The sequence below is a fragment of the Rattus norvegicus genome, chromosome 15 (genome assembly GCF_021556685.1).
Source record: "Rattus norvegicus strain SHRSP/BbbUtx chromosome 15, alternate assembly SHRSP_T2T, whole genome shotgun sequence".
NCBI lineage: Eukaryota > Metazoa > Chordata > Mammalia > Rodentia > Muridae > Rattus > Rattus norvegicus.
Genome location: NC_141548.1, coordinates 57,242,501 through 57,345,000, shown reverse-complemented (window position 1 = coordinate 57,345,000; position 102,500 = coordinate 57,242,501). Strand labels below are relative to the sequence as shown.

Sequence of the window (102,500 nt, the reverse complement as noted above, 5' to 3'; positions counted from 1 at the left end):
CTACTAGGTCCCCACTTTAGAGATGGAGAAAATGGAGGACTGAAAGATGAAGAAGAACCCAGATGACCTCTTGAACGATAAGGAGAAGGACAGGGGACACTGAGGAGGAAGGTGACTTTTGAAGCTGAGCTTCTTGTCTGCCACACACACAGGAAGGACCCTTCCTACACTCGCTTAGGGACAACAAGACACAACACCCCAGGCTTTCTTAAGTCAGGGTAGGAGCCTTGCCTGCTCCCCACATCCACCATGCCTGTCCCTCTGTGACAAAAGGAAATTAGATTCATCCAATAACTTTGTTTTTCATGAAGTAATGGGGTTGATTACCCTGTGGCCTTGTAGGTGTTTGCAAATTGAATTTTGATTATTTGTTCCAGTGATTTTCCAAGTATTCAGTGTTTTTCCTAGTCAGAGTCCCCACGTTAGGGAGTTAATTTTCATATGCATCCTCCCTTTCCTGTGCCTGTGTGGAGTGTTAATGCTGTGATTATATAGGATGCTTGTGTGAGGCATAAGGCAAACTCTCAGGGAACACACAGAGGATACCTTGAAGTCTACTTATTGAGGTGTATAAAACAAAGTCCCTCAGAGTTTGTGACTATGTGCAAAAAAGCAAATGTATTGAGAAATGCAGTTAGCTCAAATGCCCCAAATCAATTTGGTTTATTAATTAAAAAACAAACAAACAAACATCCTGATTTGGGAGCTCAGAGCTCACTGATAAATTCACTACTATTATTTTGCTAAATGGACAAAGCATCAACCTGCTGTCTTTTTTTTTCTTCGGAGCCGGGGACCGAACCCAGGGCCTTGCGCTTGCTAAGCAAGCGCTCTACCACTGAGCTAAATCCCCAACCCCCAACCTGCTATCTTATCTGTATACTTGTAGATTAGCTCAGACCTCATCAGAACAGCTTCTTGGTGTGGTGGACAGTGTTAGTGCAGAAACTCACGACTGGTCACATACAGAAGGTATTTGTGGAGTGCATCACCACAGATGGGACATTGACAGCACAGCCTCTCTTCACAAGGCTCAGAGAACATTTTAGAAGAGGGGCCAAAAGATTGTAAGAGCCATGGGCTGGAGAGATGGCTCAGCAGTTAAGAGCACCCGACTGCTCTTCCAGAGGTCCTGAGTTCAATTCCCAGCAACCACATGGTGGCTCACAACCATCTGTAATGGGATCCGATGCCCTCTTCTGGTGTATCTGAAGACAGCTACAGTGTATTTATATATAATAAATGAATAAATCTTAAAAAAAAAAGACAATAATTTTTAAAAACAAGATTTTATTAATTCCTTGAGAATTTTAGAGCCAGAAATGTGGGAGAACCAGAGCTGGTGTCTTCTGAACCACAGATCCATGAACCATCAGCACCTGTGGTAGCCTGCACAAGACCTATACAAGGTCAAGCCAATCGGCATTCCAGCGTGGATGGGGGAGAGGATCCTGAATCCTCGATCTGAGCTGAGGAACTACTGACAGTTTATGGTTTCTGGGGAAGGGAGAGTCTGTGTTCCTTAAGCATGTGGTCCCTGGTAGGCTGAGCATGCTCCAGTAGATGTTCCCACACCCATGAGTATATGGAGACCACAAAAACTGGACTTTGTAGGTCATTTAAAAAATAAAAGGACCCAAAGTTGGGAAGAGGTGACAGGGTGGGAGTAGATCTGGGAGGTATGATTAGTGGGTGCATATGATCGAATTATAATGAATACATGTATAAAATTCTCAAGGAATTAATAAAATCTTGTTTTTAAAAATAAAAAAAAATTAAAGGCCAAACAAAAAATAAAATTATCGTGTCTGTGTAGTTACAGTGTGAACATGAACCACAGTGTGAACATGGACTGAGTAATGGTCATGTAGTTATTATCGTGTCGGTGTAGTTACAGTGTGAACATGGGCTGAATGAAAAATTCAAATGACTTCAAAATTCATCTTCTGTGGTACTCAATCATGTAGGAATTCAAATTTGGTGGCTAGAGTCTGCCATGCTTTGAGAATCTTCTCTTGGGCTCATATATAATCCAATGCCTACTGCCACGTGTTAATTTAAAACAACCAACTTGATTAAAGGTGGGACCCTCAGGAGACAATTACAGTTACAGAACATCATCAAAGTAGTGTCCCCTGACAACTAGTCTCATCTGATCTGGAAACCAAGTAGATCTGGTTAGGCCAGGCTAACACTTGGAGGGGAGAGGCAGAGCCCATTATTGGAGACAGGTTTCGAGCGCAGTGGGGAAGGGGCAAGGAGAAGCAAACATGTCTCTTGCTGTGCGCCGCTGGTCTACATCTCTTGGACTTGGTTAGCAAGAAAGCCAGTGTAAGGAAGTTACTCTACTTCGAACTTCCAGACCCCAAAACTGAACTGCATAAATCACATTCTTACTTATGCTAAGTATTTCTGGAAGCCTATTTTTCTTCTCTCTCTCTTCCTTTTTTTCATAAATTCAATTATTTATCCATTTTGCCTCCCAATATCCAGTCCCTGTCTCCTCCCAGTGCCCCCTACCATAGCTCCCCCACCCCGCCCATTTCCCCCATCCCCCTTCTCCTCTGGGAAGGGGAGGCTTCCCTGGGTGCTCTCCCCACCCCTCACCTTCCTACCCCCTCCCCAGCCTCCGCCCTCACCCCGGCACGGACACGTACATCAAGTCTCTGTGGGACCAGGCACATCCTCTCCCTCTGAGGCCAGACAAAGCAGCCCAAGATGGTATTATGTTGCAGACAGGAGCTTAGCATAGCTGTCCGCTGAGAGGCTCCACCCAACAGTCCATGGAAACAGATGCAAAGACCCACAGCCAAACATTAGATAGATCCTGGGAGTCTTGTGGAAGATTTAAGGGAAGAACTGAGGGCCCGGAAGGGGACAGGAACTCCACAGGAAAACCAACAAAAAGTTAACTACCCTGGACCCTTGGGTCTCCCAGAGACAGAATCACTAACCAAAGAGCTAGCACGGGTTAGGCCTAGTCTCCTCACTCATATATATATGTAAGAGATGTGCAGCTTGGTCTTCATGCGGGTCACCCAGCAAGAGCGTGAGCTATCCCTGAATCTGTTTCCTGTCTCCCCTTTTAACATCAGTTAAGTGAGATGTCTGAACTGCAGGTCTGGGACTCCTTGGAGAATGGAGTATGCAGCCTCAGCGTTTATAATCCCCAGCAGTTGCTTCTTTTCTTTCAAAGAGCACGATCTCTTCGAATAGATCCAATTGCCAGCAGAGGGGAGTGCTATCTCCAACCCTGTACGCTGTCATTGTTTGGTTTCCTTTAAATCCGTTGCAGCTCAGAGAATAGGATATAAACTCTAAAAACTCTCTTCTTGAGTCAGGCCAGTGTGAACCCAGGATCTTTAGTTTAAAAGACTTTGGCGTTCCCACACCGGGAGTCGAACCCGGGCCGCCTGGGTGAAAACCAGGAATCCTAACCGCTAGACCATGTGGGAGACGACAAGCACAGCCTCCAGCTCAGACAAATTGAGTCTCTTTGCTCTGCTCCTCCCATAACCTGCAGACTCCACCCATGAGCGTAAATTTGGTCCTGCGCATGCGTAAACCACTTTAACACAATGTATCTGTTCTCTTTTCTGGTCCCCGCCTTTTGTGGCTCCATCGGATCCACTTTGTATAGTTCTTCCCCGATGCTGCTGGTCTCTGTGGGACCAGCACTGTGCAGTAGCTGCTGTGGCGCGCAGGCCACCCCTACCGCTGCAGCCACGCCGAGCCAGAAGGCTGGACTGCCGTTGTCACCACAGTGCCCAGCCACCAATCCTCTTTGAGACGCCGTGAACCCGGTGGCCGGGAGGCGGCCTTCCTTTTCTGGCATTTCTCAGTGGGTCGGAGCCGCGCATAGAGACTCAGCCACTCAGTTCTTTCTGTTGACGTTGGATCCCCTTAAATGTCCTGCCTGCCTCCGGTCCTGACCCGGGGGACTTGAACCGGCTTGGGGCGGGTCCTCTACGGCTTCCGAGTGACACCCTGAGGCAGGCGCAGAACAGATCCGAAATAGAAAACGTTGGCTGTGATCTCCCTACAACGATAAAGATACTTGGCTAGGAGAGCGCGGGATCCCAGCAACCAACAAAGAGGTTAGCAGCTACGACTGCAAACCTACTGTGCACAGGAGAAGCCTCTTCCGGTTTGCTTTGTCCACCCACCACGCGCAGTCTTCTATACTAGCTGCTTTGAAACTAGTTGCTTTGAAGTTTTTCTTCCTTCCTTCCTTCCTTCCTTCCTTCCTTCCTTCCTTCCTTCCTTCCTTTCTTCAATCCGTGAGGTAGCTGTTTTCATTTTTGGTGACACCTGTTTGGGAACACCCAGAAAACTCTCCAAAGATAACCTTACCGCCTAGAAAGAGGCCCGAATCCTGCTTTTGAATATAGGGAGTGGAGCAGGCAGAGATTTCATGGTTACTTTCCAATTTTTAGTCTCAGGATAATAATTACTGCTTTTAGGTATCTTATAGTTTTAAGGATGTAAATAAATCACCAGTGCTACCCATTCACTGGGTGGCTGCCACCCATGGGATATAACCAAATGCAAGTTTAATTCTTTAAAAAGACAAAAAACAAAGAGTCACTGTACAGCCCGAGCTAGCCTGTAGCTCATACAAATCTGCCTCTGAGGGCTATGACTAACAGTGAGCATCACCCTGCCCTGCTGAAAGTTTACTGTTCAAAGTTTTATTATTATTTATTTAACTGTACAGTGATGGGTTTCATTGTAACAGTTTCACACATGCGTAATATATTTTGGTCATATTCACCCAATACCCTCCTGACAGCTCAGATCCTGCGGGTCCTCCACCTCTTTCCCAACATGTTTTTCAGAGTGTGTGTGTGTGTGTGTGTGCCAGTAAACTTAGGGATAGTTACAGAAACACTGGGAAAAGGTTTACAGGTACATGGGCACTTTGCCAGTAGCTACACCACTGAGGAAAAATATATTTCCCTTCCCCAGCAGCCATTAACCCAATATTTCCTCAGGAATGGGTGCAGACTCCTGAGTTCAACACCCTCCCATCTTAACTATAAATCACAAGGTAGAAGCACCCCCCAATCCCTCCCCAACAAGTTTGCTTTTGTCTCTCTACTCCCTAAACTGAAACTCCGGGGTGGTTGTTGTTGTTGTTTGTTTTAACCACTGAACAGTAATTACCAGAAACCTTCCGGGCTCTTTAAGTAAAAGGAGCAGGCAGCAACTCAATCGATTACAGTTTTCCACCTCTATCTGATTCTTGGTTTGGGAGTGATTGCTGGCTTCTGCTGGTTCTCCATTTTACTGTGGGCTTCTCTTCCTGACTCTGTGTCAGGATATCACTTTGGTAGTTGGAGACAGCCACACTGAGACCATGGAAATGAGTAAACATCACAAACTGCTTTCCTCAGAGAGCAAACAAGCTAATTAAGAACTAGTGGTGTGGGGTTGGGGATTTAGCTCAGTGGTAGAGCGCTTGCCTAGGAAGCGCAAGGCCCTGGGTTTGGTCCCCAGCTCCGGAAAAAAAAGAACAAAAAAACTAGTGATGTGCTAGTTAAATACCACACCAGGGGCAGGCAGCCTGCTTCTCACTTCTTCCCGTGGCCTTCCTCCTATGGACGATTCAGGGAAAGAGGGAGAGAGATGGAGAAAAGAGAGAAGCCAGATGCAGCCCAGACGCACTGCTCTCACGCCTGTACTTGCTTTAGGGCTGGCTGTCACCGGACATGGGTTACATGAAGGCAGCCCTGCTTGTCTTGGGCCGGAGAGACAGGGCCACACAGGGGATCCAGAAGACTTTTTCAGGGACTTTGTTAATCCAGAGTCCCTTCTTCATTTACCTGGGATTTCCAAAAGAGTGCTTCAGGGAGCCAGGGCAGAAGTGGGAACATTAGCAAGCACCTGCCCTTGTGATGTCCTTCGATTTTTGAGTCTCACCAATGTATAGAAATAAGCTGCCTTTTGCCTCTAAAAGTAGGTGGCCACTGAAGCCCAGAAACTTGAGTCCCCGTCCATTTCTGTGGTCTGTAAATTCCCAGGCCAAGCCTCTCAGCTTTCCATACTGTGCCCTGGCACCGCCTGCTCCCACTCACAGAACAGCCTACCTGCTCCGCCCTCCTTGTCCCTCTACCAGGCTAGCCTCTCCACTCTGAGCCAACGTTGAGGACAGTTCAACTCCAGGAAATCTCCCCAGGGCTCCCGATCACAAGGCGCTCCCATTTTCTCAGAATCCCAAAACACGATTTTAAAAGAATTGCATCAATACCAATCCCTCACTGCCCTTAAATTATTCAACAATGAGTTAAAGTCAGATTCCATAATACCCCTGGGAACCTAATCCTGTAGTCAATCATGTGGCCAAGCAGTCTCTCTTTTTTATCTAACTTAAATACTTCCTGCTGTACTTCTATGTAAAAGTTGCCTTTTAACCAGCAGCAAGAACAAAACGGTGCCTGGGAGGAGGAAGCGAACAAACACACAAAGCTTTCTTGTTGACACGGGAACAGTTATTTCTGGCCCAGTGATACATGGTTGGCTCTCTCCCATTTTATCTACAGTTTGACACTGGGGGAAAGCCCCAAACATATTGTACTTGCCAGACAGTAGCCAGGAGCATGGTTGTGCCAGCCTCTCAGTTGCTTTTCGTCTCAGGAGGCTGAAGAGTTAACTTTCCAAACAGTAGAAATACGCAGCTGTTAATTCTGATCTTCAAGTCCCTGCCAGTGACTCAGGCTGGACCCCAAACTAATCTTGGGGCTATTTGGAGCACACAGCAAATTAATCTCTGTAGCCTGACATCACCAGGTCCAGCTTCCAAGACTGGGTCTGATCTCAAAAGGCTGCTGGGATGGCAAAGCTCCCCCAAAAACTTGTTCAGATCATGTAACTGCTTCTCACCTCTGCTCCAAATCTAGCAACTTCTCCATGTCCCACAACTCAGGGAGAAACATCCCTGAACCTCGTACAGGGGCAGGTGCTCATTGTGAGCTAGTCCAGCCATCACTACCTTGAACCTATGTTCCTGCTTCCTTCTGGCTTCCTGGCTGACCCTCCTGTTGTTGTCCTAGCTGCCGCACGGTGTTTCATCTACTCAGTCCCTAGTAGACTCCTAGTCCATCTCCTCATCCAGATGTCTTTTGGGGATTTTCCAATAAAAGCTGCCTTTCCCCTAGATCAACCACATACATACACATACATATATATGTACACACACATACACAAACATATATGCATACATCTATCTCCATCCTCAGTTGCAACTATGTCCATAGCATGGGACCTTTCTTCTATATTGGGTGGGTTTTTCCCACCTCAAATGAGCCAATCAAGAAAACCCCCTCCCAGGTGTGTCCAGCTGCTCAGATTTTAAGATATTCCAGTTGAACTCAGGTTGACAACCAAGATTAGCCATCACAAGTCCACCCCTTGGTGTTTGAGTGACGGTCCCCTCATTTATTCACTAATCAGTTTGAGACAAACGGTCTTGGCTTCCACACAATTCTATTCTAATTCTGATTCTGAAAGTGTATGATGCCGTAGCTTTGAATGAGACCCAGAGGAAAACAATAAACACATGTAAAGCATGAGAAAATATTTTAGGTGCGTGGGGGGGGCAGTCCAGTTGTGGCATTCTTTAGCATCAGTTTACAGGTGATGTCATGCAAACCAAGTATACATGTACTCCTGATGTTTACACAGAATGGTTTCAGTCTCACGGTGTGAGTGGCTTCCACCGTCCTCAAGAGCAGTTGGACTGGCACCATCAGATGGTCTAGGTGAATTGGCAAGTGATACACCAATCCTTTGTAATGTTTTTTTTTCCTTTTCTTTTTTTTCGGAGCTGGGGACCGAACCCAGGGCCTTGCGCTTCCTAGGCAAGCGCTCTACCACTGAGCTAAATCCCCAACCCCTCCTTAGTAATGTTTTAATGTCCCAGTGAGAATGACAGACACCTAGTGTTGTTTAGTAGACAAGGCACTAGTCTTACTTGATTGGTAAGGGCCTTTCCACACCTCAGTCAGGCCTCACACATTCTCCACTGCTGCCATCAGCCCTCTGGTTTGCATTCCTCCAGCAACTGCAATGTGAAAGGGTCTAAACTTCATTTTCTGTTTCCCTAAAAATTAATGTTTATAGTAAAATACATAGAATCCCTTTTCTATTGGTATGTTTTTAATCCCAGTATGGCTTCTTCAAGGGAAGGAAAACAGAACCCTAAAAGAAGAGTCATGAGTGAAGACAGATTGTTTTCTTCTCAAGGCAAATGATGTCCAACTGTAGCAGACTGATTGAAAAGGTATCTATACAAGGACAACATGGCAGAGCCCAGAAACGATCTGTCTTTGCAACAAAACAGTGTGTTTGTTTCCTAACACATTGTGATTTTGTGCCACATGTACAAGGAGGCCAGGGTGTCTGGAGTTACGGACACTGAACTGCCTGGCCTGCCCGGATTCTGGGAACCGAACTTCGATCCTCTGAAAGATCAGCAAATGTTCTTAACCCGAACCATCACTCGAGCTCAACCCTCTTCCCCAGTGTTTCAGAAATTAAGACTGGGAAGGATTCCATTGTAAAAGCTATTATGAGGGGTTGGGGATTTGGCTCAGTGGTAGAGCGCTTGCCTAGCAAGCGCAAGGCCCTGGGTTCGGTCCCCAGCTCCAAAAAAAAAAGAAAAAAAAAGAAAAGAGAGAAAAAGAAAAAAAAAAGCTATTATGAAGGGGCATATCTGATGGCAAAAAAAGCCATTTGCCGATAGCGAATTTATTAAGCAATATATAGAGAGAAGGGTAGACAGATATACTATGCCTTGAGGAGAAAAGGGGTGTTTCTAAAATGAGTCTGTCTCACCAGACAACAGCCAAACAAATGAAAGAATCTAGGAAAAAGGGTTGGGGATTTAGCTCAGTGGTAGAGCGCTTGCCTAGGAAGCGCAAGGCCCTGGGTTCGGTCCCCAGCTCCGAAAAAAAAGAACCAAAAAAAAAAAAAAAAAAAAAAAAGAATCTAGGAAAAACCTATTCAAAGAAGTTTGGAGAACAGAAGCACTAATTTTAAATGGAATCTTTGGTGATGAATGGCAGTATGAACACTCAGATAATGTCTTCACCTGCCACCCTTACTCATGGTATTGCCGATGAACGTGGCGCCTCTGGAAATGGCCTCAAGAGATTTATGGGAAGAAGCAAGAATACATGCTCTGGACTTGTCTTTGTCTATTGTCAACATATTTGGTCCAGTTACGGATGGTGCTCCAATGATGGTAGGTAAAAGAGGGGGACTTAGAAAATTAATAGAAGTCAGTACAATTGCTGCCCCAAATTCACCTTTAATGAAGAATCCTTGTAAAGAACACCAATAGCATCTATGCACCGCAGAGTTAAAAATGGCTAACATTGGGCTAAAGAGATGGCTCAGTGGTTAAGAGCACTGACTGCTCTTCCAGAGGTCCTGAGTTCGATTCCCAGCAACCACGTGGTGGCTCACAACCATCTGTAATGGGCTCAGATGCTCTCTTCTGGTGTGTCTGAAGACAGCTACTGTGTACTTATATTTAATAAATAAATAAATCTTTTTTAAAAAAGGCTAACATCATGCAAATCACCATCAAGACCATGACTGTTGCAGGGACCTAGAGACTAAACATTGCCAAGCCAAGGACAGACTTTTTTTTTTTTTTTTTTTTTTTTTTTTTTTTTTTTGGAGCTGGGGACCGAACCCAGGGCCTTGTGCTTGCTAGGCAAGCACTCTACCACTGAGCTAAATCCCCAACCCCCAAGGACAGACTTCTTAAAAGGGCTGGTGCTGAGTTGAGGTCACATGTTGAAATTTGCTACTACTAAGAATAAAATGTATAGTAGCAACAAAAATCCATGCCAGAACTTGATGATGAACACTGCCTCAGAGGCTTAGCATTTTAGTGGCTTTAACCACTTAACTTAAGTGAGTTGAACGTGAGTCTTCAGAGTGAAAGCTGTCTTAGCAATACAATGTTTCAAATCATAATAGTGTTCGGAAGGAAAGTGAGATCACAGCAAGCTTCGACTAAAGCAAACGGTATTATGCGTCTAAACACAGTCCTGTAAAGAGAGAAAACACATAGGCTCGCTTTTCAATTTGACACAAGAAATTTAAAACATTTCAACATCTCTGGGAAGATGATAGCTTAGTATATTTGCCGCTCCACTTTCAGTTGATATAAATAACCTCCCAATTTTTAAATTTAATTTAAAAATGTTGACAACACCATACAGTGTACTTTGTTCTGTTCTCACAGCACCACTCCCTTACCCCACCCAACCTCCTCTTACTAACTAGGCCTCCATCTTCCTTCCTTTAGAAATGTTTTTCTCGGAATTACATATGTTTTGCCTGCACGGGATGTATGTTTACCACATGTGTGCTGGTGCCCAAGAGGTTAGAAGAGGGCATCAGGTCTCCTGAAACTGGAGTTACAGATGGCATCACGTAGGGGCTGGGAACGGAACTCTTTGGAAAAGCAAGCATCTCTCCAGTCTCATATTCTCCCTCTCTCTCTCCTTGCCTCCCTCCTTCTCTCTCTCCCCATGCAGGCAGTCATGACTGCTCTGTGTTCATGGGTACAACCTCCATGTTGCATTCAGAAGACAGCACCCCACTGCACTCCCCTCCCCCAACCTTTATTTCCCACAAGCTTTCTACTTCCTTCCCCAAGGTTCCCTGGGCCTCACAGTGGGTGATGCTGACACCCTATTGGGGCAAAGCATTCAGCAGTTTCTGGTCTTCAGCACTTTAACCAGTCTCTGTGACCTGTCCACTGTAAAAGAGGCTTCTCTGATCAAGACTGAAGCTACATTAGTCTCTAGGCACAAACATAAATATTTAAAAGGAACTTTAACAATGTGTCCATCTGGCTTGCTAGTTTTACAAGGAATGCAGGGAGCTACCGTCTGATGTTCATCTTGAAGATAACTTACTAGCCTTTACGTCCTATCTTAGCAGAGACAGAGATCCTTCACTCCACTTGCACCCTACCTCAGCACCTTTGGACAGCACTGACTATTCTGAGCAATTTTTTTTTTTCAAGAATGAAGGACACTAAGACTAAAATCTGAGTCAAAATATCTGCAGATGATTTTGAGAAATCACTGGAATGAAAACTCTGTCAGACCAGCCAGTGATGCATTTGCAGCTCACTTTATAAGCATCTCTCACTCCCATGAGCACTCGGCCACAGACTTCAGTGGCTCTTCAGAATTTGCATTCCTGCTTTGATGAGAAAGGAATTATAAACTGACTAGGAAGTTTGGGGGCGGGGGAGGGAAATCAGAAGGTCCAGGCATGTCCTTGGTTCTCCTGGAAAAACTCCAAAAGGGAGTTCCAGTTTCTTATCTCCAAAATGAATACCCTTGCCCAGAGGGAGTTACTCAAGGGTGTGACCAAAACTCCAGTCATATCTTACCTCATGGCTTCTAACCCTTCTAGAGACCAAAACTGATCTCCTTGGTAAAAGTGGACTGTATCTATTTCCCAATTTCAGTCCAGTTCCCAGTGTCTCCCGGGGTTGTTGCATTCCTCTTCAGAGAGGAATGTTCCAGAAATCCTGATACGGGGTCTGTGGGGGCTCATTGAGGGAAGCTATTTCTCTAACCTGGAGTAGCCTAACATTAGAAGCTACGCTACTTGTATTAATTCAGCTGATCAGCCAATCAGCAGGCTAAAATACCACACCTCAGGAAACCTGTTTCACCTTTAGCCATGGTAAATAATGAGATAACGTATTTTTCCTTCCTGAAGAATTCACCCCTGGTGCAGTTCTCTGTGAAGCCTGAGGTAAATATTTGTAAGTTTCCCTTTTTCTTCTTTTCTGTCTCATCTGCTGGCCAGAGTCTAAGTGTGCCTTTTGACTCTTCCTCTGAGGGTCTCTGTCTCCTCCTCATTCCTTTCCTGCTATGTGGTTGCTTACAGATGGTATGGTTCTCTCTTTGTTCTTCTCTGGGCAGCTGTTGAAATTGCACTTTTGATTCTGCTGCCTCCATCTACCCGGGACTGAACCCAGGGCTTCATGCATGCTAGGCCATCGTAATGGCTATTCCTGGTTGTCAACTTGACTGTATCTGGAATGAACTACAATCCAGAATTGGAGGGCACACCCATGATCCAGATATTGAGGCTGGAAAACACATGTTTCTAACCTGGATCTTGGCATGGAGATTTTGAGGCATAGTGGTTATGAATCCCTGGAGACTAAGGCAAGTTCTTGGAGTTCAAGGTCAGCCTGGGACAGAGCAAGTCCCAGATCCAGGCGTGGTGACACACACCTTTAATCTGAGCCATGCCTTCTGCTGGAGGCCTACACAAGGACAATGGAAGAAGGAAGATTCATCCTTTTTCTCCTGCTTGCACTTACTTACCAGCACATCGGTTGGAACCCACTTCTACAGAAGCCCAGCTGAAACAACTATCCTTGTGGGACTGAGCAACTACTGGATTCTTGGACTTCCCATTCACAGTTGCCCAGTGTTGGATTTGTTGGAATACAGACTGTAAGTCATCACAATAAATTCCCTTAATATAGAGAGACATTCCATATGTTCTGTGACTCTAGAGAACCCTGACTAATGCAGCCATCACTACCAAATGAGCTGCTGCCCTTGGCTAGTGGTTAACATTCTTTATGTAGCAAGAAACTGTAAGGCTTGAAGTGAGTCTTAACTACTGGGAGCCCCTTCCCCCAAGTGAGACATGAGAACGGAGTTCGATGCAAACACGAGAGGTTTATTCTCCAGCGCATGGGGGTCAGCCTTCAATCAGCCCCTTGTGGTGGGTGACTAGAAAGTGACCCCTAATGACTATAGCAAGCAATTTTTATACTTTTTAGGGGTACAGGTTATATCAGCAAGGTTACAGTTTGAACTTATTGGCTAAGCATATTGACCTTTGAATCTATTGGCTAGCAAGCATATGACTTACATTAGAACTCTATCTGGGAGCAGAGGGTCAGGTGACTATCAGTCAGTACGTTCTGTGGGTTTTCAAGAATGTCCCTGTTCCTTCTAAGAACTGTGGGCAGAGAATGGAATTTTGCCTAGCCTTGACTGAAGGCGGGAAGCTGGTTCTTAGCCTAATCTTGACCTGAGGCGGTGGGTGTAAAGCTGGCAAAAGCCCTTAGGGTCCTTCACAGGAACTCCATAACCTACCTACTTTCTACCAGGCTAAGCCTCTTAATAGCTCTTACACTTCAGCAAGAACTAGGGTCCTTCACAGCCACCACACAGACACCGACAGCCAGGTATAGTGCTGCACACCTTTGATCCCAGCACTGGGGAGGCAGACACTGTAGGTATCTGTCAGTTTGAGGCCAGCCTGATCTATACAGAAAGTTCCAGGTCAGCTAGAGCTACGCCATTGAGACTCTGTCTCCAACAAAACAAAAACCAACCTGGAAAGACAAACAACAAAGCCAGAAGAGTATCTTTATTGCTGGCCGGTATTATATAGAAAACATGCCTGAGTCATGTAGCACCGAGCCTTATGCATGAAAACCAAATCCTAGTTGTTATAGTTCAGTTATCAAGTGGGGGAGCTACAGCAGCCAAAGAGCAATGGCTATAAGTAGAATGGTGAACCAGGGAGGGTAGAGGTGGGGACAGGGGCTATTACCAGTTATCAGATTCTTGGTGTCTCTTTTCTTATCCTTAGCCTTATTTCTGACCATGGCTAAAGTTTATCTAATTACCCTTGATTGGTTGTCTTATGGGAGTTAGTAGCCTTTCCCATGAGGATACAGAGAAAACAAAACAGGACAATCATAGTCATAGGGCCTGTGTTAGTTTTGTCTTTAGGAGGTCAGAGGACCTGGTGACAACCCATCTATCATTGTCCTCTGTTTTCTCCTTTAGCTAGGTGTGGGGGAGAACACTAGAGACCTTCCCTGCTGCAGGGGTGGCAAGGAGAATGGGGTATGGGTCTTTCCATGTTGGCTCCAGGTCAGTATCCTCTTTGCACACACAAGGACGCCAGGCTGGACTTTGTGAGCAGGCTCAGATGTGAGTAAGAATACCATTTGATGAACAAGCCCTGGGTCTGCTGCAGAGCCTGTAAGGGCTTGAGGAGGGAGTGGTTAGTAATCACCCAATGAACATCTATCTCGTCTATTAGAGAAAGGAAGGTCTGTCTCCCAAACACAGTTTCTAATGAGACAAAGCCTTCCTGATATGGGGTGCAGCTGAAATAGGCTTCCACCCATCCAGAGCCTTAGCTATTTGGGAAAACTAACAAATACTTATACCCATGACTCATGGGCTTTATCCCTATAAAGAAGTTAGAAGGGTTTGAGGGTATGAGTAGGTCCCAGTTACTGGTCATTGCTCAAAAGGTTTGCAATAACCAGGACTCTGGAGAAGAAAAACAGACCAAAAGGTAAAAGACCCCAGCTTAGCAGCAGTAACGCCATTTTGCAAGGCTGTACTTAAGATGACTGGTTCAGGGAAAGGTTAGAACACTGAGTACACAGCGGCTGCCAAGCAGGATGTGTTTGGTTGAAGGCCTGGCAACAGGATGACTTCGGTTGAGCACCTGACAATGAGAAAAGCCCCGGGAGAGGTCCCACACCCTGGTGGGGGGGCCGAGTCAGCCGTTATGTTCCAAGAAGGTAGCTAGGAAACTTGCCCCCGGGCTGAACCCTTGGGGGGCCGAGTCAGTCCTTATGTTCCAGAAAGGTAGCTAAGAAACTTGCCCCCGGGCTGAACCCTTGGGGGGCCGAGTCAGTCCTTATGTTTCAGGAAGGTAGCTAGGAAACTTGCCCCCGGGCTAAACCCTTGCCATATTAGAATCCACCAATTATATCCCTGTAACCATGCATCTGCTTCTGTATGCTTGCTTCTGCTCCCCAAAATCCTATAAAAAGCCCATCCTTGGTTCCGTGGGGCGCGCCAGTCCCCCGAGTGACTGAAGCGCCCGCAGGTGCCTGTGCCTGTGTATCCCGACAATAAACCAAATCCTCTTGCTGATTACATCCTGTGGTGTCTCGGTCTGGTCTTTAAAGTTGGAGGGTCTCCATCCCGAGGGAAAGTTCTCCCTGAGAGCTTTTCAAAGGATTGGGCTGAGCAATCGTGGTGCTCAGGAGATGGATAAGACAGAAGCCAGAGGCATCTGGAAAGATGTGGCAGCCACTGCCTACTACAAAAGGGAGCCCCAGAGGCTGAAGGAGAGCAGGGCAGCAGCCTTGGCCCCCAGAGGGCAGCCCTATCAGCAGTGGAGTTTCTCCAGATCTTCACTGCCCTGCCTGAACCCAGTGTGCCAAAACCAAGAACACTTCCCGGTGTTATTCAGAGGTGCTTCCCTGGGCGTGGGTTCCTTCCTGGGCTTTTCTCCCTCCTTTGGGGCTCACGTGTACATAAGTGGTACATCTGGACACAATGTCTTTAACTGTCTAGGTGAGGGATGTAATATCTGGGTCTGAGTAACCCGGCAGTTTCAGGATGGCCCTAGAGAGGGGACTTTGTGGAATTTGGCGGCCATCTGTCTTCCAACAGCATCACAGTATCAGTCCCCGGTTCAGCAGGAGCCACCATCCACTTGCCTGTCTGGCATCTCACTTTCTGCCCACGTGGTTTCTTCCTGTGTACTTTGGGCACTGGAGCAATTCCAGTAGACAGGGTACTTGCAGCCCAAGTGTAATAACCATTGTTCAGTCCCCAGACCCGATAAAAATCTGGACTTGGCTCCTGTATTCCATCTCTTGGGAGGACCCTAGCAAGCCGGCTAGCTAGAGCAGCTGAGTGTGCTAGCAACAGGCTCAGCGAGAGTCTACCTCAGTAAATAAAGAGGAGTGACTGGGAAACTCACCTGGCCCCAATCTCAGGCCTCCACAAGCATGCACACATACACCAGCCATACATGTATGCAGGAAAATATTCAGATGGGAAGCACGGTGTCACAGCCATATCCCTCGGGTTTCTCTCTCTTAACTTAATTTCTTATGTCTATACAGTGTTTTGGCTGCATGTGTGTCTGTACTCCATTTACATGCCTGAGATGTTGAGAACCTTTCACTTCTCGGGGTTACCCCACACACACACACACAGCATCAACATCACAGACCACCCCCTAATTCTCTGAAACAGACTTTAAAAAATTTATTCATGTATTTTATGTATATGAGCACTCTGCCTTCATACACATTACCAGGGGGACTCAGATCCCGTTACAGATGGTGATGAGCCATCATGTGACTGCTGGGAATTGAGCTCAGGACCTCTGAAAGAGCAGCTTGTGCTCTTAACCACTGAGCCATCTTGTCAGCCCCCTCTGGAGTGGGGTGGGATTTACACTTCCTAGCTCTGAGAGTGTGGCCTTGAAATCTAGCATAGAGCTTGCTCTCCAGGGGTTCCCCTGTAAGATAGTTACGAACCACTGTAAGGCTAAGCTGACTGACAAGAAATGAGAAAAGGTACCACCCCGGACTTGCTGGGGAGACCAACAGTCAAAAGTTTCCGGCTATGCTAGGATCAGTCAGTAGGAGGACCGAAAGCAGAGAAGGCCCTAAGTTCAAAACCAAGCAGTGGGAGCAGGAGGTGGTTTTATGCCTGGTCCTTAGGATGCAAAGGCCGTCCCTCCTTTCATGAAAAGTACAATTTTCCAGAAGAAAGATCTGAGGTATTAGTATAAACCACAAATACCCCATATAAAAAACGCATGTTGGTGAAATGTTAGGAGTCCAATCACATGCGCACACCCACAAACCCTAGAAGTCTTCACGACAGGAAAAACAGGCTATTTATCAAACAATAAATAAGGAGATTGATGTCTGACAAACAATGCTGGATACAATAAGCAACTAGAAGGCAGAAAACTACCGTCAAAATTCTGAAGGAAAAGTATTTTTAGCCTAAAACAAAAATTCAAAGAATTAGGACTCAAACTTGATTATGTGAAGATAGGTTGTGACAAACTAGAAAACTAGTGCTGAGTTGTAAGGAGAAACAACAAGGCAAAGAGGAGGAGGAGGAGGGACAGGAAGAGGGGAAGTAAGGAGGGGAAGAGGAGAAAACAAAAAAAACGAAAGGAAAAAGGCCAAGAGGAAACATTAAAACTCAGCTAATAAATATTTATACAAATTATAACACACAAAAGGTAAGACACTGCAGAGCCCGGTGATAAACTCTTAGTCCCATAACTTGGGAGGCAGGGCAGGCAGATAGATCTGAGTTTCAAGGCCAGCCTGGTCTACATAGGGAGTTCTAGGACAGCCAGGGCTACATAGAGTAACAGATTAACCTGAAGCTAGAAGTCTCAGAGTCTATCAGAAGAGGTCAAGAGAGGGAAAAGAAAAGCTGAGGTGGGTGGATGAATGTACGTAGCAACTCAGCTAACACTTAAGGAATGATACTTAGAGGACTGAGCAGAGTAAGTGCGAACTGTCATCCCAACACTGGGAAGCTGGATGCAGGAACTGAGAACCGGCCTCAGCCACACACTGAGTTTGATGCCAGCCAGGACCACGAGAGACTGGTAGCACATGCCTTTAGTCCCAGAACTCGGGAAGCAGAGGCGGGTGGATTACTTGTGAGTTCAAGCTTATAGCCTGGTCTACAAAATGAGTCTAAGACAGTCAAGGATACTCACAGAAAAACCCTGTCTCAAAAAAACCAACCAACCAACCAAATAAATAAACACATTTAAAAAAGGAGTACTCAACCAATCTAAGAGGATCCTGGAATCCAAACAAGCTCTTTCCAGCTACTGTGGAGGGGTAAAAGCCTCCTCAGCCTGGCACCAGGCCTGCAGCAAACACTCCCAGGATACAGAGCAGGAGCCAGGGCTTCTGGAGACAGAGTTGCAGATCTACATAAACTGTCACTTTGAGGACAAAGGCTTCCAGAGCACTAGAAGCCTTAAGTCCTCAGCCAGCTGCAAGTTCTCCTGTGACCACCAAGTGCCAAGGTCAAGGCTGTGGGCTCCCACATGGACAGAGCATACTGAATAAACTGGCCAAGAAGCAGTCACCCTTTGGATATCTTAAATGAGGCAGCACTCAGAACCCTAGGTACAGGCTCACACAAGGGCACACACGGACGGACACATGGAGTCAAAGTCACTTACGTCCATCACTGACCTGCAGAGGTTCTCTGTGGCTGATGGCCATGTGAAAACGTCTACACGTATCTAATCTAGCTGTTAAGTCTGCCCACACACTGGCAGAATGTGCGGACTGAAAATATGAGTGCCTGAGAGCAAGCCCTAGGGGCTGAAGTACATCTTAGTGCCAGCAAAAGAACAAAGGAGAAAACAAATAGGAAAGCATGATGCATAGAAAATACAAAACCATGTGATAAGGGATAATTTGAACATTTCAAGAATTTCAGTTAATGCTAGCAGATGGAATTCCCTAGGCTGTTTGAAGGCAGAAGTAATGACTCAGCAATTGAGAGCATTTCCAAAGGATCCAAGTTCCACTCCCAACCAAGTTAGGCAGCTCATAATCACCTGAAACTCCGACTCCAGGGACCTGACAGCTTCTTCTGCCCTCCACACAGTGCCATACACTTAATAAACACATACATATATACATACATAAACTTAAATTAAAAAATAATAAATATTTTATTACATTAAATGAAAACAAGCATATTTTTCTTTTTTTTTTCTTTTTTCTTTTTTTTTTTTTGGAGCTGGGGACCGAACCTGGGGCCTTGCGCTTGCTAGGCAAGCTCTCTACCACTGAGCTAAATCCCCAACCCCACATGCATACTTTTAAATAAATAATTATTGTTAAAAATAGAGGTAACTGGTTGGGGAAATAGATCTGTAGTTCAGGGTGCTTTCTATACAAGCATTAAGACACAAGTTCTAATCCCCACGATGTACATAACAAGCTGGGTGTGGACACACTCGTGCCTGTAAACCAGTGCAGCAGGGGAACAGACAGGAGGATCCGGGATTACTGACCACCAGGTTGGCTTCAGGCTCAGCATGAGACCCTACCTCAAGGGAGTAAGTTGGGGGAGTAGGACAGCTGACCCCTCACTCCAGCCTCCAAGTGCTTATAGTCACACACAGACATACACTCGTTCATATAACACATACACACACACACGCGCGCTTCCTCCATTTTTATGGAGGGTTTTTGAGACAGAACTCAGGATGTCAGGCTTGTGTGTCAAGTGCTCTACCCACTGGGCCTCTTTAAAATACTACCCTTAGTAACTGTTAAACTACAACTCTCTTTTGCATTAAAACAAAATATATGTTTAATTATGGGGATTTAGCTCAGTGGTAGAGCGCTTGCCTAGCAAGCGCAAGGCCCTGGGTTCGGTCCCCAGCTCCGAAAAAGAAAAGAAAAGAAAAAAACAAAAACAAACAAACAAAAAAACCAAAATATATCTCCCACTTACAGGTAAGTGGCTAAATTAAGCATTTTAAAGTTTTTCCTGTTACTATTCTGCATCATCTTTTTTTTTTTTTTTTTTTTGAAAAGGAAATTTTTTATTCAAGTAACTGCAAATAGGTAATGGGGGTAAGGGGGTAGCTCAGGCTGGGACAAATACTGGCCACCCCTCCTCCACAGAACAAGGGGAGGTGGTCCTATACCCTTTTCCCATCAGTGAGCCCCCTCCTCACACTGCTGCAGCATCCACAGGGCGGGGCTCCGTCTTCCCTAGTGAGGGGCAGTGGAGAACCAGCCTGCTGTGCCCCAGCGCCCCCTTCCCCTAGAGTGTATTGTATGTGTGTGTGTGGGCGGAAAGAGGGGCAAAATCGGGATGAATATCTGGCGCTGGTAGGGGCAGCAATGGTGGGTGTCTAAGAATGAACACTGAACAAAAAACAACACAACTGTCCAGAGGTAGTTTGTGAACAGAGGAAAAGAGGAACCAGAACCTTGGGGGGAGGCAGGGAGGAGCAAAAGGAGAGGGGGTCAGGGAGGGGGATGCCCTGCTAGAGGAAGGAACAGCCTAGAGTGTAGTGCTGGCGGCGTGTTGGTGCCCCGTCTGCCTTAGGTGGAAGGTGGAAGCGAGATAGGAGATCTCCATTCTGGAGATGGGTGGTAACGCCCATCTGCCTCATCCCAGGTGAGAGCAGCAAAGTGAGTGGAGCCAACATCATCCCACTTCTGCAGGATCTCAGTAGGATGGGGCAAGAGTGACTTTGGTGGAGGACATGCTGGGATCTAAGATCCCCTGCATTGACCACACTGCTGCTGCCAGCTCAGACATTGGGGCTTGTCAGAATGAGATGGGGCTGGGGCCCCTAATGGGAATGCTCCCAGGACCCTCTACAGGGAAGCCAGGAACAGCAGAGCAGAAACAAAGCGCCCGCCCGGAGAATGACAAGGGCTGAGGAAGGTAGGCAGCAGGCCGGGATGCACAGGCCAGGTTGCGGCTAATTGGGAAGTTAACCTTGTCAGGAGAGGGCAGGTGTGTTGGGGAGGAGGGCACAGGGACTGAGCCAAATGCTGTTCCTGTGGGTGGGTGGGTGCCGCAGAGCCTGCAGCTGATGCCTGGTGCGGTGGTGTGCTGTGGGGGCGGGGAGAGGCCTGGGAGCAGAGTTTCCAGTCCCAGGGGAAAGCCGCTGCTCAGAGGCCAAGGAACAGGTCAAGGAGCACTGCAAGTGGTCACTGCTCCTCCTCAGAGGACTCCTGGGAGATGCCCTCCTCTTCCTTCTTCTCCAGTTTCTTGGGTTTGCCCCTTGGTTTCCTCCCTGCCTCGTTTTGACTGCGCCCTTGTTCTTGCTTCCCTTTGGTGGGCCGAGATCTCTTCCGAGTTGGCACTTCACTGGGCTCCTTCCCGAGGCTGCTTGTGCAGCCTGGCCCGGCCTCGCTTCTCAGTCCCATCCTTTCCTGCTTGGAGGCCAAGGGTTGGCTGGACTTTGAGCTTGACTCACTCATTCTCCTTCTCTATGTATGGGGCAGCAGAGTGAGTCTGGGCCTTCTTGGAGCCGCGTCAACACCAGAAATAGCCCGACTCAGAGTCCCACTTAGAGGAGTGCAGCCCCAGCTCAGGGGAGCTTAAAAAGGTGTATCTTCAATTCTTAATTAACTCAACCACAATCTTCCTTCCGTACACGACAGCAATATTGGGGAAAAAGGAAAAAAAGAAAAAGAAAGGTTCTCCCAGCAAGTGCCACATACCCAGCTCCTTCAACTGTGGGTGTGTGCAACCATGTGGCACAGAAGAGGCACAAGTGCACAATGACCACAAAAATCCAAAATCCAATAGGCAATGAGTCCAAAGTGTTTCTGCTGCACACGCTGGGGCTGTGTCCCGTGACTTCACTGTGGCTTTAATTCTGAGCTCGCACGCTGCACTGTGCCCACCATCCCACAAGTAGCACGTCCAACCTCAGCTCAGACTCCAGACTGCTGTGGGTTTGTGAGCTGCAGCCTTTCTTATGATACCCAGTCTTTGGCTCTCTCGGTTTAGCTACGGAAGACAGACTTGTAATCTTTTCCTTTTGTTATGCCTCACACCTTCCTATCAAGTCAGTGTCCGATTAGGTTGCACTGCTGACTTGAGCTTCATAAAAAAACCCTTACACAGATTTTGGCTTGAGATTAGGACAGAATTTCCATTAATTTCTGAAATGGCATTCTATATTATTCTGCCACTTTGCAATACATACTTATACAAAAGCAGTGTTTCAACATTAACAATTACAAAATTAAGATATCGTTCAACTCTGTAAAGTGCTGAAGATGGTCTACATCCTGCTGCATCAAATACTCAGCCAAGATGTAATTTTTATATAAAATAAAGACACGGGGTTGGGGATTTAGCTCAGTGGTAGAGCACTTGCCTAGCAAGCGCAAGGCCCTGGGTTCAGTCCCCAGCTCCGGAAAAAAAAAATGATGAAATTATATGCACACCAGAGAATTATTTTAAAGTAATTTCCTTTATGGCTTTCTATCAGCAATATTTGACTTATATACCTGTTTTATATACTTATCTAAGTCTGGGGTCACATAAAGATTCCTTGGGCAAAAAGAGGTCACTAGTGGAAAGCTTAAAGAAGCCTGGTCAGTAGGGCGTGGGGAGATGGCTCAGCGGTTAAGAGCACTGGCTGCTCTTCCAGGTCTGGAGTTCAAATCCCAGCACCCACATGGTGGCTCACAACCATCTATAATAAGATCTGATATCATCTTCTGGCACACAAGTGTACATGCAGACAGAGCACTCATATATTAAAAAAAACCAAAGAAGTCTTTACTCAATTACCTCCCAACCCACAATAATACAGACACACTCTTTAGAAAAGACCAGCTATGCATTTATTTTCATAAAGCCAAAGGACAGACGTAAAATCCGACATAACATGCAGGAGGTTCACAGTTAAGTTACTGACCCTGTCTGTCTTCAGACGTTGCTGGCTTTCTCTCCATGCTCTCTCACATACTTTACATAAATGTGTGGAGACACGAGACATCTACACATCTTCAGTTTTCACAGAACCAGCAGTAAGTCCAAAAAAGTCTTTTTTGATGATATATCGAACACACTGCAGAATCACATTTCTCTCATGTCGAATATCTGGAGCTAGAAGCTAAAACATAAATTAAAAAGATTAGCTAGTTTAAAAGAAAGTCCAAGAAACACAACTTAAAATGCTAAGTATCCCCTCCTCCAAGAGAGAGCACAGTACAGTAAAGCAGACATTTTATCAAAAGACAGTACAAAGCGCATCCCCTTTCCATTTGACTTACGGTCGGCACCCAGCTCTCTAAGCAGCACAAATGCTCACACTTGGCTCCTCTTTAGGGGTATGCAGCAAAGAGCAGGAAAGCCAGTTTAGAAGTCACGCTCTTTCCTCTCAAAGTCACAGCATGCCAATGGTGCAGGCACTCCCTGACACTCAGCTCCTTGGGACAACACTACTTCATACTTCAGCACAGGATTTCCCCCACAGCTTGACAAAACAGTCTTTAAAGTCAGTATGAAATAATAAAGGGGATCCCCAAATCCAAGTCTATAAATGATAAAGCGATGTGTGCTAAATGCAGTAAGAGCTGAAACACCTACTTTCATATCTCCCATTGTTTAAATCACAACTGAAAGAAAGCTAAGATTTCCCTGGTAGCCACAAAAGTATACAACCAGGGAATAGTGTTAATTGCCAAAAGGATTTTACTTCGTTTGGATGTTTTTCTGGTATCTAAAATACGGATTAGAAGCATCACTCAGTGACCTTTAACTCAGCATCAGATAAACATCTGAAAAATACAATTGGCTGTATCTAGTAGCCATCACACCAGAGTATATCCCAGGTCCTATTTAATAAGAAGCAATTGTGTGCAGGTGACCCTGACAGGACAGGCAGGACACTCCAGCTACAGCAAAAGCACTCACAAGATGAGGTAAGGTAAGGGGCTTCCCGGCTCCACTACAACTGCTTTCCTTAGACATAAAAGATTCTTCCCTCTGAACAGTGTCATTCCCATCTCAGAAGCAAGATAAACTGCTCCCTCCCTTAGAGCCTCAAACGTTTCGGGATGCTTAAGTCCTCGATGCTGAGGAAACCATCAGAGCCTGAGACAGATACGAATAAAGGTAGAGCCAGGACAAAGGCTGTGCAGTAGGAAGTGAGTAGGAAGTAGGACACTTCAGGACTTGTGTTTGGGCTTTTCTAAAGGCATCTTTAAAAAGCCAATTCATTCATTTATTTTATCATATCTGTACGGGTGCTTTGTCTGCATGTGTGTATGTACACCTGAGGCCTGTGAAACCAGAAGAGGGCATCAGGCTCCCTAGAATGGAAGTCACACACAGTTGAGAACAAGCATGTGGTGCTGGGAACTGAACCTGGGTCCTTTGAAGGAGCAGCCAGTGCCCTAAACAGCTGAGTCATTTCTCTGCAGTTCTCAACAGACATTTGTATTCTAAAACAGAAAATTATTTCCTTTGCTTCAGCTTGCCACTGTATTTAGCTGTGCTTCCAATGAAAATTTTAATCTCATCACACACTTCTTAATCACCAGTTAAATCCATACTTAAATACACTGGTGTTAGCAGTGATGAGAACTAGCTGAGCTGCGTGTTCTCAGCTCCAGACATTTGCCAAGCGCAGCTCTAACAGTAAGACACGCACACAGGCGAGTCTCCAGAGAACACATGTAGCCTGAAACACACATTCACAGTGCACCCAGTGACCCCACCCTTCCAACACAGGATGAAGAAAAACCATTTACCATCTCCAGGAGATGTGGGTGACGTGTTCTTGGTTCAAATAATGGGTGGCAGGGGCTCTTTTTCTGCTTAAGGGTTATCTTTCGGAGCCCACTCCTCTGGGCCTTCCACTTGGCTCGTAAGACAGTTCTAGCGGTTGTTCGAACATTGTGTCTTGGACTCTTGGGAGGACTGCTAGGAAGAACACGGTTTTCTGCCAGAACTTCTGCTTCCGTCTTGATGGGAGCTTCTAACGTTAAAAAAAACAAACACAAATAGATAAGCAGGAAAACAATTTAAAAACAACCAAAAGGCACACTAACTCTCTCGGCCACACTGGTTACCCAGCAGCTTTTTCTCTTTGTTTTTCAAGACAGAGTCTCTTTGCGTCGCTTGGCTGTTGTGAACTTGCGTTGTAGACCAGGTTGGCCTCTACTCAGAGTTCTGCCGGCCCCTCCTCCTGAGTACTGGGATATAACTGCGTGCCACCACTGCCCGGACTAATCTATTTTTTTAAAAAGCAGTTTAAGCTGTCTGCCATCCCCTGGCAATAGTCCTTGCCAGTAACTTATTTTATAGTGAACCTCACCCCCAAACAAACAAACAAGAAACAGAACAAAAAAGCATAGCTGCTTACACTGCCAAGATGAAGGAAGGAGACTGCCTCAGAGTACAGAAAGCGCTCACATGGGACAGGAGCCACTCAAGAGTAATGAATACTACGGACAAGAAATATTCGGATAAATGGAAAGATGGTTTTAGAAAAACATGAAAGATAACGACCATTTAACAACAGCAGTGAGGCGGGGCAGATGAAATCTTTAACAAGACAGGGAGAAAATGTAGGCACCCTGGCACGCATCTCAAGCTTCAGCAAAGACAAAGTAACTCTAGGAAATGCAGGTGCCTTTACCTTACAGGGGGAACTGACGCTTTCCCTAACCACAGGGAAGCACGCCGCTGGACTGTGTGCGGGAGGCAGAGGACGGGTGGAGATGCAGTGCACCGTCCTTCGAAAGAATGCTGACAGACAGCTTAAAACGCTAAAGGGCTAAACTGACAAAGCAAAGCAGGCCCAGCGCCCACATCTGGAGACCACCCAGTACTGGATAAGACAGGTGGGAAGCTGCTAGTTCCAGCCTGACCTGCAAGGCGAGGTGCTGCCTCAAATCAGTTGTCTTCAGAATAATCTAATTTTCCTAAGATTACCAGATAAATCAGGAAATCATTTAGCATGAAAACATCAAGTTTGTAGAATTCAGCTAAGGCAACACACGAGGGCAAATTGACAGCTTTGATGCATTTGACAGTGATGCACAAAGGGGAGGAGGTAAGAGAGTGAAAGTGCATGGACTGAGTGAATACCACTGAATAAGGAAGAAGAAGAATAAAGAGAAACAATAAAGAGAAATCCATGAAGCGGGAGCTAGTTCCTTGGAAAGATAGAGTAAGTTCTGAGCAAGAGTAAGAGAAGTGGGGCGTGGGGAGAGTCACTCACTACACGACTACTATCCTATTACTATACTATTACTATACCTATTACTACGAGTGACTGATTGTATACTGTAGTGAGCCATATTGGATTTGGGCCTGGCCGCTTTGTAACTGCATGGCCACAGTTAAGAAGTCATGGGATTGTTGGACAGAGGCCTCTCCCATGTATTTACGGCACAGGAAGAAAAGACCAATGCACTGGGTGTCTCCACTGCATGACCTCTGCTGAGCCCGGCTGAGGCAGGTGAAACTGACACACCTGGACCACACCAGGGTGGTGGTCAATTTACTTCTGCCTTTTGCTTCCTCAGCCTTTATCCTTGAGATTTAGGCTGGTCTTCTCGGATTTCTCCCTAATTAATTCAGGTCTTGTAGTCTTTTGTTACCGAAGTCAGGAGCCAGGTAGTCACGAGCCAGGGTTTCCCACTGTGCTTCCCAGTTATTTTCTACCTGGAGACTTGGGTATATAAGTGGTGAATAAAGCTACAGCAGACTCTCACTCTTCCTTCCGCTCTTCCACTCTTCCTCTTCCTCTGTCTCTGTCTGTCTCTCTCTCTCTCTCTCTTCCTCTCCTGGCTTGACACGATAACCTGTGTGTGTGTATGTGTATTTCTTTCATCCTGTAGGCTTTCACCCGATTCTCGGTACTGTGTCGGTGCTGGCGCCGACAGTATACCAGTAAATTCAACTCAGAAGGAACAGGAAACCTAATTAATACTGTATCTATGAGAGAAATTTAATTTATAATTAAAAACCTTCCCAAAAGAAAAATGTTATATTCAGATAGCTTCACTGTTGAATTCTTAAAAAAAAAAAAAAAGTCAAAAAAGAAGAAATTCCACACATTCCACACAAATCCTTAAAAAAAGAAGCAAAGCCCAAAATCTACAATGAGGAAGGCCATGGGCCAGTGAGGGTGAGCACAGATGCAATCCTCAGACAAAAACGGTAGCAAGTCAAACTGATCACCGCACTACAGCATGTACACCAAAACCACGTAGACTCTGTCCCAAAATACAGGCTCACCTGACACCTGAAAGCCAACTTCACAAACTCTAAGAGAGATCCCCACCCTCCTCTCAAACATCACTTCTATTTACCATGAGTCAGTGATGGTGACCCTCTCACAGTCAAGTTTATACAGGACCCAATGTGGAAATTCTATCACAAAGGAACTACGGGGCATAGATTTCAACACAGCCTTGAGTGTCAGACTGCTGAGCTCAAATCAACATCACAAGAGACTTCTGGCAAGGGTTGGGGATTTAGCTCAGCGGTAGAGCGCTTGCCTAGCAAGCACAAGGCCCTAGGTTCGGTCCCTAGCTCCGGAAAAAAAAGAAAAAAAGAAAAAAAAAAAAAAAGAGACTTCTGGCAAGCAGTTTCTCTCTGCTTACACATCCTCATTTATACAATGAAAACACAGGTGGTACTGAGCTTACGAGGTACTTATAACTGAGTACAGCACTAGAACAGCCTGGCATGGAATGAGTACTGTATGAGCATTTGCCATGACCACATGACGGGCACTTCTTCAGTGATGAAGAAAAGAGGAAAGAGGCCTGCAACCATAAAACAGAACAGCCAAGAATTCTAGAAGCACTCTGCAAAGCTCAGCACAGTGGGCACCGTATCACTGTTATTAACTTAACCTTCAAGTATTGATCACTCCAGCCAAAGAGCACAAAGGTCAGGTGACTCAGCTTACACAGTCAGCCTTCTGCTAAGAAATGGGAAAATGGAGTCACTTAGATTTTTCTTTCTTGAGGCTTCTAATATCTTTCAGCTAACTGTCATATATTAATGCAATGTTTGCCAAATCAAATCAGTTTTTTTTTTTTTTCTTTTTTTTTGGAGCTGGGGACCGAACCCAGGGCCTTGCACTTGCTAGCCAAGCGCTCTACCACTGAGCTAAATCCCCAACCCCAAATCAGTTTTAACTACAGCTATGCTATTCCTCTTAAGATCACTTGTTGGTTTGTGAATTTTACACCAGTTCTCAGCTTGGGGCTCTAATCACAGTTGAGCCAGTTTGAAGGGAAACAAACCGACAAACAGCTGCAGGGATCTGTATAAACCCAGGAAAAGCAGCAGAGCAAAGCACCTGAAGCACTCCTTAGTCATACTTCAGGCAGCCCCCGATCAAGCATACCCTGTCTGCTTGAGGACCCTCCTCTAACCCATCCTAGAAGACAATTAACACTAGACAGTGGGTAGTGACTGAACAGCTTGATGAAGTGAACTCAAACTACATAAAGTACTAAACAAAGGCTTTCTCCTTAAAGCAGCAACCGCTAGTAAAAATAAATCCACATAAAAATTTGCTACATATAAATGATGCTATGCCTCTCTCCTGTTCAGAAAGGCAGCGAGTAACACACCGACAGGGGACACAGGAGGTGTGACACAGTTGGAAGTCTCCAAACCTAGATTTTTACATAAGTTCTACTACACACAAACGTTAACAAACTTATCCCCTCTAACCCTGGTGACACATAAAGCAGGTGTGACATTTCCAAAGCCTCCTACTTTCTTTCTTCCTTCCAGTTTAAAAACAGTGGTAGCCATAAACGGAAGACCTGAGCATGCTGAGTATTAAATGTTTCATCGTCAGAGGGAGAGAAGGAAACATTAGTTCACCTTGCTTTTATGGGACTCAGTAATCCGTTAAGTCTCCTTCCTTATCGAGTTATAAATACAGCTGATAGGGAGGAAACGCAATATGTGTTTAAAGAATAACTTCATTTTCCTATCAGTATACTAGAAACAAGAGTAAGAAATAAATACTGTTTTTCTTAAAATTTAAAAAGGCAACTACCTGTTAAGGAATACTCTGATAAAGCCAAAATAGCTTACATTTCAAAATTCAAGTAGCTTTAACTACTACCAGAAGAGCCCATACCCATTTGTATCAAAAGGCTCCCATTTTACAGAGAGATATACAAACTCCAAGTTTCTAATCAGAGCTCCACTCTTCCACAGTTTACATCCTTCAAGTACACAAACACTGGTTATCTCAAAGAACTGCTAACTTTGTCCAGTTCTGTCCTCTTCATTCTACATGATTTACTCTTCTCTTCTCCTGGCTCCTACTTTGATCACGAAGCTTCTCCGTACGAACACATGCACCTTCTCACAGTAGGAAAGGCCTAAAGACAATTACCTCGCAGGTCCAGGTTTTGCCAATTACAGAACACTGGTTTATTCACTAAGCACAGTACATTATCAATGCAAATCCTGGGTTAAAACGATACTGTATCTGATCAATAGCCTATCACAGCTAGAGTAAGTGGCATCACTAACTTCACAGGCTCATGAAATGATTCCATTTCTTCAATCCTTTACAACAAGCAGGTGAGGAATCTGTCACACAAGCCTGAGGAACCTGGGTGGGAAAAGGTGGGTGTGGTATCGTGTGCTTCTGAGCAGAGACATGCAGGTTTCCTAAAGCTACCTGCCCAGACAGCCTGGCTGACTTGATAAGCTCTGAGTTCAGTAAGAAACCCTATCTAAAAAGAAAGGTGCAGAGGAATTTAGAAAGACACTGAGCATGGACCTTTGGCCTCCACACACTTGTCCACATGCATATTCCCGCCTGCTTGCTCACGCACCCAAACACACACACACACACACACACACACACACACACACACACACACACACACACAGATCAGGGCCACTGTGCATTTCAAGTGAGATAAGTTAATAAATGTATGCTATAAACAGCACTGACCCACACAGACTTAAATTTCATTTCATTATTTGCAGAGACCAGGTTTTATGTAGCCCAGGCTGGCCACAAGCTCATTATATATAGCTGTGGACGACCCAAACCTTCTAATCTTCTTTGGGAATGCTATTCATTTACCAAAGCTGCTAAAAACATGACAAGGGACCTAAAAGTCACTTCCACCTTACCTTCTGGTTCACTCTCTGACCCAGAGACATTGCCGTAGCTGCTCATCAGTGAGCACAAGGCTGGTGTCACTTCCTTGGGCACTATAGCCCTTTGTGATTTCTCATCCTTATCAGACTCTGCAACAGAAGGGGAGAGAACAGTGACTCAGAGGGTAGCCCAGAGCGCCTCCACTGTCAAAAGAAAGCTGGAGACTTCTCACCTGCAAGTGAGATAAGACAAGCCATCTCTGCTGACCCTTAACCCTTCGAGGGCTGAAAGTGTGCATCCTAAGCTAAGAAGTTCTCCCTCCAGGGGAGACGGGGAAGTTTAACTGCACACAGCTTAGCTGACTGACCATGCTGTGCATGCTATGGAATTTGGGCCCTTCCTAACCTAACTTAATTCCACAATCTCTGCAATTAACCTCAGGGAGAGGGACAGTCAGAACACCCATTAGCAGTACTGTGCCGAGATTAGTAAGTCAAAACTAGACTGAGGAGTAAGCATAATATAAAAATTCTACTTATAACATTTAAATAAACCAAATTTACTTGAAGCATTTTACAATTCAATGAATCTGCTCAAAACTTCTAAGAACTTAATTCAACAAGACAGCATGAGAATTTGGCAAGTACTGAAGAGCTTGCCAAAGGTTAGGGGTTTAATGGTAGCCCAGAAAGATTCTTTGTACCCCCAGGATACCACCCGTTACATTCATTTTAGCAGTTCTAAAACATCAGCTCTGATCTAAACAAGCCATAAAGCCAAAGCTGGACTGAAGACAACGAGTGACTGTCTACCCAATGAACCGATTCCGTCCACACCCAGTGGGGAGTGTTTCAGGGCTGAGCACTTAGTGCTCACTAAGCCAGTCTAGGAGACCCAAACACGTCACTGGAAATTGCAGGGGTGCCGTCCTGTCAACACTGGCCTTGCACCTCACGTAAGGCACACATGAGGGATGAAGACAGAACCACCACCACCACTACCAAATGCTAACTGATGTGCTAATGATAGTCTAAGATCCCGCATAGATTTCAAGCCAGATGATCAACTTGTCTTGTATATTAAGAAGGAGAAAGGGGAGCAAACTAAGCCAGTCTACCACAATGTGAGCATGCAGTCTGTTCCTCCATTGTTTGAATGAGCAAGACCAGACAACAGTAACTCTTCCAGAGCCTAAAGAAAGACACCAAACACAGAGGAGTCAAATGTTGTGTTTTCTAACAGCGTGGTCTTATCAACCGAGATATCATATGGCTATGACAATTCTCTGCCTCAGCTTCCTAAGTGCTGGGATTCTAGGGACAGACGCCCACAAACACATACCCGCAGCAGTTTTGTTTGTTTTTTTGACAAATATCACAAAGGATAAGCCCTTAAATCCATGGCATCACTGACTTATTATTTGATTTCTCAGTAATTGATCCAGTTTCTCCATTTTTATAAATATTTCCTTCTTCATTATTCCATTCCTTGAAATCAGTTACCAGTCCACACTAAAATTTGAGTATCTACTCAAGTAAAAAGTAACAAAGAACATGTGACATGTTAAAAACACAGTAATTAATAAGTATTTGAAGAACAGGTACCCTGAGGCAATAATTATTTTTAAACAATTATTACTAAGGCGTTCTAATGGTTATTTTGTATTTCTCTCATTGTGTTCTACATGTATGCACTACAATTATTCTTTAAGAAGAGTTGTCCCTTAGGTTGGAAACACGGCTCAGTGATTAAGGACACTTGCTTCTCCTGCAGAGAGCAGGTTTGGGTCCTAATACCCACATGAGGTAGTCCACAGCTGTCTATAATTCCAGCCTCAGGGGGCCCAACGACCTCTTCTGGCTGGTGTGGGCACTACACACACACACACACACACACACACACACACACACACACACACACACACACACACACACACACACACACACTCTCTCTCTCTCTCTCTCTCTCTCTCTCTTTTAAAAAATCTGTCTCTTTCCTTCATATGTATTTATTCAAATACTTATTAAGTCAGTACAGATAGATTCATAGCTATTTACTTTTTTTTGGGAGAGATGTCATGATTTACTATCATTTATTCTGTGATTGTAGTCACTGAAAATCCTTTATTAGAACCTATTAGAACCTTTCTGAGTATGTCTTTCCATTCTGTCCTATACTTTACTAAAGACAACTCTCACTGGACAGCCCAGGCCCTCAGCCTCCTGCGGGCTGGGATTACAGGGATGCACTACCACACCTGTGACCTCTGTACGCTCTAGAGAACTTTATGACACCATAAGCTACTCTAGGCTGACCATGTGCTTTTCTGCCCTGGTCTGCTGTTTCTCTAGAAGACTCTAGTTTCAGGAGAAAACTATTTGAAATTTACAAACTGAGTGTTAAGTATACTAGGAGGGTCACAAAGCTGACCACCTCCCCAAAAGATAAGGGTGGATGTGCACAAAAACTATTCTCTCTCTTACATGTTTAAGGGGAATGTCACAAGAAATAATTCTCGGAAGTATACCAGGCATGGTCATGCATGTGTGTAACTCAGGCACTCAGAAGGCAGAGGCAGGAGAACTGGGAAGTTCAAGACCCTGGATTACAGAGCAAGGAACTCTATCTCAAAACACACCACGTCCTCCTAATCTACAACAACTCTCAAAAAACTATGGCAGGGACGCACAGTCGCAGGGGCCACCTACCAGTTCTCATCTAAATACTTCAGCACTCAATCTGAAGACCGTCAAAGGCGCTGCACCAACAGATAAAGAAACTCAAAAATAAATAAATAAATAAATAAATAAATAAATAAATAAATAAATAAAACATAGTCTCTGAGATGAAAATACCAGTATAAATAGATCACCAAACAAGACCATGAAATAAAATTTCAGAGCACAAAATACTGACTCAAAGAATCTTACTGTTAAACATTAACAACAATTTTTAGAGTAAAAAAGTACCATGTTCTCACTGAACAAAAGAAGAAAATTTGAGGGGTTGGGGATTTAGCTCAGTGGTAGAGCGCTTGCCTAGGAAGCGCAAGGCCCTGGGTTCGGTCCCCAACTCCGGAAAAAAAAGAAAAAAAAAAAGAAGAAAATTTGATTTACCACTAGACCAGCAGTCAGTCAATGCCTGCCTGTTTCTCTCTCACACATCAGGTTATTACTAAACATATAGTTGAAGGAAGGGACATGAAACTTCCATGCTCCTTCTTGACACTCCTTAGGAAACTGCCACGCTTGGCTCTGCGTTCTGTCCTGTTAGATGTTCCAAGAGGTTCACATACAGGCATGGTTCACTGACTCACTGAGCACAAGAGCAACTCAGCTGCAGCACCCTCCCCGCCCTGGAAGTCAGTGTGACCAGCCCCCATTCTGAAACTGCTCAGGAAGAGCTTTCCTGAAAGCACCAACAGTTCTTTAAAATCCCCACTTTTTTTTCAACTGTAGTGCTAGGCCCCTAATCACAGTCCCCTCTTCCTTTAAAGATAATCCAGTTTATGGGTATGAATGAGTATTTTGTCTATCTGTCTGTCTGTGTGTATGTATGTATGCACATGTATGATCTGTGCCCAAAGTTGTGAGCCATCTTGTGGGTACTTGAAAACAAACATGGGTCCTCTCCAAGAGTAGCAAGCGCTCTTATGCATGAGATAGCAGTCACCTCTCAGCCTCCCAGAAATTCCTTCTGAACTGTATAGAAAACTCTTCCTGGAATATGTTGTCATCATTTCAGCTGGCAGCTTCCTTCTATGGACAATGCCCACCCTCCTACCTGACACTGCCTCTAGGCCCAGGAGTCATCAGTTGACTAAAGGAAATGCAGCCTAGAGATGAAGTTCAGTAGATTACCACCCACTACACTCGAGGCCCTGAGTTGGTCACCACAGGTTGGAAAATAAGCGTTATAGCAAAAACAAATGCATGCAGATAGCACCTCGCATGGGAACCTCGCTTTACACGCTCAGACTCTCAGAGAGACGTTTGAGGATGAGCACGGCCATTAGTTCCTTCCTGTCACTGTAATAAAACATGACCAAAAGAAAGGAAGCACTGAATCGGGCTCACAGCTGGTTAGAGCCCATGACGGTGGAATGAAGGCATGGCTGCAGGAGGCACTGGGAGCGCACATCCCAAACCACACCTGAGAGGCAGAAAGAACTGGGAATGGGGACGGGAGGAGAAAGAGTTTGAAACCTCAGTCTACTGCAATGGCACACCTTCTCCATCAAGGCCATGCCTCCCAATCCTTCTCCAATGGTCCCACCACCTGGGGACCAAGTATTCAAACAGGAGCCTGGAGGGGAAGGGGGAGGGGAATCTCATTCAAACCACCCCCTGCATTAAAGACTCTTATGGCTTTAACACCTACCTCTTACACAACAAAGTCAACCTAAGTCACGACAGCAGCTGGACTGCTGTGGCAGCAGGCAGAGCCCAGAGGGGAGGAGGAGCCCTGAGCCTTCATGCTGCTGTACAGCGTCACATCCCTCTTTATCTGAGAATTGTGTGCAAACTCTAAGGGCTTCCAGCCCTCACTGGGCAGTGTCGGGGGCACTCAGTAATTGTGCTTGATCTTTATCAAGCATTGCTGGAGCAGATTACTAATTCAATAACCATCCTAGGAAAGAACTTAGAAATGTAGATTGTTAGCCAAGACCCTTAGGAGCAGACTGTTAAAGATGGAAGGTTCAGATGTTTTGTTAGTGGCTCTGATGGAGAAAATTCAGAGGGAGCAGCATGAAGTTCAGAAAGACACATTCTTCTTTTTTTTTTTTTTTTTTCTTTTTTTTTTTTCGGAGCTGGGGACCGAACCCAGGACCTTGCGCTTGCTAGGCAAGGGCTCTACCACTGAGCCAAATCCCCAACCCCAGAAAGACACATTCTTAATAGTTCACTAGGGACTTTCTAAGGTCGGAGAACAGGAACAATGGCAGCTGACCGGCAGCAGCAGCTGGTCTCGTACTAAAGCAGGACTGCGGATCAAGAGGATGACTAATTTCAGGTGCCCACTTTTGCCCTCAGCTTCCTGATATGATCTCATAAAAAATGCTGATGAGTAGATATACATTTTGAGGATTTAAGTAGAAATGACTATTTTTTATATAGAAATTTAGAATTGTGATTCTCTTAGGATTTTTGTAAGATTATTTTTTTAAGATAATAAAATAATTGATCCTTTCTTTGTAACCACAAATTATAGCCTGTCTGCCAGTTAAGAAAAACTGGCTGAGAAAATTACTTTGCTTGTTTAAATTTTGTTAATCTGTAACAAGTTGCTTAGTTACAAATGTATGTGGATTCTTGGGAATTTTTTCACTTGTAATGCATAAAGTGTTTATTCTCATGAGGGTGCTGAAGAACGTGTTTTTTCTTACATTTACTCATTGTGGTTGTTCCCTAAGAAGAAAAATGCAATCACATTGTAATTTTCATACTGCTTCAAAGGTTCGCTGGGGGATATAAGCTGAGGGAGAAAAAACAAAGTGTGCTCATCTACCAAACATGTATGTGCATGTATGCACATATGTGAAGCTTGTTGGTGCCTGCTCATCCACCAAGTATTTGCATGCTGCACATGTATGTAAGACGGTTGGAGCCAGCTCACTGGAACTTTGCTCCATCTACCCAATGTGTGAATGTGTGTGTGTGTGTGTGTGTGTGAGAGAGAGAGAGAGAGAGAGAGAGAGAGAGAGATTATTTCCCCCTTTCTTTTTTTTTCTTTTTTAAAGATTTAATTATTTTTATATATGTGAGGACACTGTCACTGTCTTCAGACACACCAGAAGAGGGCATCAGATCCCTCTTACAGATGGTTGTGAGCTACCATGTGGTTGCTGGGAATTGAACTCAGGACCTCTGGAAGAATAGTCAGTGCTCTTAACCACTGAGCCATCTATCTAGCCTCCCCACCCCCTTTCTTTTTCTTTCCTTTTCCACCAGCCTTTTGCAGCCCTCAAAGGATTTTCCCACTGGGTACCCGGGGGCATTTCAAACAGCCCTAGCCAATTGCCAACACTACACCCTGCCTCAGTTTACCCTCGATGTCTTTGACAACCTCCATTCTGCTGTCATGGGCCTCTAGAATGACAAGCACAAAATAAGCCCTTCCTTCAGTTGCCTTGGCTACGATGTCAAGATTAAAGGTGTGTACTCCATGCCAGCCCTGAGGACTTTACCCTCAGAGTAAGAACGTGCTTGGTGTCAGCTGCCATGAGAAGCACTGGACTGTGCTACCTCAGTGTCAGCACCACCGACAAGTGCAACAACTACATTCCAAAACCGAGCTGCTGCCCAAGGGTAAGGGGACAGCTTCAAAACAGGTGAACAGGCCAGCCACGGCGACACACACAGGCTCAAATGCTCTAACGCAGGAGGAACACCCAGGTATGAAGCCACTCTGGGCTACACAGCAAGAGCTGGCCTTAAAGGAAAGTCTGCCCTTTCTTGGTCTTATCAAACATTAAAAAAGAGCTTTTACTTTATTTTTATTTGGAGTGGGTCTCTGTACACACCAAACAAGTGCTCCTCCATTGAACTACAAGGATAGTCAGAAGAGGTCTACCTAAACTCCTTCCCACATCTTCAGCTCCTATACTCACAACACTTATCAGACAAACTCAGACCTTACATTTAGATACATGCACAGTATTAGAGTCAGACCCCTCAGCTCAAGTTCTGGTTCTGCAGCAGCTATCAGTGCGACTAAAGTGACCTGCTTGGTCTCTGCAGTCTTGTCTCTAAATGGCAATCAGAATACCACCCACAGAAAAGAGGTAATACACACCAAGCACAGGGAGCACAGCAAGGTCCTTACTCGGTAACTATTAGTTGTGCTTAGTTTATTACCACTCCTTCTAAATCTTATCGAACTGTACCCAACCCAACACTCCACTGTTCCCAGATCCCTCTGCACCCAATCCACCGCAATGCACACAAGTGTGTATACGTCATCTCCCATTCAGCTTACCAGAGTCGCTGTGGATCAATACACCAAGAGGGTCTACATTAACCTTGGTCGGAATTTCAGGCTTCAAATCTCTGGCACGATTGCCTAGTCCAAGGACTGCTCTCTGTCTAGCCCCACCGCTTTTCCATTTATAATGTTTACCAGGACTCCTGATCTTTGCCATCTGTGAATGTCTGGACATGCCCTTCATTTTGCTGGAGTAAGAAAAAAAAGGAGCAAAAGAAATATGGATGTTAAATTGACCCCTTAAACCCTAAGACATCAAAGAGACCAAAATAAAGAACTACACAAAGGCTAAAGGTCCACACCCTACACCCTAAGTCTTAATCAGTTCTAGCTGCAGTCCCCACAAGTGTTTTGAGCCCTGACACAGGGCTCTGTTGTGTCATCACTGGCAGATCTCACCGTGTGGCATTTTCATACTATACATCAGCATCTATCTTAAGAGTTTACAAAACACACCCACTCTTATTTAATTAAAAAGTTACATCCCCAGCTCCGAAAAAAAAATTTTTTTTTACTCATTTTAAGGGAGCTTCTAGGTTTGCAAAGCATTTATAAGAATGTCACCTTCACCAGATCCTCTCTTTGAATAAACATTCTGTAAAGTCCTCTGAGCAGAAGGAAAATGCCTGATAGATTTATACAACAAAGAACACCTAAGAGTTAGCATCTAGGGATCATAGCCATTACCCACCTGGTCCTCAACTGTGTCTGAGCTTTGTCACCACAACAGATGTTCCCAACACCATTCTGACCCCAAATGCCAGTGGCAAGTACTTCCTGTTGTATCTTTTTTAAAAGGACAGCATTTAAAAGCAACGGCAAGGAAAATTAAGAGGTGCATCCTTAATGTATGCAACCAAACATTAACTCTTGGAAATCAAGGGCGGTAAGCCCTTTGAAGCTGGAGAGGTGTACAGCATCCCTTCCAGAACTGGAGTTCAGTTCTCAGTATCAACACTGGGTGGTTCACAATTCCCTAGAACTCTAACTCCTGAGATCTTACACCCTCCTACAGCCTCTACAGACATTGCACTTAAGCGCACAACTCAGCACCCCTCTCACACACATAATTAGAAAAAATATAAGATGCTTGATATTGCTAGTAACTGAGAGACAGAGAGATCACATGCAATGAGCAGAAGTCCAAATCAGTCCAACCATTTGGCCAACTATTAAAGCTAATCATATAGATAACCTATGACATACCATCTGTCTCATGAAAAATAAAAATGAACATTAATGTCCACAAAAGACATGTACAAAAATGTCTATATGTAGCATGCATGTATCTCAAAAAATATCACATTTACCCAAGAATATATATATAGTGTATGGTTTCATTTACATAATTGTAAGGACAGGAATAATTTATAATAATTAAAAACCAAAACAATGTTACTGTTTATGGGGTACACTGAACAGGATAGTGCTTAAGGGAGCTGGGTGAACAAGGACATTCTGTATGTCAATCTATGTGGTAGGGGTAGGGGTGTGTGTGTGTGTGTGTGTGTGTGTGTGTGTGTGTGTGTGTGTGAGAGAGAGAGAAAGAGAGAGAGACAGCGAGAGAGAGAGAACACGGGCATTCATCGTGCAATGCACTTAGGATTTGTATATTTAAACTGTTAGGTTAGTAAAATAAAATAAAAAAATTCTGAACAAGAAAGTGAGTGGAGGGAAAGGAGACCTTGAGTATTACTGACAGGAGAGACAGGAGAGCATGGCCGCTGTACGACAGATCTATTTTTATTAATAAGCAACTATTTAACTGCTTGAATGACAAGGGAATTGACTGAAATAATCCTGTGGGCCCTTCTTGATTACATTTCCTACACATCTAAGCAAGAGTTTGCTTGTCTGAAGAAGCACAGGGCAGTGTGGCCCACGGTAGAGACACTGCTATCATTCCTATGCTGACTAGCAGGGCAACAAGGAAGGAAAGGACTGTTCAAACCCTATCACATGTGTAGATACCCTCTAGGTAGTGGTACTTAAGATACAATTTAAACAATTGCTAAAGCAAAAGGTACAGAGCGAGATTTCAGAATGGTAGCAGAGGGATGTGAGGAGACTGGGATGCTCCCTCTCTTCCCCAGAAGCTCGTGCTTTTGAAGGAGCACAGAGGATGCACAGGGACAGCGTCAAGGAACTCACCCGTACTGTGTGGTTGTCAACACTTCTCCTCTCTTTTCCTTTTCCAGCTGTAACAGCTTCTTCCTTTCAATATTGGCCAGAGTTGGGTAGTTTCTAGAAGAAAAAATTAAAACTTATCACAAACATCCAACTACTTCTAAAATCTAAGAGAGAAAATGCAGTTCACGCATCAGTGTCTCAGCTGTCCACACAATTCTGTACCCAGGTAAGGAGTGTGTGCTAGAATTTCAACTGCTCTAACATCTCTGCTTAGCATGCACTGATGCAGAGAGAAACAACCTGCCCAGCCAATTACTTCTGCAGAAACACGCCATGCACACACAGTCACCAACGTAAGAGACAACCCTCAAACAACAGTCTACTATGGAGGACACTGAGAGCCTAAGAACAGCTGTACCTGAGACAGAACAGTGAAGACCCAGCAGAGGACACGTTTCCTTTGCGTGGGGTGAGATATTTCCAGGGGGAAAGCTCTAGAGTTTGTTCTAAGTAAGCTAAGTAATACAAACGACTCAAGATCACAGAGTGGCCACTATCACAGGGATTTACTTCACATGAAACATAACTATAGGGAACTGAATTACCACAGGAGGCTCAACCCGAAATGTTGTACTCAATCCAGCAGGTGACAGCAAACTATGGAAAAATTCTAGAGAGCTGGGGAGATGCCTAGTGGTTAAGAGCATTGAGTGTTCTTCAAAGGACCCAGGTTCAACTCCTAGCACCCACCTAGTGGCTCACAACATCTGGATCTCCATTTTCAGGGAACCCAACACCCTCTTCTGACATCCCTGGGTAACAGGTACACACATGGTGCAGAGGCATACATACAGGCAAAACACTTTTCTTTTTAAAAAGATGTAATTATTTTATACATGTGAGTACACTGTCTTTGTCTTCAGACACACCAGAAGAGGGCATCAGATCCCATTAAAGATGGTTGTGAGCCACCACGTGGTTGCTGGGAATTGAACTCAGGAACTCTAGGAGAACAGTCAGTGCTCTTAACCACAGAGCCACCTCTCCAGCTCCCAGAAAAACACTTAAACACATGAAATAAACCATTTGCTAGACACAGTAACACACATCTTATATCTCACCACTCATGAGGCCAAGGCAGATGGATCTCTGATTTTGAGGCCAGCTTGGTCTACACAGTGAGTTCTAAGACCGCCAGGGAGAGGGAAAGGGAGGGGGAGGGAGAGAGAGAATTCTGAGCATGAACACCACTATGACTGAGATTAAATCCATTTCTTGGCACAGGATGTATGGAGATGCCAGTCGTAAAATTAGACAATAAGAGACACAAATCTTCATAGTCTAGGAAACATGGAGAGAACACAGCTCTCACCACTCAGGCTCGTGATTGTCAGAAACACCAAGTCAAGTTCTGCCACTTCTACGATACTTCCTTACCTTCTTTTAAACATCTATCACTGGACCACAGATAGGGCACAGAGGGAGAATGCTCAGCATGTACATGCCCTGGGTCCGACTGTCACTAGCACTAAACTAACATCTTCATCTGCATTACTAGCTCGTGGAGTTGTCACACGAAGCAACAACTATGGGTCAGTTACACGGGAGAGAAGACTGGAAATAGCTTTGGAGTGGTGAGAGAATGGGACAGGCAGTGAATTTCAGTAAGGACAGTGCAGAGCATGTGCCAGCCATAAACAACGGCCATCCATAAAGAGGTGCTGACTGCAGGGGCTATAAATAAGCACAACAGAGGAAATGATCAGTTATGTCTTAGAGCATGCAGCTCCGTGCATGTGTGACTTAGTGCAGTGTCTCCTGCTGTACAACAGCACTGGGGAGCCACACTGTGAAAGGTGAGACTTTCCACATCCTTCTGCTTTTTTAACATATAGTCACCCTTTCTCCCTGCCCTTGTGGTGTCCTGACACCATCTCTCATTTCTGTCTCCTGTCCTTGTGTTTCTTACCTCTGACTTGTCCCCTGCCTATCCTAGGTCTCCAGTGATGTCCTTACAGAATGGAGACCACTACTGGGTGAAACTGTGCCAACCATTACCTCTGCCAACGTTTTCCTTGTACTCAAACTGCTAGCCTTCCCTGACTTTTTCTTCTGGGCCTATTCGATATAGAGCACATTCCCTCTATTCTCTCAATACAAAACCGCTCTAACACCAGCTTATGCCACCATCTTTTAATTTCAGTCTTTCTCAATGTCAGAAAGATACAACATTATTAAGAGCAGACAGGGAACTCGGCCTGAGCTGGGAACAGCAGAGGGGCCGAACAGAAAGAGAACGGCGCCACCTAGTGGATGTCTTCCCTGGAAACCAGTGTCTCCCTTACACACAGCTCAGGAATTTACAATTTTTTTTTTTTTTTTTTTTGCTAACTTGAAGAAAACTTCAGTTTTTTAACACAGTGGGCCCCTCCAACTTTGGTTAGTCTAAAAAAATAGATGTAATTTCTTTTTTTCGGCTTTAAATTCTGAGTACAGGGACTCTTTCAGAAGCTTTCTAGCAGAATGTCTAACAAGCTTTCTAACACAGACGTTAGCACTCTGGAGTGTCAAAACACACACTGGTTCCTCCAGGAGAGCAGCTTTCACAAGAACAGTAACCTTCAAATTAAAAAAGCACCTTGTTGTACCAACAAAACTGAGACTGAAACAATGTAAAATATGTACTTGTATCAAAATACCTGTATGTAAAGTAACAGTATGGTGTTATACGGATATATACAATGGAAATTTAAGGATAAAATAAATTGGGGCTGGAGAGATGGCACAGCAGTTGCTGACTGCTCTTCCAGAAGATCCAGGTTTAATTCCCAGCATCTGTCCAGTGGCCCACAACCTTCTGTAACTTCAGTCCCAGGGGCTCCAACATCTTCATCTGGCTTCCTTGGGCACTAGGGATGCAAGCAGCAACATGCACGCAGGCAAAACACCCAGACACACGTAAAATAAATCTAAAAGTCTTTCAGTTCTTTAGAAGTATGTATTAAAAAATAAAGATAAAATAAGTAGAGAATAGATACCTAGAAATATAATTTAATAGTATCAGAATACATGTCTTATAAATCTATTAAATGAACCAAAATAAAGAAAATATTTCCCACGCCCTTTCCTTCCTGCTAACCCACCCCACTTCTCTCTTTCTAAAGGCCTCACTCTTTATATTTATAGGCAGAGCAACACAGGGTCAGACACTCTCCTAGACACCAGGACTACAGACACACATCCCACACTGATGTCCCTATCCTGCTAATGAGTATGTCACCAACATTCCTGAGTATGTAAAGGGACAAGACCCCGAGAAGTAAGATGTCAAAGAACCTCAGACGAATTAAAAGGTGCCAAAGATACTCCCAGAACACTTAACATTGCAGGCACAGTAAACGTCCTAGAACCTCCATTCCCTCTCTGGCACACAAGTCCTAGTTCCACTCATCACCCAGCATCTTGCACCATTCCTCTTCCAGCACTTCTGGTGACGGTCACTGAATACCTGCAACCCACACTCCCAAACCAGAACCAGATACACCTGCTCTACATGAGAAAAATCAACAGAAAGCATGGAACCCTTGTTCCCGCCCTCCTTTATTCAAGAGGGCAGAGGCTGCCTATGAATTTCCCTTATAGTTTTAAAACATAACCAATTTAAATTGTGTCACCACACACAGTAAGAAACAGTTGCATATTCTCCCTCTTGGCAGTTCTGTTTGGGGGACATTGCAACCTCACTCTCACTAAAGCAATCTGCTTCTAGCTGATGAGGTCTGGATGGAAATCTAGTTGAAGCTGAAGCACGCCTATTGCCTTCCTAACGGGAAGCTGACACTAGGCTGTTTCCTCCGTTCTCTGTCTAGAATGTGGGAGCAATGTGAGAACAGACGTGACCCTCCTGTCAGGCACTGAAGAGCAGTAACAGTTTCCCCAACCGTGCCAACAGTAGCAACAGTGCTGTCAACTTGTTCCATACTGGGAAGGATGGGTCACTCTCAGGTAAGACACGGAGGCAAGGTTACTGCTCCACTTTCTGGAGCACACGGTTAACTCACGCAGACCGCGTCAGGCAGACTCTTCCTCTGAATGCTTCCCCTTGTCAACCAGCACAGCTTGAGTTCAAACCTCTCCCCAACAAGGTTTGGTAGTCCTTTGAAGTGAAGAATATACTCACTATATGACCATCCAACACCACTTCTCAGTACTTATCCACACAAATACAAGCCTATATTCACACACAAACTCACACACAAATGTTTATGGAGGTTTTATCAATGCCAAATACTCGATCCCCTCTCAAGTGGGAGATGAAGAAACCACTGTGATTGATACAGCCATACAATGGAAGAGAAAAATACTCAGAAGTGAGACTGAACTAGTACTACACCCAACACGCATGACTTCTGAACCTCAAAGGTGTACATGTTGCATGATGCCACTTACGTGATTTGATAGAACAGACCAGCAATTGCTAAGTGGCATGATTCAGCTGGGTGAGGCAGGATGGGACACTGTCTATGGTCTCCACCTACTTGTGACAATTGTGTTTAAAAAGGGAATTACTTGCTATCTGTATTATACCCTCGGCATGGAGAGGAAGGTGGGAGCTTACTTCTCACACAAGCGCTCACTCCCAGACAAGTTGATGGTGCTCCCCAAAGCCTCCTCGTCACTAAGGAAAGAGCCCTTCGGCTGAGCCTCATTATCCCCGGTGTTACCATTAGTGTCTCCATTCACGTGGCTTCCTAGGCACCTCATATATTTGTTCCCTAGTTCCCATTAAGGTGAGAGTCTCTGGCTTTAGGGAATCTTAGCCATAAACAGAAAATTGTTTAACTTTTCAATTACAAAATGCCTGCTTATAAGAAGGCTCCACTGATAACAGTACCTGTGGCCAGGTCTCATGACCTGAGCTCAATTCCTGGGACATACAAGGTGGAAAATAGAACCAACTTCTAGGTTGCCTTCTGACCTGGATCCACACTTGCCTTGCCACATATACCCACACACATATGCATAAATAAATATGTATAATAAGTTTAAAATGTTTACCTCTAACCTTCAAGATAAATATTATCAAGAAACTAGTAAAAGACAAGATTTTCATTAACACATGGTCTAAGATTTCCTGCTAGCACTCGAAAATTACTGATTCCACCAGACTGTTTTTCCTTGAATCACTATCTGTATGGTCCACAAGGGGGCAGTTCACCTTCACAGAGAGAAAAGCCACTGAAGAATGCAGGCTTTTAAATAGATGTCTCAGTGATGAGAATCTGATATTAAAAACCACAGCAGTGAGCCAACTGGATGGCTCAGAGGACAAAAGCCCTTGCCACCAAGACTGACAGCCTGAATTCATCCCAGGAGCCCACATGGTAGGAGGGAACACACACACACCCCTTTAGAAAAAAAAAAGAACAAAAATCACACAAGTTTAAAAATCAGATACATTATTGATTTCAAACCACAACTATGAATCAGTGCAGCACATTTGACTTCTCTAATATGAAGGTATTACTCAAAGCATGACTTACAAATGTAAGACTGTAAGGCTTTTCAAAGTACTTTCTTGTGTAACAAGAAGAAACTATATCTGTAGTAAAATAATTTCAAAGCTGCTGGTGGTGGCACATGCCTGTAGTCCCAGCCCTTGGATGGAAGAGGCAGGCAGAACTCTGAGCTGGAGGCTAGCCTGGTCTACAGAGTGAGTTGGAGGCTAGCCTGGTCTACAGAGTGAGTTCTAGGACAACCAAGGATATAGAGAGAAACCCTGTCTTGAAAAACCAAAATAAATAAATAGACAGACAGACAGATAATTTCAAGGCCCATTTACATACATCACATGCACCACCTCTACCTATGGCACTGGGTGACATAAACAACCATGAAAAAGATGTCCTTACTGGTCCAATACTTAACTTACGCAAGGACACAAAATGCAAAATAGCTCTCCAAAATGGGACAATACTCAACATGGCACATTATTTAAAGACGGGCAAGGCTTTCCTGTGAAGACCCCAAAAGAGGCAGGAGTCTAAGCCGCTATACAGGACTTCAGGGATGGGAAGGTGCACCTCAGACAGAAGAGCATCATGACAAAGCGAACAAGTGAGGAGTTCATCCTTGCTTGGTGACATAAGCTTATGATTGATCTCAATACCTGGGAAACTGAGGCAGGAGGGTTATCATAAGTTGGAGACTAGTCTGGGCTACATAGTGCATCCCAGCAGCCAGGGTTATTTAGTAAGAGTCTGTCTTAAAATAGAAAAACAGAAAGAAAAAAAAATCACAACAACAAAACCCCACAAAGTTGTCCAAGGGTCTAAAAGGCCATAGGACATGGACAAAAGGTCTACCTGATACTCAAAGCTCTGGGAAACGTAGACACTACCTGAAAACAGCTCACATTTAGAATCCTGATGACCAGTACTCTAAGGGTTTCAACACTTAGCTAAGAGAAAAGGAGCTTGGCAAATGTTTCAGTTGTCCAACCAGTCACTTGTAACAACTACAAAATGAACACTTGTATAGCAGGCCACTTGTAACAGTAACAACTACAAAATGAACACCTCATTTTCTACCACAGGAGAACCAAGAAAGCACTGAGGCTCTCAACAGTCAAGTCAACCCCTCAAGCGAGCGAGCACTGAGCACCGCCGTTCACCTGAAGAGTACATCACAACTGTGCGGCTTTCTGAACAGAACTGGCCACAGTGTCCACCAGGGATGAGATTCTGCCAGGTGAGGGAAGAACAAGGGAACAATGGAGCTCAGATGCTGATGAAGCTCATGTGGAGACCAGAGGGGCTCACCACAACCATCAGAGCTCTGGACAGAAAACTATTTCACATTCCTTAAAAAAATTAAACATTTGGGGTTGGGGATTTAGCTCAGTGGTAGAGTGCTTGCCTAGCAAGCACAAGGCCCTGGGTTCGGTCTCCAGCTCCGAAAAAAAGAAAAAGAAAAAAATAATTAAACATTTATAAAGGAAGCTAGCACCACTGAACTAGACTAGACTAGCAGCCTCCAAGTCATCCGACTACTGCAGAGGAAAAGCTAACACTAACAAGTCATGTCCATCCCAGCTAGCAGGGAACCACCTTCAGTATTGCTGCTATAAGCTTTCCAAACCTCAAGTGTCAGACAGAAGGTGGAGTTACTGCTTGTTTATCCTTCTATACCAAACTATAACAAAAAGATCTAATCAACACATAACAACAAAAACAAGCAAAGAAAAAACAAGTTCCCAATACTTGTGGAGAGGTGTCATAAGTAAAATAAAGTGTAAGTGTTGTATTAACAAGCTATGCTCTACAGTTAAGAGTTTCAAGTAGCTTTCTTAAACTCTAAGACTAACTTCATGTCAGGCCAGAGGGTAAGGACGTATACCCCTAGCTACTTAGAAGGCTGAGGAAGAAGGATCAGGACTTCAGACAATCTGAGCTACTGCCTGAGTCAACATAGCCTGAGCATTTGTGGCCAGTCCCTGTTTCAAAAATAAAGAGATGATGGAGAAAAGAGCACTGGCTGCTCTTCCACAGGACCCAGGTTCAAGACCCAACAAATACATGATGGCTCACAACCACTGGTAACTCCAGTTCCAGGGGATCTAACACCATCCATCTCCTCAGACACCAAGTATACATGTGGTGCAGACACATACCAGCAAAACAGTCAGACACATAAACAATAATTAAAATATGTTTAAAAAAAATTAAAACAGCTATGGACTGTGGCACAGTGGCAGAACATTTGTCTAGTAAGAGCAAGGCCTTAAGTGCAACCCCAATGCTACGAAATAAAAACATTGAAAGCAAAAGTTATTTATTGGTTCCCAACTCTATACTCACTTTCGTCTTTCTTCCCTCCATCTTGCAATATCCTCTGGAGTATCTAGCTTGATCTTCTTCATACCAGGAGCGTGCATCTAGGGGCAGAAAGCCTGCTGAACATCAGGAAGCATGCTGTGGGATCTTAACTAACCGTGACATTGTTTTCAACATTAAACCTACACGCAGAACCTGTTTTAAGCTAGCCATCATTCTCATTCTAACTTATCTTTAAAGGAAAAGCACCATTTCTCATGTAGCTGGAACAGTGCTATCGATGGGGGAGGGCAGCTTAATTTTTATTACACAGATGAATAACCCATTTAACTGACATTAATACCCAAATGACCAACTTACCAAGAAAAATTGAAGGTGACAGCTGAAGCAATTAGTAGGCATGATCATTTTTCTCAAGCTCTTTCTTTTATTTTAATGTGTGTGATGTGTGTGTGTGTGTGCGCGCATGCCCATGTGTATGTGCATACCCTCAAGACACAGGATCCTGGATTCCAGATGAGGACCCGGCAGTATGAGCAGTTGTATACTGCCCAATGTATGTAATGTGTGTAATAGGAAATGAACTTGAGTCTTCTGGAAGGGCAGTCAAACTCTTGACTGCTGAGCCGTCTTGCCAACATCCAAAAACAAGATCATTTTAAAAAGCAAGGTATGGGAAAACCAGAACACAACTTGGAAGTGTAAGAATCAGTTCTGAGCAGGCAAGTTATTCTTTCTAATCTTGTTAGGAGAGCTAATATTTATCTATTTTGCATGGTTTGAGACTAAAATAGCATGATACAAAGTACAAAACCCTGCATGATTATCACTTATTGTTAGCAGACACAGAGAACATATTTTTAAAAGGGTGAAAAAGACTCTAAGAACTTACATTTCTCCAGTGAAACTGGACAATCTTCTCATGTGCACTGAAAGAGCAATCTACTTCAGGGCACTGAAAAGTTTAACAAAAGGGAATTTAATGATCCACACCACCAGGGTCTAACAAGTCAAGCCTAACAATTATTTCACCTGTGCTACATCCTTCATTCTTAGGCCATTAGCAAAACAAAGATCACCCTGAAACAGAGCTGCACCCAGAAAGGAATGGCGTATCCTCCACTAGAGCAGCACAGCCGCGTGAGCAGCACAGCTGCGTGACTCACTTCCTCTTCCATTTGAGTGAAACTAAAATGTTCTTAATTCCGAACAGTGAGAGGCATTCCTGAAAATGAATATATCCAAAACCAGAAATTCTTTGAAAAACAAAAACCAAAATGTTTTCAGGCAAACCAAATGTGTTTAACATTTAAAAAATCATTTAGCATCTGGACTATATTTAGAGGACAGCAAGCTATGACACATCACAGGGTACAGTTGCAGGTTAAGACAGCTACAGAGGGACTGTCATGCCAGAGTACCCATGTACCTGATCCATATCGCACCTCTAAGGTACCATCGCACCTCGGCGCTGCAAGATCTGGCTGTGGGCTGACCGACAGGACAGGGATGGGGTTGATCCTGAGCCAAGTTTCCTGGCACTTGCTATACATGTCCCCTCTCCTCCCACGGGGAGCCACTCCCATATTGGGTAGCTAGTACCCAGGACTGGTTGGACTGATTTGGGTTAGGGACCCAGAGGGTTAAGGGAACAACAGTGCTAGGGTTACAGTACCCTGTCTGGAACCCCAGTCTCCCGTGGGTGGTTCTCACTGTGGCTGATGCCTGGTTATAAGTTGATTTTTAATACTGGGGGTATTGTGATTATTTTTTAAGAAGTCAAACTAATTTTGGCAGGAGTTAGAATAAATCCTGGAGCCTGGGCCCCTCTGTCCATGGCCCCTCCATAGCCTTCTCACTAGAGGGGGAAAGAGAAGGTTCTCGGGCCGGCCCTACTACCGAGCACAGCGTGGGAACCTGCTGAAGGTCGGGAAGCTGGCCCAGGCCCCTATCCCTTTGGAGAAGTGGCTGCAGCTCAGGCCAACTCACTCTGCTCTCCCACCTCTCTTTCCCCTCTGGTTGGAGGGAGTAGCTTGGGAACTGGTTTGTCCACAAAAACTTCCCCATTGTTCCTTGGCTCACCCTTAGGGCAGAATCCCCTGCCCGGCCTGGGTGAGAGATGGGCTTGGTCCAGCAGGGACCCAGAGGGAACAAACCCCTTCCTTCTGGGGAATATGCCCTCCCTACTGGGTAGTTGAACAGGGGCTAGGAACTCCCCACTCTCTCCCTCTAACAGCAGGCTGTGTGGGTTTCAATTCCCATCCTCCCCACCCTGGCTAGGTGTCCACCCTGTATCTTATCATGTGTCTGTGTGTGTGTGTGGGGGGTTCTGTACTAATTTCCATGGCCGGTAGCTTTTCCTTCCATGCATTACTCCCCCCCACCCCACCCCCGCATGCCCAGGGGCCACCCGCCTGGCATTACCACATGCTGGGGTCATTGGGGGAGGTGGGTGGGGTTCACGCTGAGCTGTGGTCTTGAGATTTTTATTTTTGCATATGTAATCCATCCTGTACAGGTAGGTAACTTTGTAAATGCTGTGTATTCCCCTCTGCCCCCATGGCTGCTGGTGTAAATAGACTGCATCTCCCGTTAAAAAAAAAGACAGCCACAGAGGCAGGCACTCAGAAGCTCCCAGGGTGACCGAATGGGAGACAGAATGGGAGATACAGCTCCTTTCCTCCCATGTACCACAAAGGGGCACATATGTAAATGCTGCTACAGCTCCTCCTCTCCATGAAGCAGTGGGCTCCCACCCCAAACCCCAAACCTCAGGTACTGACCCCAAACCATTAAACATTTCTTTCTATAAAAACTAACTTATGAAGAAAGTAAGTTTGGCTTTTACCAAAAATACCATTAAAGGCCATTTCTCTATCAGTTCAGAACAACCAGGAAAACCTACTTTTTTATGTTCAGACATGTGTATATCGTACTTTTCTTGATTTTTAAAGCCTCGATCACAGGTATCGCAGAAGAAGTGGAAAACCGGTTCCTTTCTTTTCTGCAAGGCAAAAGAAGCAGTAAGACTTCTTGGGTAATCTCTTAACCAAACACAACTATTCCAAGAAGACATATTTGATTTGTTTTAAAACACACTCCTAGGGTTGGGGATTTAGCTCAGTGGTAGAGCACTTGCTTAGCAAGCTCAAGGCCCTGGGTTCGGTCCTCAGCTCCGGAAAAAAAACACTCCTGGGGTGGGATGACTTCCTTTATTTATCAATATAGCAAAAGTCAGGCACAATGAGCAAAATTTAAATCTAAAAAGAGTAAATGCAAACTGTAGATTTCAAGCTGGAGACCTAACGAAGATCTGATACTGACCTGTTAGTTCTACAAATACCAAGCATCTTACAGAGGATATTACTATATGGAAACTGATCTCCATTTTCTAAGGGTTACGCTACTGTTAACATTAAATGGACTGTTAGTTGACATACTGTACTCTTGTAATATTAACAGTTCAAGTCACACAGTTTTCACAGTAAGAGAACACTAATTTCATGTTCTAAACATTAGTCAACTTACTCCAAACTAATTGTGAGACTTACACAGGAAAAGAGGAAACCCAGCCTGTAAGTTAGGTTCAGGCCAGAATAAAGAAGACCCATTTTATGTAGCATTTTCTTGTGACGTATAACCAGGCATCGTTCCTCATTTGAAAAAACTGGTTCCAGGCCAGAGAGATGCCTCAGCGGGGAGAAGCACCTGCTGCCAAGCCTTCGGACCTGAGTTCAATCCCCAGGACCCATGGTAGGATAATTAACGCCTGCAAGTTATTTTCTTAACTCCTCACAGACACACCCACCCCCAACAAAAATAAATGTAAAATAAGAAAAAGGCCTTCATAACAATGACAAATGAAAAGATGGAATCCTTACAACCAGGACAAACAACACCAATAACACAATAAATCCTGCCTGAATTTAAGACATCCACACTATGTGGGTAATATAAACTCTCCTAAATGAAAAACATTAGATTATAGCTTGAGTTTAACAAGAAAAGAAAGGGGGTGGGGAGAGTTCTGCTTTTATATCACACATTCTTCTAAATTAAAAACAGCAAGATTGCCAGGATGGTGGCTCACACCTTTAATCCCAGCACTATGGAGGCAGAGGCAAGCTGAACCTGGTCTAAAAATTGAGTCCAAGACATCCAGGGCCCTGTTAAACAGAGAAACCCGGGTTTGAAAAATAAAATAAAAATTAAAAAGGCAAAAGATTGGTCAATACAATCTGTGCTTCCAACTCAGTTAAGGAAAACCTGGGACCTCCAGTCTTCTCCTAAAATTGCAGCTGTCAGTCCCAATCTTCGTAGTTTTGTAACAGTGGTTCTCAACCTTCCCAATGCTGTAGCCCTTTAATATATTCCTCATGCTGTGGTGACCCCAACCATAACATTACTTTCGTTGCCACTTTACAATTGTAATTTTGCTACTGTTATGAATCGTAATGCAAAATCTGATAGGCAGCACATCTGATCCACGACCCCTGTGAAAGGGACCTTCAACCCTAGGTTTTAAACTTTACCAGTTTCAACATTCACATATATTTATTTGTAAGCATAATTCTCTACTATGCCTGTGTACCAAGACAGTTTTAATGTTCTCTTTCTTTTCTTATAATTTCATCATTTATTTTTCAGTGCTATTCTGTTTCAACATTTTACTTCCAACTAAGTTCCTTAAAAATACTACCCTAGTAAAGCTCTACATGTCCAAAACAGATGTAAAACACTGACAGTTACAACATAACAAACAAAGCAGTAAACAGTAAGATTCAAAATGCCACATTTATCATCCCCGAATTACCTTCTTTTTCTGTTTTCTGTTTTGAGGCAAATTGAAGTCATTGTAATTTGCATATGATTGTGGAAAATAAGAATGTGTAGCTAAAAAAGAGAAGAGAGTTTCATTTAAGATTGCAAATGTACAATTATCACTTTTTTTTTCTTAGATAAAAACAGAAAATGTGTGGGTAGCATGGAGTGCAGGTACCCTGAGAGGCCAGAAGACAGTTATCAGCTCCTTTGAAGTTGGAGTTACAGGCAGTTAAGAACCGCCCAGTGTGGGTATTGAGAACCAAGCTCCGGTCCTCTGCAAGAACAATAGATTCTCTTCGTCGTCAACCCATTTCTCCACCTCTTATCAATCTCTTTCTAATGCATAATATAATCATTTCTTTCTAATACCCACTTTTATCTCCTGGATCCTGTCTCCCTACACTGAGGAGATAAGAAGCTCCCAAAAGGTAAGGATTTTTGCATGTTTTGTTGACTGCTATGTAAGTAGCCCCCAGTTTTATAGCTGGGTTGAATTAATAAATTTTGAATGACCCGGTGGAGGGAAACCTAGTGAGACACATTTTAAATACTCATTACCAGCCTCCAAAACTACAGCGCAAAGCTGCAAGATAAAAAGAGAAAGCTGGGAGAGAAAAGGAAGAGAAAGTAAAGAAGGACCATTATCAACAGCAGCTTACCCGGAGAGTGGAAGGACGTGTTATACGTGGGGAAACCATTAGGAGACAATCCCCAGTACCAAGGCGTCGAGGCTTGGAAATTCCAGGCCTGCTGGTCGTTGAACTGAGATTGACCATCTGGAGGGGCCTGGGCATCAAAAGGAGGCTGCGCCGCGGGAAGAATCTGAGCATCGAACGGGGGAAACGCTCCGGAGGTAGGCTGGGGCTCCACGTGGGGCTGTTCCTTCTGACACGGCTCCGTCCCCGCCACCGGGGACGACAGAGGAGGTGGTGGCGGCGGCAGCATGGCCCAGTACACCCAGTTGTCCTGAGGCGGCGCCGCTTCGCTCGGAGTCCCGGGCGCGGGAGTCAGTTCCGGGGCTGAAGGCCACCCGGCAGGAGTCGGCTCAGCCATGCCACCTAGAGCAAACAGCAAGCCCAAAGTGCAATTGTGGAACTAACATTAGACGTCACTTCCGTTACGACCGTCTGTCAACGAGCCAATCGCGGGCTTACGTCATCAGACGAAGCCGGAAAAGTTTCCGGCCCTGGCTGTAAATCCTAGTCTACGGTCCAGCAGGCTGTGTTTAAACTGCGCGTGCAAGTGGGCTTGGGCTTTGAGCGACTGTGCGTCGCAGCGAATGGCTAGGGACCTGATCGGGCCGGCACTGCCGCCTGGCTTCAAGGAGCGCGCAACAGTTGAGGACCAGGAGCGGGACCCGAGCCCCGGTAAGCAGCAGCGGGCGTCAGCACTCGCGGGAAGGACTGGCAACCACCGCGGTGTTGGCGCGGTCCACCCTGAGGAGCAAGCTAGGCACGCAGGAGTGTTTGGGACCTGATCATCATTAGTTTGGGACCTGATCATCATTAAAATGACACCAGTCCCAATTTGCTATTAATGCGAACAGGACTGTGCTAACTGATCAATCTTCGTCCGGTCGTCTGTTTAACCCTTCCATCAACTGTATAAGAAAAGATGATGGAGAGTGCGTGTGTTACAAACGATGACAGCGGGTGGAGAATTTGTACCTAAGACACACAGCTAGTCAGTGGTGAAGTCCAAATTACAACCTAGTGTCTCTATACCTTCGGATTTAGAAGTCTCTCGCTGAAGATCCTGTGCCTCCCTCTCCCCAGCCTGACTTCCTGGCCTCATTCTAGCATTCCATCTCACACACGCAGCCCAGTGCTCACACAGTCCAGTGCTTTGACGATAGGCTTTTTTGGGCTGCTCTGGTTGTACTTAAACACCTGACAACTCTAAAATATCCTTCAAATACCAGTTTAAGTGTTACCTTCCTGAGCATTGCCACCAACTGTATAAGAAAAGATGGATGGTGCATGTGTTACAAATGGTGACAGCTACTTTTAACTGTAGAGCTTTTCATAAGTGCCCTCAGGGTTCATCTTTGTAACATTCTTCGGGGTTTCCTTCTAGTGAGGACTCCTGGTCTAGACTTAAACTTTATCAGCCACATTTTACAGAGCAACAAAGTAACAGAGGCAAGCTAACTAACGGATGCAATCCATATAGTTAGTAAGTGGCAGAGTACAGATTCAAAGCCAAAGACTCCAACTCCAAAGCTTGGAGCCTTTCCTTCCTTTGGGTTAGACGTTCAGCCTCCAGCATCGGTGGAGAGTGCATAGCTTGTTCTCTCCTGCTGATTCTTCCTGTCTAGAATGTTCTTTTGGATTGTGACCACTGTTGTCTCATCACTTACATAGTGACCTTTCCTGGCCATTGTCTTCCAAATTTCCCCCCTCCACACAGACACATGTTTTTACTGTTTCAATATAAGTGCTTTGTCTGAGCCAACCATTTTAACATTTGTTTCTTTGTGGATATTTAGTCTGTCACACATCCACAGTGAGTGGATGGGTTGGTAGGTGGATAGATAGTTTGAAGATGTAAGTCCATAGTAAATGCTAGCCAACTGTGGCTATGAAAAGAACATTTCAGTCAGGAGTACTTGGTGAAAGGGCTGTAACACATCCATCCGAACTTGTACAGTTGCAGGGCCAGCTCTGCCTCCTAATTACAGAAGCTGCAGTTCAGATTCCTCAGACAGCGACGAGGACAGTAGTTCTTTATCTGAAGAAGGAAATCAAGAGTCTGAAGAAGATGATGCTGGTCCAACTGCAAAGTAAGTCATTGAATTATGCAGTGAACCAAACTTTACACTGTTGTTTTAAAAAGAAAACTCCCTGCTGTTGGAATTACCAAATGAAGATTCAGAAGCCAGACGCTGAAAGCCCACTAGCTCAGAGAGACAGAGGAAGCACCCAGCTGACCGTCCTCTTCTGCCAGAAGGAAAAGCTCCTTTTCTACACTGTCTTAAATACCCTTCAACTCAAAGGCTCTCCTTTCTGTTCTCTCACTTATCAGCTGGTTGCTTGCTCAGACTCTTGACCTAGGGTTGACTGTACTTTTAGCTCTTGGGTTAAAGGTCTGGGCTAACGCTGGACCACACTACACGTTCTTGTTTGCAGTGAACAAAAAGCTCTAGGCTCAAAGGCTGAGCCATAGCTGGATTCTTCCCGTTCACAATGTGACCAGATATCCTGCAATATCACACCTCGGACCAAATATCCTGCAACATCACACCTTGCATAAACTGGCTGGAACCACTGGCTACTAGAACACTGGTGTTCAGATTTGTACAGCACAGGGAAGATGTCATCTTAGATGGCATTTCACACAGTCTACATCTTCTATGAGGAAACTTATTCTAATTGGGCATGGTGGTGCCCACCTTTAATCCCAGCACTCCAGAGGCCGAGCCAGGTGGTCTGTGAGTTGAAGAGCAGACAATACATAGTGAGGCCTCCAAAAAAAAAGCAGTTTATTCTAGTAATGTGTGGCAATGGATATTCTGTTTAAATAAATTATTTCTTTCTCATCTAGTCTTCCCTGGGGCAGGCAGTTAAATTGAACCTCGTTTTTCAGAAGCTTATGAGGCAGTAAAGGAAACTCACAGTGTTTCTGAGAGGGAGAATAAAAGCTGGACTCGTGCATTTCACTAAGAAAGGGCAGAAAAGACTTGAGATTTCTCACTTAGTGGGATCTTGAATTCTCCACAAGAATGATAGATAAATAACTGAAGATAAATTCCTGGAAAAGATTAAGAACTGTTAGAGTGTGCTGACGTCTTATTTGTTTTTTTGTTTCTTGTGTGTGGGGAGCAGGGTTGATTTATTGTCTCAGTGTTTAGATATGTCTACTAAATCTTTTCTATCAAATTTTTTTTGTTTTTGCTTTTGTTTTTGTAAAAATTTAACGTATATTTACCTCACTTATGCTATTTTTGTTTTCAGAAAGCAGAGGCGAAATCAAGATAGAGACGACGATGATGACGATGATGGGTTTTTTGGACCAGCCCTTCCTCCTGGGTTTAAGAAGCAGGACGACTCTCCTCCAAGGTGATAAATTAGAATGTGTCAGCCTTTTTTTAAAGTTCATAATACTATACTGTTTTATACAGAGACTAGCCCACGAAAGCCATCCCTTTAGTTTCAGATGAGTTAAGTGTATAGCAAGTGAGACTAGAAAACTAAAACATCAGCTAGAAGGCGGACATCACATCCCACTCACTTCATCCTGCAGAGATGACTAAAGAGGTACAGGGAAAGCAATCAGCTAGAGCCCCTGGTGGACAAGAGAAAACAGGCAGGATGTCCCCTTGTGGGTGAGACTTAAATTAGCCATTCCCACAGCAAGGTAAACGGGCTGGGGACGACTTGCCTTACAGCTGTGTTCAGAACACGGTGTTGGTACCCAAGTGATTTACTCTCCTTCTGGACTCCAGGTCATGACTTTTGGGGAAGGACATGTTTTCTGTTCTCCTTTTCCTGTCTCACAGGGCCCAGGACCTCCTATCCCTGGACAAGGGGTCTTAGAGGACACGGTGAGACAAGCATGCTTGGTTCTGAAGTGGGACCATCTCCAAAACCACTTCAGGGAGTACACGATAGTTTTCTAGTATAGTACATGCCACACGCCTGCCTGTATGGAAGCGCACACAGAAGAGGTGGCTGTTTCTTTTTATATTCAGAGTTTAGGATCTCACATGCCGAGTCCTAATGTCCATATAACTCTGTCTCTTTAAGTGTAGCAGGATTACCAGTCTACTGCTGTTTGTTTTGTGTGTATACAGTTTTAACCGTGGTACAAATGATCCAGGTACACAGATGTGGCTCTCAAAGCCTAAAAGTTAGGATCTAGTTCTACCTTTCATACATAAGTTACTGGCTGCCCCCTGCAACGTAACATTCCTTCCAGAGGAACCCATTAGAGATGGGCAATCTCTCAGTTGAAAATCTGCAATCCAAAACGCCTCCAGACCCCAGACTGGGAGTGCAGCCAGCATGACACCACAAGTCCGCTATTTGGTATACACAGCCTTGTTTAGGGCTGTAACTATCACCTGCCTTTAGGCTGTGTGTAGAAGGTGTGTATGAAACACAAAGAAATTTTCATGGTTAAATTCAAGACCCTTCCCCGAGGGTCCCTCATTATGCGTATGTAAGTATCCAACATCTGAAGTTGGAAATGCTTGTGGGCTAAGCATTTTGGATAAGCTGTATTCAACTTTGCTTAATCTATGGCAGCTCCTTTCTTAAAAATCACCTTCGGGGGTCGGTCTGGCATTTCTTTACCTTATAGGTCTTTTGCTTATATATGATGGTTTCTGATCTTGTGTTTTCATTAAAATTCTGTGTGTGCCAATGTGTGGGTCTGCATCTGAATGTGTTGCTTGTGTTTTCTCTTTGGCTCCTTTTTCTGTTTGTTTGTTTTATCTTATTTTATTTTTAGGTGCCTGTTTTCTAATGAGAGGGAGAATGAAGAGTGTAGACTTGGATGGGTGGGGGGTTGAGGGGGATCTGAGAAGAGTTTGGGGAAAGGGAACTATAATCAGATATATTCTATGGAAAAAAAAGCTATTTTCAATTAAAAAAAAGCTGTGTGAAATAAATCGTAGCACATATGAAAGTAAAAAAAAGCGATATAACTATAGAATGCCATGTCTGTTTTATATTTACTATATATTTTTAATATTTTAAAATTTTTATTACATTTTATCTATTTATGGGGGCACACAAATGACATCACTGACCTGTGGAGGTCACAGAACAACCTGTGGGAGTCGCTTCTCTCCTTCTTCTCTGTGAGTCCCAGGGTTGAACTCAGGTCCTCAGCCTGGCAGCAAGAGCCCTCACCCTCTGCACCTTCTCACTGACCTAGGTATTTACCGTCTTCTAAGATTTTACAACGATTTTATCTCCACAATTCTAAAGTCATAAAATTGAACAATTAATGTCTGTGTGGCTCTGGCAAGCATTAGACTTAGTGGGGAAAAAAAAAAAACCCTCAAACATTTCCTTGTAGCTTTTAAATGACACCTAATTGGGTCTTTCTGATAATCTGAAGCTGTACCCGCTCATACACAAAACTATTCTATATTTGGTTCATGAACCAAAACAAGGTTATTAGGAGGTCAGAACCTCAATACTGTTTTATCTCTGCCAAGAAGCCCATCTGGGAGACTCCAAGCCAACATGTACTCCCCGGAAGTCCAGCCGAGGACTTCAGTGGCATCTGCACAGCTAACACTGACCAGCAAGCACCATAGGGAAAACTGGATAAAGGAACTGAAAGTATGAAATAAGAATAAAGTAGGTTTCCTTTCTAGCAAAGTCTCACTCAGGATTGGAGCCATTTTCTTTTGTGTTGATGATAGCCTTTGAGAATAGGGCAGTAGTGAAACTCAAAAAATCGTGAAACTTGACATCGAAAAGTCTGGAACTTAGACTCCAGCTCAGCCCCTCACTGCTTCTGTTGATCTTGCTACTAATTTTTCCCAACATGCCGTGGCTTACATGGACGAGGTTGTTTAAGGAACTAGATGGATACAACCGAGTGGAGTGTGATTGGCACAGTAGCTTCTCTTCTCTCTGTGGGGCACAGTGGGCCAGCTGCATTCTTCTGTTTCTGGGTCATCACTGGATATTAGCACGGACTGTGTGCAGGTCGTATTGTCCTGGCGTATTGCCACCGATCGCTGGCATCTATTGTATGTTCCTACTGTGGGCGTCCTTAGGAGAAAACACTTTCTACTTAGTAGTTCTGCCTGTATTTATAAGACCCAATGGGAGTTTTCAGTGGCTAGCAAATATCAAAACAGAGTGGAAGTCAAAGCACAAGGTGGAACATACTCCATGAGGACAGTCGCATCCAGAAGACTGAAAATGTATGCTTCAGTGTCTAGCTGATGACTCAGCAGATAAGGCACCTGTCCTACAGCCTGAGAACTTGAGTTTGGTCCCCAGTTCTACTGTACAAAGAACCCATTCCCTAAAATTGTCCTCTGACCTCCACATGCATTCTGTGACACACACATGCCCTTAGAGAAATAAAAATATTTTTCTAAAAACGAAGTAGAAAATAACAGGTGCAAAAATTGGGTTTTTAAACATCCAGTAGAGGATTATTAATACTAGTGAGAATAATGTTACAAAAATTCTTATTTTCCTCATTTGTTATTATCTGGCTTTCTTTTAACTATGAGCTTTTATTCTGAAAATAGCTTTTTAAAGTCAAGAGAGGATGATAATGGTGTATTTTATTTTCAGGCCTATAATAGGTCCTGCATTGCCACCTGGTTTCATTAAGTCTCCACAGAAAAATGACAAAGGCAGAGAGAATCCAGGGCAAGTGTCACCATTCTTCAACTCAGAGGTTTGGAATTTTTTTATTTAAAGATTAAAATGTATAACAGACTCAGAACTTGGATGATATCTGTAATCTTTTGGCTCACATGAGATAGGAAACTCCAATATGACTCTCTTAACACATCATCAGCTTTCTGTGAGACTAGAGCACCCAGAGATGAAGTAAAAGCTGTTCCTGTACCGGGTGAGTCTTAACAAAGCAAGGCAGTCAGGTGCTGTGGTTTGTGCTCCTTATCTTCCAAGGGTGGTATTTTCATCACTTTCCATTTCCTGACTTAAGAAGGTTCCCTCCAAGGTGGAAGGTTTTTACTTGGAAAGAAACTGCTATGCCTCAAAGATCCTCTGCCTAGGGAATGGTACCACCCATAGTGGGTGGCTCTTCCTGCTTCAACAAAGTATACATACCCCACCCACCCATTTACACATCCCACCTTTGTTGTTTTGAAGCAGGGATTCTTCATAGCCCTGGAGATACACCTGCCTCTGCCTCTCAAGTGTTGGGATTAAAGATATGTGCCATCATGCCTGGCCCCAAATGCTAATGTTTTTTAAAACTTTAAAAGTTTATCATAGGAATTAGAGAAATCATTCAGCAGTTAGGGCATTGGCAGAGAACTCAAGTTCAGTTCCTAGCACCTACACTGGGTATAACTCTACCTCTAGGGGATTCAGTGTCATCTTTTGACCTCCGTGTGTATCCATACATATATGGGTATACACACACAAAAACATAAGTAAAAGTACAGCTAAGAGGTTCATTATATGCTTTATATTTACATACTTTATGCCATGAAGGTTTCTATCTATGGAAAATTACAACACAGGATGTTTGTGGGCCAAAGAACTGGCAGTGTGTAAAGGCACCTGTTACACAAGCGTGGCAGCCTGAGTCCCATTCCTGAAATGCATGTGAAGATGGAAGGAGAGATATGCCTCCGTAGTGTGGTACACACACACACACACACACACACACACACACACGCGCGCGCACACACACGCACACACACTAACACCACATACACAGAGAACAGAAAACCCACCCAACAAAGACTAGACCTGATATGGACACCAAGAAATACCTCCAACATCGGAACTCCAGTCGCCTAGGTCCCAAAACATAAACAGCCAAGACACTGTGCCTCCCAGAAGCCAGTGACCCTGTTAAGTGGGCCCTGAGAAATGTAGCTCACATTTAAGGCAAAGTCCTAACAAACAATAGCAAGGACCTTATAGTCAAGGACCTTAAAGGGGGGGTGAATAAATCCCTCAACGAAGTCTGTGAAAATACAAACAGTTGAATGAAATGAAGAAAACAAAGAAATAGAATCACTAAAGAAAACCCAAACTGAAATGAAGCTGGAAATGAAACATTTAGCGAGTTAAACCACCTCAGAGTTAAGCCTCGCCATCAGAGTTCAGGACATGGAAAAGAGAATCTTGGGTGTGGAAGACAAGGTAGATGAAAGGGATAGATCAGTCAAAGAAATGTTGAATCTAAAACTCGGAGCTCAAGATGTATCCAGTTGACACAGTGCTATTTTATCTTTACAGTAAGTGAGCTATGCTGAGGACTGAACTGACGCCTCTGGGTCAGTGTTTTGGAGGCTGTTACTCAGTTCTTGTTTCACAAAAGCTGATAATACCATGATTCACTTGCCATATTCCAAAGAGCATTTTATGTACGGAGAATAAAAAAGGTTTTAAATGTGTCACTTCTGACCAATTGGCAAGAAATACCAGGAATGCTATGTGGAAAAGATTCTTAAGGCCAGGTCTTTGTCCATCAACCAGAGGGTTGAAAACCTGGAGGTGTGACTCCAGGGTAGCACCCTTGTCTAACACATACAGACACTGAGTTCCTATCCGCAACACCACACCACACCACACACACACACCACACACACACACACACACACACACACACACACACAAACCACATACACACACAAATATCACATACACACACACACCACATATACACAGGTGTGCACACAGACAGAGAACAGTAATGAATAGGAATGATAGAATAAGGTCTCTGATGACACAGGAAGAGACATGGGACAGACAGTCCATGTGCTATGGAGCTGTCATCGCCAATGAAGCTGAGGGAAGCTCATTGTTCAGTGATGACCAGCACTGTGGGTTTGATGGGCGTTTGGTTGTGCTTGGTGGTGGTTGTTTTGTCTTTGCCGTATTGCTTATGTGTAAGCCATTTGGCTAAGTTCCAGGTAGTTTAAGATCATTGTAGCCTACTGGTCTCTTCCTAGATTAAAAATACTGTCTTGTGTTAAAGGAAGCAGAGAGTGGTGAAGATGAGGATATTGTTGGACCGATGCCTGCGAAAGGACCAGTTGACTATAGTGTGACAGCAGAGTTTGAGAAAAGGGCCCAGAGAATGAAGGAGAAATTGACCAAAGGAGATGATGTAAGTTTTCAAAATTTTTTATTGATTTATTTTATGCACGAGTGTTTTTCCTGTATGCATACCAAGTGCATGCCAGTATATGAGGAGGTTAAAAGAGGGAATCAGACCGCCTGGAACTGGATCAATGGTTGTAAGCTACCATGTGGGTGCTAAGAACTGAATCATCATTTTTTGCAAGAATAGCAAGCGCTTTTAACCCCTGGGCCAACTCTCCATCCCTTAAGTAGTAGGGGAGAGAGAGAGAGAAGGAGAGAGAGAGAGAGAGGAGGGGGTTGTTTTGTTTTGTTTGTGTAGAGTTTTGGGTTTTGGTTTGAGACAAAGTCTGACTTTATAGTTGTGGCTAGTCTAGAACTCACCATATAGCCAACACTGTTCTTGAACCCAGAAATCTGCTAGCCTGTCTCCCCAGAGCCGGGACTCAAGGTTCGGACTACCTTACTTTCTCATTCAGGATTCACCTAAACCAGTTACAAGAGAGTCATGGATGACTGAGCTTCCACCTGAAATGAAAGACTTTGGTCTTGGGCCAAGAACCTTTAAGAGAAGAGCAGACGACAAATCAGGAGACCGATCTGTCTGGACCGACACCCCAGCTGACCGGGAGAGAAAAGCTAAGGTAACGGATGTTTTTGTTTTTCTTGATTTTTGTTCCTGTGTTCTGTCTAATTTGGCCTGAACTTGCAAAGACCCACTACGAGACTATTTAAGGGTACTGCTGGCGCAGGGTTTTGAGGGCAACACAACAGTCGTACATGACCCAAAGACTTGGGATGGAGGCTCTGTGTTCATTGTTTCACACAGGTGAAGATTGAAAACACAGGCACTGGTGGCATTGTGCAGTGTGGAAGCAAACTCTAGTCAGCAGAGTACAGAGCTGTGAGAAATTGAGGGAAAGTGTGAAACTAAGAGATATTACAACTCTTGAGAGTGGCAGGGGTTTCCAAGAACTCTCTTGTCTCAGGATTTTACAGTTCTGTAGCTAAGACTGGACAAGAGCGGAGTAATTACTCCGAGGTTAGTTCTCTGGGCTATCATAAAGTGAATGGATAGCCCACATGCTCTATGAATGCTGCATGGTCCAGCAAGACAGATGCACTGTGTATGTGCTGCCTACCTGGCTAGGAATGGCCAAAGCCTCCCCTGTCCCTCTCTGACCTAAGCTGTGTTAGCCATTGATTGCCCTTGGCCGTCAGCTGTTAGCCATGGCCCGCTCTTCCTCGCTTTGCAGGCGTGTCCGTGCTGTAATTGATCATTCCCAGTGCTGCCTGTTCTCAGAGCCACCCTGAAGTGCTGCTCAGAGTTCGGCTACTTCACATCTGAGCTCTTGTCTGTGGGCCGGGGGTCTAGGTGGACGTTTCTTGTTAGAAGCCATTCTTATTTCAGCCTGTACAAACATCTACAGGAAAAAGAACGCAGTTTTGATGGGGGACAGCCAGTCTGCTGACAGAGCCCTGCTTTCCCCTGTTTGTTCTGTCCTCATCCCTGCTGCCACCTCTGTTCCTCATCCTGTGCCCTTCCTCTCATTGTCACACTGGTATTTTGTTGAATCCTTAACTCTCCTGTTGTCACACCACTTGCCATCTTCACACTGGGTCCGTTCCCTCCCTTCCTGCCTATAGAGTACTAGCCCCTGCATTACTTCATTTTGAGATGATGCTCCTGAAAGCAAATAGGAAATGTCCTCTGTAGAAAGAAGGAAAGTCACCCTCCTTGTTTCCATCTTCCAATCTGCTGCCATTTTTAAACCTAAGGGAAGCTCCATGACTGGGCTCAGTGCCCTTATTTTATGGACATGAAGCCACCCTTCATAGCTTGTCACGGAGCTAGTAAGTGACCACCGAAATAATTTCATTTTTAAGTCTCTAACTTCAAATTTATATCCCTTTATACTGTACATGAAGTGATATTCTTAAATTTCTTGTAAAGTAACCCAATCTTGCAGACTAACCTAGCAAGTGAAATGATAGTCACTGGAGATCTCTCAGTGACTACATCGGCCCCATAAGCTCCGTTACTGCCAGTGTAGCCAAAAAGCACCTCCACTGCCATATCAAATAAATTACCCAAATATAAAAGCCTGTATATATAAAGTAGTATCTAAGTCATTACATTTTTGTTTATTAAGAAGCACTCTGTTGGGTGTTAGGGTCTAAACCAAGGTCCCCAGCGGTACTCATCTAAATGTTTTAATTACTATCCAGTGTTCCACGTAAGTCTTAGATGTTTGTCACCTGGGATGATAGCTTTGTTGGTTCTGATCTAGACAGGTCTACATTTGACTTTGTCTATCTTGTTCACCATCTCCTGCATCTAAGGATTTCTGTTTGCCACAGGTAGCTTGAGTTGAATTCTTGTGTTTGGTTGCAAGTGATAGAAAGAAAAAGAGAAGATGGAAGTCGCCTGTGGAGCTTTATTCTGTGAAGAGTTGCTTATGAGTTAGAAGTGCTGAGGTCGCGGGCATTGGCATGGCCTAGTGGGTACAGGAGCTTTCTCCCAGGCAGGATGGCCTAAGCTCGATCCCCAGGACCCCAGGTGGAGACACAGAAATGGCTCTCCTAGGTTGTCCCCTGACTTCCACATGCCTTCCATGGCATGCATCCCCTGGCCTGAATTAAAATGTAGGAGACATTTATTTGAAAAGGTGGTAAGGTGTGGGTGTTGTGTTGCATTCTCCACGCTCTAACATACTGATGTACACTTTGCAATATCATACCTACTCCTTGGTCCCAAATATTAAAAGAAATTTGAGTATAGTAACAGGTGAGGCAATGCAGTTTGCATAGGAGAAGAAAAAAAAAACAGCAGGTGATGTCAAATCTAGGTAATCCCAAGGCTAGTGGTTCTGAGTGCCTGTTTTGTTGAGGCAAGGTTTTACTGTGGCTCAGGCTAGTCTCTCAGTCAGCAGTCTTCCTGCCTGAGTTTCCTAGCACTCGGATTAAGAGCTGCCCACTGCTCTTAACTGATTATTTTTAAAGTTTTTATTTTTTTCTAATGTGTACAAGTATTTTGTCTGCTTGTGTGTCTGTGCACTGTATGCATGCGTGATGCTCACAGAGGCCAGAAGAGGTCGTTAGATCCCTGAGACTGGAGTTGCAGACAGTTGTGAGCCTCCATTAGGATGCTGGGAGTTACATGAGGTTTTCATAAGCAAAAACCAACTTTGAACTATAACTTGAGGATGGTGTCCAGCCATGTTGTGGAGCGCCCTCTTCTGGCATTTGTGCAGAATCACTGTAACCTTTTACAGGGCACTGAGTGCGTGCCTGCCTGTGTTTGCAGGTGGGGTATCTCTTTTCTTTCTGCTGTTCCAGTTTGTAAGCAGGTTTCTTGGGTTTTCTACAGACACTCAAACCATCCCTGAATGGCGATACTGTTCTCTTTTTCTTTTCTTTTTCCCTCCTTTTTTGTCAGGATGTATATACCTTTCATTTTTTCCTTTTACTGTTTTTTAAAACAGCAGTGGGAGATTTCTTGTGTGCAGTTTTCCTAGATTTTGTCATTGTTAGTCCAGCCTCATCCCGAGTCTCTCCCAGCAGGGTAATGGTTTGCTTTGGATCTTACCGTTCCCTTTCTCAGAACATCACAGGCTCCTGCACTGACTGACTCCTTCTCACGTATATATGTAGCTATTTCTGACGTTGAGGAATTCAACTGGCCTGGCTTTAGTTCAGTTTCTCATCATTTAATCTAATTAACATTAATAGTATTTCTTTTTAATTCTATTTTAAGTGATGTTATTATGCTCATTCTTCAGGAAATACAAGAAGCAAGGAAGTCATTGAGCAAGAAAGACGAAGAGAACATGTTGTCAGGAAGGGATAAAAGGCTGGCTGAGCAAGTCTCCTCATACAATGTAAGTACGAAAACAGCGTACACGAAGATTAAACAGCCTCTCCTTCCCTTCTCTGCTTCCACCATTCCATTTCCTTTGTTTAGTGCTGGAATTTTACTACGTAGCCCATGCTCGTGCTCCAGAGCTTGCTGGTCTCATATTTTTCTGTTTTCATTCTGTTGTTTTTATTTTGTTTTTTTCTCTCTGTCTTGTCTCTGTCGTCACCCCCCCCCCCCCCCCCCCCCCCCCGCGCGCGCGTGCTCTCTCGCGCTCTCTCTCTCTCTCTTGTTATTTAAAATCAACTTCATTGGATTAAACGAAAAGAATGAAGATGGCAGTAACAACATCTCACCTCTGAGCATCGTGATGTGGGGCAGCGCTCTTATCTTTAAAATTCAGGAAGGAAACAACTAGGTTCCAAACAGTAGGCAAGTGCCGTCCCCCCTAAAAAAAGGCCATGTTTTCACATTCATCTTCAGCATCCTCATTAAGTGCACAATCTTCTTACCTAAATAAGGTGGTGCACGAACACCTCACCGCTGACATCACAGGACAGCTGCCTGTAAAACTAAACTTCTAACTCAGGGCTCCAGCTTCACCTTCCCACAGGTCGTCATCCTTATCGTGGAGGGCAGTTGTTTATGCAACCTCTAAATCATGCTGAATCGTACTGTGCTGCCAAAGCTGGGTCCACACTCACCTCAGGGGCACCAACAGGCATGCAGCAAACTCCAAGTTAGGAGCTCCAGTGAGCTTTCAGGCAAGTCAGTGAAAGGCTTCAGTTTGTGGCTGCTTTTGGCAGAAATGTCATAGTACTCAAGATTTTTCTTTCAGTGGAAGACAATAGATTTTGCCTTCACTTTCTTGTATTGACATGCGCTTTATTTCCATGCAATACAATGGAGATGTTTTCACACACACACACACACACACACACACACACACACACACACACACAAGTCTTCCAGGTCTCTATGCCAGTTAGGTGCCAGTTAGGTACACTGGGCTTGGTTGTAGTAGCCATCGCATAGGCCCGCAAACTTCTGGCCAGCTGTGTCCTACACCTTGAACTTGATGGGCCTTCTGTTGGTATAGAACAGAAATGGTACACCTCCCCCAACCCCGGAGTGTCTGCATCTGGAACCCACCCTCCAGTGGAGCTTCTTCCCAGTACCACTCAGGATAAGCTTGAGCCCAGCAGGATAAGCTTGAACCAGACCCGCAGCTCTCCCTGCATGGGCAACATAGTGACCCAGTTCTCTCTCTCTTTACAACCACCTTTTACTTCAGACGTATCTGTCTCCATCCTGAAAATACTTGACTCTGTTATCTGTGAGCATTTGGGTAAGACCCTTTCATATATTTGATTTCTTCAACTTTTCTTACCTACCAAATCTTGTATCAAAAGTTTAATTCCTCTTGGGTATGGTAGCACATGCATTTAATCTCAGCATTCAGGAGGCAGAGACAGGAGCATCTCTGTGAGTTCAAGACCAGCCTGGTCTACAGACTGAGTTCCAGGTCAACCAAAGCTTCATAGTAAAATCTTGCCTCAAACAAAACAAACACAAAGCGAAGGGGCACTTAATCAGAAATCCAGAGCCCTGTTCACTCAGAGAGATCCTTAGTGCATAACTTCTAAAATTATATGCAAATTTGGTGGGAAGATTTATATATTGGAGAAAAAACTTTAAAATATAATTGAATCTAAATTTATAAACTAAGATCCCTATTAATTTATCATTTTTCATTTTTTGTTATATTCTTTCTTTCAAAAACTGGGGAGTAGTCTAGCTCAAAGAACAGGTGTTAATTACTGAACCCACTGGCCCTCAAAAGGCTTTAGGTATTTAGGAAAAGTACCTTTGTTCTGGGTGTTTGAATTAATGAAAATTGTGTAAAAACTGATTTTTTGATCATGTGTTATCTGGAACCAGTTTACTGATTACAGTAAAACACACATGAAATGTTTTTGAAAAACTAAAACATTTGTGTGAGCCAATAGGCTCAGGAGTCAAGTCCCAGCATGGCTGAAAGAGTCATAGTCATTTAGACCACATTGTCTGGATTCAGAATAACCTAAGAGACACACATAACTGGGGAGCATAAAAATCCAAAGGGAATGAAATGGAAGTCAGCATATGTAGACCTGGAAAAGAACATAACTTTTTGAAACATGTGGGACACACGTTTATAACCAGAATGGGTTATCTTAGGAAGAATGGCTAAAAATTCATTGGCTGGATCCTTTTCAAACCAACACTCTTGTAAAACCAGACACATGCAGTGTGATACTGGAAACATGGCTCCCGAAAAATAGAACACTGGTTTGCAGTAGCCTCAAGTAGACACAGACATATGAGCAGAAGGGGATTCATAGTAGCTATCACTGTAGCAGCCTGGGTGTCTATCAGCGAGGAAGAAAAGCCAGTGACATAAAGTGAGATACTCATCATGAAGTGTTAGGTTGCAAGTGACTGCACCAGTGCAGGTGAGCCGGAGTCATCACCCAGCCAGGAGCACTCATCCCTGGGCGGCTGGCGTGCCGTGTGCGGAGTGATGTTCTGTCCAGCAGTGGCTGTTGGGACAGGGGGATTTATTGAGTAACAGTCAGAACTCACTGGAGTAATACAGAATGGCCAAGATCCTCATGGGGGTTGAATTAGAACACATTAGTGAGTTTATGCCTAATATTCATGCATTCAATTTCCCTGTTAGGAAGAAGTAGAAATCAATGTTATTTAGGGAGCATATAATGATTCTGCAGTTTACTTTTAAATAAATCCAAGAAATGGAATTCTAATCTTGTATGAAATTCTCATCACCATGACATTTACTATTCAAAGTAGTGATGTGGTCTTACCGTGAAGCTGCTGTATAGCCCTCTCCTTGGATGAGTTGGACACTCTCGAAAGTGGTACCATAAAAATAAAAACCAGTCAACGAGAAACTAAGCATGAGTGTTCAGAAGCTGTGCTGAGCCATCCTAGGGCCAGTGAGACAGCTCAGTGGATCAAGACGCCCGCCACCAAGCCTCCAAGCCTGGGGACCTGAGTTCAATCCCTGGGATCCGTATGGTAGGCAGAGAGGATCAGTTGCCACTAGTTGTTCTCTGACCTCCACACACAACCCCACAACCCGGCCACACACAAAAAATAAAGAATGTGAAAGCCATTATATTCAAGGTAAATTGCTCTCAATTTCATACATTTTTAGAAAATACACTGTTTTGGTTTTGGTGCTAGGAATTGAACAGTCATTCTACCACTAAGCTACACCCTCTACTCCACAGACAGTCGTGGTTTTGTTTTTTCCTAGGCAGAGGCTCACTACTGAGTGGATTTCAGGCTGACCCAGAACTCACTACGTAGTCCAGGCTGACCTCAACCTCTGGATCCTCCCACCTCTGCTCGGACTGCAGGTTCATCTCTAACACCCAACCCTACCACATCACTCACCGTTCGCTTGCTCTGTTCACTGGGCTGTCTTTACTACTTTGTTTTCATGGGTATTCTTTGACATAGTCAGGGCCTTAACAGTTACAGTTTAAACAAAATATGTTTTTTCTGCCATTCCCCCTCTTTTTGTATATCTGAATTTAAAGCATTCCAGCAAAAGCACTACGCTCTTTTAGGAAATATGTGTAATAGGACCCAGTATTTTATATCTGTCTTTAAAAAGAATTAAAAGAACTATGTTTGAGAATTAGAAAAAGAGCCAGGTGTGATGGAGTACACCTGTAATGCTAGCATTTGAGCAGGGGAAGCAGGAGGGTCAGGAATTGAAGGCCAGCCTGGGATACCTGAGACCCGTCTCTTCATAGCCTTAAGGGAAAGTCACCTTTACAGATGCTTTGTGTTTTAAGAAAGACTGAATGAGGGGCTGGAGAGCTGGCTCAGCAGTTAAGAAAGCTTACCGATCTTGCAGAGAGCCTGAGTTCAGTTTTCAGCACCCCCATGATGTCTCACAACCGCCTACAACTCTAGTTCCAGGAACTCCAATCCCTTTTAGGCCTCTGTGGACTCTTGCATACATGTGGTGCACAGAAACTCATGTAGGATCACACATATACACGTTTATTAATCTTTGAAAAGAGACTAAATGGCCGCCATTGTGAATAACCTTGAAATGACTCCCACACCCCTGCCCTTCTGTCCCAGGCCTGTCTCCTAAGAGGTCTGCAGCAAATCCCTAAACTTAGTAAACCAATTGCTTAGCTAGCACAGACCCTGTCTAAGAATGCTGTCAAGATAGACCTGAAAGTGTGAGCATCAGCACGAGCTGGGGGTGGGGGGGGAATGGGAAGGGAGGATGGAAACAGTACAAGTAGAGTAGTGGGTGAAACCCCTTCAGCTCTGGTCACGCACCTTCTGCGCAGGCCTAGAATTAGGCATGTTTGTGATCTGTATTTTCATAGCTCCCTTCTGGTTTGGCTCCCACCTGTCAGTGCCTTCACCTCATTCTCCATGAACTTCAGGAACCAGGTCGTCCCTGCCAAGGGGATAAGAGTGTTCATTCTTTCACGCCCTTGTTCTTGGTTTATACTCCTGTTAGACTTAAGTAACTGTAATGACCGTTCTGCCTTTTTTTTCTGACTCTTCTGCTACATGTGACTGGTAGATGTCTTCTTTCCATCTGAATCCTATTTGCCACAGTGTACATTTTCTCCATAGATGCTGTCTTGGATCCAGAAAACCCCATCAGGGTTGGCAAACATCTCTTATTCGCATGCACTGGTCTCCTCTGCATCCTGGTTGTAGACTATAACGTGCATGAGCTAAGGTTTTTACTTCTGTTCTCCCTTCCCCAGGAATCAAAAAGGTCAGAATCCCTCATGGACATTCATCATAAGAGGTTAAAGACTAAGGCTGCCGAAGATAAGAACAGGCACCAGGAGAGAACCCCTTTCGATCGTGATAAAGATCTCAAGGTTAACCGGTTTGATGAGGCACAGAAAAAAGCCCTTATAAAGAAATCCAGAGAACTGAACACCCGGTTTTCACATGGCAAAGGCAACATGTTTTTATAAGTAAGTGTACTTCAGTGAGGTACACGCATACTGATCAGCCTGAAGCCCTCAGAATATGCCTTTGTCCATAGTAATTATGTGCACAAATACATTTCCTTTTGTATAAAGTAGATTCAGGGTCTACATTTTTATAAATTGTGACTTTTGAAAAGTTGGGGAAGGGGAGATTGGGGAAAAAATGCTTTGACTTCACAGTAGCCCGGCAAGACATTTCTACTGGAAAGGGTTCCAGTGAAGAGAAAGGACTTGTCACAGTGTGGTGTGCAGCTTGAGGAGTCGTGTGCTCCATTAGAGAGAAAGGAAAGGGTGTGTGTGTGTGTGTGTGTGTGTGTGTGTGTGTGTGTGTGTGTGTGAGAGAGAGAGAGAGAGAGAGAGAGAGAGAGAGAGAGAGAGAGAGAGGCTCACAGAGATCCTCCTGCCTCTGTCCCCAAGTGCAGGGATTAGAGGTGAGAACCACCATGCTGTTCTTTGAACATTACCGTTAGAACGGATGCATTCTTCAGAAGGCCTCTAAGTGCAGTGACACTGGTCGGCCATAGATCTGTAGTCCCAACATGCATCTGAAGAGAGACTGTGGTGTTGGGTAAGGAATTGCTTCTTAAGCTCCTATTGATCTGTAGTATTATGACATGGATATCAATATTCAGATGTGATTTTAAAGGAAATATAGACTTTAAATTGTTTCCCAGCTTACTACACTGTTACATCAGAGGAATTTCCCTGTGTGATGTTTGTCTGTCCACCATTATTTGTTAGAGAATGATCTTGAAAAACATAAATTTGCCCTGGTCTGTGTCTCCTTTAAGGTAATATGGAGACAATCAGTGTTTCTTATATAGAATAGGATATTTTGGGTGTTCTTGGCTTTTCTTCATATAATTATTTTAAGAGTCCATCCCCCACAACACTACAGCCCCTAAACTTTTATGGTGTTTTACAAGTTCCTTCTTAGTTCTGGGTGGGGTTGTACACTGAGTCTCTACCAAAGCCTGGGCCTTTTTTTTTTTTTTTTTTTTCAAATATATTTAACCTACCGTATAATCATTGTGTCAGGCTGTCTTAGTTAGAGTTTTACTGCTGTGAACAGACACCATGACCAAGGCAACTCTTATGAGGACAGCATTTAATTGGGGCTGGCTTACAGGTTCAGAGGTTCAGTCCATTTTCTTTTTTTTTTTTTTTCTTTTTTCTTTTTTCTTTTTTTTTTTTTTTTCTTTTTTTCGGAGCTGGGGACCGAACCCAGGGCCTTGCGCTTGCTAGGCAAGCGCTCTACCACTGAGCTAAATCCCCAACCCGGTTCAGTCCATTTTCATCAAGGCAGGAACATGGCAACATCCAGGCAGGCATGGTACAGGAGGAGCTGAGTAATACATCTTCATCTGAAGGCTGCTAGCAGATACTGGCTTCCAGGCAGCTAGGATGAGGGTCTCAAAGCCCATGCCCACAGTGACACACCTACTCCAACAGGGCCACATCCCGTAGTATCGCCCCTCCGTGGGTCAGGCATATACGGACCATCACAGAGGCCCTTGCACATCCATGAGTTTCAAGTTTCTTTGTCTTCCAACTGGACCTGTGAAAGCAAGCCTGCTGGGATACAGAGCGTGGAGCACTTGCCCTTCCTGCCGTTGTATCTCTTCGCCTGGGACTATTTATTTAGTGTCTATCAAGTTGTTAGTGTTTTTATTGGTTTTAAGATAAACAAGCTGTTTGATTAGCTCAGCTTAAGAAAATATTCTTGTGATTTCAATAGTAAGTATTTGTCAGGAGGCAATCTGAAGGATGTCATTCTCATCTATTGTCATCCGTGTGAAGTCTAGGACTCTGTCTGCATGGTCTCACCAAAGCTGTCTGCATCTCTGAACTTCACATGGGGTCATCTGATTCATATATGTGTATAGCACTTTGTTCTGGTGTACTGGAATGTTAATTCTGAATGACTTTTTAAATAACTGAATGGTCCCTGGCAATGGGGAATCTGTACTCAGAACCAGCCAGTGGGAGTATTACATGCTCCAGTGCTGTGCGCACTGCCTCTTGAGCTGTTAAGCAGACACTCCTACGTCGGGAGAGGGGCGCTAAGTGCGAATTCTGTGTGCTTCGTGCAAGTTTGCTGGTTCTACTGACTCTGCACTCTAGTTTTCATGAAGCATAGGGGTTTAATGGGAAAATGTTTTGATTCCCAATCCATGTGAACTTTATAAAAATTGGGCAAACTGTTCAAATTACAATATAAAGTATTTCTTAATAGTGTCACACTTGGGGCTGGGGATTTAGCTCAGTGGTAGAGCGCTTACCTAGGAAGCGCAAGGCCCTGGGTTTGGTCCCCAGCTCCGAAAAAAAGAACCAAAAAAAAAAAAAAATAGTGTCACACTTTTTGTACTTGTATAAACAACCTATTGAAGGACTACTGCTTCTTAAAACCTGAGTTATTTTCAGTAAATTGAAGAGGCTTCTTGTCCACGTAGATTTGGACAGACCTTCCCTTTGACTAAAGTGAGTGGGTTTCTGCATATAAAACTTTATGAGTATTAATTCTGACAAGGCATGGTGATGAACACATTTAATCCCAGAACTTGGGAGGCAGAGGCAGGCAGTTCTCTGAGCTCAAGGCTAGCCTGGTCTACAGACAGCCACGGCTATGTAGAGAGACCCTGTCTAAAAAATCCAAGAAAAAGGGGTATTTATTCTGTCCTTTTCATTTTGCGATTTTTCCCTCCAATGAAAGGAAAATGGTTTTTTGTTTTTGTTTTTTAGCAATGAGAAAAACTAACATATTTTGTGAAAATTGGTACTTTTTAAAATTAAAATACTAAGAAATAAATCTTTTTAAAGAGATGATAGTCTGCAGAGATGGTTCCTACATTAAGAGCGTGTACAGTTCTTCAGGTCACCTGATGAGGTTCCCAGCACTCACCCTGGGGCCCACAGTCCCTGCACTACAGCTCCCAGGGACCTGGCCCCTCTTGCCTCCATGGCCATCTGTGCCCGTGTACAAAGTGCACACTCAGACCTTAAAGTGCACACATGTGACCTTAAAAATGATCTTAAAAGTAAAAATAGCATTTCTGAGCACTCAGTGGCCTTGCTTTCTCAGTGGAAGGGGATAGGAATATCTATAATATGCCGTTTCCTGTGACCTCAGATAAAGGACAGCCCACCAGATGTATTCCTCAATGGCACCTTGGAGCCAGTGCTCTTTTCTGTCACCCAGATGGCAGTTGCAGTAAAGTATGAGCTGTCTCCAGGGGGGTTAGCCACAGGGAGACACAAATTCCAATTAATATCAACCATAAAAAATGGTAGCTCTGTGTGCATCAAAAAAAGATGTTCGGGGCTGGGGATTTAGCTCAGTGGTAGAGCGCTTATCTAGGAAGCGCAAGGCCCGGGGTTCGGTCCCCAGCTCCGGAAAAAAAGAACCAAAAAAAAAAAAAAAAAAAAAAGATGTTCGTCATGTCAGCCTGTCTTCCAAGCAGCAGAAGGCCTACCGAGTCCACTGCCCTGACAGTCAGCATTTTCTAATAAAAGCAGTCCTACACTTCCTGGCCACATTTTCTGGGTCTCAGAGAGATGAAGAAGAGTAGCACCAGGTGAAACCCTGGTGTCTCACCGCTGACGTTCCCCAGACGGCCTTGTCCAGGGCTGACCGCTCAGTCTCACACGGTACCCACACTGCTGGTGAGCAGACGGGTGGTTTTAGTAGTAGGGAGGTGAGGGACTAAAACAGAGGGCTTGGCCAACCCGGATAAGACGTTCAGGTTGGCCTCCACAGGGAAAACAGCCTTGCTGGCGGGCTGGAGACATAGTCTACACAGAGTTTTTCATTGTTTAGCTTTAAGAACACATTACTTTAATACTCACCCTTTGTTAGGTGTGAGGCAGCTGTGTGTGTAGAGCTGAGCCTTCCATGTTTCAGAGTCACATAAGTCATTCACATGTTACTTCCTGGTTCTTATGCAGGCCAACAATGTTGATAACATTCTGAAACACATGATAGTGGTACAGAGCTCTTTAGCTTGAGGCCCTCGTCCACTTGCACTTGTCTGTGGTGTTATGGGTACTTCTAGAAAAGCCTCTCCAGGCCATTATACCCGAGAGGAGGAGTTGACATCGAGGGAAGTGGCTCCTGAGGAGAGACCATGAAGTGTCACCTGCCTGGCTTCCGATGCCATCCTGGCTCCAGGCTGCACTCACAGAGCTGCTGTGGAAAAGCTTTTGTTTGGTTGTTGTTCCCTTTACAGCTTTAAAACAAACACTCTAACGGGGCCCATGCCTGTGGGTGAGCATGAAGTCCTGGCTCAATCCCCAGTACTCACCACTACCCAGAAATTGTTTACTTGTGACCATGGCGTGTACAACGTTAAAAGGTTGTTTACCCCTCCTTGTAGCCATTTCATTTGGAGGATTACAATTAAAAGACTGTTTCTAGAAAAGGAGAATTTTGAAGTGTAGTTTTATATATACATATATGGATAAAATGTCCTCTATATCTGAGAAGTTGAAATCCCCTCCCCCCCCCCCCCCCCGTTTTGATATTCTTTCCTTCCCTGAAACACACAGCAGCACGGGCAGCAGGAATATTCTGTAAAGGTCTCTTCTGGCCAGCCAGTCATTGTAGGCTATTATGAAGAGGGTAGGAAGGAGAAAGTAACTTGAGGGTGGGGGAGGGGGGAGGATGCTGGCGGCCTGTGACCCCACAAGTCTAAGGCTGGAAGATCACAGAGTAAAGGCCCGCTTGGGCTGCATCAGGTTTTCCAGTCCAGCTGCAGTGAGCAAAGAAGCACTAGCACTGAACTAACTGCACAGTCAAGTGTGTTCTGGAACCATGGATCCCTGCCAGGGTTCCAATGAGGATTCCAGTACTCCTTGTGGTATTTCATCAGTCCTGCGTTCACCCCAGATTTGCCAATGTCCATGTCTGGCCATTGCGAATCTCCTTCTCAGTAGGTAATGGCTAACCCATGTCCCAGAATCCTTGTGTAGAACAGAGGTGGGAGAGGGGCAGGCACACATTAGCTCTGTGGCTGGGGTTGGCACTGTCCAAGGAGGTGGACAGTGTCTAAAGCGCCTGCCTGTCCCCTCCTTGTTCACTGCCTTCAAACCCCTAACATCACGAACTACATCTGCCATAAACAGGGAAGGTAGAAAATAGGCCATCACTGTCCGTCCACCACAGTCTGCTGTCATTTATAAATCACAGCACAATTCAAAAGGATATATTTAGACTTTCTCTCCACAAATAAGAAAACAAATGAAAAGCTAGGATTTCCAACTCCAACCCAATCAACGGCCAGAAAGCCCCGACCCACAATCAATCACATCTCTTAAAGGCAGTGGTTCCAGTGGCCCCACATACAGGTTAGTCAGAGTAGCAAACTTGGGCTCACTCCTTCAAGCCCAAGACGGCGTTAGCAACCTGTAGCTAGCTGATATCATGGGTCAGGGTGACTTGGACAGGGTGTCCCTGGGTGCTCTCAGTGCTGTGTGCATTTCCTAACTCTGAACCACAGGACCACTCAGAGGAAGGGAAGGTATAGTTCTCAAAACAGTGGCATATATTCATGGCAACAAAATTTGGAGGAGGAAAAAGAAAACTACCATGGGCAAATGGGAGCCTGGCATGGAGTAGTTAGACATGGCTTTTTAGTGTCTTTAAGTAGAGGTCATTTTTAATTCATGGTTGTATATCATTAGCAATTAAATAGGTTGCCATGGTGCTTCAGGCCTCAGACACAGCAATTAGATCATTTGTAAATGTATGCTTTCAGAGATGAGAAGGCGAGGTTTCTCTTGCACAGAAAGCTGCTCCAAAGTGGGCTTTGCTTATGTTCCTAGCAAACTACCAATCGCCAATGTGGGCGGTAACCACAGTGATTTAAGTGTTAGTGACACAAATTGTGCATGTTCTAGAATGAGCTCTGAGCATTCTGTTAGAATGCAGAAGATTCTAGGGCCATTTAAACCAACTCAGGAACGACAGCCAAAAATCTAGCAGCATACGAGTGGAAGAGGAAAAACACAAGGGAGAATGGCCTATCCTTGGTCAGTTGAAGCCTCCACCTGGAAACTGTGTCTGCTCTAGACAAATATCTAGAAAAGAACACCAAATCCATTCCTGTTGCCATGTATTTATTGAGCCTGTACAATATGTAAGATGCTGACCTGAGAATACAAAAATAAATAAGACATGATCTTCAACTCCCCAGTCCAGAGGAGCAGATGATATGCTGTGTGGGGAGCACATGCCAGAGACACGTATGTGTACTGACTGTGACCACAGGGCATGCCTGGGGACCAGCTGAGAAGACAGGGCTAGAGTGGGTCTCAGTGGGTGCTGTTGCTGGTGTGTGCACATTGAAGAGTGAAAGACCAGAAAGAAAGGAAGAGCCAATGTGGGGGTACAGTCTGCAGAGCTGAGGGACAGCAGTCAGCAATGCTGCAGATGAGACAGCCTGGACCAGGAGGAGGAGGGGCCCAGGGCTGGCTCTGTGAGTTCAGTGCTTGACAGTTAAGCATTTGAACCTGAATTTGAGTACAGAGATACAAATCTGTAACCTTGCCCCAGGAGCAAGATGGAGACGGGCAGATCCTGGAGCAATGATTCTCAACCTGGGGTTCACAACTCCTTTGGGTCCAGTATTAGATGTTTATATTGCAATTCATAACAGTAGCAACAGAATAATTTTATAATTAGTCACCACAACATGAGGAATTTTATTAAGGGGTCGCAGGTTATGAAGGCTGAGAACCACTGTCCCAGAAGCTTCCTGTCTGCAACAGATGGAGGGCTCTAGGCTCCGTGAGAGACCCTGTCTTAAAAACATGAAGGTCGGGGTTGGATACGGGGCTCATCAGTTAAGAGCACTTGCTGCTTTTGCAGAGGATTTGGATTTGGTTCCCAGCACCAAAGTCTGACAGCTCATAACCACCTGTATCTCAGACACCGACACACACACACACACACACACACACACACACACACACACCTCTAAAATAAGGCGTAGTGGTAGGGGCACCCCAGCATTGACTGTGATACACACAACGTCGGAAACTAGAACCCAGGAGTTCTAGCCCTGGTAAGTCTGTGGGTATAGAGTCACACAGTGGACATTGTAACCTGAACTCTCATCACATGCATAGATAGATTCTTCTGGAAGACACGTTAGCCAGGGTCAGTGAGAAAGCTCAGTGGGTAAGGTGCCTGTCATTAAGCCTGAACACCAGAGTTCAGTCCCTGGAACATAATTTGTAGAAGATCCCTACAGTAGTAGAAGAGGACAGATTCCTATAGGTTGTCTCCAGGTGTGTGGGCAGTCATGTGTGTATGTGTGCACGCACATTGTGTGTGTGGGCATGGATGTGTGTGGGTGTGCATGTGTGTGTGGGTGTGCATGTGTATGGGTGTGCATGTGTGTGGGTGTGTGTGTGGGTGTGCATGTGTGTGGGGGGATGTGTGGGTGTGCATGTGGGGTGAGGTGTGCATTTGTGTGTGGGTGTGGGTGTGCATGCATGTGGGTGTACATGCACATGCATGTGCATGCACACACACAGAGCTCAAATTCCATATGTATATTATTCATTTTTATAACCTACAGAATCTTAACCACAAACACCACATAGAGAGCCTGCATTCTGCCTAGATAAGCATCTGAGCTCACTCGCTGAGAAAATTGCACAAAGACAAGCAGAAAGCTAAGTTAGCGGACCTGGAATGGATTAGATGCCACCACGGAGGATGTCTGTTTATGCAACCATGCCAAAGCAAGACTCTACAGACCATGTGGGGGCCCATGAGGGCATATATAATGCAAGTTCCAGACTAAGAGCCCAACACAAGCCTAACAAGTTGGGAGAGCCACCACATATGAGACTAGTCTGTTTAACTGTTTAATTACCATATGTTAATTATGTACAGTGACAAGTTTCATTTTGACAGTCACACATGTATATGATACAGTTTGATTATATCCACCCCATTATCCCTCCCACTGCTGCTGATCCATTTCCTCTCCCAACAAACCTCTACTTTTTCTTTCTTTTTGGTGACCCACTGAATTTAATTAAGGCTGCTTAAGTAAGCATGGGAAAGGAACTGTTTACAGGAATGTAAGCAACTTCCCATTGGCCAAACCATTAAAAGAAATGTCTCCCCTTTCTTCACCAAACCTTAACTGCCAATAACACTCAGGAAGAGATGGGACCATGTGGGTTCCTCCAACCCCAGATGGTAATCTCGTCAACTTGACTGGACTGAGGAACACCTAGGAGATTAGTAAAGCATCTCTACATGTGTTTGGGGGATTTCAGGAGACAGGCAGATCCTGTGGGTTCTGATCTAATGAATAGATTAACATATTGAGTCATAATTTGATCATTAGTGGGAGGTGTTAGAGAGGGAAAGTAGAACCTAGTTGGGGAGGCAGATCGCTGAACTGGTATCTCTGGGAGAGGGCTGCTAAATGGTGCCCCGACCTCTTCCTGTCTTCCTCTGTCTCAGCTTCCTGTCCTTCACAAGGTGAGAAGTGCCTCTGTCACATATCCTCACTATGATGCTTGGGCTAAGGCACAGAGTGACTGACCAAGGACTGAGGCCTTGAAACCACGAGTCAAAACAAATCTTTCTTCCTTTAGATTGTTTCTGTGGGGTATTTTGTCACAATGATACAAGAGTAATTGTACCTCACATTATACGGGGGGAGGAGGTGTTTGAAGAATTCAGGCACATATTTCTTTGCTGAGTAGACAAGTCAATTTGCTCCTTAGATCTGTTTGCCGACCCCATCTCATCCCCATCTGTCCTTTACCAGTGGTTCTCTCTCTGCATCTACGCGCACTCAAGTCTCTCCCATTTAAAAACAAAATGACAGCAACATTGAACCCTCTTCAAGGAAAAGGTCAGGACAAAATTAAAGCTCGGCAGTCATGGGAAGTTCCCAAACAGATGCAAATATGAGGGTGGCATTTTGAACCTGTGAATGTGACTGTGAAAGTCAGTCACTCAATAATGGGTGTTAACAGGATAGACTTGTGGGAAAGGGGTTGGCTTCTGTCTTGCAAAGTATACAGAACTAAATCCCAGGTAGATTGAATATTCTGAAGGTAAGAAATAAAGTTCTAGACAAACTATGTAGCTAATACTTTATATAACATGAGGTGATTTTGTTGTCATGGAGTTACAAGGATTTTTTTAACACTAGCTTAGTATCCAGAACTCCTAAAATAAAACCTGATAAACTGGTCTACATTAAAGAGAAAAATCAGCATAAAAACATAGTCGAGAGATAAGTGAATACTTACTACTCGTAACACAGATGAAAAGCTCAATTCCTTTTGAATTTGAATAAAATGATAAAATACCATTTAGAAAAAAATCAAGACAAAATCAGCTATGCAATGGGTAACTGGACAAAGAAGATAAACACAACGTTCACAAGAACAGAATTCTTAGAAATAGGAGAAGAAACAAACGTACTCATAAAGAGAAGTGCAGATTTAATACAATTTGGAGCCCAGAGTGATGGCGCGCACACCTGTGACTCTAGCACTCAGAAATCTGAGGCAGGAGGACCACCCCATGTTTGAAAGTAGCCTGATGTCCATCATTCATCCAAGTCAAGCCAGGGCTGCATAGCAAGACCCTGTCTCCGAATAATAGTATAGGAAAGTAACGGCGACAACAACAACAACATCAACATCAACACCTGCTTCCGTGCAGTGTTCGCTCCACTAGAACAGCTGCCATTAAGCATTTCAGTGGGGCTAAATCTTTGGAGGCTAAACCAGCCTTGCTCAGCTTGCTACACTGTGCTTGGAACATTAGTCGCTTCTTGAAGTTTCTGTTCTCTCAGTCCACCTTCCTCTTTTCTAGCTTGCTCTCCATAGGATGATGCTTTTGGTAGCAAGAAGCAGGATGCCAAAATTCAATGAGAGAAGGCTGTTGGAGAACTCGGGTTTGGGTCAGAGGCTGCAGAGAGGGTGTGAGCCCAGAGCCTCAGAGGGCAAGAGGGACTGGAGAAGTCTGGAGCCCCCTTTATCCTAAGTCTGCATCCCTCTGAGTGGGCATTGATCCCACTCCCTATAGGCTGACCTTCTCTTCTTGGTAGGACACTGGACCATTAACTACTGGCCTCTCTTGTTCTTTCAGTCTAGAAATTCGCCTCAGTTTTCCCTCCACTCTGGCTCCTTCTGTTAAAAGATCACAGCAGAACCTCAAAACCTGTCCTGCAGTTCCAGTTCATAGCACCCTCTCCTCAAAGCAGACGGCTCAGATGAAGTGCCTGGAAGGAGTCCCTGGGAAGCAGATCTGTGTCCGGCAGTAAGTTTCACCTCCCCACACCTCCCATTCTAGCCTCCCATGTCTTTGAACTGGACCCCCAATGCCTTCTTGGCAGTAACAATACCTATAGAAACAGACCCCAGGGGCATTTCAAAACTGGGTTCAAGAGGGTTAGACAGCACCATAGGAGACCCAAATACATTTCCTGGGGTTGACCTAGATAGCTACCTGACACACTTTTTAAAGGGTGAGCAAAAAACAAGAAACAAAGGTGTGACTTTCTGGAAGTAAGGAGTGTGAGATTCTACAAGTAAGTTGGGTCAGAGGCATAGATCTCAAGATGTTAGACTCTAGCTGTACCCCTTTAGAAGTTCTATGGAACATTCCTGGCTTGAAGACAGAGCAAACAAAACATGGCCCCCCCAGGACAGAATATATAAGTTTTGCAGCTCTGTGCTGAAATGAAAAGGTCTAATCTCCTCATAACATTAATACTAAGTTTCAAGGAAGACTTGAGCTCTGCTTGGGTCAGCTGCCCACCCATCCCTGGACAACCTAACTGCCTAGAATACAGGGGACATTTTACTTCTGGCTGGTTCCGTAGCCCACCAGGCTAGCTGCCACTCTTACCAGGGCCTGGGTGATGAATTAAAAAAAAATCAGTATAGCTCTAGGAAGGCAGGAGGGAGGGAGGGACACTGGAGAAAGATAATCTTCCCCTGTGAGTCCTGCAGGTTTCCAGTCCTTTTCCAGATGAGGAAAAGCTGGAGGTGTTAGACTTGCCACAAGGGGGCTCTTGGATTCCACGTAGGCTGGCTGTCTGTTCCAAGAAAAGCCAAACCCAACTTTGAATCTTCACCTGGGCTGGTAGCCCCAAACAGATGCTTGCTTGAGCGAGCCCAGAGAGATGATTTGAGATGGAGGTGATGGAGAAATGAGTAAAAGCGGCACACTGCTCAGCACGGAGATGGAGGACGACTTTGAAAGAGATCTAATCTGAGTCCACTGCTGGACAACATCCCAGCCCGATCCCAGAAGCACACACCCAGACAATAATATATTGGTCCCTCACCCAAGACAGCTTTCGCCTCTAGTTCAGCAAAATACCCAGGTTCAGAATATTGAGTTATCAATCTACCTGCAATATTGTTCCCCATTGAGTCTGCTCCTCATTCTAGGTAGATTCAGCTGTCACAAACATTATTACCATCTCCCCCTTTCCTCCCAAGAGGTCACTAAAACTTTCATCCTAGACCTTTGGACCTTACATATCTGTGTAGGCAGGCAAGAAAGAAAAAAAAAGCCTCCTTTTAAATTTCAAATATATATCTAACTCCAGCGAGAAACCAGGAAACGTAACCATGGAAACAAGAGCATGAGTGTAACCATGGCAACCCATTTAAACCAGCTGGTCCATTATCATCTAGAATCTGGTGGGCTCTGGATGCTTTAAGGGCAGATAGCCCTGCTTAAGATGGTCAAGTGAGACCAATTGTTCATGTCAGTGCTGTGTAGTATTGTCTGAATGTTGCCAATATTTAAAAATGTTAGGGAACAAAAAGCCTTTCATAGAACTTCCTCTGTTACACTAATTTCTTTCTTTTATTTTTTTCTTTCAGTTTTATGAGATTCTCTTGTACCCAGCCTGGCTTTGAACTTGCTAAGTAGCCAAGGATCTCCCCAAGCTTCCAATCCTACTGCTGATGCCTCCTAAGGCTGAATTGCCAATGTATGTCACCACGCCCACTTTTGCCTATAGCAATTATTTTATTGTTTTGAAACAAGGGTTTCACTATGTATCTTTGGCTAGCTTGGAACTCACAATGTAGACCAGGCTGGCCTGGAACTCACAGATATCTCCCTGCCTCTGCCTCCCAAATACTAGAATGATATGAGTACATCACCATGCCTAGCTGGTTTTTGGGTTTTGTTTTAAACAGGGTATCCTGCATCCCACCCAGGCTGGCCCATAAATCACTGTCTCACTACACAGCCAAGGATGACCTTTAACTCCTGGTTCTCCTGCTTTTAGCTCCTGAGTGCTGGAATTACAGTCATAGGCAGCCACACCTAGTTATACAGTTCTGGAGATCAAACTCAGGGCTTTGTACATGCTAGGCAAGCACTTTGCCAACTGATATCATCCCCAGCCCTGTATCCCAATTTCTATGTGATCCTTCAGTCTTTCTGCCCTGCCTTCTTACCATAATGCTAACCCGCACTTTGCCATTCATTATAAATTCAGCAGACACAAACTAATCACTTCAGTGCGCTAAACACTACATACCGGTGCCGCAGATGATAAAGACCGTCTCTCCAGGGTCAACACCAAGGTGGGTCTTTCAAAAAGCTATTCGCTTAGCAAAAGGGTTTGTTCCCAGAATGACAGAATTTGGATTTGTTCTTCCAGTAACGAGATACCCTTTGGACAAGGCTTTTCTTGGTTTCGGTGATCTGTTTTTGTTGATGTGTTACAGTGTATGCGAACACGTTGAACCCTGGGCTTTGCACATGGTTCACTATTTTATACCATGGAGCCACTCCCACAGGTGCTTTTTTCCCATTTTGTGGAGGAAGCTTCACTCTTCTTCCCCTGTCAGAACAGATGTTGCAAAGTAAGATCCTTCTGCACGACCCTTCCCTTTTCCTTGGGCATCACGATGCCTGTATCCCTGCTCAGTTTCAAAGGCCAGGGGACAGTCTGTGAGTCTTGTGTCTTAGTGGGGTAAAAAGACAGAGTAGATGACCACCACATATAGGTATGCCACTGGAGGCAGGTTCCTGGCCCTCTCCAAAACTCACCCTTATCTGTACCTCAGCCATCCCTTTCATCCTCAGCCCTTTCCCCCCTTTCATTCAACTGGTCAAACCTTCAGGCATGCCACTGGAACCCTGTTGACCCATAGATAATGAGTGTCATGGTTAATCATGACTCAGATTGATTGGATTTAGAGTTGCCATGGAAACAAACCTCTGGGCACATCTGTGAGGGAGTTTCAAGATTAGGCTAATTAGGTGAGAAGACCTACCCTGTGGATAGTATCATTCTATGGGGAAGGAGTCCAGACTGACCAGGAAGGGAAAAAGCAAGCTGGGCATCAGCTTTAACCTGTCTGCTTCCTGCCTAGATGCACTGTGAGCAGCTGCCTTGTGCTCCTGCTGCCGTGCCTTCCTCTGCTATGATGGACTCCGCCCTCAAAGTTCTGACTAAAATGAAACATTCCTTCCCTGAGTTGCTTTCATCGGGTATTTGTTTCAAGGTTGAAGGAAGAAATAGAGAGTGGGGAGGGAGCACCAACCTCACTTGTTCTATGGGGCTTGTTCTACACCATGTCCTAAGAATTCTCACAACAACCTAGTGAGGATTATTTTTGTCTCCAGTATGACCATGAGGAAATGAAAGGTCGACACCTGGGGTGACCTGTCAAGGCCACAAACTACAGAATGGAAGGGGGAGAACTTGAGCCCCAGCCACGTCTTCCACGTCTACTGTCAACCACTGTGCACTTCTTCCTAGTGACAATGCTTCTGGATCACTACAAATATCACCTACTCCAGTGTCTCCCACTCAGCCTCTACATCCAGGTACACAGCCCAGAGTCACCTTAGAAGAGAGTTTCAGATGAGAATTTGCAGAGATAAGATTGGCCTATGTGGATGGCCGTGACAGATTGTCTTGATTGCTAAACTATGTAGGAAACACCAGCCCACTGTGGGTAGTATCATTCCCTACGCAGTTGGTCCTGAGCTGTGTAAGGAAGCTGGCTAAGCATGAGCTGGGGTGTGTGAGCCAGGAAGCAGCATCCCCCTAAGATTCTGCTTCTAGTTGCTGCTGGAAGTGTAAGACAAATAAACTCTTATCCTCTGAGTTGATTTTGTTGAGATTTGATTTTGTGGGTTTATCACAGCAACAAGAGGAAACTAGAAAAGCCTTGTTGCCCAGAGAGGCAGAGAGGTCCAACACCAATACATAAAGGTGAGAGAAAGGACCTCGGTAGCCCTGTCAGTGAAGCACAGAGACCTGAGTTCAACACTCAAAACCCATATAAAAAGCTGAGCATAGTGTCTGTGGCTCTGGCATATATCCCTGGTGTAGAGATAGGAATGTCCCTGGGGCCCTCCATCCAGCGGGCCAAACCTACTTGACAAACTCCAGGCTAACAAAAGACCTTGTCTGAAAAGCTAAATGTATGGCATTACTGAGGAACAACACCCAAGGTTATTCTCTGGCCTACACACACACACACACACACACACACCCCTAGCAAAGAAGCACATCTCAAAAGGTCAAGGGAAGAAGGTGAACGTCTTCTGCCTAGAACCGGGGAAATAGAAGGGCGTGTGCTTCTCAGTAGATTTCTCAGTGGCAATGTTTGGTTTAGCTTTTGAGAGGATAATGGGCTTTTCAAGAGCAGAGGAGAAAGTTCCACATAAACAGAGTGCGGCATGAACAGAAGTATACAGGGCTTGAAAACATTGATTTCCCACCCCTCCCCCACCCCAGGTCACAAACATCACAGCCACAGCTTAGCACTCCAGCTGTGACTAAGAAAACCTGCTTCTGGCTAGTGTGGCAATGTGTGGCTGGGGCTCATTCGAGATGAGGGCTGGAAAGTGAAGAAGGCAGGTGGCAAACATTGACTCACACCTGTACTCAAGTGAGAGAAAGAGAAAACAAACTGAACTTAGTCTAGCATACTTTGCCCTCTCTGCCCCGCTCACACCTCTATCAGCTGCTGTCAACTGTCACTGTCATTTAGAACTCTCCATGTAGGTAACAGACATCTACAGGCCTCGCTCAGACCTTAAGCTCTGCTTCATTCCTAGGTTAGGGGTGGGAGTTCTGATTTTCAGCAGTTTTTTCCCTCAGTGCAGGGGATCGAATCCAAGGCCCACCCATGAATAGGAAGTGCCCTATTGCAAAGCTACATCTAACTGAAGATGGTGGTGAGTTTTATAATGTCATGCTGACCACACGGAATTGAGGTTCTTGTGAACCTGGTTAGTTCCTTTTTCTCCTCCCCTGCTTGTTCCCTGACATCATTAGACACTGAGGATGCACAGCTCCCTGTCCTAACCAGGTTGACCCAGCTCAGTGTCATTTTCTAGACTATGAACCTTCACTGGGTCCTGTCGTGGTCTGAATATGCTTGGTCCAGGGGGTGGCACTATTAGAAAGTATAGCCTTGGTCTGGAGAGATGGCTCAGTGGTTGAGAGCACTGACTGCTCTTCCAGAGGTCCTGAGTTCAATTCTCAGCAACCACATGGTGGTTCACAACCATCTGTAATGAAATCTGATGTCCTCTTCTGGTGTGTCTGAAGACAGCTACAGTATACTCATATACATAAAATAATTTTTTAAAAAAAATTTGCAAGAAAGGAAGAAAAATGACCTTGTTGGAGGAAGTGTGTCACTGTGGGGGTGGGCAATGAGACCCTCTTCCTAATCACATGAGAGCTAGTCTTCTAGCAGCCTTTGGATCAAGAGTAGACCTTTCAGCTCCTCCAGCGCCATGTCTGCCTATGTGCTGCCGTGCTCCTGCCTTGATGATACTGGACTGAACCTCTGAACCTGTAAGCCAGCCCCAATTAAATGTTGTCCTTATAAGAGCTGCCGTGGTCATGGTGTCTGTTCACAGCAAGGAAACCTAAACTAAGACAGGTCCCATGAGGCTGTGACTCTGGATCAGGTGGCCTGAGGGCAGAGGTTATCCACCACTACGTCTGGCTCTTCATCTCAGTACTGGTTTTTCTTTGTACCTCACCAGAGCCAGGGAAGGCTTTGGACAGCTAAGCCTCAGAGAGTCCCTCTGCCCAATCAAGATGAGATGTTACAAACCTGAGGTCTAGGACACAGGCACCAATTAACTCACAGAGAAACCGGTCCTTGTGAAGCCTGGCTGGCAGCTGAGGGTGACTGTGATGGTCCAGAGGGGGACTAAGCTCGGCCTGATCCAGTTCCTTGTATACTGCCAGACGCAGTCAACAGCTGGTTTCATTCGTCTCTCCATAATTCCACACTCGAGGGCATTTCCATTTTTCACTCACGAGTTCTAAACACATAAAAGTGGCTCACTCTGTCAGAATTAAAGAGCAAAGGAATTCATCAGAAGCGATGACTCTCATGGTGGCTCAGGTTGGTCATGGAACATAGTGGGGCCTGGGACCCAAAGAAGCACTGAGGCCCTGGAGTCAGGAGTAGCCCGTTCTTAGGAACACTGCTGTTGCCATGGACTCTGGACTCAGGTTCTGTCAACTCTACACTCTGGATGTGACCACTCCACACCTCAGAATGGGCTCTGTAAGGCACTTGATTCTTTCAAACACCTGCTTGCTGCTTACAGTCATGGTGCATGTGCGCATCCTCCTGGGCGCCCTTGCTTCTCTGCAGAGGTGTCTGTGAAAGCAAGGATGTCCCTCTGCGGTGGGAACGGACTGTGCCCAGTTCAAAGGTTGGATGATTATCGTGATGAGCGCTCTTCCCTGCCCCAAGCCCAGATGTTATCTCACCACAATTGTCCCTCTGTCTCAAACAGGTATTGGTTCCAGGAGTCTGTGGGGTTTCCCAAATCTTGGAGTGTTACTTATATAAAACGGTGTGCTATTTACAGTCTGCCGTGGTGATGCCTTCAATCACCTCTCTATTATTCATAATATGATGCTAATGCTATGTAAATGCAAGTCACACTATTCTGTTCAGAGAGTACTGACACCATAACTAATGTGTTTGGTATGGATGTGATTTTTTTTTTTTTTGAGCAATTTTTGTCTGAGGTAGATTGAATCTGTAGCTATGAAACTCCTATGTATATAGTAGGTAGGTGGTGGCTCACACCTTTCATCCCTACACTCAGGAGACAGAGGCAAGTGGATCTCTGAGTTCTAGGTCGGGGTTAGTCTACAGAGCAAGTTCCAGGATAGCCAGGGCTATACAGAGAAACACTGTCTCAAACAAACAAATAACCCTTCCCCCACCCCTACCCCCCAAGAAAGGAGGGAAGGAAGGAAGGAAGGAAGGAAGGAAGGAAGGAAGGAAGGAAGGAAGAAACTCCTGTGTTGGGTCTCAAACATCCAGGACAAATAGAAGTGCCTATTACCATAACAAAGCAGAAGCTAACCGCTGTGCTCTCCCAGCCCTGTATCTGTTACAGAGTCCTGGCTCCTCTTGGCACTTCTCATCCCACCCCAAACTCTCCAGCCCCAAGCTTCTCTTTTTCCTGTATAACTATTTGGCCTTTTGGCAATTCACTCTCTTGGTCCTCTTTTGCTTCTTCTCTTGGTTCTCAGCTCTCTCTCGGCTCCCTCTCTAATCTCTCTCCTCTTCCTCTCTTGCTTGCCTCTTCTCTCTCCTTGAATGGCCCAGGCTATTCTGCTGGCCATGTTCAATCTGGACTCTTCTGATGCCTCTGCCTGTTCTCTACCTCATATCTTCGGTAAGACCTCCTCAGCCGTACCCAGGAGTGGTCATGTCCTCATTTCCACTCATTATGTATAAAGGGCCAACTGTCTACAGTGATAACTTGCATAGCTGTCCTACCTTAGTGGTAAGATTACCAGGAAAAAATTTAAATATACAGAACACCAAGTTACATTTAATTTCAGAGAAACAATGATTTTTTTTAACTATAAGTATATCCCATGCAATATTACAACATGCAGAAGATTATGTCATTGATCTTAAGTTCAAGTGTAATTATTTGGTTACCCTGCATCTTGCCTGAAAAGACTCCATAAGGGTCTCTTACTAAGGTTTTGTGTACATATGTATGTGTTTATTTTGTTTTATTTATTTTGTCTCTTTTAGCTCAAGCTGGCTGGCCTTGAAGTCATATGTAGCAGAGGATGATCTCAAACTGCTTTCTGCCTCCACTGGGTAACAAGAGTTCAGGGGCTGCAAGGGAGCACAGCCACACCCTGCTTTCTGCTGGCGATGAAACCCAGGGCTTGGTGCATGCTAAGCAAGCACTCTATCGACTGAGAGGCATTCCAAACTCCTTAAAGGCAGTGTTTCTTCAACCCTCAAGGGTCGAAGGACACTTTCACAGGAGTTGCCTATCAGATATCCTGCACATCAGTTATTTACATTATGATTCATAACAGTAACAAAATTACAGTTATGAAGTAGAAACAAGAGTAATTCTGTGGTTGGGGGTCACCACATCATGAGGAACTGTATTCAAGGGTCCCAGCATTAGGAAGGTTGAGGCTTAGGACGCTTTTCCATTCTATCTGTCACTGGTATATGTTGTCCCAGGCCCTGTTTTCTGAGCGTGTTAGAGATGCTCACAAGCAAGCTCTGCGTCCTGACAGCAGCATGGCTGCCTGACCCTGGGTTTGAATGTTCTGACCTTTCCTGGTTTGAATATCCAGCCTTTCCTCTGCTTTCTCCCACACCAAATTTTCATCTCCACCAGTCAGGCAAATGTCTAGAGCCATGCAGGGGAAAGGCGGTGTCCTTGAAAACTCGAAAGAGAGAAGCACATTAAAATTTAAAGAGTGATTACCCAGGTGCTATTGGAAAGTGGAAGAGTAAGCAATGCCAAAAGATTTGATGATTTTTTTTATACCGGACTCTCCACATTCTAGGACCTCAAGTTTGCTAGGACTCACACCAGGGCTCTCGCAGGAGGCGAACCGATAAAGTAATGAGAGTGATTTTCATGTGTGTTATATGGAAACGAGGCTCGGAGATTCAACAGCCACTGCTGCTCTCAGCTTCTGCATCCCAGGCCAGTACATTACTTGATTGATTGATTTCAATGCAAAACAGTGAGCAATTTTCAAAGCACCCATCTCAATACGTGCATAATAGAAAGCAGTTTTCAAAGCTGCCCATCTCGGGATATTGCAGGCAAAAAGTGATGGGGCTATTTCCTCAAGTTTTCTTATGATCATAAACGACACAAAGGAGACACAGAGCTTTGCAAAATTCTCATTCCGTGACATGCACAAAGATTTATTCACCCAAATCTTACACGAAGAATAATTAGACCTTCCCAGACCTGGCTCTGCTTTCTCTGGCCTGCCTGATAAGCCACAGTGGGATTTCCAAGCCATAAAAAATAATTGGTGGTTTTTAGAGTTAGTGCACATGTTGGAATGGATTTCATTAGTCAGCCCCAAGTCTTTGGAGAGGTTATTGATTTGCATTTCTAACTTTTAAAAAGATTCAATTCTGTTTTTGTCCCTCCTGTCTCCGGTATTTTATGCGCTGTTTAGCTCCCTTCTGGACCGCTTGTCTCTGCTTCATTTTGTCTGTTCCTTCTGTTCAAAACTGTTCCTTCAAGAAAGAGTTAATTCTGTGAACCTTGTTTGCACACCCTCCGTGAACCCTGACTGCCCATCCTCCATGAGGTTTAGTAACTAAAGTCTACCAATATCGGTCTTTCCTCTTTTCTAACAATGGAACTTTGAGCTGGGTGTATGACCAGTCAGAGCTCTCATTTCCCAGCTTTTCTTGCAACTGTGTGATCCAGATGAACTCCCCCGACCCTTCCAACAGAAGGGAAGGGAGGATCATCCTCTTCAAAATGCTTTCTTACATTCTATGGCATTTTCTATAACCTGTAGTAATAAACCAGAGGCTCACAGTGTTGAAAGACCATAGTTGTGATGGTGGTCAGGACTGGGTAGTGAAGAGATCCTGGGGTCCAGTCTGCATTCCTTTAATATTGTCTTCTTTGCTCGGTACAGACTCAGTACACTGTCTTAAAGAAAAGTAGTAGAATTCATTTTGAAATTCACAAACTGAGTAATGAATGAGGGCTACTTTGGTGGCTCAATGGTGTTGGATAACTGAGCTCTCCCTCCTCTCCCCCCAATTCCTCTGTCACACACAGGCGCGCACGCACGCTGGCTCGCGGATATCCTCCGCGCATGCGCCTTTTGCGCTGCCATCCCTTTGACAGGTTCAGCACTACATTCACTTTCCAGGATGCTGTAGGAGGACCGGAGTTAAACCTAACCCATTGGCTAGAATCTAGTCATATGACATCATTTAGCTTCTAGGAAGGCTGGAAAATGTGGTCTCTGACCATCATTCACCCGTCTAAAAATTGTTAGAAAAAAAAAACACTGGCCGGTCGGTGGTGATAGATATCTTTAATTCCATCACTCTGGAGACAGAGGCAGGCAGATCTCTATAATTTCAAGCACAACCTGGTCTACAGAGCAAGCTCCAGGACAGCAAGAGCTACCCAGAGAAACCTGTCTCGAAAAACAAAACAAAAAGAAATGAAACAAAAGAAAGAAAGGAGGGAGGGAGGGAGAGAGGAAAGAAAAGAGAAAAGAAAAAAAAAGAAAAAAACAATACAAGACAGACAAATACTGATAGACCATGACCAAGAACCATATGCTTTTTGGAAATCTGTGTTGCTTAAGACTGTTCTGACCCTCTCCTCTGCCAGGAATATGTATGTGTCCTAGACAGTGCAAACAACTGAAAAGATTTTATTTTTTGTTAACGTGTGTGTGTGTGTGTGTGTGTGTGTGTGTGTGTGTGTGTGTGTACACATGGGTGTGAAATGTCTATGTTAGTGGAGATCAGACAGACAAGGGCATTGAACATTGAACACTCTGGAGTTAATGCTACCTGATATGGGTACAAGAACCAAACTTGGGTCTGCTGCACGAGCAGTATGCACTCTTAACTGCAGAGCCATCTCTCCAGCCATTGGTTTTGTTTTTAACATAACTTTTAAGCATCATTTTCAGGGCTGTGTTGTAGTCTGCGAGTAGACTCACATCTTTATACGATGGTGGGAATGGAACCTAGGGCTTCGGGCATGCTAGGCAAGGACTCCGCCAGCTGTGCTAACCCAGCCCTGGGAAGATGTCATTTTACACGGATGCAAGCCATAGTCAATGCCCCCCACTTCTTTCCTTTTCTTCCTTCTGCCAAAAGAAACCATCTCCCCTCTAACACCCAACAAGTGGCACCAACCAGGGGCTCTTTCTCTCGAGTTTCTCTCTGTGTTCATAAAGGTATGTATAGAGATTTGAAAGGTTGTTCAGTGAATCTGGGTTTTTTTTTGTGCCTTTTATATCTTTACAAAAGCCACACAGGACACACGTTTATATGCGCTTTCTCAAGTCTTACTTTCCTCACTTAACAATACCTCATGGAATTCTGTCCAACTCACTTGGTTTTGATTTAATCTGTTCTTTTTAGTGGCCCGGTAATGATTCATGGTGTTGATATATCATAAAGTATTTGGCCAGGGGCTTTGTTTCACAATGAATACTGCCTTAATAAAATCTATGTTCATGAGTTTTTGTGAAGTAATGGCTTTGTTTCTTTGGGGCAGATCCCCAGGAGGGAGCTTGCTGGGGCAAGAGTCATATGAATTTTTAATTTTAATAAATATTACCCTTGGAGCCATTCTTTCTATTTTATCTCTTTCTCACATCTTTTCCCAATTCCAGCTTCTATAATTAAAAGTCTAAAATGTTTTAGATAGAATTTTATGAGCTCGTGTCAATTTGCAAACGACTAATAAATTATAACAAAGAGACGTCAACATTATTTTCAAAGACTCACCTGGAAGAAACCCCCTTCTGCAAGGGGTCAAATGAAGGCTATGACTGCAGATATTGACTTTCCCTGTTTCTGTATTTAATCAAGATGTGTGTTCAAAAAACACCCTAGCGCTATGGCACCTGAAGATGATCAGCAGCAAAGTACATAACCCTCTGCCGATGGTTCCCAGGCAATCACCACAGGACATCCCACATTCCCCAGGCACACTCTGTCCCAAAACCCCACGCTGAGGACCCTTCAGTCATTGCACAATGTCTGTAAAACCACCACCACTGATAGACGCTGGGCTGGATAGTGTGCAGAATGGCAGTAAATAAAACCTACAGAGCCCCACTCCCAGAGCTGACCTTCTAGATGAAGAGAAAATACTAGATAGCTAATTACATGTGTGTTCGTTCGAATGATGTTTGTTTGTTTGTTGTGCTAGAAGTTAAACTGAGGGCCTTGTATACATGTTCTTCCATTAAGGTCTACATTTATCCCCTAAGCAAATATTTTTGTTGTGCCAAACCGGACAGAACATTTGCTTTCCTTGCCATTTTATGTAAGTAACAGTGATGGACCCTGAGGATATTGTGCTAAGCAAAACAAGCTAGTTACAACAGTAAATGATGTAAGATTCCGTTTGTGTGTTACCCAGAGGGGTTGAGTTTGGGGGGACTGGGGGGTGCAGGGCTGGGGGTGGGTGGGCAGGAAGCAAAATGGTACTTGCCAAGAGGCAATAGGGGAGACCAATATGGAGAGCTATATAAATGGGTATAGAGGTTCAGTTTTGTAGATCTGAAAAGTCTACAGAGAAATAGGTGGTGGTGGTAAATTTACAATGTTCTGAATAGTTTTATATCAACTGGGCACAAGCTAAAGTCATCTGAGGGAAGGCAGCCTCAATAGAGAAAACACCTCCATGAGATCGGGCTGTAGGCAAGCCTGCAGGGCATTTTCTTATCAGTAACTAATGAGGGGAGGGCCCAGCCCACTGTGGGTGGAGCCATCCCTGTATTGGTCCTGGGTTCTATAAGAAAGCAGCCGACCAACCCAGTAAGCAGCATTCCTCCTTGGCCTTTCTATCAGCTCCTGTCTCCAAGTTCTTGCTGGGTTTGAGTTCCTGTCCTAACTTCCATCAGCGATGAACAGTGTGATGTTCTGTAAGCCCCCCCCCCCAAAAAAAAAACCTTTCCTCCCTGAGTTACTTTCGATCATGGCGTTTCATCGCAGCAATAGTAACTCTAAGACACAATAAAGTGAATGTACTGAATGCTGCTGAACTATACACATTACAATGGTGCAGAAATGGTCAAAAGGATGACTCAGAGGTAGGAGCACTTGACTGCTCTTTCAGAGGATCTGAGTTCAATTCCCTCTAACTCCAGTTCCAGGATGTCTGATGTTCTCTTCTGGCCTCCATGGAAGCTATACAGACATACATATATGCAAAACACTCATACACATAAAATAAAAAGTAAATAGATCTTTTAAAAAAACCTTATAAAAATCACAAAGGAGCAAAGCAGCCGTCATGTCTCACCCCTAATACTTCCAGTGTCCGGATGATTCCGTGTCTTCTCCTTCTGAAAACGTACTCACCACTCCCTTAGCACTTGAAGAACTGGCCTACCCAATCCTCTTGCAGGAGCCCTAGCTTCCCAGTTACTAACACTGCTGAGATGCCCAGAGGCCCTGGGGGACACCATTTTTTTCTTGATACTTTGTATTGAGAATTCTTGGAGTGCTTTAAGTCATCATCCTGACATCTGCAGCATGTCTGCCAACCCTCTGAACATTTTCCATAGATGTGTCGACTCATGAACCTTTATCTTTCATAATGATCATAATCAGCCCTCGCACGCCATCTTACTCCATAAAAATCTATCATGTTTCAAAGAAAACAAAGGGAAAATGTCCTCCCGCTTCACTGACTGCTCCCATTTTTAAACAGAGTGAGTACTTTTCCTGATTTTTCTTTGGACCAGCAACTCTGGCTTCCAGATGGGACTCCTGGGGGTTTTAAGAGCATCTGTCATCAGAATAGGCTTTGTTCATTTACAAGAAAAATAAGTCTCAACTAAAGGCACAAATTTCCCCCTGGTTACAGGCAAGAAATTTAATGACTAATTTTTCAATCCCCACTTTCTTTTTTCAGTAGTTGTAAACATAGTAAATTTGTATTGAAGTATGAGTAAATTCTAATTTAACTCTTTGGCATCTAGTTTCTGAGCCTCAGACACATATGTCTAATTCCCTACTGATCTTATCTGAAAACACAGAATATTATGAGTGTCTCAAATTTGTCCAAAACCAAATACTTGGTGTGTATATTCCTGGGAACTTAATCTCCCAGACTTGGAAATTCTAGACCCAAACTGAATTCTATTGCTGTTGCTCTTTGGGACAGCTTCTCTCTCTGTATCCCACAATAGCCTCACGGTAATCCTCTCCTCTCCACTCAGCCTCCCAAGGGCTGGATTATAGGTGTGAGACACTTTACCTAGCTCCAACATGGAATTCATAAACTTTCTCTTCAAATCTACTTTACCATCTCCCATATACAAAAGTACCCACCAAACACATGCACCACACATGAACACAAACACACATACGCACATACACATACACACACATACACATATGCACACATATACACATACACACACACACACACACAGCCCAGAGAAGAGGCCACCCTTGACTCTTTTTCATCTTCTCGTCATATTTATCGTGTTACCTTTTGCAGATAGATGGTTTGCTCTCACCATGTGCACACGTACACACACACACACACACATATACACATACACACATGCACACACATAAACATACATACATACACACACATACACACATACACACATACACACATACACACATGCATACACACACATACACACATGCACACAGTCATACACACACATACACATACACACATACACACATGCACACACACATACACACATACATACACATATGCACACATATACACATGCATATACACACATACACACATATGCACACATACACACATGCATACCCACACATACCCACACATACACACATGCACACACACATACACGCACACACACATACACACATGCATACACATACACACACATACACACATACACACACATACACACATGCACACATACACACATGCACACACATACACACATACACACATACATACACACATACACACATGCACACATATACACACGTACACACATGCACACACATACACACATGCATACACACATACACACATACATACATGCACATACTCATACACACACATACACACACATACACATATGCACACATATACACATACACACACACACACAGCCCAGAGAAGAGGCCACCCTTGACTCTCTTTCATCTTCTCGTCATATTTATTGTGTTACCTTTTGCAGATAGATGGTTTGCTCTCACCATCTCCCCTGTCCTCACAGACAGAAAATAAACAATTATTTACCATTGTTAAATACTCAGTGTTCAGATTTTTATCAACAGAATCCTAGAAGTTTAAACTTTAAAATATTTAAAAAGGTAAAAGTCCCAATCACTCTCCTTATTACTCAATGCTATTTATTTAGTAAAAAAAAAACTGAATCATTTATCTTTTAATATTTCCCATATTATGCATTTGGGTGATTGTATTCCTTCCTTAAAAATATGGCTAACCCTGTTGAAATAGACAACAGGATCCTCAGATTTATGATTATTTACATGTTATTTCAGGACCGCGTGTCTGTAAATAACAAGCGAACATAACCAGCTGTCTTAGTTTGAGTTTCTGTAAAGACAAATTACTACAGTCTGGATGGTTCCAATAAGATACGTCTAGTCTCCGTTTTAGTGGAAGTGCCAGCCAGAGCTGGAAGACTGCTGTCTAGGGAGGATGCTCTCCAGTTTGTAGAGGAGAACAAGCAAGCTCTGTCTTTCCTCTTTTCGGGAGGGGACTAATCCCATCACAGAAGGTCCACCCTCACGATCCCACCCCAAAGGGTCCCGCTGATGTCATCAACTCTGCAGGTGCCATCGACACACTCAGGAATGTGCCGTGAGTGCACAGGAAGGTGGCCTCAGGGAGTGGACTCGCATTAAACTAGGTGGTACAGTCACTCTCTGTGGTCTCTCCATGCAAACAGTGTATAAAATCGGGATGTGTGAAGCTGCAGCTGGCTGAATTATTGTACAGTAAACATTTTTATATGCAAGTAAAATTGTGAATTCTGAAATACTGTACATCGACAACTTAACTGGACTTAGAAGCACTGTGAAAATAATCTCTCCGTGTGTGAAAGCACTTACGAAATGTTTAATCTAAGAGTGAAGGTCTGTCCTGAGTGTCGCCACCACTGTAAAGAGATTTTAATAAACTGTATTAGTTATTAATGTGACCCAGCCAGCCCCCCAATAAGTGAGACCGAGTTCTATGCTAGGCTGTCTACCCCAGCCGCACTACCTAAGTCCTTGCTGTTTGAGTCTTTCTTGGGTTAGTTATGCTCTGTCAGTCTGTGCTCAGGGGGCATTTTCCTTAGGCATATACTCATCACATCTATGGACACCTCCAGTTCTCCCTCTCCCCCTCCTTCTCCTCCTTCCCCTTCCCCTCCCCATCTCCATCTCCACTTCGTTCCCTCTCCTGTCCTCTCCTTTCCTCTCCCTCCCCCTCCTCCTCCTCCTGTCCCTTCCCCCTCTCTCCATGGTCCCTACCTGGAACCCCAGCCCAGTAACTGAAACTCCATCTACCTCTACTCCCCCCAGTAAATGACTGTAACCCCTTTTATTTAACCAATAGCTTTAAATTTGGGAGCCGGGTTTACGCAACAAAGAGTGGTGTGTATGAGAATTCACTTGTCTAGGGGCAACCAGATCTTGGGGGCCAATATTTAGCATGTGAATACATAGCAGCACCAGACCAACCCCCAACACAGCACCAGCCAATGCAATCCTATCCTGAGTGAACAGGAAGAAGGAAGCGAGTTGAGAACCAGCATTCATCCTTTGCTTCCTGATTATAGGACCGTGAGTGCCTGCACCTGCCTCCTCACCCACACCATGGCGGACTGTTCACAGGAACATTCCCACAGGCACATTCGTAATGTGCCTGCACAGTGGTGGTTAAGGTGTAACTTGCTTTTAAATTCCATTATGATGGTTAAACCATCACTAGGGTTTTCAATTTCATTACAGTTTTTACTCTTTGTTTCAGAGATGGGGTCTTACGTAGCCCAGGCTGGCCTTGAGATCACTGTGTAGCCAAGGCTGAGTCTGAGCTCCTATCCTGCCTCCACCTTCCAGCTGTGATTACAGGTACACGCCGCCATGTCTAGTTTCCATTTCATTATACTCTCATGGAGCCAAGGTAGATGCTGTCCCTGTGTGGTTCGTGACAATATGGAGAGTCTCAAAGGACAGAAACTCTGACAGAAACATTTGAGACCATCAACATTTCGGGTGCGCGCGCGCGTGTGTGTGAGTGTGTGTGTGTGTGTGTGTGTGTGTGTGTGTGTGTGTGTGTATGTAGTAATTCGACCCAAGGCTCCATTTGTGTCAAATGAGCACTACCACTGAATGACACTCCCAGACCTATTTTAAATACATCTCTACAAACTGATACATCATATAAACAAAAAAAGGGGAGGGAGTTAACATTAGTTAAAATGTATTATATACATGGTGTGTGTAAATGCTGTCTAGACACTCACCATATGACCATGAATGGAGCAGTTAAGATCCTTACTGAGAACGAAGGTTGAACTTCAGTGGTAAAATGCTGGCTCCCCCACTCTTGTGGAGAACACCTTATTATCCAAATACATAGAGACAGAAGCAAATTTGAGTCTGCATAGGGTTGGAATACAACAGAAATTAATGGTAAAGAGACACGGGTGTGTTGCACGCGATGTTCAATCACCCCAAGATTATGAACTGGAAAAACCTTGTTGTGGTGTGACTCAGACCTAGCACACACTTTTGATCCAAGAGCTAAAGAAAGCCAACCTTAGGTCGAGAGGTGAAGCAAGCAGTAGAGAGGGAGTGAACTAAGGAGGGAGAAAGGGGGGCCTTCCAGTCCAAGGGTATTTAAGACAGCGTGGAAAGGAGAAAAAGCTTTTTCCTTCTGGGGTGTCCTTGGAGTAGGAAGGTCAGGTGGGTGCTTTCTCTGTCTCTCTGAGCCAGCAGCCTTTTACCACAGCGTCTGGCTCCTGAGTCTTCATTTGGTGATTTGAACAGCAGGGGTTTTGGTTTTTAAAACAACACAGGGGATGTTTAGGGGATGACAAAAAATGTTCTAAATGTGATCAAAGTTGAACTGTACTACTGCTTGAAAGGAGAATTATACGAATTCTAGGTTTGGAGATACAAAATTAAAAGAATAAACCCCAAAAGGCCACAGATACAAAATTAAAAGAATAAACCCCAAAAGGCCACAGACCGAGGGCTAAGCCCTACAGCCAGGACTAGCAGGCCATAAAGATAAAGGAGCACAGGAAACACTGTCTAGGCAGGACTGGCAAGCCATAAAGATAAGGAAAGGAATGCAGAACAGACCAAGAGGACCGGATCTGACTCACAGGCCACCTGGCAGGAAGAGATAAGCCCCCAGCCCCCGACATCCAGGACGCCCCAAACCTGCCAATGTGTGTAGCTATACCTTATTACTTCATCATGTGAAATAGCCAATCATATGTGAACATGTCTATGTGCCTCGTTTGAATCCACCAATCCCCGTAACTATGCATCTGCTTCTGTACGCCCGCTTCTGCTTCCCCAATCCCCATAAAAGCCCCATGCTGGAGCTGCTGGGCGCGCAAGTCCTCCGAAGAGACTGTGTGCCTGCAGGTACCTGTGTTTTCCAATAAACCCTCTTGCTGATTGCATCTGAGTGGACTCGGCTTGGTCATTGGGCGCTTGGGACTCCTCCTGAAGGAAAAGTCCTCTCTGGGGGTCTTTCACTGCTCTGCCAAATTAATGTATAAATTAATGGGGGTAATAAGCAATAACCGTTAAGTAAAATGCATGCTATGTTTAATGCTATGGAGGAGATAAGTCAGGAAGGAGACAGTGTGGCAGGCTTTCGGGGGCAGGGAAGGAAACTGGGGCTCAGTAGGTGTCACTTAAAGGACACTGTAAGCAGCAAAGTGCGCTTTGTGGCGCTGTCTTGGGGAGAATGTTCTGAGCAGAAAAATAAAACAAACGAACAACAGGTAAAGCCAAGCACCAAAAACAAACGAGCTTAGGAAATCACAAAACAAATAGGCCACACTCAGGACCCAGGAGAGGAAAAGCCACTACGAAATAAAGGCAGAAATTAAACAGAACACTGACAATCGCACATTAGGGACTATCAATGAAACCACAGCTTTCTTTCTTTCTTTTTTTTTTTTAATTTTAAATTTTAAAAATCTGGCAAAACAAATCAGAAACACAATAGACCAAAAGGGACAGGGGGTGAGAAACAAGGGAACTGCAGAACGGGAGAGCAGAGGGACACCCCAAAGCAATGCTTAAACAACCTGCATTAATACACACACACTCAAACTCACACACAAACACACACGTGCAGACATATATACTCACACACACAAACACACACCCACTGAAACACACACACAAACACACACACTCAAACTCATGCACATGCAGACACACACTCAAACTCACATACACGCATACACACACACATGCAGACACACACAAACACACACACTAACTCACACATGTACACACACACATACACATGCACATGTACACACACACACGCACACGCACATACGCACACATGCACACACGCTCGAGCTCTTTTCTGGAAAAGTATAGGGAAAAAACAAAACAAAAAAACCCCAAAGTTACTACAAGAAAGGACACTTGAAACTGACATTCTATTTTGTAATTGGCAGGATTAGCAACTTTAACCCCAACAAAAATGTCCCCAGTGGTTTTATTGTTGGGGTTGACTATTTTAAAGAGAATAACAAATAAGCAATCATCTCAGAAAAAAAAAAAAAGAGAAGAAACTGCAGAACAGCCGCATTTGTTTTCATTAATTTTCATTTTATATGTATGTGTGTTTTACCTGCTTCTATGTGCACGGTTTGAATGCAGTGCCTGTGGAGGGCAGGAGGGGGTGTTGGATCCCCCTGGAACTGGTGTTACAGATAGTTGTGAACCACCGTGAGGGTGCGGGGAACTGAACCTGGATCCTCTGGAAGGGCAGCCAGGGCTCTTAACCTCTGAGCCATCTCTACAACTCACCGCCTTATTTTTTGAAGCTGGTACAACCTTGTTTTCAAACGCACTGTTTGGCTATGGAAAGGAAGCCGCAGCCTTTGGGCTTATGAGTGTGGATGCATAAACCTAAGTAAAATATCAACCAAGCGCTGGGCTGTCAGGGGGAGAGTGGATCCTTAACAAACAGATTGATCCCTTGAGGGAGTCCTAATACGATGGTCTTACTGGGCCAAGGGAAAAGTAGAAGGCGGGGCCAGGTTGAAGCAGGATGCTGGGGAGGGAGCATCCTCCGGAGCTGCTGCCTCTGCTCTTGGTCCCTTCTGAACTGTCTTTACTCCGCTCCACCACCACCGTGAGGTAACGTGTGACCCGCTCCTGCCAACATGACGTTCTTCTGCTCTGTGACAGCTCAGAATGAACCACTGACTGGACAGAGACTCCTGAAGTCACGAACTAATTACCACTCGGCCTTCCTCACTGTAACTTGGTTTTCTCCGATATTTTTCTCACAGCAATGAGACAGACACGCATCTGAATCTGAAAAACACATTACAAATAAGGAGTGTCGTGATCAAGTACTGTTCTCCCTAGAAATCCAAGGCGCTGCCAACATTAAGACTATCACTGGGGGGTTGGGGATTTAGCTTAGTGGTAGAGCGCTTGCCTAGGAAGCTCAAGGCCCTGGGTTCGGTGACTACCTGGCATGTGGTGAATGATTGGTAAATACTGGTTATTATTACTGATTACTAACAGCAATGGTGGTAAAATACCAACTTCCACAAATCATTTTCTGATGATTTGACATTATCTCATTGATCAGCTCCTTGCATGACCTCCACATCATCTCTATTCCTACAGATGTGCCCTAAAATTATTCAGTGATGGGGTTGGGGATTTAGCTCAGTGGTAGAGAGCTTGCCTAGGAAGCGCAAGGCCCTGGGTTTGGTCCCCAGCTCCGAAAAAAAAAGAACCAAAAAAAAAAAATATTCAGTGATATGTAATAACTGTAGACATGGACAAAGGTGTTCTCACCAGCTTTCATTTTTAATCTTTTGAAAGATTGAACAAAGGAAGAAATCCTAACATCCATCTACAAGAATACTGACAAATGACTTGCATTAGATCCACATGGCCACATACTGAACAATGGGGTTGCAGGTAAGAAAACCAGGTTGAAGAGTAAAGGAAAAAAATCTTTAAAACCAAGAGGTAGGGATGGAGAGATGGCTCAGTGGTTAAGAGCACCGACTGCTCTTCCAGAGGTCCTGAGTTCAAATCCCAGCAACCATATGGTGGCTCACAACCATCTGTAATGGGATCTGATGCTCTCTTCTGGTGTATCTGAAGACAGCTACAGTGTACTTATATATAATTAATAAATAAATCTTTAAAAAAAACAAGAGGTAATTTGTATGCTCATCTGAGAACCATGCTCTGTAGACTGCAAATAAATTAAAAGACGAAGATTTCTCAGAAGGGCACATTGTGCTGGAGACTCCAAGGACAGACAGGCACCGAGGAATTAAAACGAGGGCCTGGCGGCCCTGCCGGCAGCTGGGCTCGGCAGGGATTCCTTCGCTTCTCCTCTTTCCTCGGCCAGATCTCTGCATCTTCTTCTCCTTTTTTAAAGATTTATTTATTTTATGTATGTGAGTACACTGTTGCTGTCTTCAGACACACCAGAAGAGGGCATCGGATCCCATTACAGATGGTTGTGAGCCACCATGTGGTTGCTGGGAATTGAACTCAGGACCTCTGGAAGAGCAGTCGGTGCTCTTAACCACTGAGCCATCTCTCCAGCCCATCTTCTGCATCTTCTAAAGGTTCCCAATGAAATGAGATGACTTCATCTTTTCCTAAGTCCTAATGAGGAAAGCAGACACAGTAGCTTGGCCTAAGGAGGTCAAGGAAAGATCCAGCCTCAGAACTCAAGATGGATGACACCTGGGTAGAGACCTATATTAGTGACAGCTGAGGTGCCCTGCCACACACAACTGCATGCACATCCACACACACACTGTGCCTGCACACATACACAGGAACATGTGCTCCCGCGCACACACACAGAAACTCCTGGGCTGTCTTGATGCTCTGACAGGGAAGTCTAGATAGGAAAAGCTGTGCACAGGGCAAGAAAATGGAAGAAAAACGAGCTTTGTATCAAGTCCAAGTGGACCAAAGACCTCAACATAAAACCAGATACACTGAATCTAAGAGAAGAGGAAGGGGGAAGAGCCTTGAACTCATTGGCACAGGGGGAAATTTCCTAAACAGAACTCCGATGGTTCAAGCTCTAAGATCAAGAATTGATAAATGGGACCTTATGAAACTTGAAAGCTTCTGTAAGGGCATAGTCAATAAGACAAATCACCAACCTACAGACTGGGAAAAAAATCTTCACTAACCCCACATCTGATAGAGGGCTAATATCCAAAATATATAAAGAACTCAAAAAGCCAACCACCAAAAAACCAAACAACCCAATAAAATAATGGGGTATAGAACTAAACAGAGAATTCAACAGAGGAAT

General features: G+C 44.5%; 2 protein-coding genes, 1 long non-coding RNA gene, 1 other non-coding gene and 1 pseudogene across 8 annotated transcripts; 2 read left to right on the top strand and 3 right to left on the bottom strand.

Annotated features, from left to right (window-relative positions):
* Window positions 1-3,383: 3,383 nt before the first annotated feature.
* Trnae-uuc7 (transfer RNA glutamic acid (anticodon UUC) 7) lies at window positions 3,384-3,455 on the bottom strand. Its single transcript has one exon. It is a non-coding gene; the product is annotated as a tRNA-Glu (tRNA).
* Window positions 3,456-20,510: 17,055 nt separating this feature from the next.
* LOC148001052 (high mobility group protein HMG-I/HMG-Y-like) lies at window positions 20,511-20,848 on the bottom strand (annotated as a pseudogene).
* A 1,363-nt stretch (window positions 20,849-22,211) lies between these two features.
* Nufip1 (nuclear FMR1 interacting protein 1) lies at window positions 22,212-52,325 on the bottom strand. The gene is given in 10 exon segments (NM_001007758.1): window positions 22,212-22,500; window positions 24,143-24,369; window positions 29,529-29,645; window positions 36,475-36,668; window positions 38,632-38,724; window positions 46,470-46,546; window positions 47,338-47,400; window positions 49,351-49,449; window positions 51,259-51,338; window positions 51,929-52,325. Coding segments are annotated over 10 exon segments (1,461 nt in total). The 5' UTR covers window positions 52,323-52,325; the 3' UTR covers window positions 22,212-22,383.
* Window positions 52,326-52,429: 104 nt separating this feature from the next.
* Gpalpp1 (GPALPP motifs containing 1) lies at window positions 52,430-72,760 on the top strand. 4 transcript variants are annotated; one of them, XR_015637951.1, is made up of 9 exons: window positions 52,430-52,636; window positions 53,919-54,051; window positions 55,223-55,327; window positions 58,538-58,643; window positions 60,930-61,061; window positions 61,513-61,677; window positions 64,816-64,914; window positions 69,704-70,610; window positions 72,254-72,760. XR_015637951.1 is itself a non-coding variant. In NM_001024875.1 (8 exon segments), coding segments are annotated over 8 exon segments (1,047 nt in total). In that variant the 5' UTR covers window positions 52,466-52,548; the 3' UTR covers window positions 69,923-70,029.
* A 2,029-nt stretch (window positions 72,761-74,789) lies between these two features.
* LOC148001051 (uncharacterized) lies at window positions 74,790-84,066 on the top strand. 2 transcript variants are annotated; one of them, XR_015638964.1, is made up of 5 exons: window positions 74,790-74,869; window positions 80,067-80,237; window positions 81,818-81,927; window positions 82,444-82,531; window positions 83,580-84,066. It is a non-coding gene; the product is annotated as an uncharacterized LOC148001051 (long non-coding RNA). The 2 variants fall into 2 exon arrangements; XR_015638963.1 differs by lacking the exons at window positions 82,444-82,531; window positions 83,580-84,066 and having other exon boundaries at window positions 74,802-74,869; window positions 81,818-82,096.
* Window positions 84,067-102,500: the final 18,434 nt, after the last annotated feature.

Bases quoted from the DNA above. Each gene is read 5' to 3' on its own strand.
- Gpalpp1 (XM_087585496.1), top strand. From the start codon at position 60,969: ATGCCTGCGAAAGGACCAGTTGACTATAGTGTGACAGCAGAGTTTGAG. The intron at 61,062-61,512 runs GTAAGTTTTCAA...TTTCTCATTCAG, and splicing joins AATTGACCAAAGGAGATGAT to GATTCACCTAAACCAGTTAC. The intron at 64,915-69,703 runs GTAAGTACGAAA...TCCCTTCCCCAG, and splicing joins AGCAAGTCTCCTCATACAAT to GAATCAAAAAGGTCAGAATC.